The sequence below is a fragment of the Ictidomys tridecemlineatus genome, chromosome 4, assembly GCF_052094955.1.
Source record: "Ictidomys tridecemlineatus isolate mIctTri1 chromosome 4, mIctTri1.hap1, whole genome shotgun sequence".
Taxonomy (NCBI): Eukaryota; Metazoa; Chordata; class Mammalia; order Rodentia; family Sciuridae; genus Ictidomys; species Ictidomys tridecemlineatus.
In genome coordinates, this window is record NC_135480.1 from 56,777,614 (window position 1) to 56,921,429 (window position 143,816).

A 143,816-nucleotide genomic window follows, 5' to 3' on the forward strand; every position below is an offset into this window, starting at 1 on the left:
CATCCTAGTCCACGCTTCATCATCCCTTCCCTGAATTATCTCAATTGGACCCAAATACATCTTCCTCTTGATACTCTGGCTTTTCTACCATCAATCCACCGTAGAACAGCCAGACTGACTTGAAAAATGCAAATTAGGTGTCGTCTCCTACATACTGCTTTCCAATAGATTTTCATTGTGCTTTTGAAAAAATACAAGCTCATTTCCATGACCATGTGATCTACCCCTTTCTATGCCTTTTTATAACTTCAGATCACTTTACTCCTTACTCACCATGCTCTCGCTTTATGTTCAGTTCTATTGAGGGTTTTATCTGAATATTCCTTCTAAATCTTCCAAGTAGCTCATGCTCAAATATTCAGGAACCTGTTCTGTCCACTCAAACTATATTAACTACTCCCTTCTAGTCATTCTATAGCACATCAACCTATTTGGTTTTCTTTATATGCTGGGCATGGGGACACATAACTGTAATTCCAGTAACTCAGGAGGCTAACAAGTTCAAGGCAAGTTGGGGCTATTTAGAGAAACCTTGACTCAAAAAAGGCTGGGAGCCAGGTGTGGTGGTACACACCATTAATCCCAGTGGTTTGGGAGGCTGAGGCAGGAGGATTGCAAGTTCAAAGCTAGCCTCAGCAACTTAGCAAGGCCTTAAGCAACTTAGTGAGACCCTATCTCTAAATAAAATATTAAAAAGAGCTGGAGATATGGGCTCCACAGTTAAGTACCCCAGGATTCCATTCCTAGTACCAAAAAAATAAAAATAAACAAGCCTGGGGATGTGGCTCAGTGGTAGAGTGCCCCTGGGTTCAACCCCCAGTACTGCAAAAAAATTTTTTTGTTCTTGTTTATATGTTTACCTTTTATTGCCTGTTGCCCTTACAATAGAACCACCTCATCTGCACCCAGAACAATACTTGATATGAAAGAGTGCTCAATAAATAATTGTTAAATGAACATAGGGTCTTGTATTTTATTTGGCTTTTGTTTTTCATGTGTATGATTCACTCAGAGAATCCTTTGTGGGTGATGTGGTGTGGATGGTAGGGTAGGACTGGGACATTTCCAATAATACCACTAAATGCCTTTAAAAAGGATTTTGAGTTTTAATATTCTCCCTTCAAAAATATCCCTTGGGAATTTAGCTGAGACCACAGCAGAGAGCTACCCAGACAAGGGTTCTGTGTGTTAGCAGTTGCCAGATTTGTCTAACTCCTCAGATACATGGCTATCACCTGGCCCCTCTCTTCAGAGTGTGCCCACCACTCTCCTCTCCCCTATTGCCACACAATGCCTCCTCCATAGCTTCAATTGTACACACTGTATTTTTCTCTCAGTGTGTAACATTTTACCTTCTGTGTATACATCACTATCTTTCCAAGTCCTAGAAATCATTCATGTAATCACTGTAGCTTTATTTTGGTGGAGGGCTCAAGTCAAGGGTGGGCTGCACACATGGACTCTCCGTTGGATACAGGTAGCAAGGCTGAGTTTCGTGGGTAAGGGCAGGTGCATCAGGATGTTCCTGCTGTGTAGCTTAGTGGAACCAAGGGGCCCGGCCATGTACACAGGGCAGGAGTACACAGCCAGGCCAGCTGGGACTGGCAGGTCATCAATGTACCCAGCCTGTGCAGTGACGCTGACAGGAGGCAGAAGGCTGGGCTGGCTGGAAGAACTGTCCTGCAGAGCCCCATCTATTGGGTCCCACTCGGCATGCAGGAGCTGTAGCCCAATCAGTAGTAGGCCTGTCTGTGGAACCTTGGGATTTGGGCCATTCTCCACCTGGGGGTGCCAAGAGCTGGTTAGGCAGACTAGAAAGATAACAGGGTGGGGGGCTGTGTCATAGTAAAGTGAGATTGGAGAGATGATTAGGGTTACTGAGGGGAAAGATTACCAACAGGATGGGGTATAATCAGGGACTTTAAGGGGACGGAATGGGGAACTGAAGGGATGCTAAGGTACCCGGAGGCACAGAGGATTGTTGTTCAGCTTCTGACGTTTACGTGAGAGATGACTGGGGCCTTGGCTGCCAGAAAGATTCGAGCTGGGCACCTGCTGCTGCAGGACAGCCTCCCAACGCAGTGCCAGCAGCAGGCGGCGTGGGTGGCTAAAGGCTGACAGATGAAAGATGCGCCCTGGTACTCTAGTGTCTGCGTCTGCAACTCTGCCTGCATCCAGGTAGCGAATTAATTGCTGTCCACGACGTGACTGCTGTCGCAGCCATTGCCAGGGTGGCTGCTGACCAGCGGGTGCATGGGGTCGCCAAGGTTGGGGTAGGTGGCCAGTCCAGAGAGCTTGGGCCACCGCAGCACAGCGGTAGGAGGTGCAAGGGGGTTTGCCCTTTAGCTGCCCCAATAGGCAGTCAAGGTCATTTTGTAAAATGCCCACCAGTTGACTCAGTTCCATCACTTCATTCTCTAGGAAGCCTTCCACTGGAGGCCGAGCCTTTGGCCCCAGCACTGCCCTTAGGGGAGACTTCCCTAGACCAGTGTGGTCGGTCAGTAAGGCTTGCAATGACTCCAGCCTGCGTTTGGCTTGTACTAGGCGTTGAAGCAACCGCCTTTCTGCACGCCAAGGGCATCCTTGAGTGTTAGGAACCCACCAGGGTAAACTATGCTGCAGGGCCCTCAGGATAGCATGACTCTTGCGGCGTACCAACCATGCCTGGGGGCCCTCACTTAGTCCAGAGATCCGAGGGTCCGACGGTATGAGCAGTAGATGCATCTGGGCCTTGCACTCTGCAATAGCATCTAGCTTCTCTAGTTCTTGGAGATAGAAGTGAGGGGTAAGGAATAAGACGGACTCCACACCCCACTCCCAAGGAAGTAGGCCTTCCTTTGATCCCTTATGCTATCATCCCTATAACTATGTGAATTTTGCCCCTTTGTGTATCTCCTGGCACCACCATCCACATTCCTGTGGGGATGGCATTTCACTGCACTATTTCTGGCCCCCAAACAGATATTTATTGACTGGAGCTTACCTGAGCTGGGCATCACAGTGGCCAGCAGATACTGAGGTGTGTGTGGTTGGACCCAACTCTTGCTGCTGAAGCTCAGGCAGGCTTCTGTGAGGCTAATTAAGACCTCTCTGTCCTTAGTGTCCCTCACAGGTCCCCCATAGAAAACTGAAGCTGAAAATGGAACCCTTAGTTCCAGCCCTTCCAGTTCCCACAACCCTTCCCCAAACCAAAGTTGTAAATTAGGTCCCAGTCTCAAAACTCCCACCCCCACCCTTTTCCAGGCTCTCCTGGTGGCAGATGGCTGCATGGAGGACAGGAAGGGTCTCACCAGTGAGCTCCTGCATGGCAGTACTGGGATTGCTGAGACTGGTCCACAACTGCTCTTGGGTCTTAAGGGCCTTTATCAGAGTCACTTGACTCCTGAAGGAGGGGAACAGGAAGTCAGATTTCAAATATCACCAATATGCTTCAGAGCCTCAAGTCTTTTTTCCTGCCTAAACTTATCTTCTGAGCTCCAGGCTCATGAGGGTTTACTAGTCATTATCACTTGGCATGTTGAATACAACTTGCTTTCAACCAAAGTCATCATATTCCCTCATGAAACGTGTTTCTCATTTCTATCATATATCCCAGTGTGAGGTATCACCAGCTGCCCAACTGTCTAAGTCAGAAATCTGGAATTCATTCCTGACTCCTTCTTCCTCATCCTCAATTTATTCTCTATTTCTACTGTGACTACCACCCTAGTCCCTACAAACCTTACTATGATTTTTTCCCTGGAGACTAGTAGAACCTCCCCAAACTATTCTGTTTGCTTCTAATACCACCTCCTCTGTTCCACTTTCCACACTGCAACCAGTGGTCTTTCCAACAGACAAACATGATCACATTCTTTCTTCTACTTTAATACCTTCAGTGGCTTCTCACTATTCTTAGGATAACATCAGATCCCTTTGCTATGGTCTTAAAGGTCCTTTGTGATGAGCCTGGCCTCTCCCTACTCAATACCCAGCAGGTTAACCTCAACTATACTGAAATCACTTTCTGTTGAACTTAGTTCCCTCTGTTCAGAAAGGCTCTGATTTGCCTCAACTTTTAAGATTCAATTTAAAGTGAGATCCTAAAAGTCCTCAGAGAAGCCTTCCTAGAATTCCTCTTTCCTTCATTCTTTGGAAGATGAATTAGTTTTACTCAACCTAGTGTGAAGAAGATACTCAGTGTTTTCTGAGTGACTGACTCAACAGCATAAGTGAGTTCCTCACCAGAGCCCCCTGTGTGCCTGCAACTTCATTCCATAGAGCTGTCGGTGTAGCAGGAGGCCATGTAGGAGGAGCAGAGATAGTGCCTGGTCAAAAGGTTGCATGTAGAGTCCTTGCTGTGCTAACTCCATACTGTCAATCAAGATGCGGCCCAATTCCAGGGATTGGTCCCAGAAAACAGGCATGCAGTGTTGAGTCAGCACAGCTGGAGAGGAAGAAGAGTGCTGAGTCAGCACAGCAGAATTGCCCTCCCCTTTCTAATTTGAGACCGTTGGGGGATACTCCTTACCTGGCAAGGAAGCAGTTGCCTCTGCAGAAACAATAAGCCAAAGACGGAAATCTTGGTGGACAGTAACCACATTCCTTCTTTCAGGTTGGGTTGAAAGCAGTTTCAATTCCATCTCTGAAACTACTAGAGTTAGACAAGGGATTGAGATCAGTCATTAGGTATTGGGTCAGACACAAGTCTAGGGATCAGATTAGAGACTGAGGAATCAGGAGTCAGACACATGGCTAAGAGCACAGGCCTGGACCTAGGAAATTTGACAGTGAACTTGAGAGTTCAAGTTGTAGCCCAAGTTAGGGTGTGGTCCTGAAAGCCATTTCTAGGCAACAAACTCACCTTTGGCTCTGCCTATCAGCTGCAGCAAGAGTTGGATCAGCTCTCTTGGCCAGTGGGGCACCAGATGACAGTTATCCAGCACCAGCCAGTACCCCTCCAACATGGCTTGGCATAGAGTGTTGACCACAATTGAGACTGGGTCCCAAACTTCAGAGCCCAGGGCTATCACTTGCAGGTGTTTCTGCCCCTGGAGATAAATAGAGACAGAAGAATGACTCAAAGCAATCCCAAGGCAACCCAAGAGACTCAAAGTAATACCACAATGATCCAAAAAGTACCTCAGTAATATAGAAAGATCCATGAGAATGCTGAGAGAGGGCATCCACACCTTCTCCCAGCCCCCAGAGGCCCAGTCACTCTGTGACCAAAAGACTAGGTCCAAACCTGTTCATGCTCAGCAGCCAATTTCTGGATGACAGTCAGAGGATGCAGGATGGCTGTGGGGTGGCCAGTCGAAGGCAATAAGATCAGTATGGGCTGAGTAGCCTGACTCTGTTCAAGGGGCATGGTGTGAGCAGCCAGATTTTCATCCAGGGGCCTCCCCAGGAGACTGGTGGTGAAGTCTGCCAAAGCACCTGCCAGACAGTCAGGTCGCAGCACACGCCACAGGATCAGCTTCTGGATGAGGCTGAGTGGCTCAGGACCTAGCCCAGGTGCAGGACCCAGCACTGTGGATGATAGCGACAGGTATTCCTGCCAAATATCAGAGTGGCCTGCTAGGGATGCACGCAGCCCAACAAATGGAGGCAGCAGCTCCAACATCCCACATTCTTGCCAGGCTCTTGGCCCTAGCCAGGCTGGCCGAACCACACCTGGGTCTGGCTTACTGTATTCAGTGCTGGCAGAGGTTGCCAGTCCAGGCCAGAGTGCCAAGCTTTCTAGCTTTGATGCCTTCCTTGTCACATGCAGCAGAGCCAAAGCACCCAAGGTACCCACCAAGGGTACTTGGGTCAGGCCTAGTGAAGCCACAGTGCTGCCCAGCAGCTGGTGGGTCAGGTGTATTTTTATCTGCAGTAGATGGCTGGCCAGGTCCTCCCCTTGCTTTATATCATGTGGCTTCATGCTGTCTAGAGCTTTCTTTGTGACCACCAGCCAGTCCTTTGGTTTCATCCGGAAAAATGGGAACAAGTTCTGCAGTGGGCTTAGGGCATTCACTAAGGCCATTCCATGTCTAACTACATGCTGGTAGGATACCCACAATTCCATCTCCTTCAGTTTTTGTCCTTCTAGCTCCTCACAATGAGCACGCAGTTGACATATCTCTGCCTGGGACCTCACCATATCCCGCAGAAACTTAGCTGGTTTCTGAGGGGTTTGTTTCTGCATCAGCATCATCGTCAGCAACCGCTCCTGTATATAGTAATTTGTTAGGTGGATCTGGCCCTTTCCCACAGTCCCCAAATATCTACATTCATCTCCACCTCTACACCCAGGCCCTTCCAGTGCTTATCCTATCCCACAGACTGGATCCCCAGGCACCTCAGCAGCCTCCACATCTTCACAGGCATCCAGGGCTCTGATTTTTATGTCCTGCCAGCGGGTCTCAAGCTCAGGATGCTCCCTGCACAAGATTTCATGCAGCATCTGTTCTTCTAGTATTTCCATGTTCAGGGACAAATCCAGGACATTCAGCCCCTTTAGCAGTTCATAACCTAGCACTTGGAGTCACATGGAATGTGCTTAAACCCTCACCCTTGGCAGAGCCAAGGAGGGGGCAGACAAGGGGTGTGGCTCCTTACTACATTCTGAGCCTGCTCAGGTTGAGTCAAGCCCTCTAAATACTGGTCCTGGGATCCTAGTGTGCCCACAAAACTGTGCTAGCAATGTGCCCTCTGGGTCTCACCTTTTTCCAAAGCACAGAGTGGGAGGGTAGTGCTCAGATAGAGACAGAAGCCAGGCTGCACCTTGGGTAGACTCAGCTTCTCCCGCTGAAGCAGCCATTGTAGTTCTTGGCACCATAGGCCCAGCTCCATGTTGGTCAGAAGCACAGGCAGGCCTGTGAGGGGAAGCAAGGACAACCCACCCACAATGCCAGCACCCATGGTACCCACAAGAGCTGACCCTGAGCAGCTATCCTCCAACAAATAGGGTTCCTTTGAGATTTTTCAACATAATGGGATGAAGGATGGGAACTGAAGTCAGACTGAGATGTGAGAGGTATATGGGGTCACAGAATCAGGGGAGGACAAGAGGGGGTAATGGTGGGTGGGCATCAGTTCTTACCACTGGCAGCTGCCTCCAAAAGCTGAGGACCCAACTCTGGGTTAGCACCTGAGAGCACATTAAAGCAGAGACGAGGTGAAGACTGAGTTTCTGAGGCTAGGCTGGACTCGTGTTTCTCTGCCTTGTTCTTTTTCTCTTCTTCTTCTTTCTCCCCTTGCTCTTGCTCTTTCTCCTGTTCCTCATTTTTACTTTCTTCTGCCTTCTGCTCTTCGGTTTGTTCTTTAGCCTTATTCCTCTCGTCACAATCATTATCTTCTTCTACATCCTCATTTTTATTCTGTCTCTCTTGACTTGTCATTAGACTCTTCCCTGTGACAGAAAGATGCACAGAAACATTTCTGAGAGGAGGATTTGGACTCTGGTGGAGCACTATTCATCCAAGGACTCCATTCCATGAGGGAAGTAAGACACTTTAGGAAAGCTGTTTAAGCTCTGTGACTCAGTTTCCTCATCAACAAAATGGAATTGATATTAGTGATGACCTCATAGGATTACCATGAAGATTAAATACAATGACACATAGAAAACACCTAGGCAGGTGCCTAGTAAGTGCTCGATAAATGTTGCTTATTATTATTATTACTTTAAAATTAAGGGAGGGAATTAGTCATCTCTGAAATTGGCTCCATTTCTGCCCTTTCTATAGGTTGGTTAGAAGAGTCAGTGCCTCCCCTGCTCCCTGCTTTTTTTAACTTGAGATAATTCTGGTACTAACAACTTAAAGAATCCTCACTAATTTGGAAATCAGTACCTGGAAGTAGTAACTTGTAAGTGAAAGTCTGTAAACTGTGGAATTAGCTAAATCATGGGTGGTGTGGTAAACACAGATAGTTGGCTAATCAACAACCATTCCCAACTCCCTTGACCCCTTGCTATGCTGCCCAGATAATTCCTGGGCCAAACTGATTCTCTTTGCCAGATCTATAGTTCAGTGCATTCATTTTTTTTTATTGCTAACAGATTACCACAAAATTAGCAGCTTGAAATAACACCAGTTTATTCTCTACCCTTCTATAGGTGAGCAGTCTCACCTATTCAACCCATTAACCCACAGCATGGCTGGATTTTCTGCACAGGGCTACACTGGGCTAAAATCAAAGTGTCAGATGGGGCTTCCCATCTCATCTGGAGCTTGAGGTCCTTTTCTAGGCTGTTTTTTATTTGTTTGTTTGTTTGTTTATTTGTTTGTTTTGAGATGGGATCTTGCTGTGTTGCCCAGGATGGTTTTGAACTCTTAGGTTCAAGTGATCCTCCTGCCTCAATCTCTCAAGTAGCTGAAACTTCAGATACATGCCCCATGCCTACCTATTCTTTCACACACTATTCTAATTTCTCACACTTGCCCTGTAGCCCCCACTATCTTTGAGCTAGCAACAGTTCATTGAATCCTTCTTGTGTTTCAAATCTGACTGTTTTCTTTCTTCCTTTCTGCTCTGAAGGCCTCATTTGATTATACTGGGCTCATCTAGATAATCTGGGATAATATCTCTATCTTAATGCCAAATGATTAGTAATTTTAATCAACTCTTCAAACTCTTTTTTATGTAACATAACATAATCCTGGAAATAACATCAAAAGACAAAGGTCACAGAGATCAAAATTCTGCCTATCACATTTGGCTCTTCATATTTCTGAAAATCAGCAGCAACTCTGACATGATACTTGGAAGGACAGATGATACCTTGCATGATATATTGTGTATTAGTTTCCAGGACTACAGTAACAAATTACCACAAACTTGGTAGCTTAAACAACAGAAACTAGTTTTCTCATGGTTGTGAAAACCAGAAGTCTGCAATCAAGGTTTCAGCAGGATATACTTCTGCCAAGGTTCTAAAGAGGAGCCTTCTTTGCCTTTTTCCATCCTCTGGTGGTTCCAGACTCTCCTTAGCTAGTGGCCAAAAAGCTCCAATCTTGGTCTCCCTTTTCACATGGACTTCTCTTTTGTGTATATCTTTTTTTCTGTATTTTATAAGATGCTTGTCATGGGATTTAGAGCCCACTCATATAAAGAGCAGGGTGATATTATTTCAAGGTTCAGAAGTTGATGACATCTTTTTTTTCATTTTATTTTTTAGTTGTAGTTGAACACAGTACCTTTATTGTATTTATTTTTATGTGGTGCTGAGGATTGAACCCAGGGCCTCACACATGCTAGGCAAGTGCTCTACCACTGAGCCCCAGCCCCAGCCCTCATGACATCTTTAAAGAACCTTTTTCCAAGAGTTCACATATTTTTTCCTCACTAATGCAGCACACCAACTCCATTTTCTGGGAGATAAAACATCCCCTCTTCCTTCTAGCAAATTTTCCTTCCAACACCCCACCCAGATGTGATTCCTAATCTAAACAGAATCAATAAAAATGTTCTTCTAGAATTTTTGAACAAATCTGAGTACTAAAACTCTGGGGTGAGGGCAAGGTTTCTAATAGTGCCAAAGAAACCTGAGAAGTGGAAGACCATGAATTGGTCTTCATTGCAATATGAACCAAAAAAATATATATAGCATAGGCTGATAAAATCTGGGATATTCTAGCAAGGGAAGATAACATAAGGCTCAGAGGGTTGGGCAGTTCAGATATCCCAGAAGCATGTATTATTGTCTCTGCCTTACCTCTGTGCTCAGTGGGGGCTTGTGCCAAGCATCTTTTATCTTCCAGAGGTAGTGGGTTCAACCAGATGAGTGCCTCATTGCTGGGGTCAAGCAGCAGAGGCCAACGGCAACTATAGTAGTGAGTGGAACTCCCCAGAAGCAGGCCTGCCAAGCGGGCTGACTTTGCCTGGGGCTTCAGGTCTCGGTCCCACTGATACTGTTCAGATTCACAGCTTAGCAGTGACAGAATACTGAAGGGAGAGCATGTGGGCAATAGGGGTTTTTTTTGAGGCATGATGACAGATTTCTGCTTCTGCTTCAGTGCCTGTGCCACATCATCTGGACCCAGGGTCTCCTGATAGCCCCTACACAGAGCCAGCCACTTGTCCAGTAGCTCTTGGCGACGGAGAGGTGGGAAGGGACCTAAATAGGTGATGGCAGCAGAACACAGGAGGGCATCTCCAAACATAGTCTTGCAATGTCCCCTCAACTTCTGGCGTGAAGGGAAGACCAGAGGGTGTTTAGGCCAAGCGAGGAGAGGTATGGAGGAAAGCAAGGAAGGTGGGGCAGGAAGCAGTTAGGGCATAGGGTGGCAGGGTGTGAAATGAACAAGGAAGAAGACATATGGGAGAGGGTTGGTTACCTGGAGCTGTGCACACCAGTTGTTCATGGGTGTGAGCAGTGTAGACTTTATGGGCCATTTGTGATACTGGCCACATTGTGCCTGATTGAGAGTCTGTACCACATGGCTGTGGGAAATCTGGGCATCCTCTATCTTCTTAGTCAGGGCCAAAATATTCTCCAGCATGTCCTGGGCTTGAAACTGGAATTGGCCTAAGCGGGCCTGCTCCCGAGCCAGTGTTGCCTCCACCTGCCTCAGCAGCAGGCCCGTGGGCACACCCCGGCGCTGTGCCAGTCCATAACGTAGAACAGCCCGGAGCCAGATCGCCAGGTTTGCTGTGGGTATGCTTACTGCCCTCAGAGCTGCATCACTCATGCCTGGATCCTTCAGAGTTTGTTCTAATTTTATCAGCTCTGAGTCTTTCATCTTCTCCTTGGGGAAGAATACCAGCTCCTAGGAGGAAGTGTGTTCAGGGTAGAGGGGAAGACATGGATGCTCTGGACCTTGACCCAAAAGTCTATCCCTGCCAAGTCTATCTCCCGTCTGTTCCTTCATTATCCCTACCTGATAGAAATCTTCAGTGCATAAAAGTTGCTTGGCATTGGTCCAGCCTGTTTCATGGTGGAACAGTTCACACAATGCATCAGTCACCCGGACTACAGATTCTGGTGGTGCTCGATAGCTCCTTATCTCCTCAAAGTCAGCCACCTGCAGCTGACTCAGAGGACCCAGAAATGCCTTGCCCATCTACATGAGGAGAGGTGCCTGCTGAAGCGAGCTTCTGAGAGATGAGCTTCCCTTTCAAGATGTTTTTTAATTTTCTCCTAGGAGTTCTCATGAAGGGCACTCCCCAAGATAACCTTTGCCCCCTTCCCCCTGGAGACTCCATCATGAGTCTCCCCAACCCTTCCACTGAGCATCCTGTTAGGGGCTATCCTCTCCCAAGCAAAGACAAGTAGAGGGCACATGGCAGGAAAAACATACCTTCTCCAGGAAAGCCTGATACTGAGACTGCAGGGAATCTCGCTGCTTGGCTAGGTTCTCAATTAGGTGCTCCTGATGACGACACTCTGCTATCTGCCGCTTGTACAGGAGCTTGCTTTGCTCTAGCTGCTGCCGAAATTTGATGAGGCTCTGTGAACAGAGATCAGGCCCTGTAGCTCCAGATTCTGGGCTGTGTGGGAACATGCCAGGGGGAGACCCCATGGGCATGGTAGGATAACAAAACTGAACTCTGAGTAGGCACAGAATGAGTCTGAGCTCTTGGTCTGTCACTTACTGCTTGGCATCTGATAATGCAGCCCCCTGTAGGTAGTTGCTTTCCTTGCAACTTGTTTACCATACAGGCTAAGAAAATCTGATTCTAAAGTCTGAGCATGTAACTATTATGCTATGCTATTTATCTTATTTGACCCCTTAGCAGCAGTTGTCACAGAAGATAGATCTTTCTTTTAGACAAATTCTTCCTAAATCCCTAATTTCATGGCTTCTATTATATTCTAAATACTGTCAAATTCCTCTTTAGCTATATTACTGCCAAGCCCTACACTGTGTACCCATCTTCATAGTGGAAACCTCTCCTTGGATGTTTTACAGGCCCCTCAGATTCCTCATGCGCCCAAAATGAATGTATTGGTTATGCCTCAGCTCTTCTGCAATCTTACCTCTCCTTGCATTCTTGTTCTCAGAGAACTGTGGCAAAATATGCTCAGATTTCTCAAGGAAGAATTCTGATGTTACCTCTATTCTCCTAAACCCAGGCTCTTTGAGGTCTTTTACAATTACACCTCCAACATTTCTCTCATGTCCATTTCCATCCCAAACATCCATCACTCACATTCAGGATCTCTCTCCTGACCTGCACAAAATTCCTGAATGGTCTTTTATTTCTCTCCCCTATTTCATTCCCCACACTGCAGCCTGACTGGTTTTCTAAAAACTGAATCTCATCATCATAATGTTCTTTAACACACGTCCCCCTCCCTCTGAAATGTCCCTTCCTATGAGGGGTGTCCTCTCCCTTTGTTTGATTGACAATGCCACCTTGACCACCTTGACCTACTCATTTTTCCAATCTCATCTTTTTAACTCTCCCAACATACTACTCTCCAGCCACTCCAATTTTCAGGTCCTCCAAAATGGCATATGTTCTCTTGCCTCTAGGGTTTTACACAAGCTGTTACTTTAGCCTGGAACATTTTTCCTTCCCACCTCTCTCTACATATGGCCAAATCTTATCTAGCCTTTAAGCTTCAACATTAGTACCATTCTGGGGGCACTGTACTTTCTTTCTTTCTTTCTTTCTTTTTTTTTTTTGTACTAGAGATTGAACCTAAGCCACACCCCTAGCCCTTTTTTAAAAGAGTTTTTTGTTGTTGTTGTTTGTTTGTTTTTTTAAATAGGGTCTTGCTAAGTTGTTTAGGGCCTTGTTAAGTTCCTGAGGCTAGTCTTAAACTTGTGATCCTCCTACCTCAGTCTCTTGAGTTGCTGGGATTACAGGTATATCACCACACTGTTTTCTCTAGAATTCTTACTACATCAGCCCCCTCTGGACTTTGTCATACCATACTGTTTGGATATTTCCTTGATGAATCTATATTTCTGGAAAACTGTAGACACCATGAAGTCAAGGGCAGTGTCTTATCTCCTCTTATTAGGAGGCAATCTGACCTAATATTAATAATAACAAACATATTAAGTCATGACTATATGACAGCCTTTCTAAAGGCTTTACATGCAAAATCTCATTTAATCCTCATCATGATATTATAAGTTTAAGGAAGCTTCTCTAGCCTCTTTGGATCTCTGTTTTCTCATCAGAAAATGGAAAAACAATAGCCATCTTGGATTCCTTGTGGCAAGGAACCTATCATCTGTCTGTCTACCTGTGTATCAATCTAAATGTAGACATAAATATACGTAAATATTAGTAAGTGCCTAGACAAAATGATTATAGGTTTTGATTAATTTTGTTGAATATAGTAATGAACAAATGAGCCAATTGAATATGAGATGAGAAAGAAATGGAAGATCACAGAATGACTCCTGGGATTTGGCTTAAATGATTAGGTGCCTAGTGGGGGTATTTCCTAGGATGTGGAATATTAGAAAAATTACACACTATTGTGGCTGTTGAGTGAATCACCAAGTGTTATGGTGTGGATGTGAGGTGTCCCCAAAAGGCTCATGTATGGAACAATGCAAGGTTTGGAGGAGAAATGATGGGATTATGAGAGCCTTAACCTGATTTCTGAATTGATCCCTGATGGGATTAACTGAGTGGTACTGGAAGCAGGTGGGGTGTGGCTGGAAAAAGTGGGGGCATGGCTTTGGGGTATATATTTGTATCTGGCAAGCAGAGACCTCTCTCTTTGCTTCCTGATCAACATGTGAGCTGCTTCTCTCTGCCATACTCTTCCACCATGATGTTCTGCCTTACCTAGAGCCCTGAGGAATGGAGCTGGTCTTCTGTGGACTAAGACCTCTGAAACCGTGAACCACCATTTTAAACTTTTCTTCCTCTACAATTGTTATAGTCAGATCTTTTAGTTACAGAACAAAAAAAAAATCCTGACTAAAACACCAAGGCATCTGATTCTGAATGATCCCTGAGACTATGAATATCTTTTATCTAGATATGGGGCTTCTTGTGTTGTGGTCTGATGTAGATGATCAAGGAATGCCTGTACTCTTAAACCAAAATAATAATTCCTAGTATGAATCATCTTGGGAAAAAGTAGGACCCAGGACAAGAAAGAAACTGGAATTTGGGAAATATGGGGAAGTAGTCTCTTGTCCCTTCCTTTCTTTTCTTTCTTTTACAACTTGGATAAATCTTTATGTGTAATCTAAGCTAGGCATCCTAGCTAGTGGATAGTAAGAGGATTCCAGTACCTTGAGAATACCAGGTGGCACAGTTTCATAGAGCATTATGGAAACTATGTAGGTAGACACAATATAAGCCAGGCCTCTCGAGCTGTGCAACCCCAAGTGATATTTGGAGGGCACCCATATGGAAGAGCCATATGGAGCCATGCATTAGGATTTTTAAGGCCTGAAAGCCAATTAGATTACTCAGTTGTGAGTCGGGCACTATTTCACTTCTCTGTAGTGGTCCCTGAACCTTTTCAAGGTCTTATGCCGTAGTAGGAAGAAAAGTGTTATTTCAAAATACCTCTTATTAAAAACAAAACAAGACTTCTTTTGTTTGGGAAAATACCTTTAACTGCAAAGTTTGCCCATATAAGGTTTGGTGACCCACCAGTTTTATTCAGATTTGCTGGAAGAAGATGATTGTTCTATATAACAAATGAAAAGATTTGGGGTTTGGACTAGAAAAAAATCTCTATTCCATGAAAAAATGTATTCAGGGAACTTTGAAAGAAAAATTAAGTGAATAATATGTGGTACAGGTGTTGGGAGATGGGCGTGATATAGAAAAGTTGGTCACCGAGAAACGCCCAGTAGAGGGTGAGTAAGGATATTTAGGATATTGATGTACAGTGTAATATTTAAATATGCTTGTTTCTTTGATATGTTGTAAATTTTCCCCTACTACCTACCCTCATCCATTCACATCTCCCTAGTATACACAGCCTTATATATTTGGTGCTTTTTGGAAGAAAGAGGTATAGGACAAAGTGGTATAAGGAAAAAAGATGAATACAAGAGATGATCTGACTAGCAATGCTAGTGAATTCAAGGGAAAATGATAAGAGTGGGAGGTGGCCATGATATTGATATCCCTGCTGAATCCCTCATGAGTGTATATGGAGATCTTGGGATCACACTGAACTTCACATAGTCAAGACACGCGGAGCTACCAGAAGCAGACACTTGAGTTTCATGTATTATGAAGAATCAATCTAGTCTCAGCTGTGTCATAAAACTTTTGAGCCAGAGTTCTTAAGGATTAGATAGTCAGGATTAGAGAGATCACCTGGAGAAATTAAGAGGGACTTTAGGGAAATCAGAACTAAGCTTCACTCTCATTGGTTCCTTCCAACTTTTCTTTTGTACTCTGCATTAACACAACCTTATGAATCTGACAGTCTTCTCCCTCTTACCTGCTGAGAGCCTTTTAGCTGCTGTTCCAAAATGGAGACCAGGTTGTTGTGGGTACTGTGCTGCTCAATCAGCCTTTTCAGATTCTCTAGGGCATTATAGATTCTGAAGGTACAATGCACCACACAGTGAGTGGACTTCAGGGGCATAAGGAGGTAAACTTCAGGGAATGGGGCCACTTACCGCTGGGCCCTATTCTTTAACTTAAGGGTCATCTGTCGCTGCAGCAGCATGAAGGTGTCCAGAAGGTCTAGGAAAGTCTTGGGGGTGACAAGTGGCAATGCAGGGCACAGATGCTCATGGTAGTAGGCAGCCGAAAGGTGGATGAGGGCCATGGCTTTGGCCACACTGGAAATAGAGGCCTGGAGATCTGGGTACTTCAAGCAGTCTGCAATGGGTATGGCTTTAGCCTGGACTTGTAAGCCCATAGGAAAGTGGGAAAGGTAAGAGTTTCTATTCTAGCTCAGGAAAGGAGGTTAGAAAATGTGAAGGGAGCTCAGTAAACACACAAACACACACACAAACACACACACACACACACACACACACACACACACATGAGAATCAGAGATAGACAGACACTGGCCTAGGTAATAATCCTAATTAGAACCTAGTTGAAATGACTGGTAGGGTCAAGAAAAAGGCTCACCATCATCAAGGGGTAGACTCTGAGCACCCTCCAGGTGGTGCTGGGCTACCCTGACTAAGGAAGTTTGGTCCCAGGGTTCATAGTAGTCAATGCTGGCAGTGGCTAGTTGAACGAGCCTCAGGTAAAGGGTAGAGGGCAGCTGCTTGTGGGCCTGGTAATCTCCCATCAGGAAAAACATGTGCAGGTGGCTACACACTTGCTGGTAGAACCTGTGGGCCAGGAGTCAGTCAGCGGCTGTCTTCTTCTTATCCCGTTTGCTCTACCGGGTCCCAGTTCCAATCCTGACCACTTAGCCCTCATCTTAAGAGCCTTCACAATAGCACATAGATTTCCTTATAGCCTTTTGGGCAGGACAGAGTAAGAGCAGAGCAGACCCAGGTATGGGGCTTTAGGACTTACCACTGCAATGCCACTCCCTTCTTAGTGTTGTTTTCGATATCAAGGTTCTCCATCGGTACATGTTCTTCAATATTGTCCAGATCTGCATCTGTGTACTGGTCAGGGAAACTGCCTGAGGTTGCCAGGGCTACTAGGTGATGGAGGGTAGTGAGATCCACACTCTTGGGTACCAGTAATACCACTGGCTGGTTTAATATGCCAGCATGCCAGCTGGCATCTCTCAAACACTGGAGAATTTCCTCCTCTGATCTAGATGGCAGATGGAAGAGGCGGGCCTGACAAATGTTAGAGGCCAGAGTGATGGCAGTACAGCGCCCAGTACCCAGAGTTCCTGAAAGCAATAGGCCATGCTGCCTGGGCTTGGCCAGAACTCGGACCAGGCGGGCCACATGCTGGGCCATGGAGTGGCACCAGGCAAGGTGGGGGCTCAGCCCCAGCTGAGCAGCTGAGGTGGACAACTGTTTTTCCAGGCTCTCCCACTGCCGTTCCAGGTATAAGTTGGGGCTCTCAGAGTTGGATCCCAGTATCAACTCTTGACTGAAGACCAGATCTGAGGGCTTTTCCTGGGGACAGAGTAGTAATACTGGTAACAACAGGGGTGAAATCAGGTCTATCTGGGGTGATTTCTGCAACGAACTCTTGGATTTCTTTGACTGGAACTCATTGTGAGAAGCCCTTTTGCTTTCCTCCTGCTGTATCTTGTGACTTGTGCTTTCTATAATCTCCCTTTGTACTGGCCTTATGGATGGTGCTAGACTTGGTTCCCTGGAATGTAAGCCTGCTGTGGCTTGAAGGCCATAGGGATCCTCTTCCTCATCTGTTTCACTATTACTATTGCTTAAGTCCTCCCACTGGGCCAACTCCCCTTCAGATTCCACTTCAGGTACCCTCTCCTCCTCCTCCTCCTCCTCCTCCTCAAGGTCCTTGTCCAAGTACTGGGGCCCTGGCCCACCACAGAAAACATTCTGAGCTACTTCTAGGAGCAGCTTGGCACAGAAAGAGCGTTCCTTAGGGCTGTTCAACCGGTCACAAAAAGTTCTCTGTGCCTCATGTAACCAAAGACGCACCATGCTCCGCATAGCCATCATAGTAGTTAGGCGAGTGCCACGCAAGCCTGATACAAGGCGCAAGTGCTCCTGGTGGTTGGGAAAATCTACGAAACCCCGTGAGCCTATTCTGGTAGGCAATAGCTGCAGGCTTCCCAAAAGATGGCTCACAGAGTGCAGAGAGAAGTGGTAGTGTGGGTGGAGGGGTGAAGGCATGAAGGAGTTACACATAGCCTCCCAGGCCTCTACTGAGGCCCGGACCAGGGCTCTTGCCAAAACACTCTCTCTCTCCACAAAGGGGAAGCGCTCAAGCCAGGCTTGGAGGCTAGGCACATGTCTGCTCAGCATGGTAGCCTGGGTCATGCTCTCTAGGGCCAGCACTGTGAAGAGACGAGAGAGGCGTGGGCAGAGTGGGCGCTCACAGCATCCTGGCACTGTGGCAGTGGCAAGGAAGTTGACTATAGGCTGCAGTGTCTGCAATTCCAAGGTGCTGTGGGCATACACAGTGCCATCCATGGCCTGACGCAGAGTCTCCAGTACTGGCTGGCAGCTCTTTTCTGGGTCTGTGGAATATGAAGAACAATAGTGAGCACATCTGGAAGTCCACATGAAAATGTCCTCCTGTTCCTCTTATTCTTACTTCCTGACTTTGCTTCTAGGATACCCAGTTCTAAAGGAATTTTGTGTATCTGATGTGTTGGGCCATGGCAATATTTCAGCAAATCATTTTCTCTCTGCCCCATAATTTCCTAAAATTGAGCAGTTTCCTCTCTTTTTTTCCCCAGATCCTACCTCTATGACCAATTATTCATTAACTGAAGGAAAATGAATACTATAATAATATTTGGAAGCAGAGATGGTTGAGAAATGGATCAGATCACAATTAGGGGGGCAGTGCAATGATTTCAGTCAGAGTGTAGTTATATCACATGTATACTTATTTTACACTGTTGGTAGGATTATAAATGGAAATCAGTACGGAGACTCCTCAAAGACTAGGTATAGAACCACCATATGACCCAGCTACACCACTCCTCGGTATTGATCCTAAAGAATTAAAGTCAGTGTACTATAACAGTACATGCATACCTATAGTCATAGTAGCACCATTCACAATAGCTAAATTGTGGAACTAGCCTAGGTGTCCATAAGTGGATGAATGAATAAACATATGTGGAAGCTAGAGAGGGAAAAAGGAGGGAAAAGCGTGAAGGGGAATCTCATAAAAACTGAAGGGAGACCTGTAAAGTAGAGGAAATGGAACAGGGGGAAGGAGGAGGGGAAATACTAGGGAATGATATTAACCAGATTATATTGTTTTATCATACCATGTATGAATATGTAACAACAGATCCCACTACCATGTGTAATTATAATACACCAAAAATATGGAAGAAAAAAATAAAAATAAAAATGTGTTTTATGCCATTTAGTTTGTTTTTCTATTTAATTGCTTTCTGTTCTAATGTTTGTTATTTACTTCCTCCTAATTGTTTTGAGTTTAACTTTTTTTTTCTTTTTCCAGATTCTGGAGTTGAAAACTTGGATAACTGATTCCAATTTCTTTCCCACTTATATAGGCATTTAAAGCCATAACCTTATCTCTAAGCACTGCTTTAGATGCATCCCATACATTTTGATGTGCATTATTTTAATTACTATTGAATTCAAAATATTTTATAATTTCTCTCATCATTTCTTTTTTGATGCATGAATTATTTAGAAGTCTGCTGTTTAATTTCAAAGAATTTGGGAATTTTCTAGGTATCTAATTGTTACTTGATTTTTATTATTGTGATCAGAGAAAATACTCCATAAAATTTTAACCCTTTGAAATTTTTTGAGATTCATTTTATAACCCAGCATGTGATCTATCTTTGTGAATATTCCTTATGTACTTGGAAAAAAGTGCATTTTGTAATTGGTGGGTTTAATGTATTGTTCTATTTAGAGTATTATTAACTTTCCCACTTCATTTATATATATATATATATAACCTTTATGTCTTTCTGATAAGTCTTTTAACTATGAGATGTCCTGATATCTCTAATAGTACTCTGTTGTCTTAAAATGCTTTGTTATTATGTACTCTATATAATGCATTCTATTTGTATCGTAATAGGCATTTAAAGCCATAACCTTATCTCTAAGCACTGCCTTTTTTTAACTTTCAATCTGTTTATTATGCTGGGGATCAAACCAGGGCTGCACACCTGCTAGACAAGCACTCTACCTCCGAACTACATCCCCAGCCCTGTGTTTTTATCTTTAAAGTGCATTTCTTAGACAGCACATGTCAGGTCTTCCTATGTTATCTAGTCTGACAGCATTGGCCTTTTATATTTATTTAGTCCATTTATATTTCATGTAATTGTTGATATGTCTGGTTTAAAGTTCATCATATTATTTGTTTTCTATTTGTTCTATTTTTAATTCCTCTGTAGCTTTATTGCTTTATTTTGCATAACTTAAATGTTTATTATCTCATATTTATTGGCTCTTTAGCTATACTCCTTATTTTTATTATTATTCAGTAATTTTTCTAGGGCTAACAATATGCCTCCTTTAACTTACCAAAGTTAGAGTTAATATTATATCATTTCACACTTCATATCTGACCTTCATATTACTTCCTATTTCATCCTTCCTACTTCACATTTTACCATATGACATGTTACTTCACAAATATGAAACTAACAACAATATAATTCAATTTGTTTCTCCCTACCCCATCCTTTTACTGTTGCATCTATTCTTTCTTTTACTTCTATCTACATTAACAAACCATCTAACAATGCTATTATTTTTGATTTAGGTGATCATCTGTCTTTTTAAGGAAACTACAGGAAGAAAAAGTCATTTATATGTATCCACATATTTACAATTTTTGATACTCTTCATTATTTTCTATATATCTGTTATTTTCCTTTTGCCTGGGAAACATTGTTTTAATATTATAGTGAAGTTTTAGCAACCATGAACTTTCTCAACCTATGTGTCTAAAATATTTTACCTCACCTCATTTTTGAAGGGTATCTTTGCTAGGTAAAGAATTCTATGTTGATGAGTTTTCTTTTCTTTCTTTTTTTTTTTTATAATTTTAGTAGTTTAAAGAATCAAGATAATGGTGCCAACCAAGAATCTTGTATTCAGCAAAAGTAAGCTTTAGACTTGAAGTGAAATAAAAACCTTCCATGATAAACAAAAGAATTTATAAATAGAAAACTGGTACTACAAAACATCCTTGGCAAAATATTCCATGAAGAGGAAATGAAAAACAACAATGAAAATCAGCAGAGGGAGGTAGTATACTAAATGAAAAACTAATCAAAGAGGAAAACCAAGTCAAGTTAAATAACAAAAATAAACAAATATGGCTGGAAATACAAACCATGTCTCAATAATAACCCTAAATGTTAAAGGCTTAAACTCGCCAATCAAAAGACATAGGCTAGCAGATTGGATTTTTTAAAAAAAGACCCAACAATATACTGCCTCCAGGAGACTCATCTGATAGTAAAAGACATACACAGAGTGAAGGTGAAAGGTTGGGAAAAATCATACCACTCACATGGACTGTGGAAGCAAGCAGGAGTTTCCACCCTCATATCAAATAGAGTAGACTTCAAGCCAAAGTTAATCAAAAGGGATAAAGATGGACATTACATACTGCTCAAGGGAACCACACACCAACAAGACATAACAATCATAAATATATATGCCCCAAACAATGGTGTATCTATGTTCATAAAAAAAAAAACAAAACTCTTCTCAAGTTCAAGAGTCAAATTGACCACAACACAAGAAGCCATCAGAAGATTACCAACCAAGAAAAGCTCAGGACCAGATGGATACACAGCCGAGTTCTACAAGATCTTTAAAGAAGAACTAATACCAATACTCTTTAACTTATTTCAGGAAATAGAAAAAGAGGCAGTAATTCCAAACTCATTCTATGAGGCCAATATCACCCTGATTGCAAAACCAAGCAAAGACACATCAAAGAAAGAAAACTTCAGGCCAATATCTCTAATGAACATAGATGCAAAAATTGACATAAAATAAAATTCTGGCAAATCGAATAGTAAAACATATCAAAAAGATTGTGCACCATGATAGGTGGGATTCATTCCAGGGATGCAAGTTTGGTTCAACATACAGAAATCAATAAATGAAATTTATCACATCAATAGACTCAAAGGTAAGAATCATATAATCATCTCAAAATATGCAGAAAAAGCATTTGACAAAATACAGCACCCTTTGTGTTCAAAACACTAGAAAAACTAGGGATAACAGGAACATATCATAACATCCTAAAGGCTACCTATGCTAAGCCTCAAGCCAACATCATTCTAAATGGAGAAAAATTGAAGGCATTCCCTCTAAAAACTGGAACAGACAGGGATGCCCCCTTTCACCACTTCTATTCAACATAATCCTGAAACACTGGCCAGAGCAATTAGACAAATGAAAGAAATTAAAGAGATATGTATACAGAAAGAAGAATTTAAATTAGCACTATTTGCTGACGATATGATTCTATACCTAGAAGAACCAAAAAACTCCACCAGAAAACTTTTAGAACTAGTAAATGAATTCAGCAAAGTAGCAGGATATAAAATCAACACCCATAAATCAAAGGCATTTCTGTATATCAGTGACAAATCCTCTGAGAAGGAAAAGACGAAAACTACCCCATTCACAATGACCTTAAAAAAAATAGATACTTGGTAATCAACTTAATGAAAGAGGTGAAAGATCTATACAATGAAAATTACAGAACCCTAAAGAGAGAAATCAAAGAAGACCTTAGAATATGGAAAGATCTACCTTGCTCTCGGATAGGCAGAATTAATATTATCAAAATAATACCAAAAGCACTATACAGATTTAATACAATTCTGATCAAAATCCCAACGGCATTCCTCATAGAAGTAGAAAAAGCAATCATGAAATTCATATGGAAAAATAATAAACCCAGAATAGCTAAAGCAATCCTTAGCAGGAAGAGTGAAGAAGGTGGCATCACTATACCAGACCTTAAACTATACTACAGAGCAATAGTAACAAAAATAGCATGGTATTGGCACCAAAACATACTGGTAGACCAATGGTACAGAATAGAGGACACAGAGAATAACTCACAAAATTACAATTATCTTATATTAGACCAAAGGTGCCAAAAACATGCTCTAGAGATAAGATAGCATCTTCAACAAATGATGCTGGGAAACTGGAAATCCATATGCAACAAAATAAAATTAAACCCCTATTTCTCACCATGCACAAAACTTAACTCAAAATGGATCAAGGACCTTGGAGTTAAACCAGAGACTCTGTGTCTATTAGAAGAAAAAGTAGGCCCTAATATTCATCATGTGGGATTAGGCTAGGGATGTGGCTCAAGCAGTAGCACGCTCTCCTGGCATGTGCAAGGCGCTGGGTTCAATCCTCAGCACCACAAAAAATAAAATAAAATAAAGATGTTGTGTCCACTGAAAACTAAAAAATAAATATTAAAAAATTCTCTCTCTCTCTCTCTCTCTCTCTCTCTCTCTCTCTCACACACACACACACACACACACACACACACACACACACGACTCCTATAGCACAAGAATTAAAACCAAGAATCAATAAATGGGATGGAATCAAACTAAAAAGTTTCTTTTCAGCAAAAGAAACAATCTGTGAGATGAACAGAAAGCCTACATCCTGGGAGCAAATTTTTACTCCTCACACATAAGATAGAGCATTAATCTCTAGGGTGTATAAAGAACTCAAAAATCCAAGCACCAAAAAAAAAAAAAATAAATAATCCAATCAACAAATGAGCCAAGGACCTGAACAGACACATCTCAGAAGAGAATATATACTCAATCAACAAATATATGAAAAAATGCTCATCATCTCTAGCAATAAGAGAAATGCAAATCAAAACTACTCTATCATCTCACTTTAGTCAGAATGGCAGCTATTATGAAAGACAAACAACAATAAATGTTGGCAAGGATGTGGGGAAAAAGATACACTCATACATTGCTGGTGGGACTGCAAATTGGTGCAGCCAATATGGAAAGCATTATGGAGATTCCTTGGAAATCTGGGAATGGAACCACCATATGACCCAGCTATCCCTCTCCTCAGACTATACCCAAAGGTCTTAAAAACAGCATACTACAGGGACACAGTCACATCAATGTTTATAGCAGCACAATTCACAATAGCTAAACTGTGGAGCCAATCTAGATGCCCTTCAGTGGATGAATGGATTACAAAAATGTGGCATATATACACAATGGAATATTACTCAGCAATAAATGAGAATAAAATCATGGCATTTGCAGATAAAAATGGATGGCATTGGAGAAGATAATGCTAAGTGAAGTTAGCCAATCCCCCCAAAAGAAAACAAATGTTGAGTGTTTTCCCTGATATAAGGAGGCTGACTCATAGTGGGGTGGGGGGTGGAGCATGGGAGGAATAGATGAATTCTAGATAGGGAAGAGGGGTGGGAAGAAAAGGGAGGGGGCAAAAGATTAACAAGGATGGTGAAATATGATGGACATGATTATCCAAAGTACATGTATGAAGACACAAATTGGGTGTCAACATACTTTATATACAAACAGAGATATGAAAAATTGTGGTATATATATGTGTAATAAGAATTGTAATGCCAAAAAAGTACATGTATAAAGACATGAATTGGTGTGATTATACTTTATATACAAAGATATGAAAAATTGTGTAATAAGAATTGTAATACATTCCGCAGTCATGTATTTAAAAAAATAAAATCAATTAAATTTTTAAAAAGATAGAAAATAGAACTTTAGCCCTTGAAGACAGAACCTCAGGCCCTACAGACAGGACACATGAAGTTGAATACATAAAATAATAAAGGGAAAAATAATAGAACATAATCAAAAGATATAAGAAATCTGGAACAACATCAAGACACAATACCTGAGAATCATTGGGATAGAATAGAACATGGAGATACAAGCTAAAGGCATAAAGGAAATAGTTACAGAAAAATTCTCCCATATCAGAAATGAGAGAGATATATCCACATATAAGAGGCTTACAGTATCCCAAATAGACCTATTCAAATTAGAAACTCTCCAAGGCATACCATAATCAAAATGCCTATTATAGAAAATAAGGAAAGAGTATTAAAAGCTGCAAGAGAGAAATGTCAAGTCATAGTTAGAGGCAAACTGATTTGGCTCACATCTGACATCTCCAATCAGATCCTAACCTCAAGGAGGGCCTGAATTGAGATGTTCCAAACTATAAAAGAACTTAAAACAACTTCTAGCCAAGGTTAGTATACTCAGAAAGGCTCAGCTTCAAATTCAAGGGGGACATAAAAATTTTCCATGATAATACTAAAAGAAATTATGAGCACCAGGCTAACACTACAAAGGATACTCAGAGATAAACTGCACTCAGAGGAACTGAAAAACAAATCCCAGAGCTCCCAAACAGAGGAAGTTTAATAGGAGAGTAATCTATCTACTGAAGGAGAATCAAGACAGGATTAAAAACAGCAAAAAAGGAAAACACAATCCCACATCCATACTAACATGAAATGTTAAGGGTCCCAAATTCCCAATTAAAAGACATAAATTAGCAGATTGGATCAAAAAGCAATATTGAGCTATATTCTCTTAAAAGGAGACTCATAGGCAAAACACCCATGACACTAAATCTAAAGATAGACCTCAACACAATAATACAGAGTGATTTCAACATACTCTTATCACCAATAGACAGGTCATCAAAACATAAAATCAATAAAGATGTCTCCAACCTAATAATACTGGAAATCAAGTGGACCTAGCAGATATCTACAGAATATCTCCACTCAAAACAGCTGAATCTCCCTTCTTATTAGCAGCACACGGAACTTTTTCCAAGTTAGGTCACAAAGCAAATCTTACCATATATTTAAAAATTATTAAAATCCCATCAGATCATAGTGGAATTAAGGTAGAAATCAATAGCAAGAAAAATAATAGAAAAATATAAACACATGGTTTCTAAATGAAGAATAGATCAAAGAAGTTAGTAGAAATCAAGAAATTATTAGAAACTAATGAGACTAGAGATACAACATATGAAAATCTCTGGGACAATATGAGAGCATTTCTAAGATGGAAAATTTATACCACTGAGGGCCTATATTTAAAAAAATAGAGAGATCCCAAATAAGTTTATGCTCCACCCCAAGTTCTTAGAATAAGAAGGAAAAAACTAATTTCCAAGCTAGTAGAAGACAGAAAATGACTAGGATCAGAACCAAAATTATCAAAATTGAGAATATAAAAAATGCACAGCACAGATATAATGAAAAGATGGTTTTCAACAAGATAAAATTGATAAATCCAATAAGACTCCCAATATACAAAAAGTGTAATCAAAAATCAATAAATAGTATGGCATCAAATTGAAACATTTTCCACAGCAAATTAAACAATCAAGAACATGAAGAGAAGAGAGAGCCTACAAAATGGGAGAAAATCTTTGCCACCTGCACCTCAGATAGGGCATTAATATCCAGGATATACAAAGAAATTTTAAAACTTAACACCAAAACACACACACACACACACACACACACACACACACACACAAAGAAAAAAACACTAACAACAAATAGACCAATCAATAAGTGGACAAAGGAACTAAACAGACACTTCTCAAAGATTTCTTCTTTTATTTCTAAGAAATGTCAACATATATATGAAAAAAATGTTCAACATCTCTAGAAAGTAGTAAATTCAAATTAAAACCACACTGAGATGCCATCTCACTCCAGTTAGAATGGCAATTATCAAGAATACAAGTAACAATAAATGTTGGTGAAGATATGGGAAAAGGTTACACTCATACATTATTGGTGGGGCTGCAAACTGGTACAACCACTCTGCAAAGCAGTATGGAGTTTCCTCAAAAAAAAAAAAAAACCCTAGGAATTGAACCACCATTATACCCAGTTATCCCACTCCTTGATATATATTCTTTTTTTTTTTAAGGAGAGAGAGAGAGAATTTTTAATATTTATTTATTTATTTTTTTTAGTTCTCGGCGGACACAACATCTTTGTTGGTATGTGGTGCTGAGGATCGAACCCGGGCCGCATGCATGCCAGGCGAGCGTGCTACTGCTTGAGCCACATCCCCAGCCCCTCTTTGATATATATTCAAAGAATTTAAAATCAGCATACTACAGTGACACAGCCATATCAATGTTTATAAAATCACAATTCACAATAGCTAAGCCAACCTAGCTGCCCTTCAACAGATGAAAGGATCAAGAAAATGTGGCATATATAATACACATGGAGTATTATCCAATCATTAAGAAGAAAGACTTTATGACATTTTCTAGTAAATAGATCTGGAGACTGTCATGATAAGTGAAATGAGCCAATCCCCAGAAGCCAAAGGTAAAATGTTTTTCTAACATGAGGAAGCTAACCCTCAATAAGAGAGGGGCAAGAGAATAGAAGTTCACTAGAGTAGACAAGGGGAAATGAAGGGAGGGGAGGGGAAATAGGAAAAGGAAAGACAGTAAAATGAATCTGACATAAATTTCATCACCATCATATACATCCATAAGAAATTAATTTAAAAAATAACTATGGATAAATGGCAGAAAGATCAATAGAGGGAAGGGAGAAGAGGGTGGAGAGAGGGGAGAAGGAGATGTACTGGGTTCTGAATTAGAATAAGATATATTCCATGCTTGGATAATAGGTTCTACTGTCATATATAACCAAAAAGAACCAACTTTAAGAACAAAAAAAGATTCATCCTACCCTTCCTGCAGGACAAGACAACTACTATATTTAAGGTGCCTTATAGTCCAAGGAGGTTAGGGCCCAGGAGGAAAAGAGTAAACAGGTAATCCAATAATAAGTAGGGCTAGTATGGAATTGGGTAAGAATTCCAAAGTATGAAAGAGAACAGAGACTTATCTGAACCTGGGAGCATCTGGAAGACTTCTGCAGATGACTTCTACACTAAGTCCTGGAGAACATAAAATAACTAGACAAAGAAAATGGATAGGGATTAGGTGGAGAGTTGAGAGAAAGAAATATTCAAAAATGCTCAAAGGTGAGAGAGTATGGAACTGTGAATGATTCAACAAATATATGGGAAGATTCCAAGAAATGATTCTGGAGGTACTAAAAGTCAGGGACTAAGATATTTATCCTGAAGTCTTTGGAGAATTAACAAAGATAATAGATAAAATAATAGTTTTAATAGATAAGTAACCCCATAAGATTAGCTTTTTAGAAACATCTTTGGAACTGCAAATTATGAAATTCCAGGCACCATAAACTAGAACTAGAACATTTTCTCTTGGAAATGATTTTCTCTTGACTGTACCACTCCTTTTTTTCTAAGAAGTGTTGGGAAGGAGTAGCATGTCCCTAGATTATGCAAACAGAGAAAGTGGGATGGTGAGCAGTTTGGAAGAGAGATGTGGCTATGTGTTGATTATGGGCACATGAATGCTTGGTTTTTAAGTTTCACTTGTGAGAGAATCACTAAAATAAATAGTTGACAGGGTTTGCTTTTGATTAAGGCAACTTATCCACTCTTGAGTCAAAATTTGTTTAATCTCTGTTTCCTCAACTGAAAAGTAAGAATACTAATATATAAACTTTTATTGAGGTCTTATATGCAAGGCCTCAATTACATACAGAGCATAAAAAAGATGAATAATATAAGCAGAGAAACTATATTTCTCAGGGACTGAGGTGTGGGAGAAATGGAAAGATGTTAGTCAAAGGAACAAATTTTCAGTTATAAGATGAATAAATTCTGAAGATTTGCCATACAGCATCAATAGTGATGGTTAATTAATTTGATTGTGACAGTCATTACACAATATATATTATGAAATAATCACATTGTACACATTGATTATATTCTATTTTCATTTGGCAATTAAAAATATTGTGTGATTTTTAAAAAAGATTGATAACCAAACTAGTGAAAAGAAAGAGAAAACCCAAATCAATACAATTAAAGATGATAAAGAAGATATTACTACAGACTCTACTGAAATTCCAAGGATAATTAGAACCTATTTGAAAATTTATTCTTCAATGAACTGGAAAATCTAGATGACATTGACAAATTTATAGACACATATGACCTTCCCAAATGGAACAAGAAAGATAAAGAAAACCTAAACAGACCACTATCAAGTAATGAAATTGGAACAGAAATTAAACACCTTCCAAAAAAGCCCAGGACCAGATGGATTCTCAACTGAGCTCTACCAGACCTTTACAGAAGAACTACACCAGTCTTTCTCAAATTATTCCATGAAATTGAAAGGGAACAGCCAAATATATTGTATGAAACTAGTATAACCCTGATACTAAAACCACACAAAGTGCATCAAGGAAAGAAAACTACAGACCAGTATCCCTGATGAACATAGATATAAATATCTTTAATAAGATACTAGCAAACTGATTAAAAAACACACACAGAAAAGTCAACACATCATAATCAAATAGGTTTAATTCCAGAGATGTAAGTTTGGTTCAACATATGCAAATCAATAAATGTAATTCATCACTTAAACAGAATTAAGGACAAGAATTACATGAGCATCTCAATAGATGGGGGAAAGGCCTTTGATTAAATCCAGTACCCAATCATTAAAAAGTACCCTTGCATATGCTGGAGAAGGAACCTTCCTCAACATTGTACAGGCCATTTATGAAAAACCCAAAGCCATCATCATACTGAATAGAAAACACACTAAAAACCTTTTCTTTTAAATGAGGAACAAGACAAGCATGTCCACTCTCACCACTTATATTCAATGTAGTCCTCAAAACATAAGACAAAACCAGGAGGCAAGAAAAAAATCAAAGGGATACAAATAGGAAAAGAAGTCCAACTATCTTTCTTTGCCAATGACATGATCCTATATCTAGAAGATCCCCAAAACTCCACCAGTAGACTTCTAGAGGTTAAACGTTCAGCAAAATACAAGCAAAATACAAGATCAACACCCATAAAATCAATAGCTTTCCTACACTCCAACATTGATTCAGCTGAGGAAGAACTCAGGAAAACCATCCCATTCATAATAACCTAAAAAACATAATAATGAAATACTTGGGAATTAATCTAACTAAGGAGGTAAAAGAACTCTACAGTAATAATTGTAGTATGTTGAGGAAAGAAATTGGAAAAGACTGTACAATATTGAAAGATATTCCACATTCTTAGATAGGCAGAATTAATATTGTCAAAATGACCATAGTATCCTAAGAAATATATTCGCTGCAATCCCCATCAAAATACCAATGAATTCTTCACAGAATGAGATAAAACAATTCTTACATTCATTTGGAAGAATAAAAGACCCAGAATAACCAAAGCAATACTGAGAAAGAATAGCAAAGCAGGAGGCATCACATTACCTGATCTGAAATTATACTACAGAGCTATAGCAATAAAACCAGCATGATATTGGCATCAAAGTAGACGTGAAGACCAATGGAACAGAATAGAAGACACAGAGACAAATCCACCTACCTACAGCCATCTGATGCTTGACAAAGATTCCAAAAATGTATTTTGGAGAAAAGACAGTCTTTTAAACAAAAGGTACTGGGAATACTGGAAAGATATATTTTAAAAAATGAGACTCCTATTTCTCACCCTGTAGAAAATCCAAATTGATACAGATAAAAGACTTAGGAATTAGACCAGAAACCTTGCGATTGCTAGAATAAAACATAGTGTTCATATTCCATCATATAGGTGCTGGCACCTACTTCCTTGATAAGACCCTCAAGTGCAAGAAATAAAACCAAGAATCAGTAAGTTGGATACCATCAAACTAAAAGCTTCTGCACAGCAAAGGAAGTGATTAAGAGCATGAGAAGAGAGACTACAGACTAGAGAAATTTTGGCTACCTACTCCTTTGATAAGGGATTAATTTTCATAATACATAAAGAACTCAAAAAACTGAATACCAAAAGCAAATAACCCAATCAATAAATGGACAAAAGAATTCAAAAGAAACTTCTCAAAAGAAGAAACACAAAAAATGGCCAACAAATATAAGAAATAATGCTCAACATCTCTAGCAATCAGTGCATATCAAGACTATACAAAGAGCTGGCATAGTGGTACATGCTTGTAATCCCAATGGCTCAGGAGGCTGATGCTGAAGGACCTTGAGTTCAAAGCAATCCTCAGCAACTTAGTGAGACAGTGTAAAAATAAACTATAAAAAGAGCAGGGATTTGGCTCAGTGTTATGTATCCCTGGTTTCAATCCCCAGTTAAAAAAAATAAAACTACACTAAGATTTCATCTTATTCCAGTCAAATGGCAATAATCATCACAAATTTTAGTAATTTGAGTTTTCTTTCTCTTTCTCTTCATTAGTGTGGCTAAGGGTTTATCAATTTTATTTATTTATTCAAAGTTAAAACTTTTTTGTAATTGTTTTGAATAATTTTTGTTTATACTTCATTGATTATAGCTATGGCCTTAATAATTTCTTGTCTTGTATGCTTTGGTCTTGATTTGTTCCTCTTTTTCTAGTGCTATGTGATATAATATTAGGTTATTTATTTGACTATTTTCTATTCTTTTAATGAATGAGCTCAATGCAATGAACTTTCCTCTTAAAGCTGTCTTTATAGTGTCCCAGATATTTTGATATGTTGTGTCACTATTCTCATTTATTCTAAGTATTTTTTATTTCATCCCTGATTTCTTCTGCCATCCATCTGTCATTCAATAGTGTATATTCAGTGTTAGATTCTATTTTTTAGTTTCTATTTTTTATTGTTGATTTCTAATTTCATTCCATTATGATCAAATAGAATGAAAGGTATTATCTCTATTATTTTTTATTTGCTAAGAGTTGCTTTGTTTATTTAAAATAAAATAGACTTAAAATTTGGTCTATTTTATTTTAAAATATTTTTAGTTATAGATGGACATAATAATAATTTTATTTTGTTTATCTAGTTTTATGTGGTGCTGTGGATTGAACTCAGTGCCTCACACATGCTAGGCCAGTGTTCCACCACTGAGCTAAAACCCCAGCACAAAATGTGGTCTACTTTAGAGAAGGATACATGTGCTGCTGAAAAGTGTGTTGTATCACTTATGTATGAAATATTCTATATATGTCTGGTAAGTGTAAATTAATAATTATATTAGAGCTCTATAGTTTTTGTTTCGTTTTTGGAGGATCTACCCATTGGTGAAAGAGGTGTGTTAAAGTCACCCAGTATCATTATGTTGGGTTCTATTTGAGTCTTGAAATTGAGAAGGTGTTTGTTTGTTTGTTTGATGTACATAGATGCTCCATTGTTTGAGGCATATTTACAATTGTTATGTATTGATGATATATAATTCCTTTAAGTGGTATGAAATGCCCCCTTTGTCCCTTCTGATTAACATGGCTTAAAGTCTACTTTACCTTATATGTTTTTCAATCCAGTCTGCCAGTTTTTGTCTTTTGTGATGATTGTACTTCATTTATGTTCAAAGTTATTATTGCAGTATGATTTGTATTCCCAGTCATTTTGGTTCATTTCTGGCTTTTGATTTCAATTAGTTTATCCTTTGACTGACTATTCCTTTAGTTTCTCCCTTTGCTAGTTTTCACTTTTTAAAAAATTTTGCTGAGAATGTTCTGTAGTTCAGGCTTCCTAGTAGTGAATTCTTTCAACTTTTGTTTACCATGGAAGGTTTTTATTTCATCTTCAAATCTGAAGCTTAATTTTGCTGGGTATAGTTTTCCTGGTTGGCATATATTTTCCTCCAGAGCTTGGTATATATTTTTCTGAGAGCTTTTAGCTTTGAGCATCTGGGTTAAGAAATCAGCTGAGATCCAAATTGTTTCCCCTCTAAATGTAATGAGACATATTTTTATGGTAGGATTTAAAATTCATTCCTTATTTTATTCTGTTAGGCATTTTCATAATAATGTGCATTGGTACTATTGTATATTTGAGGTCCTGTAAGTGTCCCGTATTTGATTTTACATCTCATTCTTTGGGAAGTTTGGGAAATTGTCTGATAGTATTTTATTGAAAAGACTGTGTATTCCTTTGGTTTGTATCTCTATGCCTTCATCTATCCTGATAAATCTTAAATTTTGGTCTTTTCATATTATCCCACATTTCTTGAAAGATATATTCATGGTCTCTTAACATCTTCTCTGCATGGTCAAAATTATTTTCAAGATTACATATTTTGTCTTCATTGCCTGAAACTCCTGTCTTCCAAGTGGTCTAGTCTGTTGTTTGGGCTTTCTATTGAATTTTTAATTTGGTTTATTGATTCTTTCATTTCAAGGATTTCTACTTGATTTCTTTTCAGAATCTTAAATCTCCTTATTGAAGTGATTTTTTTAAAAAAAATTTATTCTAATTAGTTATACATGACAGTAGAATGCATTTTGACATATTTTACACAAATGAAGCACAACTTCCCATTCCTCTGACTGTACATGGTACAGAGTCACACCAGTAGTGTAATTATACACATAGGGTAATAATGTCTGTCTCATTCCACTGTCCTTCCCATTCCCTCTCCCTTCCCCTCACTCCTCTCTGCACAATACAAAGTTTCTTCATTCTTCCTTACCCCCATCCCATTATGGATCAGCATCTGCTTATCAAAGAAAACATTCAACCTTTGGTTTTTTGAGATTGGCTTATTTCACTTAGAATGATATTCTCCAGCTCCATCCATTCACCTGCAAATACCATAATTTCATTCTTCTTTAAGGCTGAGTAATATTCCATTGTGTATATATACCACATTTCTTTTTTTAAATTTATTTATTTATTCTAATTTGTTATACATGAGAGCAGAATGCATTTCAGTTCATAGTACACAAATGGAGTACTATTTTTCATTTCTCTCTTAGTACACAAAGTAGAGTCACACCATTTGTGTCTTTATGTATGTACTTAGGGTAATGATGTCCATCTCATTCCACCATCTTTCTTACCCCCATATCCTCAACCTTCTCCACCCTCCCCTTTGCCCTATCAAAGTTCCTGCATTCCTCCCATGCTCCCCACTCCCACCCCCATTATGGATCAGCATCCATTTATCAGAGAAAACATTCAGCCTTTGGTTTTCAGGGATTGGCTTACTTCACTTGGCATAATATTCTCCAATTCCATCCATTTATCTGCAAATGCCATGATTTTATTCTCTTTTAATGCTGAGTAATATTCCATTGTGTATATATATACCAGAGTTTCTTTATCAATTCATCTACTGAGGGACATCTAGATTGCTTCCATAGTTTGTGTACTGTGAATTGTGCTGTTAAACATTGATGTGGCTGCATCACTGTAGTATGCTGTTTTTAAGCCCTTTGGGTATAGAGCAAGGGGTGGGATAGCTGGGTTAAATGGTTGTTCCATTTCAGGTTTTTTTTAGGGCATCTCCATACTGCTTTTTAGATTGGTTGTACTAATTTGCAGTTCCACCATCAATATAGAATGTGATGTGCCTTTTTCCTCACATCCTTGCCAACACTTACTGTTGCTTGTATTTTAATAACTGCCATTCTGACTGTAGTGAAATGAGTAGTTTTCATTTGCATTGTAAATGGGATTGTTTTCTTAGTTTCTCTTTCAGAAGATTAGTTACTGATATACAGAAATGCATTTGATTTATGGGTATTGATTTTATAGCCTGCAACTTTGCTGAATTCATTTATTAGTTTTAGGTATAGAATCATGTTGTTTCCTATCTGTATCCCTTTAATTTCTTTGTTTCCTGCATTTGCTTATGTAGCTCTCTATCAAAATGATTTTTTGCTACCTGTATTTGTCCTCTTATATCATCCTTTAATTTGCAGAACATTTTAATCATGTACATCCTGAACTCCTTCTCTGACATTTGTTCTCCTGTGCTGGCCATGGATTCTAATAATGTAGTATCTTGGTTTGTTTGGGGTACTTTCTTCCTTTGTTTTTTCATGTTGTTTATGTATGTCTTCCCTTCTAGCTCTGCATTTCTGAGGTGTTACAGTTTTCACCCTATAGATTTATAGTGTCCTTGCAGGGTTCCAATACCTCTCCTTTAAGGGGGAGGTCAATATTAACAGATCACAATACAAACAATATACAGCCTTAAACCAAATAGTTGCTAATAAGACGTTTATGATTTTGTCACAATATACAGAAATGATGAGTTCACTTATTATCTATAATATATACAGTAGTTTTGCAAAAGGGTCTACAGTTTCTGATGGTGGACAAAGAGAGAACCTGGGGTGGGGTGTAGGATCAAATGTTAAGGAGGTAGGAGGTGAGGATATAGAGTTATCAGATCTTAGGTAGCATGAAAGAGGAATCAAAAGAAATTATCTAGTAGCAGAAGAAATAAGAAAAAGTGAATTGGGGAGAGAAGTAAGTAAAAATACAATAGAGAGAGCACAAAAAACAAACAAATATAGAAATTAAAAAAAAAAGTGAAAATAGGAAATAAAAGAATATACAATGCAACTATGATATACTATTCAGACATTCCAGTAACCTAATCCATGAAAAGTACTTGGTTTCACAAATGTTGGGGATATGAGGGTGGGAGAAGAGAGAGAGAGAGAAAAGAAAAAAAAACTCAAAAAATTAAAGGCTTTTTTAATGTCAGAGTTCAGTATCTTTCCTGCTTCCCTTCTCATCCCATAGGTGGAGTTGTCTGTCATCTCCACCCTCAGGGTGGTGAAGGTTTTTATGGTGGAAGAGTTGGTTTTGGTGGCGGAATTCCTTGATATTGGATATAGCACTTGCTGTCTCTATTGACAGATTGCACCCCAAGAATCTCCTTTGGAGCCCGAGCATATGATGTGAGTGCCTGGTCTTATCTTCTTATATTGCCTGTAGACCTCACAATTCCTGGTCCTTACTTTAGCCTCTAAACTGTATCTCACTCACCACTCCCTTTCTACTTCCCAATCAGGAGCCTTTCTCTTTGGAGGTCTTGCGGGCTGTGCTCTGGGGCCTGTGCACCTGTCACAGAGAGCTGTTTTGTATCAGGCAGATCAGAACCAGTCTTTGCAAGGTATGGACCAGCCATGTAGCTGCAAACACTGTGCCAGGTTAGTAGCTGCGGGGGAGAGGGGAGAGTTGAGAGACTATAGGTATCTTGATATTGTTTCTAGACCCCAGCTTGTGTCCCAAGCTGGGGGTTGCCCCAAGTAAAGATAGTGCTGGTGGTAGCAAGGATAATCAAAGTCTGCGACAAAGGTGTCCCAAGATGGAGGTGGCTACTTTCGGAGATGAAGTGTCAGGTGAGGCCAGGCAGTGGCGTTAGGCAGCATGTTCAAAGATGAAGCTCTGTGGCATGCAGGGTTATGGCTGGCAGCTGTCTCCATACCCTGTCCGGTGTCCCCAGTTGCAGGCGACTATGGCAGTAGTTGAAGTATCCCAAGATGGATGCAACCAGGGGAGCCCCATGCTGGTAGATGGGGGTCCATAAGGAACGATGGCCGGGGGTCCTGTGCATGAGCAACTGTGGGGATCCTTTAATAACTTGCAGAGAAACAGTATTCCCACTGTTTGAATCCCATGTCATGGAGCAACGAGGAATGCAGCCTTGCTCTAGCTCACCATCTTGGATCCCCCCACATTTTCTTTATTAATTCATCTGTTGTAGGACACCTAAATTGGTTCCATAGTTTAGCTATTGTGAGTTAAGCTGCTATCAACATAAATGTGGTTGTGTCACTGAAGAATGCTGATTCGAAAGCCTTTGGTTATATACCAAGGAGTAGTATAGCTGGGTCAAATGGTAGTTTCATTCCAAGTTTTCTGAGGAATCTCCATACTACATTCCAGGATGATTGCACCAATTTGCAATGTATGAGTATACCTTTTCCCCACATCCTCATCAACATTTATTGTTGCTTATATTCTTGATAATTGCTATTCTTACTGGAGTGAGATGAAATCTTAATTTTTGTTTGCATTTCTCTAATTGCTAGAGATGATGAACATTCTTTTCATGTATGTTGATCAACTGTGATTTCTACTATGAAGAAGAAGCCCATTTATTATTGATTGGGTTATTTGGTTTTTTGGTAATTATTTTTTTAAGTTCTTTATTTATGTTGCAGATTAGTGCTTGAAGTGATCTTCCACCTCCCGAATTTTCTCTGATTCCACTTCTTACATCATCCTTAACCTCACAGATCAATTTAACTATGTACATTCTAAACTCCTTCTCTGACATTTCTTCTACTGAGGTGTGACTGCATTCTATTATTGCAGCATCTTGGTTTCATTTGAGGGGATTTGTTCCCTTTTCATATTGTTTGTGTGGCTACTTATCTATAAGTATGGGTCTGAGGCAGTACAGTTTCTACCCTGTAGACTTATATTGTTCCTGAATGTTTCCAGTACCTTGCCATTAAGGGGGAGAGAAAAAAAATAACAGCAACCAATGCAAACAATATACAGCCTTAAACCAAGTAGCTCCTCCTAAGACATCTACAATTTTGTTGTAATAAACAGAAATAATATGATCAATTATTGACTACAATAAAACAGTAAGTTTGCAAAAAGTTTTACAATCTCAAATGCTAGACATATAGAGAACAGAAATGTTGTAGGATGTGATGTTTATAAGGGAGGAGGAGAGAAAATAGAAGTAAAAAATTATAGGAAGTGTGAAGAGAGAATAGTAGAGGTTGACTGTTAGCAGAATAAAAGAGAGAAAGAGAATTGAGGGGCATGAATAAGTGAGAGAAAAATATATACATAGTATATATTTTAAAAAATTAAAACCAGAAAAAAGTAAAAATAAAAGAATACAAAACTGAAATATACTAATCCTAGTTCTCAATAAATTGATGCATGAAAAAAAATTGGTTTTAAAAATGGTAGAAATGTAAGAGAAAAAAGAAAAAGAAAAGAAAAAAAGGATTCCAATGAAAAATTGAACAATTGTTTCTGTTGGAGTTCAAAAGATTCTAGCTTCCTTTCTCTGAGGTTAGGTAGGGTTATCTGGAGTATGACGCTTGCTCCACCCTTGGGGGGTTAATCCTGGAGGTTGAACTCCTACTAGAGGCAGGGTTTAGGTTTAGGTATGCTACAATCTCTTCACTGAATGACAATTGCTCTAGAGATTTTAAATCAGTGCACAGCCCAGCAATTGCTGGTCCACACTAGATACTTCTAATATCTGTTTGAGCAGTGGCAAGCGACAAGGCAGATGCCCAGACACCAGATGCAGATCTCCTTTTGATTCTGCTCATGTGGTATAAGATTCTTCATCTTGAAAGTAATCAATAAATTCCATATCACCAGGTTTTTACAAACCCTAAATGAGATATAAAGCTTGTAAGTTTTAGTACATAATAAATTGTACCTTTTACTACTATTTAAGCACTAATATATCCCATGAAGGACTTCAGTGTTTGACTGGAAACCCATCCAATGCCTTGATCCACTGACTTCCCTGACTTCAAAAACCTCTTATACTTATCCTTGTGATCATATTTAGAACATGTCATCATCTGGAGCTATAACACTTTAGAACTTTTAAAATTGAATATCCCAAACCTACATCATAATTTCTCTCCTTTCCTTTATCTCTTCTATAAACTCTTATTGTGCATTTACTTCACGTCAGATATAGCAAAATGAATTAGACAAATTTCCATTCTCATGAAGCTCAGGGAACATATGTAGAGATAAGATATTAATAATGAAAAACTGAGGGCTGAGGTTGTGGCTCAGCAGTAGAGCACTTGCCTAGTCTGTACGAGGGTGCTGGGTTTGAGCCTCAGCACTACACAAAAATAAATAAATAAATAGAGGTATTGTGTCTATCTATTAAAAAAAGAAAAAAGATGAAACACTGAAGTTTGAACTACAGACACATATTTGAGAGCCAATTAATATTGCTAAGAATTTTATAGTCTCATGAGATGACAGTAGTTCCTTCCCTCCTCCCATCTCCTCACCAGAAGTGGCCAGGTGCAGATCCTCCAGCAGGAAGAGGAGAGAGCTTTTATTATCAGGTTGGCGCCCGGGCCATGGACTAGCTTGTGCTTGGCCCTGGATCCCTCTGCTCAGCAAGAGGCGAAGGTGAGCAGAACTGAAGGCAGGGTGGATGTTACTTGATATGTAAGAGTGATTTGGCTTCACAAGCGCCTCCAGAAAGGCTGACTTTCCTGTTGCTGCCTCTCCAGCAAGGAGCACTGGTTGTCCTCTTGACAAAAGCAGGTCCACCACATATAAGAGCCGTTCAGTCTGCAGGACAGAAACAAGGCTTACTGAGGCAAGGGATAGGGCAGTTATCATTGAAAATACAGTTCTATGGGGGCTTATCTTAAAGCTGTACTTGGGAGAACATTACAAGTGTTCTCTTATGAACTGAAAATCAAAGAATGGGAGCTGGGCACAACTGTGCATGCCTGTAATTCAGTAATTTGGGAGGCTAAGATAAGAGGATTGCAAGTTTGAGTTCTGCCTCAGCAAATTAGTGACATCACCAGAAAACTTAGCAAGATCTTATCTCAAAATAAAAACATAAAAATAAAAAGGCCTGGGAATATAGATCCTTGATAAAGCACTCCCTAGTACTCTTGAGTTCAACCCAGGGGGTGGGGAGGCAGGGAGGAGAGAGGACAAGGAGAGGGGGAGGAGGAGGGAGGAGGAGGGAGGAGGGGGAGGGGAGGGGGAGAAGGAGGAGGAGAAAGAAAAACCAAAAGAAAGAAAAGAAGCAAGAGGGCCTTAGATGGGCCTTCAACATGGACTGCTCCTAATGTAGCCACAAGTTCCAACCCTAGCTGCTGACCCACTGTGCTTTATACCTGGGTGGATGGGTAGAAGGTGCCCAGAGTTCCCTTGACACGACTGCTCAGGTACTGGCCAGTGAAGGGGACTAGTGTCCCATCTTCGGTGTTTACATGCAGATCAAACACTGAGGCTGACTGTGGTGGTTCAGGGTAGTTGGAGATGCAACTAATAGAACTCCTCATGAAGGTATCAAAGAGGGGCCAAAGTCTGCTCAGATGGACACACAGGCAAAAGTGTCAGTTCCATCTGTGACACATACAATATACCATATACCCACAGTGATGTCATATGAGTTTTAACTGCCATGGATGAGTCTATCTCAGCCTTCTTCATCCCCCATCCACTACCCCTATATGTACCTGGAATGGAGGTGGGCTCCAAAGCCCCAAATCAGGGCAAAAAGGAAGCTGCTGACAACCAGCAAGTGTTCCCGGTGCTTATTTGTCATATCATCACTGTCAGCCTGGGACTGGTTCAGAGAGCCACTTTTTGAAGACCTTAAGTGTTGGGCCACAGGATCACTAGAGCTGAGGTCTTCTGCAATGGTCACCACAAGCAAAACAGGAGTCCAAGTAGGCAAAATGTAGGAGTCAGGGAAGAGGGTGGGCAGTAGAAGTTGCCCATATTACTTCTCACTGTTAGTCTCCTGGCCCAGCTCCACCAAGACCCCATATTTCTGGCTCCAGCTATATCCCAGCTACCCTAGAGACCCTGTACCTCTCACATCAGCCTTCCATCTTCCCACCTGAATGTGCCTTCTTTTCCTCATCTAGGCGCAGGTGGGGGTCAAGCAGACCACGCAAGATACGTGCCAGGCTGGTGACTTCTGCCACACCTGGGCAAACAGCCTGCTGCCCATGTACCTGCAATAGAGAACTGGCATGCTTGCAGGTAAGAAATCTGAATGTTGCAGGCACTAGAACTTCAGCCAGGTGGTTGAGCTCAGTGATTGTCTGGGACTGTAAGCGATATTCATGGGGCAGGGCTGTCATCAAGATGCTAAGCATACACTGCCAAGTCTGGTCCCCACCACACCAGACTAGAGCACAATGGCCCACCACTGTTGGGGACATGCCTTTTGCATCTGCTATCTCCATCAAGAAAAACGTACCTGGGGGTCGTGCTATCTGTTGACCATTGGGGAGGCTAAGCTGGGAAGAGTCACTCAGGAGGCAAGTAATGGAGTCCAGCCAAGCAGCACTAGAGGCCCCATCACATACTATCCAGTGCTGCATCCCCATCAATTCTTCTCCCTGCTCCTTTGGGCCCATGCTATTACAACGAGGTTGGGCACGAAGCAGCCTGGGAAAGACACCATGGTGCCAGCAGGGGCCCTCTAGGTTTCCTAGAAACTCCTGGGAACTGAGAACACTGGGGTAGAGGTGAGTAATTTCCACAGGTTGGCAGCCTTGAGTTGAGGTATTCTCCAGAGCTGCCAGCCGATTCTGAATCTTAAATAAGCCATTCCAACAAGCAGTTTTTCCACTTCCTGCAGGGCCCAGGAGGAGAATGCCTGAGGCCCGGCTCAGGGCCTGACTCAGCTGCTCCAGAGACCCCAAAATGTCAGAGCCAGGATACAGTCCTACCTGCCGCAGTTCCTCCACCACCAATGGCTTCATCAGCCTGTGGACCATAGGCTCTGCTAACACTTGGCTAGCACTAGGGAAAATGCCACTGAGCAGCTCTTGGAGGTTGTGTAAGTGGGGCCCATCAAGGATGCTGAACAGTGGTGAGTGTAGCAGGGCACGCAGTAGGGCAGCTTCTTCCATGGCTGATTGGCTGCTGGAATGCTGGAAGTTGACTTCCTCCTTATTGGTCTCATTTAGTGTCTGTATTGTATCTTCTAGTATCTTTTTGAGCAGTGGCAAGCGGCAGGGCAGATGCCCAGACACCAGCTCACGCTCTAAGGAGAAGAATTTGGATAGGCGAGTAGCCATGAGTGAGGCATTACGTACACCTGCACCCAGCAGGGTCAGCTCTGCTACTCGCTGTAGGTCAGGCAGTGCTAGTGCCACAGGCCTCAGTAGCAGGTGCAGGTTGGCAGGCACAACAGGGCTCAGGGCACGCAGTGTCAGGAGACAGCCGTAGCCGAAGCACACAGACACATGATGTTTCTCAAAGAAGCCAGTGCCAAGAAACTGAGGCTTAGTGGGATCTATGGTGCTGGTGCTTTGGGAAGCCTCCTGGTACAGTGGGGCACAGAGGTATTGCAGTTCAGCCAGGCGCTGGCCCAGGGCAGACAGCAAGCCAGGAGGCAAGTGGTGAACTGCCTCCAATAGCAGCCAGGCACCACCCTGCAGGGCACCATTCAAGTAGTTGCTCAGGCATCGGACTTCTGTCTGAGGCAAGCAGGGCATCATTACCAGCTGGCGGCCAAGAGCCTGTGCCAGGCTATTCACCAACCCTTTCTTACCCACACCATCAGGGCCCAGTAGAGTCCCACAAGCCACCTCCTCCAGGGCCAATAATAGAACCAGCACTGGCCTCTCAGGCAGCAGGCTGGGTAGTGGCCTCAGTCTGGGACCAAAGTACTCATAATTGTATAGGAAGGACCGGCCCAGCACATCTATCCAGCATGCAGCTGGTGTCAGAGAGGATTCCTTAGATATAGTAGTCATAAGACTCTGCAGGGGACTTTTGGGGATCAAATGAGGTGAACCCAGGTGATACTTGATTTGGCGGGCCCAGTGAAAGTCTGTCAGATCACTGACGTGATGCTTCTCTAGCAGTTGTGCTATATCCCGGTGAGTTACTGCCATAACCAGTAGAGCACTAAACAGGCTGGCTTGGCGGACAGAGGGCAGAGGCTGTCCACCCTTGGAGCTCCTCTGGGCTCGTATAAATTGCACCAGTACCTCTAGCTTGCCTATATGCCTAGAAGTCATGGCTAGGGACCCCCACTCAAGCAGAGCCTCCTCCATCTCAGCTCGCCACACCACTTCTTCTGCTATCAGTATACATTGCCATGGGAAGGCCTGGATTAAATCTAGCCAGTGTTGGACATTTAGTTGCAGGGCCAACTGGTTTTGCTGAGGCAGCTTGTTAGAGGCCTCACCTTTAACAAGAGTAAGACGGGCAGCCACACAATCCTGCAGTTTGTGCACTAGTATCAAACGCAGACACTTCTCCAAAGAGGCCAGCCACTTGGGGAGATCTGGATGCAGAAGAAGGGGCTGCTGCAGCTTCACTTCCTCCCCACCTTCCCCTAGCACAGCCAGTGTCTCTACCTGAGTTTGTCTGTTTGGACTCGACTCCTGGTCATCCATGTTTTTCTCATTATTTGGGGGGATGGACTGGAAGTTCACAGCACGCACATGAGAAAAGCAGCGTTTGACCCACATCTGGGCTTCACATGACTCTAGAGGGGCAGCTAGCAAGGCCACGAGTTCACTATCACTAAGGAAGAAAAGGCGGGGGAATTGGGCACATACACCATAGAGCACACTCTCTAGAGCCATGATGATGCTCTCCAGCTCCACTGATCCTGCTTGCAGCATTTGTTGTAGATGCTGGCCTTGGAAATAAGGGCTCCTTTTGGCATTGGGCATTATAAGTGACAGAACCATGGGGTCAGCTACAGAGATGCGCATCAGGGTTCGATACTGATCATCCATGACCTTGAAACGAGCATTCTGTGGTGAAGGAGAGGGTAAAAATGAGTGTAAATGTGAAAATGCAACTCCCCACTCCACCACTATTCAGGAGCCTTTGCCCACTCTGCCTCGACTCCACTCCCTACCAGATCAGCACTGGGAAAAAGGATCTTCATCTCATGTAGAACTTTGTTTATAAAAATCCACTTCTGCTGGAACATCACCCACACCTCTAGCAGGGCACCTATGGAAGCAGCCAGAGGGACACTGGAGAGAGACACTAGAGTACTAGCTTCTGCAAGTAGGTCCAGCCTGTTCCTGGCCTCATGGGTACCCCCATAAGCCCAACCAAAATACTCTGCTCATCAGGACCCAGGGACCTTGTTAGGGGAAATAAATCATTCATTGTAAATAAAGACCTGGTCACCCCATGTGAATAAGTATCTCTGAAGGAGATTCTCAATCTGTTCTTCAGATATTCTCCAATCAGCCTCCACCTCTTACCCCCATCCCTCTTGGCCATCCCACCTCAGGTTCCATCCATCAGCCCAGCTAAAGGCCTGCACTCACTCAGGCTATTCATGATGGTCACCCACTCCAAAGCTACTTTGTGTAAGTCTCCTGACTTTTGGATGGCCAGTATCTTAAACAACGTCTGAAGACTTCCATGTATAGAATCTTGTAAACTACTGTAGTCTGTGAAGGAAAAAGCTGAGGTGGCATTATTCCATGGGACAGGGCTACTCTCTGTAAACCTCAGAGTCTCTTGTGTTTGGCACAGAGGAGGCTGGTAAGTTTAATAAGGATATGAGTGAAAGAAAGAATGAGTGAATGAGGATGAATCATTAGGGTGCAATCTAGAGGACAAAGCATTGAAAGACAAAATAATCACGAGGAATGGTTATTTTTTACTACATCCAGAAAAGAAAGTACCATCTCTGAAGGAGCCACGCCTTGCTAGGAGGAAGATGTGTGTGTGTGTGTGTGTGTGTGTGTGTGTGTGTGTGTGTGTGTAGGCAGGGGACAGATATCCCATGGAGATTAAGAGTATGAGAGCTACATGGAAGACAAATTGTCAGAACAGACTGATCCCTCAGGCTACCCAGTAATGATTGGGCCCTAGCTAAAGAAACTAGATATGGCAGGACTTGGTAGATGTAATAGATGAAAATGGTCCCAGGCAGAAGGCATTCATGAGGTCACAAGAGCTGAGTCTCACCTGAAAGAATGAAGGTGCCACTGTCCTTGCCCACTATTTCCCACTGAGGGTTGCGGAGGGCCTGCCTCTTAGAGTGCTCTGAGGCTGGGGGCTCATAGGGTACATGCAGGATAAAGTTGAGCAGGCGTAGATGGCACGTTTCCCAGTACTTCTGCAGCTGTTTCAGGCTCTCTTGTGCATGAATTCGTTCATTCTCACACTGCCAGACCTGGAACACCTGGGTCTCAGATGCCAGGACTGGCAGATGGCTGAGGAGAAAGCTTTAAAGCAAGGACTTAGGGACTGAGTCTGAGACAAACTCAAGGGACAGGGTTCAGGAAGTAAAAGTCTCAGAGATGGAGGAAGAGTGAGACCATCAGGCTTCAAAGATAGCCCAGGTAGGTTAAAACCTACCTTTGTGCAAGGCTCTCACTGAGCAGATAATACTTTGATAAGCTTGTTCTCTTTTGGGACAGGGTAAATGTTAGGGGACATCTGCTGTTCTGTGTGCCTACCACTTAGAGGTTGCTACCCATTTCCTTCTCCTAGGGAGAACATTCAGTCATATAGTGTCTAGAATCACCCATCAGATCATCTGAAGACTTAAGGACTTGTTCTTACATGCCAACATCTACTGCCCCTGTGTTTCAAGGAACTACTAGCCCTTGATTGACTCTATTACAGGTATTGGGCTTGGACCACCTCTTTTAACTCTCTCCTGTAGACCCCCACCTGATTGATTCGATCTGCAAACTCCAGCAGCGGACAAGCGAGCAGCTGGCCCAGTGTTAGGAGTTCCATATTGTGAATGTTCAGCCCTAAAGCTAGAGGTAGAAGAGATAAGTCAGAAGAAAACCCAGCATGTGACAGAATCTCACCCATGTTTTAGAGTTTAATTCTACCATAAGTCCAGATGCAAGACCCAGAGCCCAGCCCAGACTGCAGATCTTAGTGCACAAAAGCTCAGAACCCAAGATGCAAAGCACAGTACAGAGCTCAGAACCAAGACCCCAAGCAAAGCCCAGCCACTATCATCCCCTCCAAGTCAGCAAAGGGTAGCCTACAGAAAGGAGATTAGAATTTTCTTATCTGTTGGAAAAAGAATATTATGGTATTTGGGGGGAAAGCGGGGAGAAGTCTAGGGAGGAAAGATGTTAGAGAGGAAAGATGTTTTCAGCAAAAACAACAAAAGAATTAAGTTGTTACATTGTTCTATACTCTGCATCCCCACTTTCCTCTCCCCTCTGACTCTAACCAAACATACCTCTCAGGAGGGATTGGTAGTTAGGGTTCTGCAGCTGCAAGCTGCCCAGTTTGGTAAGCAAGGGCAGATAGCTACGGAACTCTTCCAGCATGCGCATGCAGCGTTGCAGCACTGGACTATGCAGTCCCAGGGTGGTGCTCATCCGTGCTGCCTCTGTCAGCCAGCTATTTGTCTTTTCCCGGGCCATAGACAGGTTGAACTAAAGGAAAAAGGGCTCACTCTCAGCTTGAAACCCTCCTCTAACCCCACCCTTGCAATCCTTATTCCCAGGCAAAAGTTCTAAGGAGGTGTATTAGCACCTTGGCAAAAGCCATGCACTTCCATTCACTGATGTTTTCAGAGATCACTCGGTACAGGTGCCATATGTGTTGCTGCAGTACGATAGGACGAGTTCCACAGATTGGCAGAGGCACTGGACTGTCATCTCCTGTGAAATAGGGCTGGCTAAGACCTGAGCTAGTTGGGGAATGGTCAGTCAAGAGCCCATAATATCAGAAAAAAAGTGCTGTGTGTGAGTGATTACAGTTCATTCTTCCTGGAACACGATTCCCTCAGAGAATAACATAGCTCATGCCCATGCCAGCTCCAAGTCCTTGCTCATATAGCACCTTCATGATGAGGACTATGTAACTGTCCCATAAAAACTGCTATCTTCCCTTCCTAGCATTCTCAACAGTTTTTTTCTTCCCTGGATCACTTATCACTTTCTAATACACTACATAATTTAATTTTATCTTATGTTTATCATTTGTTGTCTTTTTCTTCTGACTAAAATGGGGATTTGTCATTTGTTCCTTAATGTACTTCAAGCCTGTACACAGCAGGCATATAACGAATATCTGCTGAGTGAATGAATCAGTGAATGAATAGCCTAAGGGAAGTCCAGGGAGATAACTATGAAAGAAAATCTGGACTGCATAGGGATAAATAGTGAAGCTCCTTATTGTGTTTGCCATTGGCAATTATTTCCTCCATTCATCTCACAAGCTACTGAATTAGCACATTTCTCTCTCTTTTTTTTTCAGTGAACATTTTTATATTATCTATTCAGTAATTTCCATTGCATTTTAAAATGTCTTATCTGGAAAGGATTTCAAAAATTTCAGTTTTACAAGGAAAAATACTCAAGTGAATAATTTTGGGTAGACTTATTAAAATTTAACCATTTACTTTATTATTTGTATTCACATGCTCTCTATGTATATGGGCATGAGAACACAAATACAAATTTTTTTCTGAACTATTTAAGGATAAGTTACATAAATCTTGGCTATCCCTTTATCTCAAAATGTATGCCCAAAGTGTGTACTTTCTAAGAATAAGAATACTACCTTATATAATCATAAGATGATTATCAAATTTTTTTTTTCCTGGGGATTAAGCTCAAGGGTACTCTAATACTGGGCTACATCCCTAGCCTTTTTAATTTTATTTATTTTTTATTTTTTTGAAACAGGATCTCACTAAGTTGCTTAGGGCCTTACTAAGTTATTGAGTTAAATTAATTTTAATTAATTAATATATCACAACTACAATATTTTTATATTCCTCATTCCAATTTTGTCAATTAATAATATTCTCTATAGCACTGATTCCCCTCAGGTATAATATATAATTTAGGGTCAAATATTGCTCTTATTTGTCATGTCTTTTAAGTTTTAAATCTGGAACATTTCCATAGTTTTTGTCTTTTGTAACAAACATTTTTGAAATACCATATAGTCCTCATTCTTCCTTTTTTTGTTACAAGAAAGTTCTTCAAACTGTATTTTTATGATTTTTTTTCATGATGTTACTCAATTCTCAGCTGGACCACAGCATAGGTGATGTGTGTCTTCCTTCCTGTATGATATCAGGAGACATATGCCTGCTTTTCACTGGTGATCTTAATTTTGATTAAATTTCTGAATTTCTCCACTAATTAATTACTGTTTCTTTTGCTTCCTCAGTTATTCAGGTTTGACTCTAAAATGGTTTTAATTCTGCTCCTCATCAAACTTGCCCCAGATTTGTCATCCATTGATGATCCTTACTTTATCCAATATTTATTATGATGGTCTATGAAATCAAGTGTTGGGATGTTTTTGTGCCTTTGTTTCACATAGCTGAGGAAGGATGTTTTAATTTAATTGCCAGGAGTTTATAGTGTATATAAAGAAAGGATGTTCTCTTTCTTTACCAAGAGTTTGACAGTCAAGAGGACCTTGGGGTAGTTATCCCCATCTCTTTCTGGTCCATTGTATAATAAATACGTAGCTAATCAGCCCAGGAACCGCCAAAAGAAATAATGGTCTTTGTTTTTGAGACTTATAGAAACCGAAAACACCTCATGGCTAAGTAATCAGGATAAGATATGTATCATCCAGCCCTCTTGAAGCTGGAAGGTGCTCACCAGTCTGGGCACACCCACCAACCACCAATATAAGCCACACTCAGTCTCCTAGCAAGAATGACTCTGTAATAGTAGTCCTCTTTCTTCTTGTTGAGCTGGCTTTTCTAATAGTAACTTTCCCTGCCTCAACAAATTAAGCCCCTCTCCCCTATTACTGAGAATTGAACCCACGGTGCTCTACCACTGATCTATATCCCCAACCCTCCTTATTTTTCAATTTTGAGATAAGGTCTTGCTAAGTTTCCTAGGCTGGCTTTGCACTTGAAATTCTCCTACCTCAACCTCCTGACACTAGTATTACAGGTGAGTACTGATGTACCCAGCTAACCCTTTGTCTTTTGCTTTGACTAACTAGATCTTTACTCCAGTAACAGTTACAGAATGTTACCACTCCAGCCCTCTCTTCACATTTGCCAGTTAGCTCTTGGTATTCTACTGTAAGCACGAATCTATACTTATTTATCTTTATTTATTTATTTAATATTAAGATGTATAATAAATTACTGGAGTTTTTTTTTATATAATTTAGAATTTGTTACTATATTACTTAGTTGCTCAGATTGTCTCAGATTTGGCCTGTTGACATCCCTCCCATATCCTTGTGACAAGCTACCATCACTTTGTTAATGTAACACTTCCTTACTTTCTGGTATAAAAGATACTCCAGACTCATCTTGTACTTTCCCTACCACAGTTCTCAGAATCATCCATTACTCTGAGTAGCCCTGGTTCCTTTCAGTGGGAAACAGTATTAGAAATAGATCTGAGCACAACGTGGCTCTTGCTAGTGGAGCATCTTTGTTTTTGTCATCTTCAGCAAATATAGCTAGGATACATAAGCATGTATACACACACATAAACACCCACTTGCATGCATGAACATGTATACATAAGCATGCATACACATAGAATAAATGGGTACTTTAAAATACAATGAAAAAGATAAACTAGATACATAGAAGATAGAAGTTTATAATACAAGCTCATAATTTTTATCTAGAACTCAAAGGAATAAAAGAATGTGTGAGAATTAAGAAAATAAATGAAAGAGAGATCTAGTATAGTCAACATACAGTAAAAAATTCTATAAAGAGACCATAGCACATATAAGTAATTATAAAAGAATTGATAAATTGATACAAAAGAAAAATCAGACTGATACCAGATATATCTGATCCAATGCTAAATGTTGGAAGTCAATGATTCAGTATCAAAGTTTGAAAACAAATCTGTGATTTCAAAAGTCAATATTTACCTAAATTGTGACATTTTAATGTCATTCTCAGCATATAAGGAGCACAACGATTTTAATGTCTACAACTCCCTTCTTTGAAAAAATACTCAGAGAAATACTCTAAGCCATCTGAGGAAGGAATTAAAAGATGTGGTATTTAAAATAAATGGTAGTAAGTAAACAAAACCAGTAAACCTCATATGTCAAAATAGTTGTTCACATGGTTATAAAATAAAGCAAATTCTAAATGTAATGACTAAAACAGAAGAACCATGATTTAAAATTTGTGGGTAGTTATTAAACCACCTGGATCTAAAATCCTAGGTCATTTTAACTGGGAGTTTGGTGAGGAGATAGGGATGGAAGAAAGAAGTAAAAGCAATGCTGTTGGGTTTTTTGGGCCTAAAACCACAAGGCCTGAATTCTCTACTGTGATTTTTCACAAATTATCCCAGCCCCTTACAGAAAAGGTCAAGGTTTGTGGTCCACATCAGGTAAGAGTATATGCTAAGGGCTTCTCACTACACTGCTAAAGAAGCTTGAGAGTGGTTCTCAAGTGTCCTCTATCTTATCTGACCAAAGAGCCCTGAGATTGGGGATGCTCACAGGAAGATATGGTAGTAGTTGGTAGTTGGCAAAGGAGCAACTCACAAAGAATGTGTCTTTCCAAGAGATAAATCTGAAAAAAGAAACTCCAGCCCACAATGTTTTTGTTTTTGTTTTACAGATGGGAACTAGCCTACCTGCTCGACTGTATAGAAGGGCTAAATGAACACATCTGTCCTGTTTTGTGGGCTGGTAAGGCCCTCGGCAGCCTTCCCTCTAGACCATATTGGCTACTGTAACATCAAGATGTCGTTCTTTAGCAGACACAGAGACATTCCCACATTAATGTGGTTATCGAATACTAGACAAAGGCACCAAAAACATACATTGGAGAAAAGATAGCCTCTTCAACAAATGTTGCTGTGAAAACTGGAAATCCATATGTAGTAGAATGAAATTGAACTCCTATCTCTTACCGTGCACAAAAATCAAATCAAAGTGAATCAAGGACCTAGGAATTAAACCAGAGACCCTACATCTAATAGAAGAAAAGGTAGGCCCAAATGTTTATCACGTCAGCTCAGGAACTGACTTCCTCAATAATACGCCAGAAGCAAAAAAAGTAAAATCAAGAATCAATAAGTGAGATGGTATCAAACTAAGATCTTCTTCACAGCAAAGGAAACTGTGGGAGGCCAAGCCAGCATGTGACTGGGTCTGACTCTGCTGAAAGGTGTGGCAGCTGGATAGCCCGGGTCTTCTAGGGTTCCAGCGACTATGTCTCATGCATGGACGTGCCTTCCTACAGCCCCATGGGTGGAGCTATGCTTACCTATTCCCTTGTAATATTACCCCTTGCCCTGTTTGGGATAGAATGTTCCATGGAAACCCCCTTTCTGTGTTCCCTTTTCTTACTCTGCCCTTGGGTGTGGCCTTCCTAGATGTCAATCAACTGCTGACAGCAGACATCATGAAGCTAGACTTAGCCCCCTGAAACCTGACTCCTTGCCTCATTTGAATAGCTTCTCCTGAATAAAAGGGGTCAGCACCTGTGGGCTCTCTCTCTCCCCCTTTCTGCAGACCCTTAAGGTCAGAGGAGCTGTCACAACACAACCAAAGAAAAAGGTATTTCTGTCTCTTGTGTGGTTATTTTGTGGGCCCAGTTATTTCAGTTTACCTGGAGTGACCCGTTTTAGGTGCAAGAAACCCGGGGAATGATGTCCCTGGGTGGGCTAAAAAGTCTGAGTGTTTAGGTCGCCAGGAAAGCAGCAGGAAATAATCAAGAATATGAAGAGAGATCCTACAGAATTGGAGAAAATCTTTAATACCTGCACTTAAAAGAGAGCATTAATCTCCAGGATATATAAATAACTCAAAAAAACTTAACACCGAAAAAACAAACTGATCAATAAATAGGCAAAAGAACAGACACTTCACAGAAGAAGAAATATGATTAGTCAACAAATACATGAAAAAATATTTAATATCTGTAGCAATTGGAGAAATGCAAATTAAAACTGCACTGAGATTCCATCTCACTCTAGTCAGAATGGCGATTGTCAAGAATACACCCAACAATAAATGTTGGCAAGGATGTGAAGGAAAAGATATACTCATACATTGCTGGTGGAACTGAAAATTGGTGAAACCACTCTGAAAAGCAGCTGGAGATTTCTCAGAAAACTTGGAATGGAATGACCATTTGATCTGGTTATCCCACTCCTTGGTCTATGCCCAAAGAACCTAAAATCAGCATACTGTAGTGATACAACCATATCAATGTTGATAGCAGCTCAATTCACAATAGCTAACCTATGAAACCAACCTAAGTGCCCTTCAGCAGATGAATTGATAAAGAAAATGTGGTACATATACACAATGGAATATTACTCAGCCTTAAAGAAGATTGAAGTTATGGCATTTGCCAGGAAATGAAGGGAACTGGAGAACATCATGCTAAAGGAAAAAAGCCAGTCCCAAAAGAACAAAGGCCAAATGTTCTATGATATGTGGAAGCTAACCCACAAAAAGGGAGGGTAGAGAGGGAAGAATAGAAGTTCACTGGATTAGACAAAGGGGAATGAAGGGAAGGGAAAGGAATGGGAATAGGAAAGACAAAAGAATGAGTTGGACTTTACTTTCCTTTGCTCATATATGAATTTACAAAGTGTAACTCCACATCATGTACAACCACAAAAGTAGGACCCTAATTGGAATGGGTTGTACTCCATGTATGTATAATATGTCAAAATACACTCTACTGTCATGTATATCTAAAAAAATATATAAAAAGACATTCCTTTGCGGGGGCTGCTCCTTCAATAGAAATACATTGAACAAAACTACACAAAGGCTTAGTTCTACAGTGATGGCACACAATTCTCCTGCATAGTATTTAGCTCCATCACATTCTAATGAAACACTCAACTGTTTGCCTTCCCTACCAGACTGAGCCTTCTATATTCCCACCTAAGTACAATACCTAAAATACCCAATATATGAAGGTTTTGTTCATTTATAAAAGAGACCAATGAAGGTATAAGATTCCTAAGACTTGCTTAGAATCACACAGGACACATGACTGAGTCCCAACCTTATCTCAGTTAGAGACTGATCATGGGACAATGGGGCGGGGGGGGGGGGGATGGGGGGTGGTCCTCATTACCAGTGAAGGTCACATAAGCATGGTGTAGTTCATTGAGGCGGCTGACTGTGTCCTGGTACTGATGCTCCAAAGCAATAAGCTGGTTCTCAATGCTCCTTTGCTCTTGTTCAGGGTCCATGAAGGGACCAGACAGGGCTTTCTGCAGCAGACCTTCTAACTGTGCCAATGCTGCTGCCATCAGCTGCTGTAGCTTGGGCACAATGGCATGTTGCTTGCTGAGCAGGATCTCTGAGGCCTGGCTTCTCTCAAACTGAAATGCCTCCCACATATCCAGAAGCTGTGGAACAAGCAGAGGGAAGTGGCATAGATGTGGTTGTGGAGGATGGGGACCAGGTGGGATGGCTGACTCCCTGAAATCCCCTCTTACCGAGATGTCTAATTTCTCATTCTCATCACTATAGAAGCTAAAATGGTTGCGGATGAGTTCCAGAAGTGACTGGATATATTCCATTCTCTCCTCCAGCTGGATATACTGTTCATTGGCTTCATTCAACTGCAGGGATTACAGTATGAGACCAGTACCCCCACAACCCTGTGAAACTCTTTAGGCCCATCCTCAAGGAGCATTCCTGCCTTCTGGAGTAGAGGCTTTAGGACAAGCTGCTGCCTTTCAACAAATGGAATCAGGGACAATAGGGGATCAGATCCCCCTCTGACCCAGGACTCTCTGAGGCAGTTCCTCACCCACCAGATCATAACCCTAATGACTGGGCAACATTGTCCTATCTGACTAGCTGTCACAGAGAGCAGAACAGTATCTCTGAAAGCAAGATCCTATCTTTTTCCTTACACTAGTATCTCCTCCTGACACCAGGAAACTATGTGCCATGTGAACAGGGCAAGAATTAGCAAAGACAGATCATTTATGTGAATACATAAGAACATCAAGCCCTTTAGGAAGTTCAGCAGAGACCTGAAGAGTTTCCTGAGCTTCTGGGAAGGATGGGCCTTAGATAAGCTGGGACAGACAGATGGGAAGAACCTACCTTCTGGCAGCACCGGGCAATGGCATGAATGTCTGAGTTGATGATTTGGAACACTCGCACGAAATCTGTGAGCTCTGTCATTAGTTTCTGACTGCGGATCCGGCTTTCATTCTGTACCTGTGCAAGAATATCCTTCCTCGTGCTGTCCAGCTTGGATTCTGGAGACAGGAGAGTCTGGTGTTAGGGGATGCATGAGAAAGAAACATATTGGGAGTGTCATGGGTCCTGAGTGGGAGTGGGCTGAAGGGGAGGCCAAATCATGAACTCATTTCCTCACTCACTGAATGCTTACTGCACTCCTTGTTCAGTGTCTAGCCAGCTGCTATTCACTGGCTAGACACTGAGCAAGGAGTGCAGTATTCCACATTGGTAGATGAAAGTGAATGGGCAAGACAGAAAGTTTGTTCACAATATAATAGCAGAGACAGATATATAAATGAATGATCACAAGTGGGTACTTAGAAGGAGATAAATCACCTGTGAGTGCCCAGAAACCGTCAACCTGGCATAATAAGAGAGAGGGGGCCTTGAACGAACTTGGTAAGACCTCCTCAGAGAGGAGAACATTGGAGATGGATGTGTTGTGTAGTGTTGTGCTCTGAGTAGATAAAACAGTATTTTCAAGGTCATGGAGATGACATGTTCATGAATAGCAGGGGCCCTATCAGTACTCTTTTGGAGTCTGTCTGCTCTAGAAGAGGAAGTATTAAAAAGAATGTGTAATCTGCCTTTTGCTTTAAGGATTAAAGGAAAAAAGGACATGGGGTCAGAAAATAATCTTGGAAGCTGCCCTTAGTAATACAGACAACTTCACTGTCTCAGAAGGCAGGAATAATACCCTATATGATACTTCATCAAAATCTAAGATATCACTAATTTTCAAAAAAAAAAACAACACATTATCTTACATATAACTAAAAAAGAAAAAAGATGCAATCTAAACTCTGACATGCCATCAATCATAAGACACTTAAGTTCAGAGATGCTGAAATATGCACAGAACAGCAAAATAAAATATAGAAACACAGTATACCACCAAATTCAGTATAGGGTACTCATTATGTACCAGACAACATTTCAAGTACTTTACCTGCATTAACCCATTTTATCCTCACATATTCCCTTTGAGATAAATACTGTTATTGTTCTTATTTTTCAAATAAGCAAATTGAGACTCAGAGAGGTTAAGAAATTTGATCAATATTATATAGATGAAGGCTGTACTCCTAGTAGTTCTGTGGCTCAGGATTCAAGCAAAAGGAGTATTGCTTCTCAGAGAAGTGGATGAAGGAGGGATTTCACTAAAATTAAATATTGAACATTCAAAGTGTCTTAGGGGCTCAGAAGTTTGGGTACAACAAACAAAAAGAAAAGAATTAAAGCTGAGCCTCCTGTAGCACCAGCTCAGTGCAGCAGCAATACAGGCTCTATCTAATTCATCACGGAAGGAAGGAGAACACAGAGAAACAGATTTGCTATGGGAAAACCTGGGATCAAAAAAAAAAAAAAAAAAAGCAGCTAGAACTTAGCAGATCCAGAGGTTACACCATGCACTGGTGCTTGAAAATCACTGTTTCTCAACTGGTCATGGAGAGGAGAGCTGAGGCAGGAGCCATCTTGAGGCAGCCTTGCTGGTAGCTGCTGCTGCAGGAGAGATTAGAGCAATCACTGCAATTACTGCCATGTAGTGGCCTAGCAAAATGTACATGAAATAGGCACAAAAAATGACTGTACCCAGAGGGAGTCAAGTTGGAAAACCAAAGAGAAGCCCAACTCACTTCTCCTTTGAGTCTGGTAATTCATGTGACTAGCTGAAGTGAGTCAAAAATCTAAACAGGTGAGTGTGAATACATTCAGGGATTAAGTCCTGGAAGGTTGTGTTTGTGGGCAGCACAGGGAGTAGAGGATTAGTTCCCCTGCCCCATGAATGGAATTCTTGAGAGGCTCCGAGAGATTCAGACTGCCTTCAGAGATCAGCCACCGCCAAGCCCTCAGGGTGTGTTGAAACAGAAACCACCCAACAAAGCCCCTGAGGCCTGTTTAGACCTAAGCCACACCTGATGGAACTTCCCTCACAGAACTGTGCAGAAGCCTGGGAGTGCACAGACCTGGTCTATATGGACAAACCTCCACTGATAGTACTTCCTAATCCATCCCATTTCATACCAGTGAGAAGGGAAGCAAACAGCTTCAGTCTTAGGTCACTCCAACTGGCAGCTCAGAGAACAAAGCAAAAACAGAAAGGGGTTAACAACCCCTATTCCTGTTCTCTTTCTTTCAGTATACAGCTCAAGAAGAAATGGAAAGAAAGACAGCTGGGTACAGTCAGTGACCATCCATGTTCAAACATTTTGACTACCTCAGTGGAGACATTTCCTTCATTTTTCATTAAAAATCTTGGTTAGTGGCAATATATGCAAACAGTTTTTTCCTCATTTTTAGCATTTTTTAATGTAGTCATTTTTCCTTGCCTTGTATTTTGAGGGTTAGGGTTTTTGGTTTGTACATTTTTGCTTTGTTTTATATGGTTTTCATTTTTCGTTTCTCTTGGCTTTCTCTCTTATCTTCTGCTAACAGCCAAATTCTATTGTTCTCTTTTCCACGATCCCTTTACTATACTTCTCCTAATTTTCCGCTCCTTCCTTATGAATATCACCTGCTACATCTCTTCTGCATTCTCTCTATTCACATTTTCAAATTGTACATTCTTTTCTACCTTCCTAGCACTTTTTCTTTTCCCCTATTTAACTGTATTTTTACCATTTTTCGGAACTAATTGGCTTCTATAACTCCTGCTTCCACTATTAACACTGATGCAATCATTATTGCTATGGATGACATAATTGACACCTGCTGTTTGCTTTAATGCTAGATCTAGTTCATGATTATTGTTTTCATTGTTGACAATTACTGACCCCACCATTCCTGGGTTTTGTGGTAAATAATGTTGTAGATGTCATAGTAGAGACAGGGTATTTATTTTAATGCTGTATACTATTTGTATTAGTTTTTAATATCGTTTGTTTTGCCCTACTCTGTGAGGTGCTAGGAAACTATAGGGATACTACAGGTTTACGGATAGAAACTGTATTGCTAAACTAAATTAACCAAAAGACAGCACACCTGGCTTCATGCACAAATTAATCTCCAGCTACATTTTAATACAAAGAATAGAAGTGATAAAAACCTAAACTACATGCCTGTAATCCAAGTGGCTCAGGAGGCAGAAGAATAAGGAATTCAAAGCCAACCTCAGCAATTTAGCAAGGTGTTAAGCAACTCAGTGAGACCCTGTCTCTAATAAAACACAAAACAGGGCTGGGGATGTGGCTCAGTAGTTGAGTTCCCCTGAGTTCAATCCCTGGTACCCCCCCCTAAAAAAAAACCCAAACTAATTATTAGACTATGTAATTCCTACCCCATTCAAGTTGGTGTGACTATTAATATACTGGACAACCTACTGTCAAATGTAATTCATGGTTTTTAATTATTGGTCCTGTGGTCAAATGCTGACCTCACTTTTATTCCTATACATGCAGCAATTAGTGTTACAGATGTCAAAGTAGACACCAGATATTTATCTTAAAGGTGAACATCTGTTGCTGACATTAGTACCACTCCTGAGTCCCCCTCTAAGCGGGCCTGGAAAGAGATTGTGATCATAGAGTAGAGATCCTGCAGCTGAGAAATAACTACATCTCAAACAAGCAACAGTTAATCTCACCCTACACACAATTTAACCTGACCAGAGCTTTGACATTCTCCAGCTCAAAGAATGGAGGAGACAAAAGCTTCAAACCAAAACAAGGACCCAAGGAAGAACAATTAGGAAACTCAGGTCTGACCCCTTGACATCTCCTCATATATCAAAAACAAAGACCTCCAAGACAAAAAGATAATTACAAACAAAAGGACACATATAAAAAAGAGGAAAGAAAATCTATCTCAATTGATTACAAGTACAAGAACTCTGAAAACATAAGGAAATAGCGAACAAATCTCCCCCCAAAATTCACAATTCCCCAATGAAGGGAGATGAAAGACCACTTCAATAAAAAAATAGAAATAGTAAAAAGAAAACAATCAGAACTCATAAAAATGATACAATAAACCAAATTAAAAATTTACTTAAAATTATCACTAACAAATTAGATCACGTAGAAAATAGAACTTCAGCCCTTGAGACAGAACTTCAGGCCTTAAAGACAAGACACATGAATTTGAGTACACAAAATAATAAAGGGAAAAAATAATAGAACATAATCAGAATATAAAAGAAATCTGGGACAACATCAAGACACAAAACCTGAGAATCACTGGAATAGAATACAACATGGAGATACAAGCTAAAGGAATAAAGAAAATTTTCAAGGAGATAGTTATAGAAAATTTATCCACAATCATAAATGAGAGGCGTGCGCGCACACACACACATACACACACACATCCAGGAAGCTTGCAAGACCCCAAATAGACCTATTCAAACAAGAAGTTCTAGAAGACATATCATAATCAAAATGCCTAACATGGAAAATAAGGAAAGAATATTAAAGACCACAAGAAGAAAAGGTCACATTTAGAGGCAAACCAATATGGCTCACTTCTAATACCTCAAATTAGATCCTAAAAATTAAGGATGGCCTGGAATGAGATATTCCAAGTTATAAAAGGAAACAAGGTTAATACACCAGCCAAGGTTAGTACACCAGCAAAGCTCAGCTTCTAATTTGAGGGGGAAATAAAAACTTTCCATGATAAGACTCAAAGTATTCATGAGCACCAAGCTAACACTACAAAGAATACTCAGAGATAAAATGCACACAGAGGAACTCAAAAACAAATCCCAAAGATCCCAAATGTAGGAATGAAATTAATAATCTTTTAAAGGAGAATTAGGACAGTATTAAATACAGCAAAAAAAGAAAATGGTAGGAAAACACAAACACATATCCATACTAACACTGAATGTTAAGGGTCTTAACCCCCCCAGTTAAAAGATGTAAATTAGCAGAATGGATCAAAAAACAGGATCAAACTATATGTTGTTTGTGGGGAGCCACTCTGAATGATTCACATTCTCCTTCCCATAGAGGAGAGGCTTTGACTGTCACTACATCTCATAGTGAACTGGACATTGCCCTGGTCTTGGAAGTTTGAGGATGCATCTTCAGACATAGGCATGTCACCCCAAGGATTGAGCTACGCTTACCTGTTCCTTTGTGATATTAACCCCTTTTCCCTGTTTGGGATAGAATGTTCCATGGAAAAACTTTGGTGTCCCCTTCTCTCCCTCTGCCTTTGGGTGTGGACTTCCTAGATGTCAGTCAACCTGTTGACAGCAGACATTATGAAGCTAGACTCAACCGCCTGAAACCTGACCCCTTGCCTCATTTGAATGGCTTCTCCTCAATAAAAGAGTTCAGCACTCGCTTGCTCTCTATCTGGGGACCCTTGAGGTCAGAGGAGCCTTCACAGGACCCCAAAGAAAAAGGTATCTCTGTCTCTGTGTGGTTATTTCGTGCAAACCAGTTCACCTGGAGTCACCCTGAATGTTTTAGTCATGAGGAACATGACAGTTGTTTACAGGAGACTCATAAGGAAAGACACCACAGGCTGAAGGTAAAAGGTTGGAAAAAAATATTTTGTGCATACAGATTCCCAGAATAATAAGGGGGGGAGCTATTTTCTCATCTGATAAAGCAGATATCAAACATGCATCCAATTACCCCCCCCAAAAAAAGAAACCCTCCATGTCATTAAATCTAACATAGAACTCAACACAATAATACTATATTATTATCACTAATAGATTATCAAAACATAACATCAATAAAGATATCTCCAACCTAAATAATACTATAAAGCAAATGAACCTAACAGACATCTACAGAATATCTCACTTTTACCATCTTCTCAGCAGCTCATGGAACTTTTTCCAAAATAGACCATTTCTGGGCCATAAAAAAAATTTTAGCAAAAAAAAAAAAATCAATATAATCCCATGCATCCTATCAGATCATAACGGTATGAAGCTAGAAATCATCAGGAATAAAGATAATAGAAACAACATAAACACATGGATACCAAAAAATAATTAAAGAATAATGGACCAAAGAAGAAATGAATAGAAATCAAGAAATTCTTAGAAATGAAAGTGAATAGAGATAACAACATATAAAAAATCTCTGGGACAATATGAAAGCAGTTCTAAGAGGAAAATTTATACAACCAAGAGCCTACATTAAAAAAATAGAGAGATCCCAAATACATAAGCTTATGCTTCACCTCTAGGCCTTAGAAAAAGAACAAACTGGGGCTGGGGATGTGGCTCAAGCCGTAGCACACTCGCCTGGCACGCGTGCGGCCCGGGTTCGATCCTCAGCACCACATACCAACAAAGATGTTGTGTCCGCCGAAAAAGAACAAACTGTTTACAAAACCAGTAAAATAAGAAAATAATTATGATCAGAGCAGAAATTAACAAAATTGAGAATAAAATAAAACCAATGCATCAGATCAATGCAATGAAGAATTATTGCTCCAGAAAGATAAATTAAATTGTTAAACCATTAGCCAGACTAACCCAAAAGAGGGCAAAAGAAGACCCAAATCAATAAAATTAAAGATAACAAAGGAGATATTACCATAAACTCTACTGAAATTCCAAGGGTAATTAGAACCTATTTGAAAATTTATACTCCAGTGAACTGGAAAATCTAGACAACATTGACAAATTTATAGACACATATGACCTGCCTAAATGGAACCAGGAAAATAAAACCTAAACAGACCACTATCAAGTAATGAAATTGAAACAGAAATTTAAAACCTTCCAAAAAAGAAAAGCCCAGGACCAGATGGATTCTCAACTTGAGTTCTACCAGACCTTTACAGACGAACTACACCAGTCTTTCTCAAATTATTGCATGAAATTGAAAGGGAACGGCCAAATACATTGTATGAAACCATTATAACCCTGATACCAAAACTACACAAAAGTGCATCAAGGAAAGAAAACTACAGACCAGTATCCCTGATGAACATAGATACAAATATCTTTAATAAGATATTAGCAAACTGTTTAAAAAACACATACAGAAGACAACACATCATAATCAAATAGGTTTAATTCCAGAGATGTAAGTTCGGTTCAACATATGTAAATCAATAAATGTAATTCACCACTTAAACAGAATTAGGACAAGAATCACATGATCACCTCAAATCCAGTACCCACTCATATTAAAAAGTACCCATTCATATGCTGGAGAAGGAACCTTCCTCAACATTGTACAGGCCATTTATGAAAAACCCAAAGCCATTATCATACTGAATAGAAAAACACTAAAAACCTTTTCTTTTAAATGAGGACCAAGACAAGGATGTCCACTCTCACCATTTATATTCAATGTAGTCCTTAAAACATAAGACAAAACCAGGAGGCAAAAAAAGAAAATCAAAGGGATACAAATAGGAAAAGAAGTCCAACTATCTTTCTTTGCCAATGACATGATCCTGTATCTAGAAGATCCAAAAAAAAAAAACAAAAACCACCTCCAACAGTAGACTTCTAGAGATTAGAAGTTCAGCAAAATACAAGCAAAATACAAGATCAACACCCATAAAATCAATAGCTTTCCTACATTCCAACATTGATTCAGCTGAGGAAGAACTCAGGAAAACCACCCTATTCACAGTAACCTAAAAAACAGAATAATGAAATACTTGGGAATTAATCTAACTAAGGAGGTAAAAAACTCTACAGTGATAATTGTAGTACGTTGAAGGAAGAAATTGAAGAAGACTGTACAAGAGGGAAAGATCTTCCACATTCTTGGATAGGCAGAATTAATATTGTCAAAATGGCCATAGTATCCAAAGAAATGTATAGATTCAGTGCAATCCCCATCAAAATACCAATGAATTCTTCACAGAATGAGAAAAAACAATTCTTTTTTTTGTTTTTGTTTTTTGTTTTTAACAATTCTTACATTCATTTGGAAGAATAAGAGACCTAGAATTACCAAAGCAATACTGAGAAAGAATAGCAAAGCAGGAGGCATCACATTACCTGATCTGAAATTATACTACAGAGCTATAACAACAAAACCAGCATGATATTGGCATCAAAATAGACGTGAAGACCAATGGAACAGAATAGAAGACACAGAGACAAATCCACATACCTACAGCCATCTGATACTTGACAAAGGTTCCAAAAATGTTTTTGGAGAAAAGACAATCTCTTAAACAAAAGATGTGGGAATACTGGATAGCTATTAGTAGAAAAATGAAAGTAGACCCCTATCTCTCACCCTGCAGAAAATCCAAATAAATATTGATAAAAGACTTAGAAATTAGACCAGAAACCTTGCAACTGCTAGAAGAAAACAGTGTCAACACTCCATCATATAAGTGCTGGCACCAACTTTCTTAACAAGACCCTCAAGTGCAAGAAATAAAACCAAGAATCAATAAGTTGGATACCATCAAACTAAAAAGCTTCTGCACAGCAACAGAATGATTAAGAGCATGAGGATAGAGACTACAGACTGGGAGAAAATATTAGCTACCTACTCCTTGGATAAGGGATTAATATCCATAATATATAAAGAACTTAAAAAACTGAATACCAAAAGCAAAGAATGCCATCAATAAATGGGCTAAGGAACTAAACAGACACTTCTCAGAAGAAGAAATACAATCGATCAGCAAACGTGAAAACATGTTCATCATCTCTAGCAATTAGAGAAATGCAAATCAAAACTACTCTAAGACTTCCTCTCACTCTAGTCAGAATGGCAGTTATCAAGAATACAGCAATAATAAATGTTGGTAAGGATGTGGGGGAAAAGGTACACTCATACATTGCTGGTGGGACTAAAATTTGGTGAAACCACTCTGGAAAGCAGTATGGGAGATTCCTCAGAAAACTTGGAATGGTACAACCATTTGATACAGTTATCCTACTCCTTTGTTTATATACAAAGGACTTAAAATCAGCATACTACAGTGATGTAGCCACATCAATGTTGATAGGAGTTCAACTCACAATAGCTAAACTATGGATGCCCTTCAAGATATGAATGGATAAAAAATGTGGTATAGGGGCTGGGGATGTGGCTCAAGCGGTAGTGCGCTCGCCTGGCATGCGTGCAGCCCGGGTTCGATCCTCAGCACCACATACCAACAAAGATGTTGTGTCCACCGAGAACTAAAAAATAAATATTAAAAATTCTCTCTCTCTCTCTCTCTCTCTCTCTCTCTCCTCTCTCACTCTCTCTTTAAAAAAAATGTGGTATATATGAAATGGAATATTACTCAGCCTTAAAGAAGAATGAAATTCTGTCATTTGCTGGTAAATGGATGGACCTAGAGAATATTATGCTAAGTGAAATAAGCCAATCTCCCCAAAATCAAAGGCCAAATGTATTCTGATAAGCAGATACTGATCCAGTTTTGGGGGTGAGTAGCGAAGAATGAAGGAATTTTGGATTGTGCAGAGGGGAGCAAGGGGAGGGGAGGGGTTGTGGGGATGGGAAGGATGGGAGAATGAGACAGATATTATTACCCCATATACATGTATGATTACACTACTGGAGTGACTCTGCACAGCCAGAGGAATGAGAAGTTGTGCTCCATTTGTGTACAATATGCCAAAATGCATTCTATTGTCATATATAACTAATTAGAACAGATTTTTAAAAACTGTTTTTAAATTAAAATATAAAAATTTAAACAATAAAAGAATACAAATAACAATAATGCTGGTGAGGATGTACAGGAAAAGGTGCATCTGTACTTTGTTGGTGGGCCTACAGTTTGGTACAGGAGGGAAGGATAGGTATCATGAAGATATAGGGGATGATCAGTAGTGTAGAAAAAGAAGATTGAGAGGCAGAGTGGAGGGATGAGAAGGGGAGGCAATACTTCTTTAAAAAATAATGTCATATGCATATATAAATATACCACAGGGAATTTCACCTTTATGTATAAATAAAAAGAACCAATTCAATATAAATAAATAGATGAGCAAAAGGGAAATCTGTAGAGTAGAAGAAGGAGAACAGGGTAGGGAAAAAGGGGAATTATGAACTGAAATTGTATTCTATGCATGGGTGAGTTTGTCAGAATGAACACAACTAATATTATAACTATAAAGCTCTAGTAAAAATAAATAAAGCTGGGTGTGGTGGTGCACACCTGTAATCCCAGTTGCTTGGGAGGCTGAGGCAGGAGGATCATGAGTTCAAAGTTAGCCTCAGCAATGACGAGGCACTAAACAACTCAGTGAGACCTTGTCTCTAAATAAAATACAAAATAGGGCTGGGGATGTGGCTCAGTTGGTCCAGTGCCCCTGAGTTCAATCCCCAATACCTCCCAAAATAAATTAATTGATTAATTAAATTTAAAAAATAAAAACATACAGTTTTAAAGCAAGAATTCAAACTCAGGCATCCTGGCTTTACTCTATTATTGCTCAAATTATAAACATATATTAAATAGTTAAATATAATGTACATATACATTATATATGTGTGTACATATATAATAATACACATAAACATTTAAAACATTTTATGTAAAGTAAATTCTATCTCCTAGTAGCATCTCTGTAACCAGAAAATATAAAAGTGAATATAGAAAGCAGATAATTGAGACATTATGGGTACAGCACTTTCAGAGCCTTGGAGAAAGTAGTAGTTAAGAGGACAGATAAACAATAGCTGAGACTGACAAAACCTATCAAGAGGGAACTTATTGAAGGACACTTTATATTTAACAGAACACAGGATTTAAACTCATTCACACGGGCCATGAGAATGGTTCTAATTTTGGACCAATAGTATCAGGCAGGTAAAGGCAAATAGGAGTGCAACCCAAATAGGGAGTGCAACAGTGACACCTTATGGGATAAAAGAGCAATGGTTTGATAAAATAGGTTTTCTTGGCATTGGGAGCTAGAGATGGACAGGAAAACAGATTTGAGAGATATTTGGGAGGCAGAAGAATGGAAAGGATTTTGTGAGGCCTTGGATGTGGTAGATTTAAGGAGGAGGAGTAATAAAGGATCACCCTAAGTTTCCTGCAAGACCAATTCACTGGAGTGTAAGTATGTTCTTCACTGTGCAAGGAGGTCCAAGAAGAATAGAGTTAGAGGGTAAGAAGATAAAATATGATCAGCAAGAAGGATGAAAGTAGACAGAAAAGAAGAAGATGAATTTTAAAATGCACTAAATTCCTACTGCATGCCATATTGAATGCCAGAAGCACTACAGATAAATCTCCTTCCTGTAACCTTGAATGCATGCCCAGGTTACAAACAAAGAAACAGGAGCTCATAGATCTTAAGTCACAAAGCAAGTGAAAAACTGAGCCAGGATTCTAAATTCAGTGCTTGTCTTTCCCATCTGCTCCTTTCAAAGGGCCAGTTGATTCTGAACTAAAGATAAAGAAGCTAACAAACTAGAAAGAAAGCATAGACTTCTGTATCAAGGTGAAGCAAATCCCGCCCAAAACAGGGCCAGAAAGAAAGCAGACAAATTATAGGCCCTCCCTTTTCCAGCCTTGCCAACTTGAACCCCCTGCACAAGAGCAACAAGTTTTAGTGGCTCATAAGATACCTAATGAGGCCCGTGCATCAATTTGCCAAGGAGCACAGGCACAGAGGGCTAGCCAGGCACACTCTTTCCCAGCCCTAATTCCAAGGCCTCTTCACCTTCATAAAAAAGCAGATTTGGGGGATCATGGGTCCAGTAGTATCTAGTCTCTGTAGGAAGTAGATACTATTGATTACTCACTATCCTTGGAAGGTAAGTGAGGGAACAATCTCCCTATTTCCTAGGGAAAAAAATATATGGCTTACATCATGAGCCTCTCCAAGACCATCTCCTAGGCTGAGGTACTTATCTAGTACACAATAGCATAAGACATCCTTCCCATGGGAGAAAAGAAAAAAGAGGGGAAATATCATGTGGTAAACCAAATTTCTCAGAGACTGACGGATATCAACAAGTGGGCTTTGACCTAATAGGATAGAAGCAGCAAGAGGAGGGAAACCGAAACAAGCTGAGGAGGAAACAGAGAGCAGAGTAGTGTTGAGTCCCACTTTCTATATAGAAGTTATATATGAGACCATCACCTTTTGGGTTGCCCTCGTGCTAACATGAAATAGCCATCACAGAGTAGAAAACATGATATGATGTGTTGTGGCAAAAGAAGCCACCTCTAAAGCTTATAAGTCCATGATAGTCTTAAATGGCAGGAGATTCAGAAAGTAGCAGAGAAGTGACAGCCAGTGACCTGGACGAGGTTTCTGCATGGAGAGTTGAGAGGCCTGGAAGTAAATACTATGGTGATGGCTAGCTCAAGACAGAGACTGGATGAAGGATTTACTAAAACCCCAAAGATCTGCCATTCCAGAAGGAGCCAAGGAGGGGCCAAGATAGGAAGGGTAATCACTCTGTGACCCCATTAGGCCAAGAAGACACATCTCAACTACATCAACCAGGACACAGCATCACTAGAAACATCAATGTCAGGACCAGGCAAGGATGTAGCAGGTTTGGGGGATCATTCCAGCTTCTGAGGCCCCCAGGCTTTACAAAGTACTGTACAAAGAAGAGCATGCATCCCAGCAGCCCTCCTCAGTGCCAGATGGCATCTGGGGAAGGAAAATTGAGCAGAGGACACTTAAGAACAACAACAACAACAACAACAAAACCCAAACCCAGAACTGTGGTATGAATTTTGAATTCACCGAATACCCAAAACAGACTGAATTAGATCAGTGGCTGCTTTAAATGAAAAAAACTTTCTTTAATTGGGAAGGTAATGGTCTTCTATCACTACCCACAGAAGTTAGGACTGAAGAGTGAGATAAGATCAGTTAAAGAAAGTAAGTGTTTACACATACAAAATTTTTTGGTACCAGGGATAGAACGCAGAGGTGCTAACTGAGTCACATCCCCAGCCTTTTTTTTTTTTAATTTTGAGACAGGGTCTCATTATTTTGCATAGAGCCTCACTAAATTGCTGAGGCTGGCCTTAAACTTGTCATCCTTCTGCCTCAGCCTCCTGGGCCACTAGATTACAGATATGCACCGCTGCTCCCAGCTTACACATATATATTGTGGAATAAATTCCAACTCTGTTACATGCAGAGAAGGGGTACCCTAAATTCCTGAGTACTTCTGTGAAGAAACTGAACTCAGTAGCCCAAAGAGCAGTTAAACTTTCTATTAAGTCACATTTGAGTTAAATTACTTATATGTCGTAATAATAAAAAATGTGGGGCAATAGCAATGTGAATCCTAGGGAGCACAGGGAATGAGCTGAGCCACTAGTGATCATAAATTTGATGCCAAAGGAAACAGGCTAAGTCCTGGAGCTCAGGGAGGCTTCAAAAGTCCAATTAGGGGCCTGTGCCAAAGGTCCCTGGAGAACATTCTAAGGACAAAGCAAGCTATGTGGACAGACATAAGGAGGAAAGGAGGGAAAACAAGCAATACTCACCCAGCTCTGCCTTCATATTGTGGCAGCTAAGCAGCAGCAACTTTCCTCTTGTCAGCAACTCAATAGGCATATTGGAGACACGGGTCTGCCAATCATTCAGGGAGCTCACCAGCTGTATGTAGTTCTTGATGGGACAGCCTCTCATGTCTTCCAGCTTCTGGGGCCCCCAGGATTTCAGGAATTTATAAATATCTGTTATCCAGTGATGTTCCCTGCAGAAATCCTGCACCTCCCACAGCATGTCCTAAGTGTAGACAAGGTGATTAGGGCAGAAGGGGTGGCTATGAGGAAACTGGTGGGCAATATTCCATTCCTTAAATCTGTTCTCACCTCCATCAGTGCATGTTGTATATTTAAAGCCTGGTGGATTCGAAGGTTGTTGTCTAAGTCTTCCTGTAGCTGATTATAATTGGGGGGCAAGTACTGGCCCCGTAGCCTGTGCCCATGGACCTCCAGGAGATCAGCAATTGGCTGAGACTTCCAAGGCTTTACCAATCCTATTCTAGGGCCACAGAATATACGAACAGCATTGCTGGGTTGACCCAGGAACTTGGGCTTCAGGAATTCTATGTTTGAGTCTTCCTCTTCGACTTCATCATCTTCTAGTAAAGCACATGCATATCTAGTGGAGTACATCTGGAGTGCCTTCCAGAGCCCCTACACATATCTTCCCACCCTGAGTATGTGCACTTATATCACACCACATTCCCCATCCCCTGCCCATGAGTTTATAAATACATATACATCACAAACACAGTAAATCAGACCCCAGGAAGGAATTTGTTAGAATTCAGGTGCAGAGAGTAGAATTTACTCTAACCGGTGTCACAGGAAGGGAATTATTCCAACAAGTTAAATGGGTTGCTAAGCATTCAGTGCTATGTGCAAATTGGGATGCTGATGCTACACCAACCAGCTATAAAACACTGTATCTGCTATGTACAATCTGCAGAGTGGATGGCATATTTGCCTTTCTCCCCAACTTAATTCCTGGTTGAAATCTCATGTAGACCTAATTAATGTATTCAAAATCACATATGACACCTAGGTGCAAGGGGGTCTGGGAAGCGTAGTTTATAGCATTCCAGCTTCCACAGAAAGAGTGGGGAGTGGGAAAGAATGTTGAGCATGTCAGTCCTCAAGTGTCTGCCCTAACAAATATCCTTGACCCTAGCCTCCCCCTTAACACTTTAGGAACTGGTTAATTGCCAAGATCAGGATTCCTGTAAAAACTTTTTTTTTCCAAAACAAAAAAAGGCAAAAAAGCATCAAAATGTTCAGAAATTAGATCTGTTGCACCCATATCTAAACTATATAGTGCTTCTGAGGCTCAGACCTCAGATCTCTTCTCCATCTTATACACTCCCTAGGTCTCACCCAGCCTCATAGCTTTTAAGTACCATCTAGTTGTATCCAAATTTATCCCTAGTCCAGGTCTCTCCCTGAATTCTAATCCCACTTAAATGACTGCCTCCTCCACATCTCTATAGATAATCTAACATACATTCAAACTTAACAGGGACAAAAATGAGCTCTGATTTCTTTTCCCCACTTCATAGAAAATTCTTTCTTCAATAGTCTTCTAATTTCAGTAAAGAGAACTCCATTCTTCTACATTCTCTAGTCAAAATCTTTAGTCATCTTTCACTCTTCTACCCAAAGCCAACTAATTCTCACCATATCTACCATCACTTGCCCTATCAGGGAAGTCCAAATCACCACTTCTCTCACTGCATTATTGCAAGACCCTTCTAACTTTTCTCCCTGGTTTGGCCCTTGTCTCTAACACCTTACAGTTTCTATTCCACATAAAAACAAGAATAATAACACCAGAAGGGATTCTGAGATGATAACAGTATCAAAATAGTTTCAAAATCCCCACATTAATATAATAGAGCAATTAAATAGCAAAACCAAAAGTGGTTAACATTTTTAACAAATGGGGACAAGGGATCCTTACAAATTCCAAAGTGTAAGTGAGTAGGGACAGACCACTCACAGCCTCAAGACCCACATGGTATCAGGATTTGTGAGTAAAGAGATAGAGGGGAATAACAAGACAACAGACAAACCAAAAAACAAAATATTTTGCAGTACTGGGGATAGAACCCACGGGTGCTTTAGCCCTGAGCTACATCCCCAGTCCTTTTTGGGGGACATAGTCTCACTAAATTGCCCAGGCTGACCGCCAATTTATAATCCTCCTGCTTCAGCCTTTCTATTCATTGGGATTACAGGTGTGTGCCACCACACCAGGCTTTTTATTTGTGGTGGTGTCTTTGTTTTGGTACTGGACTTGGAACTTAGGGGCACTTTACCACTGAGTTACATTTTCAGTTCTTTTTATTAAATCTTGTCTTATTAGTAATGTTTTATCTGCTACATATTTATTTTATTGAAAATTGCTCCATTTTTCTTAAGAATCTAGAGACAATCTTAAATCAGAACTTTGGTTCTATTTATCCGTTATATTAATCTGATTTTGCAGATCTTTTTCCCCTGAAGTTTTTTAATATGTATATTTTTAGTTGTAGATGGACACAATACTTTTTATTTATTTTATTTTTAAATAATATTTTTTAGTTGTAGTTGGACACAATATCTTTATGTATGTATGTATGTATGTATGTATATATGTATGTAAGTATGTAGTGCTGAGGATTGAACCCAGGATTCACACGTGCTAGGCTCTACCACTGAGTCACAACCCCAGCCCTCCCCTAAAGTTTTATACAAAAATTTCAAGAATGACACTATGAACTCTCTTATCCATCCATTAGATTTAATAACATTTGTCACATTGTTCTGAGTTTTCCTTCAATGTTTTAGTCTCCCCTAAACTATTTGAAAGTAAAATACAAATATCATGACATTTTACTCCTAAATACATCAGTCTATGCTGCTCTTTAAAAAATGGAATGGATGACCTTAGGCATTGAAGGTAGTATTTGAAATTTCAGAATTTAGAATAAAAATTTAAGTTTTTAAAAACAATTCCAAGGAAGTTAAAGCAGCATATAATGAGAAAATACAGTGAAGAGTCTGATTTATTTAAGTCTTTAATACTAATAATAGTAGAAGATCTGTAGCATGAATTACTAAGTACTCAGCACTATTCTAGACACATTACCTCTTCTAACCTTGAAAACAATCCTTTTTCTTAGGTAGTTTTGTTATTTCCACTGTCCAGACCAGTAAATTAATGTGTTTCATTCCAAAGTCTTTCCCCTTTCCAATGCACTATGTAAAACAAATATCAATAGTCTCTATAAATTAACCTAAACTCATTTTTGGAAAAAGTGTTCCCCAACCACTGTGATTTGTAAAAAGAAAAAAAAAGGCTCTTTTTATTGAACTTTTTTTCATTGTCATCTTTTCCTTAAATTAACTTCCTCTTTAAATCATTGTAACGAAGACATTATCAGTTAAACGGGAAAATTAAAAAGCATCTATATGTCAGATATGATTTTGAATACATTTCATGGTTTTATTTGTGACAGTATTAGTACTCTAAATAAAGGAAATGTAAAGATGTATTCCTTCCCTGAGGGTTAACAAATTTGAGAATATCTCAATAATACTAATGAATTATTCCATAGGAAATGAAAAGAACTGTATAAATTAAATATTGAATGAGTAGAACTCTTCAAACAAGTCCAAATTAACCTAGCAATCTAATTCAACAGGATATAAAATATAACTATGATGTTAGAAAAAAAACCTTAAGAGTTTTAGATGAACCAGGGGAAGGACAGTGTACTCACACTCTTTATATTCTCCCTCATTGCACATCAATTAGCAAGCAAGAACACCACCCAACTCTCCCAACTCCCAACACACATGTGCAATTCCCAGGTTAGAGCTGGTCCATTCATGCCCAAAGCCTGCCCCTATAGCTTGGGCCTCCTGATCATTTCCCATACCATTCATGCTCTTTATGTTCCCTTCCCCTCTTCCCAGCCTTCCTACTCCCTAAATCTCCTTGAATACCTTCAGAATACAGGAGATCTCTGGAGGTCTTCAGGTCTGCAGACTGCATTACCTTCATGTTAGGATATGGAGAAGAGGAAGAAATCGGGGGAAAGAATGGATTCAAACCTGTATGAGAACTTTAATAACAGACATAGGAACCAGGGATTTTTATAGCCATTCCCCTGCCCAATTCAGATACCTGCAGAGCAGAGTTCTTGATAGACTGTAGGCCGCCAGTTACAATCTGGATCATATTTTCAATACAGGGCACTTGTGATAGCTGGCTACAATCATCACTGAAGACCAACCGTGATACGAGAAAGGGTTTTTGCCTTGGAGCCTGTAAAAGAAGGGTTAAGAAAGATTGTGTTGCTACATGTCATTGTATATCTCTCACCACCTGGCCCTTGAATGCCTTCCCACCTCCACCCACCACCTCACTTGTAGGATGTTGGCGACAAAAGAGGTTATTTCATCTTCTAAGATTGAAACAAGGCTCTGACAAATCATGTAGTTGATCAGGCGGGCCAACTTTCCTAGTTGCAGTAACCATGTCTCTGCTTGCTTCAGCTTCTGCTTTAGCTTCTGGCACTGTACCCTCTGAGTGTATATGGAGCCTTGACCTGTCTTGTTGCAGTTTTGCACATACTCCTGCAGCTTCTGTTGCATGTTGTATGTATCCTCATGAACCTGTCAGCATAAAGAGTGGAAACTAACTGGATATAGAAGTATGGAGAGTAAATAGCCACCCACTGGTCTCTGCAAACAATCAGGTCTAGAACCCAGAACCTAGATGTGCGCACAGAGTGCTCCTTTTAAGTTGAGATTAGCCCCAGAATTTGTTTGTTTTGACTTGTTTGCTTGTTTTGGCAGTACTGGGGACTAAATTTAAGGCCTTGAACATCAGGACAAATGTACCACTGAGCTACATTTTGAGCCCCAGCCCCAGAATTATTATTATTTTTTTGTGGTGTTACAGATTAAATCCAGGGCCTTGTGCAGGCAAGGGAAACACTCTATCAACTGAGCTATATCCCCAGCCCTAGCCCAGAAATTTTTATGTGACTGAGAAGATACAAAATGCAGGACATCTTTTAAGAGGAAGCCTTATGTGCTAATGCAATAGGCCAGCCCTATCACACATATTTTGAATATATTCAAAGCCCTCAGGATGGAACTTTAGAAAATTTGTGTCTATAGAACTTCACTAATCATCAAGAATACAAGCAGCAATAAATGTTGGTGAGGATGTGGGGGAAAAGGTATACTCATACATTGTTGGTGGGACTGCAAATTGGTGCAACCACTCTGTAAAGTAGTATGGAGATTCCTCAGAAAACTTGTAATGGAACCACCATTTGACCCAGTCATTCCCTCCTAGGTTTATACTAAAGGACTTAAAATTAGCATACTACAGTGACATAGCCACATTAATATTTATTGCAGCTAAATTCACATTGCTAAATTATGGAACCAACCTAGGTGCCCTTCGACTGATGAATGGATAAAGAAACTGTGGTATATACACACAATGGAGTATTATTCAACTTTAAAGAAGAATTAAATTATGGCATTTGCCAGTAAATGGATGGAACTGGAGAATATTATGCTAAGCAAAGCAAGCCAATCCAAAAAAAATCAAAGGCTAAATGTTTTCTCCAATATGGGTATAATAATTCATAATAAGGGGAGCAGGTAGAATAGAGGTATGTTGGAATAGAGGAGAGTGAAGAGAGGGGAGGGGGCAAGGGAGTAGGAATGATAGTAGAATGAATCAGACATTATTACCCTATGTGCATATATGATTTCATGGCCTGTGTAACTCTGCACCATGTACAACCAGATGAATGAGAAGTTATACTCCATTTATATATGATGTGTCAAAATGCATTCTACTGTTATGTATAACTAATTATATAATTTTTTTAAAAAAATAAGCAAACAAACAAAAAACACTAAGAACTTCACAATACATAGAACAGACAAAAAAATAGGTGAGTAAAGCTCAGCAATAATTCCAGAACATGGACTTAACCATTAGGTCTTGGTAATGTGGCCTGCTAAGTAGCATAATATTGTTTTATGTTCTAGTAGAAGCTATTTCTGGACACTAACAGACTTTCTATTGAAGGAGGGGAAATGTGGGACAAAGCTTGGGAGTCTCTTTGGAATTATTCACAGATCTAGGAGGATTCTCAGCCTATGCAGAGAATTGATGATTGTCAAGTTCTATTGAGGAACATAAAGGAGAAATAATAAAGTTATATTGGTCCAGATAGACCCTTTGCCCTTGATGTTGTCCTGTTCCTTGCGATGCTGCACAGAGCTCATGATTAGAACTGATTGGTTCAATCTGTGGATTGTGTTTACACTATTCATGTGCTCAAGTCTCAGTCTTCAGAACTGTAGTTAAGTCCTAAGCAAGGCACATGATACACAAACATGTCCTCAGGCTTGGTAAAGTGTGCCCTTCCTACCACATAGCCCTTAGTCCAGAACACCATCGTTATCTAGAAACTTGTATGGCTCATCCACTACACTGTGAGCTCCTTAAGGAAGGACCCTCTATTAAGCCTCATTTCACTTTTTAATTGCTTAATATGGTGCCCAGTATCGAATAGGTCCACTGTAAATTTTTATATAAAGAATATAACATTTCACATGGAAAGGGTCTACTGAGCATCCATTAGGATAAAATCACATTAACAACAACAATAATAATTATCACTATAATGGAACATAGTTGATAGACACCAGCACTAGGCATACTAACTTCTAAATTATGAGAAAAAAATTTTTAACCCTGAAATCCTATACCTTGCCATAGTATCATTGAAGTTGAAGAATGAATAAAGACATACTTAGATATATAAAGACTCAGAAAATTTACCATCCAAAGATTCTTCCTGAAAAAAAATGAGTAATAATTGGACTGGGGTTGTGGCTCAGTGGTAGAGCACTTGCCTAGCACATGTGGGGTCCTGGGTTCAATCCTCAGCACCACATATAAATAAATGAGGTAAAGGTATTGTGTCCATCTACAACTAGGGAAAATTTTTTTTTGAAAAAAGAAATAAGATACTTCAGACAAAAGAAAAAGAATCCAAGAGAGTAACACTGTCTTCAAGAAGCTTTAATGGGCAAAGAAATTGGTGAAAAATACTGTTAATTTTATATGAATATGTTACAAAACAATACTCTTCTTAACAATGCAAAACTGAAATTCTAGATGGCAAGGTAAGAATAGTAGGAAGCCAGACAAAAAGAGGAATAAGAAGAATGAGGAGAGAATGAGAGAAGAGAAAGAAAATTAGCAGAGTATTAAGGTTCTTATTATGCTTGGGGAAAGTTATGAATACAAATTCACACTTGTCATTCATTCAGCTAATACTCACTGAGCACCTGTTTTGGGCATATTCTGCAATAAGCACTGGAGATATTTCAGTGAATTAAATAGATAAAAATCCCTGTCCTCTGTGGGCATAATGAATAATGACCAAAACATAATGAATAGTTTATACTGTATGTGGAAAGGTGGTAAGTGCCACAAAAGAAGGAAGGGAATGAAGGGTTGGGAGTCCTGGTGCTAATTTTAAATAGGGTGATCAGAAAGGGTCTCCTTGAGAAGGTACTATTAGAAAAATACTTGAAAGAGATTGTTATAAAAATTTGAGTGGAACAGCTATACTTATGCATTCAAGTGCAGGAAACAGAAAACTAGAAAAAATGTGGCTTAAGCAAGTAGAAAGTTTATTTATTTAATGCAATAAGAAATCCAGGGCTGAGAGTATATCTCAGTGGTAGAGCATTTACCTAGCATGTGCAAAGGCCCAGGGTTTGGTCCCCAGAATGGCCCAAAGAAAATAAAAGAAATCCATAGATTTGGCCCAATATCAGTCAAATCATTTTGTTTTCTCCATTTCTCCATCCTTAGTATGACTTTCACCCTAATCACAGTGATATGGCTTTTCCATCACCAGAAATTTCATCCAAGGGTTAGCTAATAAGATAGGAAAGGTCCAAAAATACATTTCAGGTGGATCTACCTCTAAAAATTTTTCCAGTTACTTTCACTTAGATTTCATTTCCTGTAACTGAGTCACATATCCACCATTCCTCAACAAGTAGAGTCTATGAAAAGAAACAAAATCACCAGTCAAAAACTAAGAAAGATGAGAAGACACTGAATAGTGCCTGAGCAATCATAAGAATAAAGTATATAATATCCAAATCACTGCAGGACAGTGGGTAACAACAAAACTGTAAACAACCCAAGAACAGAAACATATGAAGACTCAACTAGAAATAATAGGAAACAGAAAACACCAAGATGGAGTCTAAATCTATCAGTAATCATAGTAAATGAGATAAACCTGTTATAAGATTTAGACTCTCAGACTAAATGTTTCTCATCTATTTATGAGAGATACACAAAAAGTAAAGTAATAAAGTGTGCTTTAAAATATAAGGGATATAAGGAACTAGGGAGAGGGAGGAGGACAGGGAAAGAAAAAAACTGGGGAATGATATTGCTAAATGTATTGTTAAATTGTGTGCATGTACAAATATGTAACAAATGATCCCACCATTAAGTACTAACTATAATGTGCCAATAAAAATATGGAAAAAATTAAAACAAATATAAAATATCCTCAGGAGACTGAGGCAGGAAGGTGGCAAGATCAAGGCCAGCCTGGGCAACTTACCAGTACTCCATGTCAAAATAAAAAGGGCTGAGCATGTAGCTCAGTGGAAAAGCATCCCTGAGTTTAACTGGGGACCCCCCCCCACACACACACACAGAAAAAAAAGAAAAAAAGAAAAGAAAGAAAAAAGAATGAAGACTTTTTATTTATAAGTCACACAAGAAATAATGTTATGACTTTGTTTGGCTTTTCTGCACATAACAACATGATTTTTAAATACATGTTACAAAAAACTGAAAGAACAGCAAGGAATAAATTAACAAATCTATAGTCACAGGGGAGATATTTAACATGTACTATTCAGAAGCTGAAAGATAAAATAGGTCAAAAAATTATTGTGCCTGTAAGGATATTTTAATAAAGTAATAATTGAGCTTGGTCTAATAATGCATGTTTTCTAAAGTTGATTTTCCTAGAAGCAGACCCTGAGTATGAGATTTTGGAAAATATGATTTATTGAAGGAGGAAAAAAACACCCTAAGGGAGTGAGGGAAGCAGAACAGAGAAGAGGAAAGTGCTTGGCAAGATCCCAGCTAAAGGTTACTTTTTGTCTGACGTGGAGGGGCAAGGAGGAAGCAACCCTGAAATGCACATCATACTATAGAGTAGTCCTATTTGAGTCAGAAAAGCCAAACAAAGTCATAGCTAGGAAGGATTCCATCCTTGCTTGCATCTGAAGTGGACTATCAAAGATTCAAGATAGGTTCAGAGATAATCCCAGCAGCATGAGAGATCAGGATTCCAGTTTTTAAACTCTTCAGTACTCTAATTCCCTATTGTCAGCACAAACAACTGACAAAACAGACATGATCCTAGGCTAGGACCAACCCTCAGGAAAAGTTGAGTCCCAGTGTCTGCTCACCTATTATTGATCCATCTATTTGCAGAGACTGCTATTGCTGGGCAGGACAATGGCTCTGATCTGATTACAGAGTCATGTCACACAGAGGATCCCGTAAAAGAAGACTGGAACTCTGCAGAGAGCAGCTGGGGGAAAAGGTTTATAATAAACTAGGGCTCCTTACCAGTTTAAGAATAGATGTACAGAGCTTCAGAAAGTGATTGAGTAACCGTAGAGCCTTGTAGTTTTCCTTGGCTAGAGCCTTCTGCAGATCTTGGAGTTCATAACATCGATCTGGCTCCTGGGGTAGCCAGGACACAGAGTGGAACTCTTGCAGAAGCCTAGAATCCAGGAATAAGCTAATTAGGATAGAATCCCAGCTCTCTCTCTTTACACACCTTTACACACCTTTCCCAGCCCAGCTCACCCCAGGCTGAGAAAATGTTTACAAAGATTGTAATATTTCCAATAAGCAACAGAGACAGCTTCCTCTTCAGAGTTCTCTGGTAGAGTTCAAGCCTAGAGAGTTTCTGGCTAGGAAATTACTTGGAAGAGGCTCAGGGTATGTAAAAATGTTTATACCTAGTGACATCTCTACCAGGAGAGAGGGTCAGATAAGTTCTAAGGTTTAACTCAGAAAGAGACAAAGGGGCTTCTTCCTTGGAATAGGGAAGCTGAAGGCTCCAAAAGTCTACATCAACAAATCAGTTTTAGGATCAAAAGTAATGACCCTGCAAGTCCTCTATAGGCTGACCACCTCTGAGGAAGCCCATTTCTTTTTCCCACTTCTCCCCAGAGAACTCCATATCTCTATACATCCTTGAAAAATATGAAAGGCCCTCAATAAGTAGACAGGATAATCATAACAGGTGTCATTTATTCAGTGCCTACTAAAAGGCATGGAACTTGGTACTTTATAACCACAATTTCATTTAATTCTCATTATAGCTGTGCAAACATAGATTATCCCAGTTTGCAGATCAGGAAACTGAGGCTTAAAGAGTAAAGTCCCTTGCTAGTATTCAGGATCTAAATTCTACCCTCCAAAGTCCTTATGCTTTCAATTACATCAGGAGGACTGGGTAAGACTATAGGATGAAAACTGCCTAGAACAGAGGTTGCAAACTCATAACCAATGGTTCAGATTCATACTGAAAGTTTTTCAATGTGCTCCAGTATGGTGTTTTAATTAAAATTGGAGCCAGAAAGTTAAAATTAAGAAATTTCAATACAAAATGTAGACTTCAGGAAGTCCTGAAAAATAAGGTGGCTGATCATGCTGAACCTATATTCCCAAATGACAATTAGTTGAAACTGAGTAGTGATTGTCCTCTTCAGATGCAATCTCCAGATTCCAGTTCCCCCAAGACTCCCAGTTTCTTCACCTAACCTCTTTACATTTGGCATTCCTTCAATACCTCCTGCTTAGGCTCCATAGCTTTTTGATTCTCCAACTCTTATTACAGAATATGCTTGTGAAAAGTGAAGCATCATGAAGGGAAGGCAAAGAAGTACCAAAAATAAGGATAACCAATATTTTCCCAAAATGAAAGGAATAGAAATAATAGCACTGAAAGAAAAAAAATTTGGATTCAAACATCTGAATTAGACCGCTAGACTTGATATTTAATAGTTGTGTAATATCTGGGACAATATAATATAGAACATGTAATTACATGGAGATATGTTCAGATCATGTTACATATACACTATGTAACATATGATCACATTTGATCACATTTTATATATGTGATAGAAAAAAGACAGGAGGATATGTAATAAAATCATCATAGTGATTATTTAAGGGTGGTAGGATTAGAACTTTATTTTTTTCCTTCATGCTTTTTTGTTTCCATTTTTTCAACAATGAACGTGTTGTTATTTTTTGCCAAAATATTTTTTAAAGGGCTGGGGATATAGCTCAGTTGGTAGAATGCTTGCCTCACATGGGTAAGATCCTGGGTTCAATCCTCAGCACCACAAAATAATAATAATAATTTTTTAAAAATCCACTGAAGTTGGGTTTTTAAGACTTTACCTGTTAATATGGAGCAGCCCAGCTCCAAAGTGGGGTACAGCCAAAAGCAGTTGATTCCCCAGGAGATTCCGGAGCCGACACAGCCCCTGCAACTTCACATTCTTCTTCCAACTACAAATTACAGGTCAGTAATAATTTACTATTGCTCTCATTCATTTCCCCTCCAAATCCCAGCCCCATCACCACCTACCAGGTTAAAGCTTTGCGCAAGAGGAAATTCTTAAAAAATGGAATGAACTGAAGTTTTTGCCACAGAACAGAGTGGCGGTGCCAGGTACCCAATGTCATCGTTTCACTGCCCTCCACAGGATGTACATGGAGAATCCCAAAGGGAGAAAAGATGTAGTGCTCAGGATTCACTTTGTTTGGTGGCACCACTATCAGATTGTAGGGCCTTTAAAAAATAGCTCTGATTAGTGGGAACCAAAGGGACTTGTATAGATTTTAAGAAGAGACAAGAGAAGGATGGGGAAGATGGGAAAGGAGGCAGAAAGGAAGGCAGAAGACAGGAAGAAGGGAAAAGAGAATGACATTGTTTTTAAACTAAAAAGATGGAACAATATTATCAAGGAATTGAAGCCAAAGATAGATGAAAAGGAAGAAAAACACCATGTAGCTTGTTGCAAGACATTTGTATATCCCAACTCAGATATCTTATATCTAATTTAAGATACCACCAGTTGTAATCTGTAGCATTATTTTATGAGACACTAAGATAAAACAAATGCTTCCAATGTGATACCCTATCAATTTGTAAGACGCACTTCAATTTCAGAGATGTTAAAATGTGAAAAAAATGTCCATCGTAACAGTGGTTACCAGAGCCTGAGAGGGTGTGGGGGAGGAAAGGATAGAGAGAGGATGATTAATGGGTACAGGGATACATTTAGATAGGAGGAATAACTTCTAAAGTTCTATAGCACAATAGGAAAACTACAGGTGACAACTATTAATTTACTATTTCTAAACAGCTAGAAGAGAGGATTTTGAATGTTCTCAACACACACACAAAAAAATGATAAATGATGCCAGGCATGGTAGCTCATGCCTACAATCCTTGTGGTGAGGGAGGCTAAGCCAGGAGGATCACAAGTTCAGAGCTAGCCTCAGCAATTTAGCAAGGCCCTAAACAACTTACTGAGTCCCTGTCTCAAAATAAATTAAAAATGGGCTGGGGATAAGGCTCAGTGGTTGAACACCACTGGGTTACAGAAAGAAGAAAAGAAATGATAAGTAATATTATTTGATAAATGATAAAAATGCCAATTACTCTGATCATTACACACAGTGTATACATAAATTGAAATACCACATTCTACCCCATAAATAGCTAGTTATTATATTGCAATAAAAAATAAAAAATATTGGGACTGGGGATGAGGCTCAAGCAGTAGTGCACTTGCCTGGCATGTGTGAGACGCTGAGTTCAATCCTCAACACCACATAAAAATAAAAAATAAAGGCACTGTGTTCACCTAAAACTAAAAAATAAATATTTTTAAAAAAATAAAAATTAAAAAAAATATTCAGTTGGGAATATAGCTCCATGGTAGAGTGCTTGCCTACTATATGCAAAGGTCAAGGTTTGCTCTCTAGCATTGCAAAATAAAAAGATAAAAAGTTAAAAATTTTAAAAATATTTTTAAATAACTAAGATTAAGATCTGATGAGAGAAAATGAAAGAATGAGTGCCTCAAGTCATGTGGAAGGGGAGAGTTGTTTCATCCCAGAGATAAAACTAGGACCAAAGATAAAAGTTTTAAGAAAGTAGACTTTTATTCAGACTAAAGAGTAGGATGCCCCTAGAAAAAACACAGCTTCCCAGACACTGTTAAGATTTAAACATCTGATTCTTGCACTGGAGTTGAAAGATATCATCATTAAATTTGCTTCTGAGGCTATGATCAAATGTTTCTCCAGTATAGAATAGAATAAAGAAGAGGAAAAAAGTAAGAAAAGGATAACTAAGACAAAATGCTACAGGAGCAAAAGAGGGCAAAGACTGCATGTTTTGTCTCTTGAAATACTTATTAAAGTGCACATAACAGTAAAAAGAAAAAGAAAAAGAAAAAGAGCAAAGAGGAGGTAGAGAATGGAGAGGAGAAGGCTGAACAGAAGAAAGAGGGAAACTGGGAGACAGAGGAAGAGTATGTGGATAAAGAACAGGGAGAGGAATGTACATGGGGAGAAAAAAAGGGGAACTAGATAGCATGGGAGAAAATCAGGGAGTTGGGGATGCAGAAGAGGTCTGGATAAAGGCTCTTACATAAAGTACCGACTGGGAGCCACATTGAGATAGAAGAAGTGGATGCTCTTCAAGTATTTCTCTGAATTCAGAATGGTCATCACCTGGCTACCCAAGAAGGAAGTCTCAGATAAGAAGGCAGTACTTCTCTTTGGTAAGGCCTTCTCCACAGGAACTTCATAGTCAAGTTGAGACCTGAGTTAAAAAAAAAAAAAAAAAAAGGAGGGAAAATGCAGAGCAAAGAGGTCAGATACCTAGAGGTGGGCCTTGCTACCGTTGGTCAGTGAAAGGAGGAGCTAGAGGGGATGCGATACGACACTATTAGAGCCTGTCTATCACCTATACAGGTGTCAAATACTGAGAAAATACAGTTTGTTCTATACCTCAGTCATGGAGCTATATTCACATAGACTTGTGCATGATAACCCCTTCCTTTCTGATAAATGAATAATCATTTTGCTTTAAGTGTGATTTCTGTCAACTCAGTATTACATAATACTATGTACAAATAATGGGAAGACTATTCTCCCAACTCATCACCCTATAAGCCTACAGTCCTGGATATCTTCCTTTCAGTCAACCTTGCTAACCTTCTGGATCTTATCTCCTCCCTCTGCTCCCATTGTACCTGCTTTCCAACCCTGCCTGGTCTCCATACTTTTGCTCACTCTTGCTCCTCCCATCATCACTCAAACTCTAGTTTCAGACCTTTTCCTTTCCAGCCAATATCTATGGTGTATTCTTCAACCCCCTCAAGCCATCACCAATACTCTCATCTTATTACCCTCCTACCATACTGGTCAACAAAATTGCTGAGATAAGTCATTCCATGGTTAAAAGTACAATTCTATCTAAAGTTTATATAAATAAATAGGGTTTATGACTTTTGTGTTAGAACATGATATTTTAAATGGAATAACCGCTACTAAAGTTTCATTCTCTTCCACAAGTTTTATTTCCTCAGCAGCTGAAGGCTTACATGATATAGTAGATTGATAGGATCAAAGAACCATAAATATTGACTCCTCTATGAATCTCTAGTATTCAGTTTTGACTGTGGGCTCATTCTACTTTGCTGTCTTAGTACAAGCCATAAGCAGCCACCTCTTTTGGGTTGCTCAATCTTATACCTAACCCCATATCCAGCCCTGCCAACCCCCAGTCCCACACCATTCTTTACTTCCTTCCCCATTTGGAGAAACAGGTTCTGAGCCATGAACTAATACCTTGAATGCCAGTTGCCTTTCCACACACTTATCTGTCCCCCAGTTTGAAAGAAAGAATTACTCTTTCTTCTCTACAAAAGTTTCTCTTTCTAGGCTGGGGCTATAGCTCAGTGGCAAAGTGCTTGCTTAGCATGTGTGTGGCACTGGATTCCATCCTTAGCACCACATAAAAATAAATTAAAGGCAACTCTGTCCATCTACAAGTATAAAAAAAAAGTTTCTCTTTCTTCTCTACAAGGTTAATTTCTTGATCAATGCTCTGGATCCCTTATACCCGCTCTATGATATATTTTAAAGTTCCTCTTATTATTAAAGAAGCACTTAAAAGTTATAAACTCTCTACTTTTTCAAAAGGAATCCTATGTAGACACCAAAATTCTTTAAAGTTGCTGTTCTACTATCTCATTCTTCAAGAATTTTTTCATGAAAAAATACTAAATCAAGATTTCTACTTCTTCATCTTTCATTCATTCCCAAATGTACTACAATCTGCCTTCCTCCCCACAAAACTCCATTGAGACTTTCTCACTAACATATTCCTACTATTAACCCAATATTTTTCAGATTCTTACTCTTGCCTCCATAGCATTTATTACTACTGACTGCTGCCTCCTTGAAATTTTGTTTCACTTCCTAACCTGCAAGATATTTTGCTAACCTAATCTATTTTGTTAACCAAATTCCTCTGAGGTGCTTTCCCCAAACTGTGTATACAAACACACATCCCAGAGAAGCCACATGAAAGTAGTGGGCTTTTTGTTTTATATTTATAATTTTTAGTTATAGTTTATTTATATTAAAGTGTCTATATGTATAACACTGGGCATAGTGGCACACATCTGTAATCCCAGGGACTCAAGGCTACAGCTGAAGAATCTAAAGTTCGAGGCCAATCTCAGCAATATAGCAAAATCCTCAGCAACTTAGTGAAACCTTGTCTTAAAATTAAAAGGTCTGGGGATATAGCTCAGTGGCACCCAGCTCCTGGGTTCAATCCCCAATATCAAATATAAAAAAGATATCTATATCTATCTCCCTAAATAAACTGTAAGACTCCAAGGGAAAGTCTTGTTCACTTCTTATGTGCCCAGCAACCTAGCAGTTTCTGATATATATATATATCCAATAATACTATAAAATGAATGAATGAATGGGAAGCCAGCCCTGCAAAACTTAATGTAAATTAAGCTGTATTAGCTAGATAGAGGTTTACCACCAGGTTCCAAGAGAGGGAGAAGAACCTGATCACGTCTCAACATCTTAGACTACTGCCATTTCAGTTAAGGTTCCCAAGGAAAGAAAATTCATATTTAGGGCACAGGAAAGCTCTTTGTAAAAGCAAAAGAGCCTACTGGGGCTATTAAAGGCATAAATTATTGTCACTGGCTATCTTGCATCAGGGTTCCAGGAGCCAGCCTATCTGCCCACCATTAGGGCTCTGAGACTTCAGGAAAAACTTGACCTAGCCATAAACTGGATATTTCAGACCAATATCCCTGATGAATATAGATGCAAAAATTCTCAATAAAATTCTGGCAAAACGTATTTTAAAAAAACATTTTATACATGTTATTTCTGACAAAAACATATTTTAAAAAACAGTGCACCATGATTGAGTGGGGTTCATTCCAAAGATGCAACGATGGTTCAACATATGCAAATCAATAAATGCAATTCATCACATCAATAAACTTAGAAGTAAGAATCATATGCTTATATCAATTGATGCAGAGAAAGCATTTGACAAAGTACAGCACTCTTTCATGTTCAAAACACTAGAAAAACTAGGTATAGTAGGAACATACCTCAACATTGTAAAAGCTATCTTGTTAAATCCAAGGCCAACATTATTCTAAATGGAGAAAAACTGGAAGCATTCCCTCTAAAAAACTGGAACAAGACAGGGATGCCCTCTTTCAACACTTCTATTCACATAGTCCTTAAAACTCCAGCTAGAGTAATTAGACAGACGAAAGTAATTAAAGGGATAAAAATAGGAAAAGAATAACTCAACTAACATTATTTGCTGATGACATGATTCTGTACTTAGAGGATCCGAAAAACTCTATCAGAAAACTTCTAGAATTAATAGATGAATTCAGCAAATTAACAGGATATAAAATCAATACCGATAAATCAAATACATTTTTATACATTGGTGGTGAATCCTCTGAAAGAGAAACTAGGAAAACTACTCCATTCACATTAGCCACAAATAAATAAATAAATAAAATACTTGGGAATCGATTTAACAAAAGAGGTGAAAGACCTCTATAATGAAAACTACAGAACACTAAAGAAAGAAATTGGATAACATCTTAGAAGATGGTAAGATCTCCCAAGCTCTTGGATAGGCAAAATTAATATTGCCAAAATGGCCACACTACCCAAAGCACTATACAGATTCAATGTGATTCCAATTAAAATCCCAATGTCATTCTTTATAGAAATAGAAAAAGTAATCATGAAAATCATTTGGAAAAATAAGAGACCCAGAATAGCTAAAACAATTCTTAACAAGAAGAGTGAAGCAGGAGGTATTACAATACCACACCTTAAACTATACTACAAGGCTATAGTAACAAAAATGGCATAGTATTGGCACCAAAAGAGGCATGTAGACCAATGGTACAGGTTAGAAGACAGAGAGAAAAACTCACATAAATACAGTTATCTCATACAAGACAAAGGCATCAAAAACATACTTTGGATAAAAGATAGCCTCTTCAACAATTGTTGTTGGGAAATATGGAAAGCCATATGCAGCAAAATGATACTAAGGCCCTATCTCTCACCATGCACAAGACTCAACTCAAAGTGGATCAAGGACCTAGGAATTAGACCAGAGACCTGCACCTAATAGAGGAAAAAGTAGGCCCAAATCTCCTTCATGTCAGATTAGGCCCCGACTTCCTTAACAAGACTCCTAAAGTGCAAGAAATAAAATCAAGAATCAATAAATAGGATAGATTCAAACTAAAAAGCTTCTTCTCAGCAAAAGAAACAATCAATGAGGTGAAGAAAGAGCCTGCATTTTGGGAGCAAATTTTTGCCACATGCACATCAGATAGAGCAGTAATCTCTATGATATATAAAGAACTCAAAAAACTTAACACCAAAAAGCAAACAATCCCACTCAATAAATGGGTTAAGGAGCTGAACAGACACTTCTCAGAAGAAGATAGACAATCAATCAACAAATATATGAAAAAATGTTCAGCATCTCTAGTAATTAGAGAACTGCAAATCAAAACTACTCTAAGGTTTCATCTCATGCCAGTTATCAAGAATGGCAGTTATCAAGAATACAGACAACAATAAGTGTTAGTGAGGATGTGGGGGGAAAGGCACACTCATACATTGCTGGTAAGACTGAAAATAGGTGCAACTAATCTGGAAAGTTGTATGGAGATTCCTTAGAAAACTTGGAATGTAACCACCATTTGATTCAGCTGTCCCATTCCTCCGTCTGTACCCAAAGGACTTAAAACAGCATATTTTAGTAACAGAGCCACATCAATGTCTATAGCAGCTCAATTCATAGTAGCTAAACTGTGGAACCAGCCTAGATGCTCTTCAATAGATGAATGGTACATATGAACATAATAATGAACTTTGGTACATAATGAACTTTGGTACATATACACAGTGGAATATTGCTCAGCATTAAAAGAGAATAAAATTATGGCATTTGCAGGTAAATTGATGGAGTTGGAGAATATCATCTAAGCGAAGTAAGCCAATCCCAAAAAAACAAAGGCTGAATGTTCTCTCTGATAAGTGGATGCTGATCCATAATGGGGGGGAGACATAGGAAAAATAGAGAAACTTTGATTGGGTAAAGGCGAGGGAGGGGAAGGGAGGGGGTATGGTGGCAGGAAAGATGGTGGAATGTGATGGATATTATTACCCTAGGTACATGTATGACTGCACATGTGGTGCAATGCTACATCATGTGCAATCAGAGAAATGAAAAGTTGTGCTGCAATTGTGTACAATGAATCAAAATGCATTCTTCTGTCATATATACCTAATTAAAATAAATAAAATTAAAAACAAACAAACCAAAAGCTGAATGTTCTCTCTGATAAGTGGATGTTAATCCATAATGGGTGGGGGGAATGGAGAAAAATTGACAAGCCAAAGCGGGGGAAGAGGCATGGGAGCAGGAAAGAAGGTGAGATGAGATGGACATCATTACCCTAGGTACATGTGTGACTGAACATATGATGCAATGCTACATTGTGTGAAACCAGAGAAATTAAAAGTTGTGCTGCAATTGTGTACAATGATTCAAAATTTGCATTCTTCTGTCATATATAACTAATTAGAATAAATAAATTATTTTTAAAAAGAAATTAACTCATTTGAAGAAAAAAAACAGGTAAAAACTAGCCTTTTCCTAGATAGTGAAGGTGTCATAGAAAAGCTACAAAATACCTAGAAAATTAAGCCAGAGGACCGAGAGAAATTCCAAGACTAAAGGTAAAGAACTCTCAGAAGAGTTCTTTGTAGATATTCTGAAATCCTAAAGAGAGCTCTCATAGTCAGATTTTGGTGGGAAAAATCATTCTAGGGGCTAGAAAATCCAGATTGGAAGGGCAGGAGGAAGACTCTGGAAGAGTTGGCATGAAATCCCCTCCAGTGGCCTCCTTCCACCCTCTGCCTTGTAGAGCATTTAGCTCACACAGATCTGTAGGGAAGGCCACTCCCACAAGCACTCCCTAGGAGTATCCTAAGGATCCTAAACCTATGGTCTAGAACCCAACACAAGGTATGCCCAGAAGCAAGGCTCAGTGATTATTAATGAATGAGAACAAGAACTAAGGATGTTTCTGGCACCATCTGAGAAATAAAGTCTGGAAACTGGAAGGTCAAACTGTTTTCTTAACCTTTGGCTTCCAAATGGCAGACTTCTGATTTTAATTTCTACATTTCCCTGTGAGGATTAACATTGAGACACTGAGTTTATTTTGCTATCAAAAAGGAAAAAGAAGAAACCTCACACTAGCATGGGGTCAGGCTAATCCCTAAAATTGATAAACTGACTATAGATATTAAGTAGACCAGCTGGGTGTGGTGGCAAATATCTGTAACTCCAGTGATATGAAAGGCTGAGACGGGAGCACTGCAAGCTGAAGGCCAGCCTCAGCAATTTAGCAAGACCCTGAGGAACTTACTGAGACCTGGTCTCAAAAATTTAAAAAAAAAAATGTTTAAGTGCTGAGGATACAGCTCAGTGGTTAAGCCCCCCCCTCCCCCCGGGGTTCAATCTTCAATCCTCAGTACCGAGAAAAAAAAAAAGTGTAACATTGACTGGACTTAGTGGTACCCATAAATTAAGTTCTTCTTCTCCTCTGCCCAAAGCCCCACTTGGTGATTAACTTACTCAGTCTCTCTTCTTCCATCAGGCTCTTCCTCTGAGATGTCAGCATCACAGGTTTCATACTGTACAGGAATGTCTGTTGCCAGTGCCAAAGGCAGAAGACTGAGACCATCCAGCCAGTTGGCCTCTTCTAGGGCCACCTCAGTACCAACAATACCTAGACAGCGCTGTAACTCAGGCAGTGTCACTGGTCGCAGCCATGTGGCCAATTGCTCCTTTACTTGCTGCCCACCCCACCGGGCCAGCACAAAAGGACAGGCTGAGCATGGGAGCCTTTGATGGATCTTCTTCTGGGGATGGCAGTCAACATGGGAGGCACTATCTAACAGAGAACTGTCTGGGGGAAAAGCCTTTGTTATGGCATCTAACAGGTCCAGGTGGAGTTGGGCTTTCACCCAGGGTGCCCAGCAGTAGAGCTGCTCCAGAAAGGGTAACAAATCAAGGTGACCAACTAGCAACTCACGATATGGAGGCAGCAGTTCCAGTACCCCATGCAGGTAGCACCAAGCTGCAGGGCTACAGTCCTGCAACACAGCTGAGAAGAGACTTTGGAGCTCAGCTAGCAGGAGCTTCAGCACCGTAGGCTGCTCTGAATCCGTCACTGCCTTCGAGAATTGCCTCTGTTTCTTCTGACCAGCCCAGTGTTGTCCTTTGCTGGTAAGGCCACATATAGAGTGCCAAGACTCTTGGGCATCTGATATTACCTCATCAGGAGAGACACCTACCTTCTTCTCTTCCAGGACCAAGAGGAGTTGTGCATTCAACTGCTGTCGAAGTGATCGTGCCCACAGCTCAGGTGGCAACTGCCAGTTCCAGGCTCTCTGCTGCTGACCCTTACCTGAATAGCCCAGCCAGGAGAGGGGCAGGAAAAGGGACCTGAGGCTCTTGGCATAATCAATGGAGCTGGGGGCAAAGGGAGGAAGGGACCTAGGACCCTAAGATGGAGCTGCAGAAGGTCATTCCTAAGCCTCAGTCCCTCCATACAGCTTCCCCAAAGATTGCTAAGAAGAAAACCCAGGTCAGAGGTGGGAGCCCTCCCTGTACAAGTTTCTCCCCACCTCCAAGTGCCTTGTCCCCCTCACCTGGTATAGGAGGTGAAGGAAAGGAAGAGTGCCAAATCTGCTGATGAGGTTTCATTGGGGAGCACCTGCTGCATAAATGGATGATCTTAGATTTGGGTCCCTGGCATGGGATCACCCTAACCACAGCCACTCCCACACAGATTGGCGCACACACGTGCAATCCCTTGAAGAGGCAAACTGATGATAGAGCTTTCAGAGAACTTCAATCACAGCAAGGAACCTTCTTGCAGAGTGAAGGCTGGTAATCTCCTGAAAGGAGGAAATAGTCGTCACTTTGATGCATCAAAGCCCTAATTCACCAGATATCTTTGCCCACAGGCTGAGAATATGCTGAGGACGGAAAGCCAAGGAGCAGTGAACTGCTCTGTCAGGATGCGGTAGGGAAACCCATAGGAAGAAGGAGCAAGAAGTGGGCTAAAAGACCAAGGCGGAGGAAGTCGGACTCCTGGGAATGTGTGGGAGGGGGTCCTACTGGGTACAGGGGCAACAGCTCTGTTCTTGGAGAACCAAGATAAACGGATTCCACAGCCAGGGTCCCACCCACAGCTCCTTCCGCTCGCAGCTGTTAGAACCGTTAGAGGACCTCGAGAGGCCAGAGCCAGAAAGAAGAACCTGGGAGAAGGCGGACTGAGCCCAGGGGCTGAACCAGGACGGCACCTGAGCCAAACCTGCCCGTGGCTGCTTGCCTGAGGACCTGCTTGGCTTTGAAATAGAATGACTCGATTGATTGGGGGACTAAAATTCCTGAGTGTGTGGAGCGCAGGTGTAATCCATGTGGCCGTTTTATTGAACATCTAAATTACTGTCAGGTCCCGGGAAGGTATGCCTTGGGACTTCCTCCCTTCATCCCTTCAACTACATAACATCTGCTCCATCCCACCTCCCAAAGAGAAACACTACTAAGCAAAACCTTTGATCTTAAAGTGCTCCAAATTTAGTTGGGGGCTGGGAATACAGCAGTAGCTGATTTTAAAAATTCAACTGAATGATTTAAAAAAATTTTCCTGGTTCTCAGGCTAGTGGACAATACATTGTAGGACTTCTCAGGCTATGGTTCTTTTTCTCTGGAGAATCTTCACCAATATACAAGTTTTCTGTGGCTATGTATCAAATTATCACAAAACAAGCAGCTTAATAAAATATGCTGGGTGTGGTGGTGCAGGCCTGTAATCTCAGCAATTTAGAGCCTGGGCTCAAGAATTCAGATTCAAAGCCAGCCTCAGGAATTTAGGGAGACCCTGTCTCAAAGTTTTAAAAAATAATAAAAAGAACTAGGGATGTAGCTCAGTGGTAGAGTGTTCCTAGGCTCAATCTCCAGTACCACAAGCAAGACAAAACATAAAAACAAAAACAAGACCCATGTAGTATCTCACAGATCTCTAGCATGACTTGACTGGGTTCTCTGATTTATCATAAATCTGAAATCAAGATACTGACTGGGCTGAGTTTTCACATGGATGATCTGAGGAAAGAATCCACTTCTAAGCTCATTCTTCTTAATTTGGACTCATTTTCTTACAGTTCTAAGAATAAAGTCTTTATTGGCTATTAGCCAGGGGAAGCTCTCAGGTCCAGAGGCCACCTTCCTTCCTTACTACATAATCCCTCCATCTTCAAGACAGCAACGGAGCCTCAAAACCTTTTGATGTTTCACATTTTTCTGATATCCTTTTCTACAGTCAGTCAAGGAACACTACCTGCTATTAAAGGGCTGGTATGCTTAGGTCAGCACACTCAGAAAATCTCCCTTCTTATAGTCAACTATACCATAAAATGTAACCTAATCACAGGAGTAAAATCTGTCATATTCAGAGTTCCAGGGAACATGCAGGGTGTGTACACTGGAGGCAAGAAATTTGAGGGACCATCTTAAAATTCTATACATATGCTATAATAAAAAGATCCAAAATACATCAGCTTAAATATGATGCTTACTTTTTTTCTATCATGTAACTGTTCAAGGGTAAGTACTCCAGGGCTAACATGGTAGTCTTTTATTTGTTCTGCTTTCTCCAAGAAAATAGTCCTTGTCTTCAAGGTCCAAGAGAATATACCACTATGTCTGCTGGGGCCCATCCCAACCAGTGAGATGAAGGGAAAGAGAAAAAAGGCATATTCTTTTCTAAAAGGGTTTAGCCAGGCAATTGCACCCATCACTCAATCACATGGCCATTCTTAGCTGCAAGTAAAGCTACCAAATCTAATTTTTGTTTTCAGTGGTATATGCCCAAGTAAAATTTGGTGCTTCTATTAGTAAAGAAAGAAGGGGGAAGTGGATACTGGGAAATAACCATTGGCTTTTATGCCACTAGTAGAACAGTAAAAGCATGAATACTCTTCCTTCTACATGTTCTCAGGGCTTACTTCCTCAAGTCTCTGCTTAAATACTACCATATTAATGAGTTCTTCACTTACAACCCAGTGGAAACACTTTTCTCTATATCCTTATCTCCTTATCCTGAATTGTTTTTCCCCAGAGCACCTACTATCATCACATATAAATACTTAAATTTGCCTGCTATCTATTTGCTCTGACTAGAAGCATAAGCTCTATAGTGGCAGAGATTGATTGCTCCTTGTTCTCTCCCTGATATCTAGTGCTAGGCACCATAAGTAGGCAATAAAAATATTTATGGAAAAAATGCATAAATGCATAACAATCTTCATTAGTGATTAAGATAGACTATGGGGTCAGATTGCCTGAATTAAAATCCTAATTTCATACAGATAACCAATAAATATATGAAAAAATATCCCACATCTTTAGCCATCAGGAAAATGCAAATCAAAACTATATTGCAGTTCTATTTCACCCCAATTAGAATAACTATCATTAAGAAACAAAAAACAAATACATAAAACACATGTATGCTGGCAGGAATGTGGGAGGAAAAGCAACTCTATTGGTGAGAATGTAAATTAGCAGATCTACTATGGAAAATCATATGAAGGTTCCTAAAAGACTAAAAATAGAGCTACCATAAATCCAGGTATACTATTTGTTGGTATATACCTGAAGGAATTGTACTCAGTATACAAAAGAGATGCCTGTACACCCATGTTTATCACTGCACTATTCACAATAGCCAACTTATAGAATCTGCCTAGATAACTGTCAGTGGGTGAATGGATATGAAAATGTATATATACACAATGGAATATTATTCAGTCATAAAGAGGAACAAAATCATGTCATATGCAGGGAAAAAGATGGAACTTGTGTTAGTAAGCTTTTCATCACATTGACCAAAATACCCGACAAAAACAACATAGAGGGCTAGGGCTGTAGCTCAGTGGTAAAGCACTTCCCTAGCACATGTGAGGCACTGAGTTCGATCCTCAGCACCACATAAGAATAAATAAAGGTATTGTGTCCATCTACAACTAAAAATTTACTTTAAAAAACAACTTAGAGGAGGAAAAGTTTATTTTGGTCTTATGGTTTCAGAGATTCAGCTGGCCAAGTCCATTGCTCTGGGCCCAAGATAAGGCAGAACAGCATGGAAGTAGGTGTGATGGAGAAGTTTCTCAGCTCATGGCAGCCAGGAAGCAAAGCAAATGAGAAGCCAGAGGACAAGATATAACCCAGGACACATCCCCAGTGACCTATTTTCTCTAGTTATGCTATACCTGCCTACAGTAATCACCGAGTAGTTCATTAAGATTATTAATGGATTAATTCACAGACGAGGTTAAAGCTCTCATAATCTAATCATTTCACCTCTGAACATTCCTGCATTAAGGATCATAATTTCAAAACATGAGCTTTTCAGGGGACATTTCTAGATCTAAACTATAACAGAACTAGAGATGATCATATTAAGCAAAATAAGTCAATCTCAGACAAGTATCACAGTTTTTCTCATACACGGACTCTTACAAACAAAAACACATGAAAGTAAAAGAGGTATTTTTAGGGAAGGGAAAGAGGACTGAAGTTGGAGGAGAAGGATGATAGTAGGGAGGGTGGTTATAATTAAAGCAAATGTATGTGTGAAATATCACAAGGAAACACATTAATTTGTTTAATATGTGCTAATAATTTTAAAAAATTATTATAGAAAACTGAAAAATTCTTATGCAGTTTTATGTCTTGGAAATGAAGATAATAGTAGTGTTTATCTTAAAGTTTCACTGTAAGAATTATATGTTTTAATGTATATAAAATGCTTAGAATAGGCCTTGGTTGATAGACATTGATATTATTGATATGTTTGGTTGTTGTTCATTTTGACAAAATGCTAAACAAGACAAAATAGGAGGGTTCAATTAGGGGATGAATGAGGGCACAGATAAGCCTTCTTAGGAAGGGCAAGGAAGAACCAAATCACAATAAGCTATAGAACTTAAGGCCTTAAATAATAGATGCTTTCCAGACAGACAAGGACAGAAGGGAATTCTTAGTAACCTTTGCCAAGACTACCTAAATTTCTAATTGTTTCTTTTTTCTTTTGTCAATTCATTTTTCTATTCTGTGCAGACTATTTCGAATCTCCATTCTCTCATTTTCCATTTTCTTCTGCTTTATTCTCAGATGATAACTTTATCTCTTATAATAAAAATGATGCTTATCAGTCAGGGTTCTACAGAGAAATAAGGTATTTGTATATATACAGAGATTTATTTAAGGAACTGGCTCGCATGACTATGGGGGCTAGTGAACTCAAATTTGGTTGGGAAGGTCAGCATCCTGGACACTCAGAAGATAATTCTGCAGTTTTTAGGCAAAACTTCTCTAGAAAACTTGAGTTTTGCTCTTAAGGCCTCAATGGAAATGGATAAGGCCAAACCACATCAAGGGTAATCTTTATTTAAATCAACTAATTGTAGAAACTGTAGATGTTAGCCACATCTATAAATAATTACAAAGCAACACCTAGATTAATGCCAAATAACTATAGCCTAGCCAAGTTTACACATAAAACTAGCCATCAAACAAGCTATTTAAAAGAAACTCTCTCAATCTTTCAATACCAAATCAAAAAACTATTTAAATTTGCTCTTAATTATTCCTTCCTCCTTCCTGTCACGAACTAGAGGTACTTCTATGTAAAACCAAATTATATGCCTATGCCTCTACTCACTCAACATATATTTACTAAGCATCAATTAGGTCAGGCACTATTAGGTGTTTGGTGATATCAGTGTAAAAAATAATGACAAATATTCCTGACTTATAGAGTTTATGTTCTAGTATGGAAGGCAGGTAATAAACAACAAACAAAATGAATAACTATATAGTCTGTGAGAAGTGATAAATGCAATAGAAAAAAAATACAGACCAGTTTAAGGAGGTCAGGAATGTCTGAGAGGAGTGTGGATTGCAATTTTAAATAGAAACATCAAAGCAAACTTTAACAAAAAGGTGACATCTGAACAAAGAAATGAAAAAAGGACAGCCTTTCCCCTTTTATCTGATTAATTTATCCTTTGGATCTCAGCTTCAAAATTGCCTCCTGAGAAAAGCTCTCCCTCATCCCACAAACAACACAGTTTGTAATATCATGTTTCCATTACAATATACATCTCTTTTTAACATTTATCATGGTTATGACTACTTTTCCTATATTGACCTTTACATATCTATGCTGTTTCAAGAGAACAACCACTTTATTTATGTCATTCACTTATCTGAAGGGTTTAACCTAGTATATGCAGTCATTCAATACGTGAAATATTTGAACATATGGATATGAGACACATCCAGAAAAAGAGAGTCATGAAGTAGTATGATGTATAAGCACCAAATGAAGTGATCCTTTTATAACCAAGGATAAGAGAATCAAAAACTGAGGAAAGAGGGTTGAAGATGAGGCCAGAGACATCACCTACAAACAGATCAGAGAAAGCCTCAGTTGTGATGCTAAGGAGTATGAATGTCACAAAAGTCATTAAGTAGATCAGTATGATGATAACTTACATTTTAAATAATCACTCTTTGCTAGTGTTGAAAATTAATTGGTAGGAATCTTCTGATAGCAATCATCTTCTTAATTAGAAATAAAATCCCCAGTTTTTAGCTGGGCAAATGACTGATAAGAATAGAGATTACATTTCCCAGCCTCCCATATAAACAAGAGATGACTACATGACAAATTTATGATGTACTACTTCCAAGTATATGTCTTTAAAAGGAGGGGGACATGCCTCTTTACCACCATTCCCTACCCCATTCTGTTCCTTGGAATGCTTATGTGATAAAGTTCCATCTTGGGTCCCAAGGATAAGGGTCATACCTCACATCCAACCATCAGAAAGCTATTAAGTAGCCTTATTCTCAGGTGGTTGCAAAGTCATCATTTCAGCTTTGGACAACATTTTCATTTGAAAGAGAAAGTTTTGTCAGTCACTGTTGTTTGAGTCTTTGTTACATTTAACTGAGATAAATCCTAACTAGTCAAAAGGTATCCAGGCTCAAGGCAAAAAGTTATTAGGAGACTACTGCTATAATCTGTAATAAGAGCTAATGAATGTTTAAGGCATGATAATAGGGTTGGAAAGAAAGAAAAGTGTTCAAGAAACAATTAAGCAGAATTGTAGGATATAGAAATCAAGTAGAAACTAGAACAAGTGAATCTCAAGATGGAGCTGTGCTGGTGTTGGCTTGACTGTGCAAGAATAAAAGATACCATTCAAAAGGAGTTTTTTTGCATGAAAAACATCTGTTAAGTTAAATTTGCAGGTCTACTTCTGTCTCTTCTGATAAAGTCTTTTTTCTTGATTATGTTAATAGTAAATGAGCTAGAAGAAGACTGAGAAATGTTCATTCAACATGAATTTATTGAGCACAAATTATGTGCCAGGCTCTCTGATGAAGATATAATGTGACTAATATAGACATGGATTCTGTCCACATGAAGTATATAAACTGCTAAAAGTGCTACACACCCAAAGCATAAGAATTATGGAAGCTGAAGTCTGGGAAGAGTTCATTCAATAAAGAAGATTTGAACCAAGTTCTCAAGAATGAGTAGTACTTAAGTAGACCAAGGGGAAAAAATATTGCAAATCAGGAAACAATTAAGTACAAAGCCTCTGAGATGCTGTAATACAGGACAGGCTAGATGAACTGAAGGCCAGCATGACTAGAATAAACAGGGAGAAAGTAAAATGTGATTCAAGTCAATTCAACAAGTAGGATTGATAATCTAATATTTGATAGTCACTGATAAACTGGTGGCAAGCAGGGGCTGGATCATGCAAGGACTTCTGCGTCATAACTAGAATCCCAGTTTTTATTTTAAGAATGGTTTTAAGCATCATTTTGTGCTCTGGTTGATGAGCAGATTAGGTTGAAGAAGCTCAAAAGCAGGCATGTGGACAAGCAACAACAGCCACAATCCCAGTGGGAGATTATGGTGAAGATGGAGAGAAACAGGCAGAATCAAGGGATTTTTTACAAATGTAAACTGAGAGGAGTTGGCAGTTGAGTGATGGGATAAGAAAGAAGGATGTGCTTAAGTTTTTAGCTTCTGAAACTGGATGAGTACCAGGCATTGAAGGAAACTTTATAAGGAAACATGTTGAATTTGGGATATTTCTGAGACACTTAAGTAGAGATGTCAAGTAGCCTGAAGATCTGAGGGTCATCAGTAACTAAAGCTCAGAGTGGGGATGAAACTATCCTAAAAAAAATTAGACTCAGAAAGAACAGAATCTACAGAAAATTTTAGGTTTAAATGCTAGAACGATGGTGAGCCTTCTAAGGAGGCTAAGAAGCTATGGTTAAAGAGGTAGTAATAAAATCATCAAAGTGGAAACACAGGCACCAATGGAAGTACGAATGATAATGAACTAGCACAGCACTAAACTGCCAGGCCCGGTAACAAATGCCTGAAATCCCAGCTGCTCAGGAGCCTAAAACAATAAGGTGGCAAGTTCAAGGCCAACTGGAAGAAATTAGTGAGACTCTCAAAATAAAAAAAATTAAAAAGGGCTGGTGATGATGCAGTCCAGTGATAGCCCCTGAGTTCAATCCCCAGTATAGAAAGAAAGAAAAGAAAGAAAGAAAGAAAGAAAGAAAGAAAGAAAGAAAGAAAGAAAGAAAGAAAGAGGCACTAAAATACCACTGAGAAGTAAGCTGAGGACTAGGAAATAACTACTGATCCAGGTCATCACCAAGGTGATCTTAATAAGAACTATTTCAATAGAGTAAGAGTTGTAGAATTCAAAATGAACTGAGTTGAGGAATGGGAATGGCCAGTGACCTTAAGATGAAAAGTGAATGTATTCAACTGTTTTTGAGAGGTTTAGGTTTAAAAGTAGAAAGATAAGACGGTGAGTGGAGAGAAAATGAAATAGGATGGTTTAACAAGGGAGTTTCAGCAGATTTAAACACTGATAAGAATATGGGATATAGTTCAGTTGGTAGAGTGCTTGCCTCAAGTGCATAAAGCTCTGGGTTCAATCCTCAGCACCCCCTTCCCCCAAAAAATAGAATATAGTAAAGGAGGAAGTTAGAGACCCTCAAAAAAGAAAAGACCAGCATTCAGAGCACAAGAATAGGCACTGACATTAGATGAAAGGAATTCTTGCTCTGTTTAGACAGAAGGGTAAGAGAATGGTGCAGACATATATGGGCTAATAAATGGTGGAATGTTGAGGAAGTTACCAACAGACAGCTTCTAATTTTCTGAAGAAATAGGGTGAAGAGCAGAAAGAGAAAAGAATGATGGGGCACTGTCTAAAAATATTGGTTGAAATAGTCATTTCAGGCAGCAAGAAGCAGCAGAAAAATCTAGTGGGATTATAGGAGCTGAGATGAAAAGCAAAGAAATTCAGCCAAAATGCAAGAAAACCACTGGAGTTTAAGCTGGCTGGAAATCTAAAGGAAAGTAATAATGGAAAAAAGCAATGGCCTAAATGCTACAGAGAAATCAAACAATGAGAGTAGAGGCAATGTTTCAATAAAAAAGTACAAGGAATATGGTCAATGAATCAAAGATGCAATAGTGTTCTGAAGATGTAGTAATCAAGATACAACTAAGGGAGGCATGGCTTAGAGTGGAAATCATTAAATTGGATCAAGGAATTAAAAGACCTAAATACCAAATGGATTGCCTATGTAAACATTAAAGTATCACGGAGTGGATAGGAAGATCAAAGACTAGCAATTTAGAAGAAAGTAGCAGGAGTAGTAGATAATGAGTGGTAGAACAAGCAATAACAAGAGTATTGTACGAATGAACACCTTCAAAGATAAGATTAAGATTTTTGCCAAGGAGGGGACAATTAAGTTCTGAAGACAATGACAGGAACACTAACTCTGTCTCTGACGTTTGGGATAATGTAAAATATAGGTCAAAGTTTATTTCTGTATATTGTGCTTGAAACATTACATTGTTCTCACTCTGCCAATGGCTATCACTTTATGGCAAGACCCAAGGAAGATCAGTTGACTATGGAAGGTGGAGTCAAAGAAAAAAGGTTTTTCTCCTAGTATTGAATGTATTTATAAACAGAGAGGAAAAAGCCAAGATAGAAAAAACTGAAAATTTAAGTAAGGGATTGATGGGTCAGATTGAGGCACACCTGTTTTTCCATATCTTGAGACAAACTAGGTTCAAATGAGATTGCAGATAAAAGCTCTGGCAGTTCAAAAACACAGGGAGAAACAAATCTGTTTTCCTAATCTTTCTTCAGCAATTACTAATTATGTTACATGGAAAGGAAACATAATTCACAATGGAGGTTCACTATAACAATACATACAAATGTTGATGTGGAATTCTCCCACCGGCAACACAGTATCCTGTCTCCATTCTGATAGGAATTGAGAGCTTCACAAGCTGTTTTCCCTACATTTATGCTTCCCAAGGACAGAATTTTATTGGGTAGACATGAAATCACTTGGCAATGAATTTCCTGATCAGCAACTTTTACCTTCCTAATTAACTTTTCTATATAAAAAATAGCTCAAAAGGGCAAAACAAAAAGCTAAAAAAAGCCTCTTTCTCAAGTAACTGTGTATAAGATGAACTTCTGATACATTCTGAATTCTTGCTTCTCCTGTATTAAATGGAGATACCTTCTGCAGTTTTGTTGTTAAAATTAAACATCATGTCTACTAACTTCAGAACCAGTACAATTAGGTATGCAATAGATATGATTTTTGAGAGGCAGCCTAATGTAGTTAAAAAAAAAAATATGGACTTTAAAAAATCACATCTGCATTTTAATATAGGGTCTGCCTCTTTAAAATTTCAGCTTTCTGATCTGTGGATGTAAAAGAACATCTGCTTTGTAGGTGCCAAAGTTTTTTTAATTGTGAGAACCAATGTCTAGGAGCTTTAATTCCTGTTTAAAAAAAAAAAAAGGAAAGAAAAATGAAACACTAATCACTTTATACGGATAGTTGAGAGAGTAGTGTGCAATTAAAGAGAGCAGTGAAATTATAATATAACTGTCATGGTGATTAGAGGAGGGAATGGACCAGAATCCCATGAAGGGTTGCATGTTAGTAGTGACAGCTTTGTTGAGGTTGGAAACCTTAACTGTTCATTAGCATTTGTTATATAACTGTTTTTCTCTAGCAGTTTAAATGGAGAAATAGAAAACAGAATGACACAAAAAGGAGGTTCAGGGTGCCAAGAAACAGGGGTGGAGTAATAAGACCCTCAGACTGCTAAATATAGTAGTACACTACACAAAGGACAATAATGGAAAGGCTGAAATTAAAAGTTATAGAATAGGTACAGGTAGAACAATATAGGTTAGAAGTAGAAAGCAGGATTTCGGATATTTTAAGCAAGCAGTGAAACATTAAGGTATCATTAATTAGATCCCACAGATTTCACTTTGTCCTTTTTCACAATTTATTTCTCCCATTTCTCTTCCTAAATTTTGTACTGTAGTTTTCCACTTCCAAATGCCCCTGAAGATAAAAACTCAGACCTTTCTTTACCCAAAAATTTTACTAGCAATCCTGGGAAGATATACTATGAAAGTAACAAGCAGGGGAAATGGTTGAAATTATAGAATGCCCCCAAATTCCTACAGGTTTCAGCTCTGTTCTATGGCTACTGACTTCCTAAGAAGCTGAACCTAAAAGCCTCTCTCTCTTTTTTTTTTCTTTTGAACACTGTTGTTCTTAGATACTGTCTTTCTCTAGATCCAACAGAATTCTTTTTTATAAAACAAAGTCCAGGAAAAAGTTATAAGCCAATATATACTCAGCCATTTAAGTTAACTCAAGGATAGACAAAAAAAGAGCGCTCATATGAGTAGGAACCAACTTTCTATTGCTATTACTAACCTTAAAATTGTGTCCACGTACCCTATTTTACCCAAATGCCTGAGAATGCGGATATTTTCCTCCTACATATAGAAGGCAATTTCTCAGCTGCCAAGGCTAAAGCCAGCAGATATGCACTAAATAAACAAAGATGGTACTAATACAGTGGACTAAGGTTCCCTGCCCAGAATATAAACCAAACAGAATAAAGAACAGGTTTATTGGCTCCAGAAGGAAAAACAAACACACAAACAAAAAACAGTACCCAACTTTCGGATAACCCCCTCAATCTCTCTGTACAAGCTTCATCGAGCCCAAAGTCTATTGAGTCCTTCAATCTGAGGATGCATCCAGCACCTTCTCTCCTGGGGTTGGGGATGGCTAGCTGCCTGATGACGAGACTCTGGGCTGTTCTGCAGTAACACCCGGCACAGCTGAGGAAGCCTCGTAGTCTGCGATGCGGCGCTGTACCAGAGCAGGCATGAGCTGAACGTAAGCAGCCATGAGGCGGTGGTTGGAATGGATCAGCTTCCCAGCGCAGCTATGCAGGCAAGCCTCCTGGAAAGACAAGATGCAAATAGAAGCCAGAGGTGTCCCATCAAGCCCTCCTCCTCCTTCCCCATCTCCAATCTTGGGGTGAGGTCACGGAAAAGCCAGGGTCAGAGGAAGGGTAATGGGGAAAGGTGCGGCGAGCACTCCATCGTTAACTCTCCCTACAGTTCCCCACCTCCTCAGCGTCCAGAGCTCGGTGGTGTAGGCTGGGCACACAGCGCTGAAAGCAGAGTTCTGTCATCCGATTGTAAACCAACAGGAAGTCTCGCAACTGGGAGAAAAGGGGGCCAAGAAGTCAGCGAGAAGGGCATCCACCGCAACTCAAAGCCCCGCCGCCGAGGTTTCCCAGGACCGCGCACCAAGGCCAGCTATTTCCAGCCCTCAAATCTCTGGCTCTTTGGGGTTCTTGAGATGCAGACAGGGAAATGAATGAACGTCCAGCCCCGAAGCAACTTAAGTCTCACTCACGTTCCTCAGTTGTTGCTGCTGCTGCTGCTGCTCCATCACGCCTCCGGAGCTAGCTACGCCACTTCCGTTACAGCGTCCCGGTTCCGCCCCGGAAGTAATCTCTCGCCTCTCCCCGAGGACTTGGCCCCAGGTTCGCCCCGCCTATGGCTGCAACGTCATCTCCGCCCTTATAATCTGCGACGTGGCCGGCTTCTTCTGCCCAGAGAGGACGTCACTTCCTTCGAGTCCCTGACCTGCTGCTAGAATCGCGACGGGAACTGGAACCTGAGGTCCCCGCACGGCCCGGGCCTGGCGCCCTGAGGGGAAAAGCGTCCCGGCCCAGGTGAGAGGGACATACTTTGGAGAAGGGAAATTGAACGCACAAACCTGTCCTGAAGGCAAGATGCTCATAAGCCCTGGGCAATGATAAGGGCACACCTGATGCCCAGGTGTATGGGGTGGGGGGAAGCAGGGACTCGCACACCTGGAAGACAGATAACTGACTTTGAAAGGGATTGCCTATGTCTTGGGAAAGAGAGGCTTTTAGCAGACACCAGGAACATACATCAACTGAATCAATTAAGGCCTTGGGGGGAGGGCCCGAGGAAGAGGAGGTGCATGAGATGGAGGAGGGGGAGACCACCTGAACGAAGGGGAAAAGAACACCAAGAGATGTGAAGGGCCACGCATTGGAAAACATACCAGAATGGGGATGAGCACCCGAGGCCCAGAAAGGGGTTGTCTCCTGATGGGAGCAAACACACCTGCGTGGGGATAAGTTCCAAGAGAGCACAGACTTTCTCTTGTTCACTGCTGTATTTCCCATTGCCTCAGTACCTGACACGTCCTGGTCTCTCAGTACACGTCTGTTGAATGAGCGAATGCATGAATGATTACTAAAAGTGAGGTTGAATGTTGTGAGAAGACACCTGAGGCTTGGGCATGCATGTGTAACAGTTTATGAACTTTGGAGGGGAAAAGTACATGTCCCTGACAAAAGAAGTGGTAGCTCAACCCCAGGAACATTCAATTCCTGGGACAACTTCTGAAACCTCAGAAATGGCAAAGGAGGCTCTATCTTCTGAAGTGCTGGCCAGTTTCCACAATTGTCTGTGTTGGGCTTTGCAGGGTGCTGGGGTGGAAACTCCAGTCCCTTCCCTAGCCATGACGGACGGGATCCTAGGGAAGGCAGCCACAATGGAGATCCCCATCCATGGGAATGGTGAAGCTGGGCAGCTTCCTGAAGATGACGGGCTGGAGCAGGTGCTTCTGTTTGATTATTCCAATTGTTTCAATTTAGGGGTCCCAATTTATAAATTCTGAGTTCTCACTCCCATTCCTGTAGCTTTCCCCTAACTTATCTTACTCCATTCTTTTTACAAATTTTCATTCTGATTCTGTGCAGAATATCCTTGTGTACTCTCTCTGATGCTTCAGTCTAAGCTTGTTCCCACCCCCAAAATGTTTCAGCTGCCCCTATGTTCCTGAAGCCCACCTCTTCTCTGGCCTATAGGACCTCCAGCAGGTGATGGTGTCAGGACCCAACCTCAATGAAACTAGCATTGTGTCTGGTGGCTATGGGGGCTCTGGTGATGGACTCATCCCCACAGGTATGAATGATTAGAGATAGGAAGCTTCAGTGGAGAGGGGAAACTGGAATGGTTTGGAGGAGCATAGGATTAATTTAGTAAAGTTTGAGATTTGGGGAATTTCTGCTTATATAAACCCCATGAACTCTCCTCAGCCCAAGGCCAGCTTCTGTGGTTAACCATCTGCTTCCCACTTACCATTTAGTCCCTAAGATGGCTCATTTTTCCTTTTACCACGACCACCTGAGCCAAGTTAATACCTCTACTTCCCAGGAATTCCCCTCTGGAGCTTGAGACTGAATCAAAACTTTGTGAGACTTCTCAAGAGTTTTACTTTGGAATTTAAAGTTTAAAGGAACAGACAACCCTGATTCTCACAGGTTTCCTGTTATTGGGACCCACCATCCTTGACCCCACTCCATCCCCAAATTCAGCATATTTTATTTTCTCTGCCCCTGTGTACCATTACCCCCAACCCCACCTCAAAGAGGCCAAGTATATATTGGGATTTGATTTTAGAGCACAAAGTTTCTTTCTCCTAGTTATCAAGAGACTCCAATTATCTCCCTTCAGGAAAGTCATTTTCATATGGTGGGAGGGAAGTATAAGTGGGCCACAGAGGAGTCTGCTTATATCTGAGAGAGGCTGGTGTCAGAGAACTTGGTCCTTTAGGGTCTGGCCGCCATCCATCTCACAGTACCACGCCTGCTGGCCCTGGAGATGAGGTGGCTCGGGGCATCGCTGGAGAGAAGTTTGACATTGTCAAGAAATGGGGCATCAACACATATAAGGTGGGAATGAAGCACCTCGCCCTTCTCCCCGGGGTACCTTTTTTCCTTTCCCCCAGGTCCTAATATCCCATCTATGGCTGAGACTAAGAGATGGGAGGTGCTGGAGTAGGTACCTATTGGGGGCAGGATCTATGGTCTCTGACCCATTACCCCATCTCCCCATTTTCCAATCAGTGCACAAAACAGCTGTTATCAGAGCGATTTGGCCGGGGCTCCCGGACTGTGGACCTGGAGCTAGAGTTGCAGATTGAGTTGCTGCGTGAGACGAAGCGCAAGTATGAAAGTGTCCTGCAATTGGGTCGGGCACTGACAGCCCACCTCTACAGTCTGCTGCAGACTCAGCATGCACTAGGTGACGCCTTTGCTGACCTCAGCCAGAAGTCCCCAGAGCTTCAGGTGCCTCAGCCAGAGGGAAGAGGTTGTTGGGGAGGGGAAAAAGGCCCGGGCCCTTTCAGGCAGTCACTTCTCAGCCTCCCTCCCTCCCTCCCTCCTACAGCCCACAGGGAGAACCCCTCCGGGGTGGTCCCAGCCCTGCCCCCAGCAGCACTCACCTTTGGAGGCAGCCTAAGGGTTTGTACAGAAGTCCAGAAGTTGGAGGGAGTGGTGACAAGGGAGGGGCACACTAGGTGTCTCACAAATAACCTTTTACGTTGTCAAGAATACATTTAGTATTTGACCTAATCACAGCCCCTCCCCTGCTTGCTGCACTGGCTCTCCCTGTTTCAGTCTTATGAATGTATCTGAGAACCCCCACACCCCACATTTCTACCCCAGGCATCCCAAGGGTTGCCTTACTAATTTTCTAGCTAAGAGAGCTTTACTAGAGGCAGTTCTTGATTGCTAACAATTTTGATGGCTGTTTCCTCTGCGGGAAGGAGGGAAAAAGGGGTTTATAGTTTCAGTCTTGTAGGGACTGTTACTGAAGTTCTGTCCCTCCCTTTTGCCCTCAGGAGGAATTTGGATACAATGCAGAGACTCAGAAGCTGCTGTGCAAGAATGGGGAGACACTTCTAGGGGCTGTGAACTTCTTTGTTTCTAGCATCAACACTTTGGTCACCAAGACCATGGAAGACACACTCATGACTGTCAAACAGTATGAGGCTGCCAGGTGTGGGCACTGGCAGGGCCTAAGGTTTGGGTAGTTGGCTGGCATGGGTGGAAGTTTGGGCACTAGGGGCATAAGAATTCAGGAAGGAAAGGCAAGCACGTGTTTAAAATAACAGGGTGGAGATCAGCCTTTATCACCCCCTCCCCAGGCTGGAATATGATGCCTACCGAACAGACTTAGAGGAGCTGAGCCTAGGTCCCCGGGATGCAGGGACACGTGGTCGACTTGAGAGCGCCCAGGCCACTTTCCAGGCCCATCGGGACAAGTATGAGAAGCTTCGGGGAGATGTGGCTATCAAGCTCAAGTTCCTGGAAGAAAACAAGGTGCCAACCCCATTCCCTTGATCCTAGACCACCTTCCCATCTGACAGTAACCTTCCCCTCTGACCCTCCCTGTTTTTGGATGGGGAGATGCACCCTGGCTAAGGGAGAGGGATGATTCCCCAGCCCCTCAACTCTTGAGCCTTTTCAGGTCACCCTCCTTCTAATTGCTGGCCTTCTTCTGTTGGAGGATTTGGCTGCTTGTCCCAAGAACATAACTAGGAAAAAAATCACCCCCTGAGCTGGGATACCAGGACCTTAAACCCAACAAATCAAGTCAGGTTTCTTCCATCAGATTGACCCTTCTCCTTTGACTCCCTGGGTGGAGTTCACTCCCCATCCCAAAAGCACCATCAGAGCAGAGTCCATGTGCCCCTGGTCTCTAGCCAGGCTCAGGCTCATAGCCCCTCAAGAAGGGCGCCTGAGTCCAGCCTTAGCTGAACCTGCTGGACCCCCAGATCAAGGTGATGCACAAGCAGCTGCTGCTCTTCCACAATGCTGTGTCCGCCTACTTTGCTGGGAACCAGAAACAACTGGAGCAGACCCTGCAGCAGTTCAACATCAAGCTGCGGCCTCCAGGAGCTGAGAAGCCCTCCTGGCTAGAGGAGCAGTGAGCTGCTCCCAGCCCAACTTGGCTATCAAGAAGGACATTGGGAGGGGCAGCCCAGGGTGGAGGAGTTGGACATGGGACATCCTTTGCCACTTGCTCTCTGGCTTGGGCTCCCTTTCCCTGGCTGGGATTTGACACCAGTTTTGCCCATCCTGCTGTGGTATGAAGAGGGCCTGTAGGCCTAGAAGCTGCTGCCCTGTCCTTTATCTTCCTGGTCACTGGGTTTCATTCCCAGATCTTTTCCTTCCACTCCACAGCCAAAGGCTATGACAAAACCACTCCCTGGCCAATGGCATCACTCCTCAGGCCTATCCCCAGCTCTCGGGGTGTGCCCCCTGACCAATGACAGAGCCTAATAAGGCCCTGTCAGCCAATGGCAGCTCTTCTTGGGCTCCCCTGGGCCAATAATGTTGCCTCCAATACCCTTTGTCCCTTCTCTATGCGTGTCCATTGCAGAGAAGGGGACTGGGACCAAAGGGGTAGGGATAGTGGGGAGCCCCACTTCTGGCTCTGTGTCCGAATGGGCCTCCCCTCACCCACCCACCCAGTTTAATTGTGCTTAGAGCCCAGGAAGATTGGGATCTAGCACTAGGAATAAACCTTTCATAAAAGCAGGCCCAGCGAGGTCAATTTGTGGTGTGTGGGGGGGGGACTGTAGGAGGGTGGGCTGGGTGGAGAAATGTTCAGTCTAATCATATACCTACATCCTATGAATCCAAAAGAGTTATGGCCAGAAAGTAAAGTCACAGGTTTCAGAAACAGTCTGAAGATTCTGATCTCCCTCAGCCCCAACTGGAGCCACAGCTTTATTTTACCCTTCAGGTCAGCACCAAAACAGCTATGCTCCTCTGAAACATAGGGTCCAGAGGAGTTTGGGCTTGCTGATCTACAGGATGCATTCAATCACAAAGCAAACATTTACTGAGTGCTTTTATTTGCCAGGCATTGCATTAGGCCCTGGGGAAATATCAGTGAATAAAACATGGTCCCTACTCACAGTGCTTACAGCCTAATGAAGAATAGAGACAAGTAACTAGGCAACTACAAAAGAGTGAGAAGTACTAGGATACAAAAATACAGGGCTTGCTTGGGAGTGAAGGGGCATCTAACTTAGACTGGGGCAGAGATAGGCAAGTCCACTTGAAAAGCTAAGACCTGAAGAGTTGACTGGGTGACAGGCCAATATATATGAAGGCTGAGTAGGGTTCCAATTCCGGAATGAAAAGTGGAAGAGGACATGGAGAAAGGGATCTGTGAAACCTTCTAAGAGGAGGTTTGACAATTTGGGGGAAATTTAGGGTTGAGAAAATAGTCCAAGGGGGGCCTAAAATAGTGTGGTACAGTCTTCAATTTCTTCATCTTGGATTGGCTGGGGACCCTATTCTGGAACTCCAAACATGAACAACCCCTTAGGCTCTTCACAAGAACTGGAGCACTCCTGTGCTGGTTGCTGGAACTCAAAACTTGAAAGACTGAGGCAGTTTCTATGGTCCTTGCTGCACCCAGGTGTTGAGCCCAAATCTGAGCCTTAAGTCACAAGAAAGCTCCCCAACAGCACTAGTTTAGTTGGGGCCTAGGTGTCACTACTTCTATTGGCCCTTGGCCAAAGAAAGCTCCAGAATTTTCAACATTCCCCCGCTATGGAGGGTTGGAGAAATGGGAAAACCCAGTCAGCAGATTCTTATAGTGCTGGGCTTCACAGGAGCCTAATTGTCATGGATACTGCAGTTCCCAGGCAGACTTCCTGGGGTTTGGTTGGTCTAAAGTTATCTGACTGGAGCTTGATTATTGAGGCAGTGGACATTTTGGGGGCTACTGAGGTTCTTTCAATATAAGGGCACTGAGTCTCCAAATGACTCGCTGTAGTGCCCAAATCCTTGTTCTACCAGTTTCTGAGTGATTAGAGTTAATGCCTTGGGGAGCCACAGTCCTGTTCCTTTGGTTGTAAACCGGGCCAAATAAAAGAAGCTATCTATTACGGTTATGAGTATTAAATGAGGTAATGTATGTAAAGTGATTAGTTCTGTGTCTAGTACATAATAAGCACTAAATCCCTGTTTTAATTTTTTATTATTTCCCATCTGGGCTGCTTTTCTATAATGCAATGACTGTGAGAACAATTCTGGGTCTTTGGTGTGAGGAAGGGAGTCGCTGGATGGTCTGAACCATAATTTCCTTACGAGGGGGCTCCTGAGGCAACTAGTCTCACCTATCTATACTGTGAATCCCTTTTCCCAGGGCTTTGAGTATTACCTTTCTCCGCCCAGAGTTCGTGCAGAGGTACAGAAGATCCCTGCTCTCAGCAGAAACCAAACTAGCAAATTTATAGGCACCCCCCAACCTCCAAGAAATCCAGGAGACAGCCAGGGCGGGTTCCCAGAGTTCGAAATCCCTGCTAATCCAGCAGCTTTTTCCTGAAGGAGCCTCATCCCAGTACCTGAGATCGACCACACCGCCCTTCCCGGAGCCTTCGGGAGCGGGAGGCAGGTGGCGGAGATCCGGGATATGAGATCCAAGATCCGGCTTGCCGGCTCCCCAGCCGCACCTCTGAAGGCAGAGCTGGCTAGAGCCGCAGGAGCGTTAGGGAGGCGGTGCGGGCGGGTTGGGGGCAGACGGGCAGGGTGTGGGCGGGGCCTCCGTGGCGTCGGGAGGGGCGTGGGTGGGTCTTCGGAACTGGAGTCGCCCCCTCCCCCGGCCGGTCTGCAGCCCCGCCCCAGCCCCTCCCTCCGGCCTGTGCGGCTGGTCCGGCGGCGGCGCCGGCGCGGGGACAGGCGGAGGCGCGGGACGTGGGGCGGCGCCGCGGGCAGGGCCGGGCGGACGGGCGCTGGCAGCGGGGGCAGCGCCGCGGGCCCCTCCGAGTGGCCTCAGTCCGGGCCTTGCCCTCTCATCCTGCTCCAACACCGTGAGTGCGACTGGGGGCCCCAAGGGTGCGTTGGGTATCCCGATGTGCCTGGGTGTGGGTCAGGGTCTGAGCGACCGTGTCTGTCCGAGCGTCTGTGGGTGGGGGCGCAGATGCTTTTCAAAAGCTGTTCCTGTCTGCGTCCACGTGAGGCGTGTCCATGACCAAGAGAGCAGCGGGGGGATTCTTCGGGCTATGACTGCTCACGTGAGGTCCATGTTTGCGGGGCGAAGGGGGGTGCGGGCGAGGCGGGTTAGCGCGGGTGGATGGGTGATGGTGCCTTTTAGGAGCGAGGGGTTTGGGAGCTTGTGTGTGTTGGCGGAGGGTGGCGAATGCTGCGGCCGAGGGTGGTTGAGGGTGGGTGGGGTTGCTGAGTGGGACTCTGGAATCTTATCGTTCAGCTTGTCCAAAGGTTTCCTTTCTCCATGGTGCAGGCACCTCCACCCCTCATCTCCCCCACGTCCATCCTCCTTGGGCACTCAGAGGCCCACTAGCCAGGATGGAGGACATCCCTTTCTCCTCTGGCACTGCTTGCTGGACAAGAAGCTTCGCAAGGAGCCTGTTTCTTGTAGGAAAGGACCCTGCTGGCTCCTTTGCAGTATGGGCTCCGTTTGGAGGGCCCTTGGCCCCTCCCTGGTTCTGACCTCCTCCTTACTGGACTTGGCTTAAAATACTGGACTGCAAACCTGCAGGGACAGATGATTGCAGGTTGGAAGGGCAGGCTGCACCCCAGGGAGATCAGTCAAACTAAAGGCAGGCCCTGAGCATGTTTCTGATGTGGGGGTCTGACGTGCACTGCAGAAATCCAGGATTGGCCCCACCAGGGAAATACATCTGAGATGTTAGAGCAGGTACAGAGGTCTTCTTCACAGGTCTCTCCGTGCCAGTCTGTCTATCTCACAAGTGCCCATTCATCCTGTAATCAGGGCTCTGGTTTGCTGCAGAATTGGAATCAGAGCTGCAGGCCAGACAGGTGCCCTGCCTATCTTGGCTTGCATACCTCCAGTGACAGAGCACTTACTACCCTCTGCTGTGGGAAATCTTTCTTATGTTAAGTGGAGCTCTCTCTCCTAGAACTTCATTCACTATCTTGTTATTGCCTTAGGTTTTTGCCTTTCTGTTGAAAGGGAACTGCAGAGATTTAAACATGGCTCTTCTGTCATCAACGTATATTGAATATCCTCTATGTGCCAGGTACTGCTTCAGCCACCTAGGGGACAATGGCATTCTTGCTGAGAAAAGAACTTGAGGAAAGGGGATCATAGTTGAGATAGGATAGCTTGCCTTCAGAAAAACAGAAAAGTTGTATGGCTGGTGAAGGTGCTGAGAAGGAATGTCATGGGTGACTGAAACTCAGCAAACATTTATTTTGTAAGGAGGGTCATCCTTTAACACACCTAACCTATGGGAGAAACTAAAAAATCAAATAATCAAGGTAGTATAAACCAAGATTTTATCATGGACATGTATTAAAATTTGTAGAGACCTTTGGCTTGAAACAGAGCCTTAGGATTCTCAGATTTTGAAAACAAAAAGACCACCTCCCTCCCAATTTACAAGTAAGTGGATGGGGAAGAACTTACCTTGTATTAGTGGAGTGACAGTGAGGGCTAAATCCTAGGTCTCCTGACTTTTTAAATCTAGATACATTTTAGAGGCAGCATCAAGGATATAGTCATAGCTTGTATCTGAAAGGTGAAAGAAAAGTCAGAATAGAGATTACCAGGGTTCTGGCTGATGTGGTTGGGCAAATGTTGGTGCCTTCTATGGAAATGAGAAACACAGCAAGCAGAGTATGTCAGGGGAAAATGAATTGGAATAGCCCTGTGCATTTTCCCGGTAGAAATGTCCAAGATGCAGTTAAGTCTTGCTCTCTTGCCCAACTAGTCTGTGTTTGTTAATTTTTTGTTTCTCTTTCTTTACTCACTGGTTTTCCAATGTACCTATCAATCTCCTACTTGTCCCTCAAGACCCAGCCCAAATATCCCTTCCTCTGGAAACCTTTTATATGCTCTACCAAGTTAAATTCTTTCTGCCACAGAAGTTTGGAAATGACAGTGTCACAGTACTTATCATATTGTAGTTGATTTATGTCTATTTCCCACAGTAGTCTGAACACTTGTGAAAGATAGGAAGCACATTTGATTCAGTTTTATGCCTCCAGTCCCCACTCAAAGGGCCTGACCCAGAGAAGTTTGATTAGAGGATTCATTCCACTACTAAGAGAGTAGTGCTGAGATTGCTACTGTGAATTTCGTCTCTTTCCTTATCTACCAGTCTTTATTGAAAGGATTCCCTGGATTTGAGAACTTTACTTCATCCAAGGTTTCTTTTGTTCCAGAGAAAGCACCAAAGCTATATCCTGCAGTCATTTGTGGTTTTCCTTAGGTCTCAAATGATCAAATACACATGGAGGCTAGTAAGTGGGAGTGAGTCATTTTTAGCAAGAGAGCCTAGCTGACCTCTTAAATACACTTTTCAACAGTGCCTTGGGTACCTCCACCCATCACTGTGTAAGTCATGTATAACTGGAATCTTATGAGATTGTAGGAAGAAGTAGTAGGGAAAATTTGATGCTGTTTGGGAATTTGGAGAAACTGAAGAGCCTACAAACATTTTTTGTAGATATCAAGTATCTAGTAGAGACAGCACTAGATGTCTTCATTTGTTCAAAATCAAGTTCTTGCTTTACTCCCTTGATCTGACTTCCTCTTCTCCAGCTCCCAGAAACTACACTCTTTGAGGTTAATGTCTGCTTCTTTTGAACTTAAAATCATGGGCCCTCGCTGTGGTATTTCATAATGAAGATCACTCCCTTGTTTGTGAAGCTGTTTTCTCTTTTGGCCTTCACATTTGTCTTTTCTGCTTTTCCTTCTCCTGTGGCTATACTTCTCAATCTTCTTTGCAGACTTTGCTTCCTGGGCCTGTATTAAATATTGGCATTCCTTGGATTCATTGTATTAAACACTGAACTCATCACCCTCTCGTGCAAATTAATCTTCTTCCAGTTTCCAAGCTAGAAAACTAGGAATCATTAAAATTCCTTTTCCCCCCCTAGATTTTCATATAAAACTAACCAGTTGCCAGGCCTGGTGGTGCACATCTATAATTCCAGCTGCTTGGTAGGCGGAGACAGGAGAATTACAAGTTCAAAGCCAGTTTGGGCAACTTAGTGAGACATTGTCTCAAAATAAAAAGGGCTGGGGGATATAGCTCAGTGGTAAAGCATCCCTGGGTTTAATCCTCAGTATAGCAACAATAGCAATAACAACAAAAAACCAACCAACAAATTACCAAGTTCAGTGAATTCTTTCTTATGAAATCCATTTCAACTGACTCTCTCCTGTTACCCTAATCAAGGCAGTCTTAACTTTCCACTCTTGACCCTCTAAGCTATTTTCCCCATAGCAGTAAAAAATATACTTTGATGACCTCTATGCTTAAACTTCCTTCCCCCAGCTACCACCAAACTTTTTCTTTGTTCTTTGGATAAAACCTAAATACCTCAGCAGGGAAGGATAAAGTCTAAACTCCTTAATAGGGCCACGGAAGCATTGTGTGATGTAGATCCTACTTACCTCTGCCTCTCATTTCTTAGCCTTCTCTTGTGACTGATGCAGCCTCCTGAGGCAGAAGGCACCATGTTCTCTGTAACTTACTCATCTTGTAGTTCTCAAGTAGAATGTCACTTTCTTTCAGACTCCCTTGACCTGCAATCTCTGGACCCACCCCTGCTCCGGATCTGAGTTAGGTAATTTTTTTGTGAGTTCCTAGAACAATCTGTTTGCCCATGTGATCCTCACATTGCAGTGATCTGTTTATTAGATTGTGGAATCCATGAAGCTGAGTTGTGACAATTTATCTTTGTATCCCCAGCAGAGGTATTGAGTGAATGCTGAATAAGGGAATGAGATGCCTTTAGAACTGAGCAATAAAGGATGGGTGGGATTAAGGATGTAGGGGTGGCAGAAAGCAGCTCAAGGAAGGAGGGTAAAATCCAAGCTCTAAGACTCTCTTAAGTGTCTGTTATGATAAATTGCCCGCTTGAACCACTGCCTGTTGGGGGACTGATCTCTAGAGTACAGTGGGATGGGAGAGGTAGGTCTAGGAGCCCAGGAAAGGAAGAGAATCTTAGATTCAGACTGGGGTATGGCCTCATCAGTAAGTCTGGGTGGGGAACTGAAGCAGGAAGGGGAAGGGAGGGAGGAGCTATTGGTCTTGGCTATAGCCCAGTCCCCGCCCCTATGTGACAGCCTTGGAGAGCCCTTGGGGCTTGGAGAGAGGTGGAGTCTGACATTCAGCTGCCCCAGCCGGGCTCTGCAGACCACTCCTACTCTTCCTCCTTTCTCCAGACTAGAGCTTCTGTTAGCTTCCAGCAGCTCCCCTTTCAATCTGCCACCCCTTACTCTGCCTTCCCTTTTGCTATGTTAAGTGTCCAGATTCGGAACCTGTCACATCTGGAGAGAAACTCAGGAACCCAGTGCCCATGTCAGGAGAGGATTTTCTCAGACATGACCTTATAAACCTGTCCGTACCTACTCTCACACAAACATAAGGCATGTACAGCTCAGTCCTTCTCCTCTCCCTCCCACACTTGAAGAAGGCTCTGAACTGGCCCCTTGCATGCATTCATTCGTTGTTCATTCTCTGTCTTTAGAGAGACCCATGATACATCTAAATGGGGAAAGCATTGGTGACCTGGTCCTAGTCACAACCTGTTTTGAAATAGTGTGGCTATTTTTCTGCCTTCCTTCATGGCCAGATTTCTGTCATGAATTGTCTACATCTGCTATGTATGTTAACTTCACCTCCCATGCATTCTTCAATCACTCTGTCCTGGCTTCTGCCCTTACCACTCCCTCCACAACCAAATCTGGTAAACACTTCTCAGTCCTTATGCCAGACCTATCTCCCCTCCCACACTGTTTTTTCTGTTTGTTTGTTTGTTTGTTTGTTTGTTTTTAACAGAATTGGGAATTCAACTCAGGGGTGCTCTACCACATACCTAACCCTTTCCAGCCCTTTTTACTTTTTATTTTGAGATAAGGTCTTGCTAAATTGGCCAGGCTGACCTTGAACTTGTGGTCCTCCTGCCTCTGCTTTCTTAGTAGCTAGGATTGCAGACATGCATCACTATGCCCAGCAACCCCATCTTTTTCTTGAAGCTGTCTCCCCAGATCTCTTTGGTTCTACCCTCTCTTGAATCTCCTCCCATTCCACCTTACTTGCCTTTGCTAGCTCTGCATCTTTGGGTGCAGCCTTTTTCTTACTCCACTCTATATCCCAAGACAGCCTCATCCATTCTCATTGCTTTAAGTGCCATCAATATGCCAATGATTCCAAATAGATAACCAGCCCAGACTTCTCTTTTGAACTCCTATGTTCTGTTCCTTACTTGACAGCTGTATCTGAACATCACAGAGATACCTTAAACAGCATGCCTGGAACAAAATGCCCCACACAACTTCTTCTTAGCTTCTGCTGTCTGTTAAAGGCCCACCATTTGCTCAAGTGAGAAATCTGGAAGTCATTATTGACATTCCTTTTTTCTTTGTATGTCCAATTCATCACGATATCCTTTTGATTCTACTCCATGACTGTTTCTCTTATCAGTCTACCTTTCTGCCTGTAGCTCTGCTAATATCCAACATCATCTTACCTGAAGACTGGGGTAGCTTCCTAATTGGTCTCCCTGATTCCACCCTTGCTTCTTTCTCTTTTCAATTCTAATAGTTACCAGAATAACTTTCTTTTTGGGGGGTGGTAATACAGTATTGAATTCAGGGGCACTTGACCACTGAGCCACATCCCCAACCCTATTTTGTATTGTATTTAGAGATAAGGCCTCACTGAGCTGCTTAGCACCTCACTTTTGCTGAGGTTGGCTTTGAAGGAAATCCTTCTGCCTCAGCCTCTTGAGCTCCTGGGCTTACAGACATGAGCCACTACATCCGGCCCAGAATAACTTTCTAATTTATTTTTATTTATTTGTAAATTACATCACCTCCTTCCCCACTTTAGGATAAAATCATATTCTTAACCTGGCCTATAAATCCTTTATAGGTGCAGCCTTTTTATAATCTCATCTCAAATCTATTTCTCAAATCCACCTCTTAACCACATGGTTCATTCAGTTCTCAATGAGCTTTCTGCCTGAGAATCTTCATATGCTTTTTCTTCAATCTAGAATGATTTTCTCCCTAATTCCTTGTTTCCCACCCTCATCCCTACCAGTTTTCTCTCATCTTCAGATTTGCTTAGGTTCACTGCTTGGAGAGCCCTTCCTTGATCTCCAGTCAGAAGTGTTCTTTTACATCATATCCTCTTGGTTTTTATAGTACTCCTCCAACACTGATGTGACACCTTGTGTAATTTTATATTTACTTGTTACTTTGTTATGTTGTATAATTTTGTATTTACTTGTTACTTTGTTAATTGCCCCGCTCCTTTTTTTTGTGTGGTACTAGGCATGAAACTTGGCCCCTCTCCTGTTAGGTAAGCTCTCTACCACTGAGCTACACACCCAGTGCTTTTTGTTTTTTATTTCAAGATAGGACCTCACTAATTTGCTCAGGCTGGCCTCAAATTTGTGATCCTGCTACCTCAACCTCCAGAGTAGCTGGGATTCTAGGGATGTGCCACCATGCCCAGTTTGGAAGGCTCTTAGAGGAGGGTTTGGGAGAGGCAGAAGAGATGAAAAGTGGGTATGTTAATGAAGATGGACATCCCTGTATCATGCACTTGATGTGTACTATTTCAGATTCTGAAAACAACCATTTGTGGTAGGGAATTATTATTTGCTCAATTGCATATTAGGAAACTGAGGCTTAAAGAAGGCTTGTTCAAAGTCGCACAGATGGTAAGCAAGAGACTGAGCCAGGTTAACCCAAGTCTGCTGTGAAACAGATCACCATGCTCAGGGGTCATTCATCACATCCACTTTACCTGCTCCTAGTCACTTCCCTGTCCTGTTTCTGTCAGGGAAGAGAGGGGTGAATTTCTCTGCAGGGGATTTGAATGGTGGGGATCAGATGGAAAGAGGGAGTGCTGGCCTCTCTACTGCTGACCATCTCTCTGTACACAGGCTGTTGTAAGTGACAGGAGCCATCTGTAGTCACCATGGCAAAGAGGGAGGACAGCCCTGGCCCAGAAGTGCAGCCAATGGACAAGCAGTTCCTGGTGTGCAGCATCTGCCTGGATCGGTACCGGTGCCCCAAAGTTCTGCCTTGCCTGCATACCTTCTGTGAGAGGTGAGGGGTTGTATACTGGTGAGGGAAACATTCACTCATGGGAGGGGAAGCAGGTGATCCCCAACCTGCTGGAGAAAAAGGTTTGGATGTAAGAACCTGTGAGTTCCAAAATCTGCTAATACTAGGCCAGGGTTCCTTCCCAGAAAATGTTTTTTTTTTTTTTTTTGCTCCTTCCCAGATCCCAAGGCAGCTTTCAATATCACAGAAAAATCAGACAGTGCTGAGTTTCTCAGTCGGCTCTGGCACTGTGGATTTTGTGACCAGTAGGAGGATTATTGAAGCCAAGCCTGTCCTTTCCTGCCCATCCTCATTGTCATACTCAAGCATTGATTGAAAGGCAATTATTCCCAGCCTCTAGACTTCTAATCATCATTCATTCATTGAATATTTATTTATTCAGCAACTAGTACATATCAGACCCTGTCCCAGACATTGAGTATATGGTGATGAGCAAAAACAGATATGATCTTTTCTCTTTAGGAGCCTGAATTATAGTAGATGGGCATGGTGGCACATACCTGTAATCCCAGCAACTTGGGAGGCTAAGATAGGAGGATCTGGAGTTTGAGGCTAGCCTGAGCAACTTAATGAGACCCCTTCTCAAAATACAAACAAAAAGAGCTGAGGATGTAGCTCTATGTAGAGCGTTCCATCCCCAGTACCACAAACAAAACAAAACAAAACAAACCCCTAAAAACAAAAGACCATAGAATAGTGAAGGAAATAGTAATCAAATAGTTATATATCCAGATTATGGATAAATATAATATTGCACCCTTAATTAGTGCTGCAGATAAAGTGTCAGCTATGAGAACTTGGCAGATAGGATCTGTTATAGTCCAGAGAATCAGGGAAGCTTCCCTAAGGTGCGATTCTGAGGATGAATAGGTGTTAGTTAACTAGGTAAAGGAAGTTGGAAGAGCATTCTAGGCAGGAAAGAGGACATGAAAGAAGCCACTCTCTCCAGCTCTGCTGAAGCAGAGCAAGTGTGATTGAGGATGCCTGGGACGAAGCTAGAGAAGGAACTGGAGGCCAGACCATGTGTGCTTGGTATATCTGTTAGAGAATGTGTACCTTTCCTTGAAAGCCACAGAAAGCCTTTGTAAGGTTTTATGCATGATCACATCTGTATTTTGACCATATTCTCTCTTTGGCTCTCACTCCTCATGAGTTTTTCTTGGATGTCATGGTCCCTGGGTTCTTCTCACCATCACCTTCATCCAAACCTTCCCTCTGTTCTACCTTCACTGAAACTTGGCTCTGCCCAAGACATTGCTTCCCTTCCAGATCTGCTCTTTTGAAATTCTAGCTCCATTGCCTTTCCCCTCACTCAATAGGAAATGGTCTCAGCCTTACCACTCACAAGTTCTTCTATCAACGTGGTGACTTCATTAACCACTTATGCTTCTTAGTTCTTCATTGTTTCTTCTTTACTCCGTCTCAATGATACTCTCTCCCAGCAGTGGTCTCAGTTTGGTCATGACCTGGAATAATACCAATTTTGTGGTCATAAACTTTAGTATTCTACTTGTGTCTTTTATTACCCCACTGCCACTATGCTATCTTTGACTCCCTAAAAAAGTCTAGCCTCCTCAACTGCTCCCTTTTCTCCCAGTCACTGACTCTTCCCTGACCTTCTTGTCTTTCCTGCCCATCCTAGATCCTATGGATGATCATCTGACTAGCACCTACATAGTTCCCTCATAACTTGGGCATTTGCTAAATCCATAACAGCTCAGTGCTGGATCAGAGCTGTAATTGGACATCTCTGCACTTTCTCCTGTACCCAGATCACTGAGTACTCCTGAAGAAAATAGGTGCCTAGGAAATTATAATAATGATAATAACAATAGCTACAATGTATTGATTGCTGTTTGTCAGGGACTTTCACTGATTTTTTTTTTTTTTTTTTTTTGGTATCAGGAGATTGAACACTTGGCCACTGAGACACATCTCCAGCTCTATTTTGTATTTTATGTAAAGACAGGGTCTCACTGAGTTGCTTATCACCTCACCTTTGCTGAGACTAGCTTTGAACTCCCGATCCTCCTGTCTCAGCCTCCCAAGCTGCTGGGATTACAGGCATGTGCCACTGTGCCTGGCTTGCCAGGGACTTTCTAAGTGATTTACATGTATTGATTTATTTAATCCTCACAATAGATACTTTATTACCCCCATTTTAGAGAGGAGGGAACTAAGATTTGGGGTCATTAAGTAAATAGCTGAGATCTGAATCCAGATTTGACTGTAGAGCCTTCATTCTTCACTAGAACCCACTCATTTATCCTTTGGTCCTTGCTCTCAAAGAGCTTACGTTCTAGTAGTCATTGGGTAGTAAATAAGTGAATAATCAAAAGACTTACAGCTTCTACTAAGTATTTTGTAGTAAACAAACTGTAAGTGATGAGCTGGAGGATATTCTATGTGGTCACCAGGGATAGCTATGAGAAGGTTACATTTGACTTGAGTTCTGAGGATGAGAACAGGTAGACATGTAGATTATTGTAGGCAACAGAAAATCTGGGTAGAGACTTTAAAGAAGTCATCAGAGCATATTCAGAGACCAAAAAAGAAGCTAGTATGTATAACTGAGGAAGGAAGAAACTGGGAGGAGATGAAATCAGTCATGGCAATTCATGGGGGCCCTTGCAGGTTTTAGGAGAGTATTTGGATTTTATTCTAAGCAGAGAGGGAAAGTATGGAGGTCCTTTCTATTTTTTTTTTTTTCACAAAGTAATGTGATATAAATGAGATTTTTTTTGGGGGGGGTGGCAGGTGTAGTGGTGCATGCCTGTGATCCTAGCAACTTGTGGGGGCTAAAGCCGGAGGATCATTAAAGACTTGCCTAGACAACTTAGTGAGACCCTGACTCAAAATAAAAATTTTTTTAAAGTTTTTTTTTTAAATCCCTAGCACTGCTAAATAAATAAATATAGAGATAGATTGTTTTTTTAATAAATTAGCTTAATTTTTTAAAATATTTTTTTAAAGCTCGCTTTGGTTGTATGGAAAATGGAGTAAAGAAGAGTGGAAATGAAACCAGTTAGGAAACTGATGGTTATTGAAGTCAGGTACACGCAACAGATAGGAAGGAGGAATTGGTAATTTAGAAGGTATTTTGCAGGAGTAGTGCTAGAATCAGTGAGCTGGGAGAAGAGGTTTCAGAGTTGGCGCTGTGGCAGTTGATAAGTTATGGTTGGTGGTGGGAGCATGGATAGACAGCTGGGGTGAAATGGAAGAAAAGATCATTGGGGTGAGGAGATTAGGGAATCAAGAAATCACAATGATAACAGGTCATTTTGTGTCTATCAGAGGCACCGACAATGATGGCAGAATGTGAGGGAGACAGGATGTAATAGAAGAGAGTGAGTCAGGAAAAAGACTTCAGCAATGCGGGGAGCGACTATTAGGTCAGTGGAGACAGTGACAGAGAGGGGTGGTACAGACAGAGGCATGAGTTTCAAAAGAGCTGAAGACAAATAGAATGTTCCAGTTGGGAAGAGGGGGGCTCCACCCTACCTCTGGCCCTACGGAATGTGGAGCATGAGACAAAAACCACCCTCTACTTGAGAAGACTTCAGGGAAAAGTAGGTCACGATTAAATAAGCTAATATTTGTGAAGCATTTAAAATTGTGCCTGGCACGTAGTATGTGTTAAATTTTATTTCATTAGTGGAAAAGGTATAGAGAACATTAAGAGAAGAGGTTAAGGATATGGAGAGTTTGGGTAATACAGATCTTCCCTCCACAAATTTGCAGTCTTCAAATACAGCTGCTTGCAGTCCTGAGGTCTGTTTCTAGTAAGTATCATGTACCCCCTGCCCCCAGGGCAGTGACTAATCCCAGCCACCACAGTCTCTGACTCCTCCCTCCTTCCTCTCTTGTGCCCTTACTGCTGCTGATCTTGCCTGAGGCAAGTTAGGCAGGATCTCTGGGACTTTGCCCCTGTGCTCCTCTATATCCACTTCTCCTTTTCCGCTTCCTTCCATCAGAGGATGGTGTCCACTCCTCCCTTTCAGGACAACCCAAGCCATTCCCTCCATCCCCAAGACTTTGTACTGTTGGTTTGCTAATTCCTTCCATCTCTCCCTTTCTACTGGCTCCTTCTTAAATTATAAACATGCTCAAAACTCCCAGCACAAACATAGAAAAATTCTCTGTCCTCTTTCCCCCCTCCAGTGCCATCCAGTCCCTCAATCCCATTCCCATTCAATTGCCTGACCTCCCCTTTACTCTTCAACTTTTATCAGTCAAGCTTTTCTTCTCTTACAACTCCTTTACTCTTTTTGTTTTCCTCTCATGAAGAAAAGTACCCTCACATTTGTCACGTTCAGTGGGCATTTCAGTCCTCACCCTTTCGGATTCCTCAGCTGCATTCCACCCTGGTTAATATTCATTCCTGTTTGGACTCATCTTGTTGCCCTAACACTGCTGCACCTCTGGCCTTTTTGCCCTCCTTGTTCCATATATGCTGAATGATCCGTCCCTCTCTCCTATCACTATTTATCCCTTCTTGACTGATTTCATCCTGTTCCTTGAATATAAAGGCCATCTAAATATTGATGGCAGCCCCATTTCTATTTCTAACCTGTCTTCTCCAACTGTCTACTGGTACCCTCTACCTGGATATTCCACTGTTTCACTAAGCCAAACTGGAAAATGCCTAACTTCCTATAAGTTACTCCTCTCTGTTTCTCATCCTCTTGAATATCACTACTATCCACTCAGGTACCTAAGCTAAGAACCCAGGATCCAGCCAACATTCATCTCATTTCACATAACAATCAACACTTTTCACTTGTTAAACTTAAATACTTCTCAAATTTGTTCCCACCTCATAGTCCCAAACAGTGTTGCCACTGCCTAAATCCAGTTCTCCCTCACCTCTTTCCTAGACTACTGTAAGAGTATACTGCTTAAGTACATGCTTTTCTTTGCTTTGCATTTAAATCCAGGCTCCAGAGCTCACTAGTTTTGTTACCTTGGAGCACTTGCCCTTTCTGAGCCTGTTAACATAAAGTGAAAAGTATAGCACCTGATATACATGTACTTATTAATAAATGATAACTAGAAGATGTCTCCTTCCCTTCAGATTTACCCTTTATGCAGGTTGATGCCAAGGAGTTTTTAAAAGTGCAAACCTGACTATCCCATGTTCTTGTAGCTCCCTCTTGCTACTGGAATTAACATCACGTTCCTTGACTTCTCTTAACATTCCTTGGATTGAACTTTGTCTCCAGTCAGTTCAAACTGCTTCTAGATCCCCATAGACTGTGCTGATTCTTGATTTCTTCTATATCTGGACCACCCTTCCTCCTCTTCTTGTATCTTTCTCTGCTCTGGCTAATAATTATTTATCCATGAAGATTTTGGTTACATTACTTCCTCTATAGCCTTTCCTGGGCCATCTTCTCCATTCGCCTAAGCCAGATATATTTCCTCATGACTACATCTACTATGTTCCTTGTATTAATGATAAATAATAATAGTAGCCTACCTTATGTAGCACTTTGGTAAGTCAGGCATTTTACATTTAGTCCTCTTTAAATGTAAGCAAGTCCTTTACATTTACTCCTCTGACAGACCCTGTGAAGTCTTCACTGTCTCCATTCTACAAAGGAAGAGTCCTTGGCTCATAAAAGTTAAGTAACTTGTCAGGGGTCACACTATATAATCAGTCATTGACCTAAGAGTTAAACCCAGGCAGCCTAGCTCCAGGACTCATGCCCTTAATCATTACACTATTAAATGCTTTAAATTCTGTATTTCCGTGATTTTGTTTTTCTCTGAAGCCTAGAATTATTTTAAGGGCAAGCACTGTGCTTTAGCTTTTTATCCCCAGAGCTTGGCTCAAATTAGGCAAGAGTGGGAAGCCGGTAAATGTTTAATGAGTTAAAGGAGGGTGGGGAGGCTAGTTGTACATTTTCTTGAGGTTTTATAAACACCTGTGAAAGGTAAAACTGTGTTTGTGCATACTGTGAGGAATGCAGCTATGTCTGCTATTCTGAGAGCACCCAGGGATATATTTCAATTCAGTCATGAAAGGCCTTTTATACCTGCTGGCAGATGAAGTATATGTGTGTCAATCACAGAGGTTTCAAAATGAAGTGTAATTATGGCACACCTGTAAGGAGAGGGGTTCAAACCTATGGGGGGAGGAAGTAGAGGCTGCCCCACCCCCTTCCTTTAACTGCCCCTTCTTCCTGGCCAGATGTCTCCAGAACTACATCCCTGCCCAGAGCCTGACGCTTTCCTGCCCGGTGTGTCGGCAGACGTCCATCCTCCCCGAGCAGGGTGTCTCAGCACTGCAGAACAATTTCTTCATCAGCAGCCTCATGGAGGCCATGCAGCAAGCACCCGATGGGGCCCACGACCCCGAGGACCCCCACCCCCTCAGCGCTGTGGCTGGCCGCCCTCTCTCCTGCCCCAACCATGAAGGCAAGGTGGGCCCAAGCGAGGCCCAGTGAGGCCAGGACTTGGGGTGGGAGGAGGAGGAAAGGCAATGGCAGGGAGCCAAGTGACTGTGGGTGAGAGGTGTTTCTCTAGATGAGTGTCCAGGTAGGGTGTGCACTTGGAAGGTGAGGGGCATGGAGGGCATATGGGAAGGGGAGAGGGCAAAAGAGTTGTAGAGTTTGGCTGTTGCCTCACCAGAGTCCTTGTACCGCCAGACGATGGAATTTTACTGTGAGGCCTGTGAGACAGCCATGTGCGGAGAGTGCCGCGCAGGAGAGCATCGGGAGCATGGCACAGTGCTGCTGCGGGACGTGGTGGAGCAGCACAAGGCAGCCCTGCAGCACCAGCTTGAGGCTGTGCGTGGCCGGTAGGCACTGGGTAGGGCCCAAGGCTGGTGAGGCTGTGGTGATGGTATCTCAATAGTGGCAGGGTAGGTGTCCTGGGGAGGGGAGAGAAAGGGTCTGGGAGGGCAGAAATAGAAGTCTCAAGAAGGTATCAATTAAGGATCTCCCAGAGGGTAGCAGTTAGGGTCCTCAGGGAAAAGGGATGGTCTGTTTTATGAGATGTTTCCATTCCCCAGCTTGCCCCAGTTGTCTACAGCTATTGCCTTAGTCGGGGGCATCAGCCAGCAGTTGCAAGAGCGCAAGGCAGAAGCCCTGGCCCAGATCAGTGCAGCCTTCGAGGACCTGGAGCAAGCGCTACAGCAGCGCAAGCAGGCTCTGGTCAGCGACTTGGAGAATATTTGTGGGGCCAAGCAGAAGGTGTGTCTGCTTACCCTTTCCAATCATTGTCTATTGTGAGATGTCTACTTGCCTCCATTGCCCTCCCCCTCCACATCTTCCACAGCAGCCTTCCCTTTACCCAACCTCTGTTTTCTGTCTCCTAACATGGCCTTATAGATGCTGTCGGCATCTCCCTTATCCACATAAATCTCTTTGTATTTCTTTCATGCCATGGTACTATTAAGTTCATCAGTAGTTGCAGAGTTTCCCTTGGTGCCAGTCTGCACAGCCATTCCTCCCCTCTCGCCTCCTCAGGTGTTGCAAACCCAGTTAGACACACTGCGCCAGGGTCAGGAGCACATCGGCAGTAGCTGCAGCTTCGCGGAGCAGGCACTGCGTCTGGGCTCTGCCCCGGAGGTGTTACTGGTGCGCAAGCACATGCGAGAGAGGCTGGCAGCTCTGGCAGCTCAGGCCTTCCCAGAACGGCCACATGAGAATGCACAGCTAGAACTGGTCCTTGAGGTTGATGGGCTGCGAAGATCGGTGCTTAATCTGGGCGCATTGCTCACCACCAGTGCCACTGCACACGAGACAGTGGCCACAGGCGAGGGCCTGCGCCAGGCACTAGTGGGCCAACCCGCCTCGCTCACTGTCACTACCAAAGACAAAGATGGGCGGCTGGTGCGCACAGGCAGCGCTGAGCTGCGAGCAGAGATCACAGGCCCGGATGGCACGCGCCTTCCTGTGCCAGTGGTGGACCACAAGAACGGCACTTATGAGCTAGTGTACACTGCACGCACCGAAGGCGAGCTGCTCCTCTCAGTGCTGCTCTACGGGCAGCCAGTGCGTGGCAGCCCCTTCCGTGTGCGTGCCCTGCGTCCTGGGGACCTGCCACCTTCCCCTGACGACGTGAAGCGCCGTGTCAAGTCCCCTGGTGGACCAGGCAGCCATGTGCGCCAGAAGGCAGTGCGTAGGCCCAGCTCCATGTACAGCACAGGTGGCAAACGGAAGGAGAACCCAATTGAGGACGAGCTCGTCTTCCGTGTTGGTACAGAGGGCCAAGGGTAGAGCCAAATGGGGAGGGCTCAGGCAGGGGGCGGGGCAAGGAGGAGAGGAGGTTCAAAATGATATCCTTTCCTCTCTCATCCCTCCCCCAGGCAGTCGTGGAAGAGAGAAGGGTGAATTCACTAATTTACAAGGTGTGTCTGCAGCTAGCAGTGGTCGCATTGTGGTAGCAGACAGCAACAATCAGTGTATCCAGGTAAGTACCCTAGTAAGTGCCTCTACCTCTCACCAAAAAGGGTTTCTCAAACTACCACCTTTTGAAAAAATGGAGGGTACAGGTCACCTCTTGAAAGATGAAACCCTGCATATAGTACCATTCACCTGTCTCCACAGGCCACTACAGCAACCAGTACCTTCAGTCAGACACCAGGGTTTCCTGTGCTTGCAGCCACTACCTCCCAGGCCATGGCTCATGTTAGATCAGATCCTGGACCTCAAGAATCTGGTCATTACCCTTCCCCTCTGCCTCTTGAGCTGCCAGCTGGCAGGCTTACTTTCTCCCTTTTGTCATAGTGGTCAGAATGTAGCCTGCCCTGTCATGCTATCTTCCCACATATCAGCCTGGCTCCAGGGGGAATACTGCCTGCCTGGAGTCTCTTAAATCATTTAGTTAGCTAGACATTTAAATGGAGGGGACAAACTTGACCAAAGAGGATACCTTCCAGCGGCTAGTGCAACCCCACAGGTGGTCCTGTTCCTGCCTACTTAGTACCTCACAGAGTTGATTAAGGCATCTGCCACCTTGAATGGACATGGTCGCTGATGCATTGTGAGCTTTTTAAAACCAGGAAACATGTCTTTTTTTCTCTACTCCTTGTAATATGTCTAGAGCCCAGTATAGGGGTCAGTAGTGGAATAAACAGTTAAAAGCTCAGGCTTTGAAACCAGAAACCTGGGCTTGAATCCCAGCTCTGCCACGTACTAACAAGTCATGTGACCTCTTTGAGCTGTAGTTAACTCATGTATAAAATTAGGAAAAGCATCTCTCACGGTTGCTGGCAATATTAAGTGATGTAATGTACTGTATCTGACACCTAGTGAACCTTCTAATATTAGCTGTTGTTAAAAATATCATTGTCCAGGTGAAGGCTGTAAACAAAGGCAAGGACGTAGGAAAGTGCTAGAAGGGACTGTTGAGAGAACTGGAAGGATACCAACAGGGCTGCAAGTAGATTACTATTAGGAACTGGGGGTAGCTGAGGTCAGATTGTAAATGGTTTGGAGATGATGCTGTGGAATTTTGGTTTTATACCACAGGGAATTATTTCTTAACTACCATGTTCTTCAGTTATTAGAAATATGTTATTGGGTAGCAAAATTTTCCTGAAGATCCCTACCTCATAATAGCTATACTTTTAAATTTCCTGATCCAGCTCTGCTAAAGTCTTTTATTTCAGTGACAGTTCCTCTCTGGCCCCTGCTTTCCACTTAGCAGGCTAAAGGTACCAAGAACGCTTCTGTGGCCAGATTCTTAGTCCTAACCAGCTCCCTTTATTCCTACCCTATTCTTAAGGGCAGAGGATCTGAGAAGCCCATTGCAGCACAGGGAGGCATTTGGGCTAACCCTGGATGGTGAGGTAGGGCTGGGGAGCAGGTGGTAGGAGGACAGGTGCTGAGTCTTTACTTGGGTAGACCTTCCACCTTCCAATTCCTTGTATCACCTTATGGCACAAAAGTTGCGATTTGGGACACATCTTTCCTGGTGTGAAACAAATGGTGCTCACATGGTCACAGACACAGAAAAATGGATGTTGCTTTGTATTCCATAGAGAGGAGATATGGCTGTCCTTTATTTAAGGGTGAAGAATTGAGAGCGAAGGCCTCAAACATATGATTTCTATTCCCACCTCTGCCCCAATATCATATCTCAGATGCCAAAGATGAGATTTTGCTTCTCTTACTCTAGGGTCCTCAGAACTAGTATGGACTGGGATCCCAGATAGGGTGCAAGATCTCACTTTGTTCATAAGGTTTGGGATCCTTGTGAATTTTTTTTTTTTTTTTTTTTGGTTCTTCTGTGGTTTAGGGTGAAGCAAAGCCCATCATTGGAACCACACTGATAGAGCAGAAAAATCTCTGTGATTTTGAAGGAAGAATTTAATTTGTGTATATTATGTCATTGTCTTAATCCAAACATTTTGTCAGCTCTTCATGAAAAATCCTCTTTCCCTTCAATCAGAATGTTGGTCAGTTTCCTTCTCTGACCTCCCTTAGCATCTTGCTATAGCAGTTTTCATAGTTTGCTAGAAGCATTAGTTTATTCTATTATCATTTTAGTTCTTTTGATTTTTGTCTGGTTTTATTTTATTTTGTTTCTCTCACTTAGATTACTAAAGTCAGGGATCTACTTACTACTCCTAGGGCATAGGAGAAATATTAAGGACCAAACTAGGACACCAGCAGATTCTAAACATATCAGGGAAGCAAATATGATGAGTTATCAGATGTTGAGGAAGAAGGAGGGATCAAGAATAGCAGGACTAGCTGGGTGCAGTGGCACATGCCTGTAATTCCCACAGGAGGCTAAGGCAGGAGGATAACAAGGTCAAAGCCAGCCGAAGCAACTAGTAAGGCCCTCAGCAACTTAATGAGACTCTGTTTCAGAATAAAAAATAAAAATGTCTGGGAATGTGGCTAAGTGGTTAAGCACCCCGGGTTCAATTCCCCAGTATTAATAAATAAATAAATAAATAAATAAATAAATAAAAGAATGGCAGGACTTTGCCAGGCAAGATGGCGCATGCCTGTAATCCCAGTAGCTCAGGAGACTGAGACAGGAGGATTATAAGCTTGAGGCCATCCTCAGCAACTTAGATCCTCAACAACTTAGTGAGACCATATCTCAAAAAATAGAAAGGACTAGGAATGTGACTCATTGGTAAACTGCCCTGATTTCAATTTCCAGTTCCAAAAAGAAAAAAGAAAGAAGATGATAGTACTTGATGGAATGGGTGCATGGTTGTCATTCAGGAGCAGGCCCAGGTATATGTTGATGGGTTCACTTTCTCACATTAAGTTTGTGGTAGCTATACAGCATCTGAGTGGAGATATCCAGTTTAGGTCCAAGATTTACCTAGGGACTTCATTTGTTTGATGAGTTCCTCTCAATGCTGAAAGCTATATCTCTTCTGAAAATTCAGCAGCAAGCAAAACAGAGGCAGTTCCTTTCCTTTGTGGGCCTTAAATCCTTAGAAAGGGATACAGATATTTAACAGGTAATTAATCACAAAGTGACAGCTGAATATAAAGAGCACTGTAAAGCATGCATCAAGGAGACCTAACTTTACATGTATATATTGATTTGTGGAGGGTAGGGGCTGGTCATTAAAGGTTCTCAGAAGAAGTGACCTGGAAATTCTAAGAATCCAAAGATGAGTAGAAGTTTTCCAAGTGTAAGAGCTGGTATGAGATAGGATGGGAAGAACATGGCCTTGCAAAGCCTCATCTGTCTACCGAGCTGTGTAGACTGTAGGAGGCACTGACCCGATGGTACCTTTTAGTCCCCCTCACTTCTGGTCTTTAGCTTGTGATACTTCCCTTCTCATGCTGTCAAGTGATGTCCTGATGCAGAGGAACAGTACAGAACCCATGTGCTGTGCTGGCTAGCCAGATAAAGGCTTGCTGGAAGGTCTGCCTCAGGAGGAGGTGATGTCTATTGATGGCACCAGTTAAAACAGCCCCAGAGATCTAAGACATGGGGGTGGGGCTGAGTCGGGGAACCCAGTCCATCAAGGAGGGAGCAGGTCTGGATCAAAGAGCAAGGCCAAAGTTCAGAACTTGGGTTCTCAAAGGCCGCTCCTTCCTGACTCTGTTAATTCATCTTGTATCCCCAGAGCCTGTAACAAAGCAGAGTATAGGAGAATTATGCAGTGAATAATGTTTTGGCTGTGAAGGAGAAGCTGGAAGGCTTAGTTTAAGAGGGAAGGAGGATTAAATGAGGTGCTTCTAGGATGGAGAGACCTAAGCATGCAGGGCAGCTGAGGTGGAGGAGGTAAAAGAGGAAAAGTTGAAAGGTTCATTCTATCTAGGAGGGTTACCTTGTCAGCCCTACAGCCTGAATGGAGTAATCCTTGTACACTTTTTCCTCCTTCACCTACTCCTTTCCAGTCTGCTATGAAGTCCTGTTGAGTCTTCCTCCTATCTACTTCCCTTCAGCCTATATCCTTGATCCAAGCCTTCATCATTTCTCACTTAGACTCCTTTAGCAGTCTCTGACTGGTTGACTAGCTTCCAGCCCTGTAACCAGAGTGCTCTTTCTTAAAAGTAAATTTGATCTTGTCACTTCCATACCCAGATATTTTCATTGACTGCTCATTACACCTAGGATAAAACATAACTCCTCTTGGTCACCAGAGTGTTCCCCTCAATCCAGCCGCACAGGACATGTCCTTGAGCAGTGCCCATACTCAACTCTGTGCTTTCACACACTCTTCACTCCATTTCCTATTCCTTTTTTTTTTTTTTTTTTGGCTGATTTTGGTTCATCATTTGGCATCATTTTTAGACTATTAGCTCCAATATCCCCTTCTCTTGGTGTCTTTCCTCACCATTCCTCCCAACCCCTTTCATCTCATAATCCCCTTCACACCTCTGCTGCATGTTCCCTGAGGTGTGCTGTCACATTTGATTCCTCTGTATCCCTGGCATGGTGTCAGTGAGTGCTTATTGAATGACTGAATAAATGAGGGGTTTCCTCCCTCAGGATCCTGCTTTCTTCCCTCTGTGCCTACAGTGTTTCCCCTCCTCCCTGCTCCCTCCCTTGCTCCTCTGCTCTAGGTTTTCTCCAATGAGGGCCAGTTCAAGTTCCGTTTTGGGGTCCGAGGGCGCTCACCTGGGCAACTGCAGCGCCCCACAGGTGTGGCAGTGGACACCAATGGAGACATTATCGTGGCAGACTATGACAACCGTTGGGTCAGCATCTTCTCCCCTGAGGGCAAATTCAAGGTGAGAGGCCCGCACTTGCTGTACTTGGTACCCTTGGTGTCCAGCTCAGCTGACCATGCTCGTGCCTCTTGCTGGTCAGGGCCTGAAATGGTCCAATCCTGCCTCTTGTTGCTCTCTGGTCCATCCTCAGCCCAAGGTTCTGTTCTGATGTAGGACCTGGAATGCTTTCCCCATTAGTCGGGATAAAGCCCCTTATGGTACCTCCTATCTCCAGACCAAGATTGGAGCCGGCCGCCTCATGGGGCCCAAAGGAGTGGCTGTAGACCGGAATGGACATATCATTGTGGTTGACAACAAATCTTGCTGTGTCTTCACCTTCCAACCGAATGGCAAGCTGGTTGGACGTTTTGGGGGCCGTGGGGCTACTGACCGCCACTTTGCAGGTATGGGAGGACAACTGTAAGATCTATCCCAATATGTCCCAGAAAACTCCCCTGGATACCCTAACTCTATAAAGACCCATTCTCCTCTATCTTGGACCCTTTAGCATACCCTAATGTCATCCTCCCGGAGAGGTTTATCTCAGCCCTAGATACTGTGTCATTCCAGATATTCTTTCTTGTGCCACTCAGTACCTGAGCTTAATGCCCTAACAACCATTTTCTATTTCAGGGCCCCATTTTGTGGCTGTGAATAACAAGAACGAGATTGTAGTAACGGATTTCCATAACCATTCAGTGAAGGTCAGTGTCTTCCCTCACTCCATGACTACTGTCCCAGTGTCCTTTCCTCTTTCACAAGACTCCTTTCTCTCTCATCTCCTTTTTTCCCTCTTGAAATAATTCACTGAACCAATAAGCATTTATGACATGGCTATTTTGTCCTACACACTATGCTAGAAGCTGGGGTTACAGTAATGAACACAGCAAACACATTCTCTATCTTCTTGGTTTGTCAGGTAGGAAAGAGAAGATGGTAACTAGGAAATTACAATATGATATGATAGGTTCTGTAATAGGGAGGTGCAGGGAACTGTGGATGAGTATTTGATTCAGAGGAGACTGTTTGGGGAAGACCTAAAGCACAAATGAGAATTAACCAGAGGTAGAGAAAGAAGAGAGTGTTTGAGGCAGAGAGCAAGGAGGAGCCAGGAATGGGAAATGGACACCCTTAGGGGTGTTCAAGAAACCAGATGTATTTCAGAGTCAATTTGAGGAGGGCACTGCTCCAAGGTGAGGGTGAGGCCCATGTGCCCTGTTAAGGAGCTTACTCTCTTCTCAGTAGCTCTAGAGTATCCTTGAAGGATTGCAGGCAGAAGAGTGATGCAATCCTATGTGTCTTAGAAAGATCACTGTGGCTCTCAAATCCCCATTTCTGCATCTGTGAAAATAGGATAGTCTTTTGCCTATCTCCTCTGGGGCAGGAAGATTAGTCTCACAGTGGTCCAGATGAGAACTTGGGTCATGATAAAGTATGTACATAAAGTATAATACAGATTTGAGAGGGATTTGAGATAGAGTCAAGGGTTGTGTGAACTGTTTGACTGTCAAGCAGAGAATATGATAGAGTTGAGAGCGACTCATGCCATTAGGTGGTACCAGTCATGGAGTTTGAGAACTCTGACAGCTGCTTTCTCAGGGAAGATGTGCTGCTTAATTTGATATGTTTAGTGGACACCTGCTGAGCCATCCAAGAGGTGGTAGGCTATGTGGATTTGAAACCTGGGAAGAAGATCTGAGCTGCTACTATAGATCTGGGGATCCTCAACCCTAGTGCTTCACCCCATCCTTCTCCACGGACCCGCCCTCTGCCTGAGGCCAGGTCTCCAGTCCCTAGCCCCTTCCCCCGCCAGGTATACAGTGCCGATGGAGAGTTCCTCTTCAAGTTTGGCTCCCATGGTGAGGGCAACGGGCAGTTCAACGCTCCCACAGGAGTAGCTGTGGACTCCAATGGGAACATCATTGTGGCAGACTGGGGCAACAGCCGTATCCAGGTGAGTGAGGCCTAGGGATAGCATGAGAGTGAGGTTTCCTGCTTTGCCCTTGTGCCCCTCCCGCAAGCAGCCTCTTACCTGTCTGACCTTACCTTTCCCTTCATTTTCCACTCCTTCCCCAGGTGTTCGACAGCTCTGGCTCCTTCCTGTCCTATATCAACACTTCTGCAGAGCCACTGTATGGCCCACAGGGCTTGGCACTGACCTCGGATGGCCATGTGGTGGTGGCTGATGCTGGCAACCACTGCTTTAAGGCCTATCGCTACCTCCAGTAGCTGCACAGGGGCCCTGCCTGGCTCATGGAGGGACGGACAAAGGGGTGATTGGACAAGAGGGTCTGGCTGGGAGGTGGGCCAGATCTGGCAGCACTGAATGTGGGCTGTGGGCGCGGGTGCGCCCATACCTTCCCTTTCCTCCCCAAACCCCATGGTTGCACTTTATTTATTCGGTTCTTGCTTTGGTGACTGGGTGGGCCTGGACTGTGGTCCTAAGGATGTGTGCAGAGCTTCACCTTATCCCCTTTACACACCTCCCCTGACCCCTCAGTCTGCTCTCTGCCCCACTGCCTGGGGCCAGAACAGCCTCTTACTCCAGGACAGAAGTCCCTCTGGTTGTCTCCCTACCACCCTTTACATACTGACAGAGACAGCAATACCCCACCCCCCATATTAAATAAATGTCTTCACCAAGATGTTTTTGCTGGGTTCTTGTGGGGTGGGACTGTGAAGGATGGGTTGTCGGGACCAGCTCTAAACTAAAAGGTAGACAAACAGGTAGGCAGGGTACCCACCTTCCCCATGGGCTCCGTATTTTGAAACTTCAGGAGAGGAAAGCAAGAGAGGGTAAATCCCTGGGACTTTCAGCCACCTCCAAATCACCATTTCTGCATTTATGATAATACGACAGTCTTTTGCCTATCTACTATGGGGCTGAGAAGAGCAGGGGAAGACCCTTGCCCAGAACACAGCTAGCAGCTCCAGGGAAAGCAGTTTCACGATATGAAAGCAATGCTTGAAGCCCAAGTAGAAAATAAGTGTGGGGGGCCCCTTTTTCTCCATTCCAAGGTTTCCCTTTCCCCACAGTGGAATGAGGATCTTCTTACCCACTCCTGAACTCTAGTCTACCAAAGTTTGACTGCCAATTCCAGAGATAATTGAGATATAAACAGCATTCAGTGATGGAGGAAACAGACTATGATTTTCACTTTTGTTCAAAAGACTAAAGCTCAGAGCAACAGGTCATAATGCTGATGAAGTACAGAGAACAGAATTGAATCTGTAGCTGTGAAACTTATAACTGGTAAGTTGTAGCATCTTACTTATCTTCATGCCTCTGGCACCTAGCTTGATGACTACCAGAGAAGGCACCCAACAATTTGGGAAATGATTGGGAAGGCTAATCATGACAGGTCATGGAAAATATTAAGACTTCATTCTAAATAGCATAATTTCTGGGCTGAGGATAGGAGTATCTGTCCATGGACCTGTGGAAGACTGTGGAGGCTTTGCAAAAGTCAGGGGGCACTCTTAGATCATCCATATGAAAGCCTTGATTATATTTATCTTTCTGGTCTTTTCTATCCCCTCTGGTTGAGACATGGGAGGCAGGTTAAGGGACAGATAAGTTCCTTGAAAGTTCTAAGGCAGGTGTTTTTATAGGGCCTATACTTCTGATTCTGATAATGTACAAAATTGCCCGAGCCACATGCCCTGGCCAGCAGAAGTAGTGTTCTTATTTATCAACCACTCACACCAGTAGAGTCTTCTTGAGAGCTCTCATGTGATGGTCTGTCACTCCCCTGCACCCCTATTTTGAGCAAAGTACTAGCAATAATACTAGTACTTACATACTAGTATTAAGCTCAAAGTTCCCAGTCTTAACCTTTTACCTGTGAGTACCTAAAGGTAGGAGAGGAATAAAATAGCATTAAGATGCCCTTCCTTGGGTGGGAATCCCTAAATGACTCCACTACCAGCCTAAAAACAGACTGCTTGGGCTGATTTCCATAGATAACAAATTAGTGGTCTTCCTAGGTCATGCAAAAGGTCCTCAAAGTGAGGTCACTTCATTCCTCCTAGATCCAATCATGGTGGGCATTTTCCTTCCAGTTCAGGCCTTGGACCAAGTATGTGTGAATGGTGCCTGACAATGGAAGTGATGCCTTGATTTGGCTGGTATGTGTCTTAATGATTTTCACAGATTTGTGGATCACTGCAAAGCCTCTACTGAGACGTGTCAGAAAGTTATATTGTGGTCCTACATGGGCTCACAACTTGCTCATGTAGGTCTGTCCAGTGTGATCAATTCTGTGGCCACATGTGACCTATCAGTTCGTTGATTTTTCAACAAGTATTTACTGCTCAGTACTATTGGTAAGACAAAGTGATGGACCCTGGGAATAGACAGAAATTGTCTCTGTCCTTATGGAAATTATAGTTTAGTGGGGAAGGAAAACAAATATGCAACACAAGGAGCTAAATATGCAATGATGGTTCAAGTTCAAGCTGTAAAGGAAATCAATAGAATACAATGGTGGAGGACAGAGTGTTTAAAAAGGGTGGGCAAGGAAGGTCCCTTTTTATCATCAATCTACAGGTTTGGAGTAGGGTGGATAAGGAACTAGCTATGTCAAAAGGAGGCAGAGAACTCCAGACAAGGGAAGAACAGACAGAAAGGTGCTGAGAGTGGAGGTCTTGGTTTATTTGATGATCTGACAGGAAGCCAGGCTGGCTGCAGGCAGGAGGGTGCCAGGAAGGCAGAAAGGAATGAGTTGGGTGGATATGAGTTGGATCTTTTAACTCAGGTATAATTTGGATTGGATTTATAGTATAACAATAAACCACTGAGAAGTTTAAGCAGTAGGGATGAACTGGATGCCATATGAAACAAACTAACAATTGGATAGTGATTCTGTGGAGTAAGAAGAAAAACAAGAATGCAAAACAAAGCAGTTCAACACCTCTAAACACTTTTTAAAGACTGAATACTTTAGAATCATCTATAGTCCTCCAATTTTAGGAATATATTCAAAGAAGATAATTTGGAAAATGCACAAAGAGATGTGTGCACCAATGTTCATTATAGCTTTATTTATAAATTGAAAAAATCCCAGAAAAACCTAACTTTTCATTAGTAGGAAACAGTTATTTGAAGTTTCGCTTAAATGTATAGAGAAACCATATGCACATTTTTAAAAATGCTGATATTTGAGATACACAGTTAAGAAGAATTTTATAAATCACATCTTTCTATTAAGAATGTTATAAGAGTAGAAAAAGCTGGAATCAAAAATAAAGGGATCATAGTGGTGGTCTTTGGCTAGTAGAATTAGAACTGATTTTATTTTTAAGAAAAAAGTTTTAAGTGGGAGCAGAAAGTGATCTGAGATATATTTTTGGAGATCATTGTGGTTATTGTGAAAAAGGCATTGTAGCCTGTGCTGCTATAACAAAATCCCTGAGACTGGGTGATTTATAAAGTACAGAAATTTATTTCTCACAAATTTGGAGGCTGGGAAGTCCAAGATAAAGATATTAGTAGATTTGGTGTCTGAAGGAACAGAAGAGTGCAATAGAACCCATATCACCAAGCCCTTTTTATAGTGCCATTAACACTCAACACCTCTTATTATGCCCTACCTCCCAACACTGTTACATTGGAGATTAAGCTGCCAGCACATGAATTTGGAGGTGGAAGTACCATAGCAAGTACTATATATATTTATTGAAATGAAATAATCCATATAAATTGCTTAGCTCAGTGACAAACACACACAGGTGTCCAATAGATATGAGCAAATCATTATTATTTATTCACAGAGAAACAATAATAGGCTATTCAGAATAATCATTATAAACAAAGCAAGAGAAAGATATTGGGAGGGATCATTTGGGAGCAGCAAATTTTTTTAGGCTACTTGAAGCTTTAACTCTGAGTCTTCAATCTAGGGGAGGTGGGAGAACCCGTACTCTGCTCTGAAGTACACAGCAACAGGCATCAGGCCCAGAATATCCAGCATTCCATGGGGCTCAGTGAGAAACTCAGATCCACAGCAGGGCAGGTGGGACATAGCCATTCCAAGGGACAGTGGATCAATGTCCAACTTAAATGTGACCCATTTCAGTGTAGGAGGAAGTTCTGTCCATGAAGATATTTGCAGGCCCACATTTATATCCCCTTGGGGAAAGTCAGAACTTTATTGGTTAGGAGAATTGAAAAGCCTACACACAAAAAAAGGAGATAGTTCAATTTCTCTGGACTTGAATTCCCAAGGAAATCAAGCAAGAGATTGAGGTTCCTAAGCCTGCCCTGGGCAGCAGAGGTTCACAGAGAAAGGGAAAGCATCGTAGAAGGGGGGCATCCCACTAAGCTCATCCAAGAAGGGCTAAGGAGAGTGAAGAATGAAGTCTGTGGAGGCCTAATTTCAGGGAGGAAAAACCCTGGGCTCTAACCTAAATCAAAGCATGGGAGTGCACTGGTTCCTGAGGCCTCCAGGGGGCATCAGTCCTGAATATGGATAAGTTTCTCAGGCCAGGTCAGAGGGCTGAGAGGACTCTGGATAAGCAGAAGCTGCCTCCTCCAGTTTAGGGTCTGGAAGCGAGTCCTTCCATATCATGGGTACCCCGAGGGGTGTTGCCTTGTACCCTGTGACCAGCACCAGGGTGGCCAACATATCCACACAGTTCTCTACCTCTCAGCTTCTATGTGGAATTTGAGCTTTGGTTGGGGCTGCCTGTGTGTAGAGACTCTGCTGGCCTGCTCCCTAGAGGCTCTGATAAGGTTTCTAAGCCATCCTGGGGTAGACAAATGCATTAGGAAAAGGGGCCATAAAGCACTTTTCTTGGATAGATGGATTCAGGGGTGCTGTGAAGGGCACCAGAGCTATGTGGGGAAAAGGCCAACATGAAAAACCATCATCCAGTACATTTGCTGTTTCTCCTCAAAGAACCCAGCTAGGTCAGACTGATCCCTGGACCAGCAAGTCAGTAATAGGACAATTGAAGACTTTTCTGGAGATTTGAGGTGAAAGCTTCCATCAATCCAGGCAGGCTTAGCAAAGCCTGTAGTTGGGCTGTGGCAACTGAAAACAAATTGTTGAGGATATTGCTGATGGAGGGTCACTAGGTGCTCAGGCAGGATCCCAGGAAGATTATATAGGGTTTCAGAGATTGTGAGGGAAAGAAAAGGTGAGGGGCCCAGCATCGGGGCTGCAGCAGATCCAACCAGATATACCCTGCAATAGAGAGAAGGTGGGTGTCAGATATCAGCCGTTGGAGCTGTCATTACCTCTCAGGGAATCCAGCTTTGTCCACTGACCTATGAAGAGATAATGATGTTAATGGCACATTTTCATTTGTAATTCAGGAGAAGACATTGAACCTGATGGCAGAGGACTGGTGGCATGTACCATAAATTCTGTTTTTCTGCTGGGAGGAAATTTTGCAGAATAGAAAAAGGATCTCAGAGCTGGGGGTGAAGCTCAATGACAGAGCATGTGCAAGCTCTAGGTTCAATCCCCAGCACCAGAAAGGCAAAGGCAGGTTGGGGGGAATCTCAGACTTTTGCTAAAGTTTTATAGGGGGTTGTGAGGGGGGTTGGAATCCTCTGAGAAGGATCAGGACCCTTTCAGGCTTAACTAGAAAAGAGGGCCCCAGTAACTCAGCCAGGCTCATAGTTGATTCCACCCACAATTCTCTCCTGACAGCAGTCAATCTCAGAAGGAAATGAGTAGTGAGGAGAGCAGGTACTAGAGATGGTGGGTGAGATCCCAGGAAGGACTAGGTCATCTGTGATCACTAGATTTCAATATGCCACCTATCATAACACACCATTACTAATATTCTACCTACCCCAGAAGAAGGAAAACTGTTAGAAATCTGGCTATAACATTAGCAACACTAATCAGGACTCAAAGTGCATTTATTCCATTTGTTTACTGACCAACTATTATGTGCCATTTTAGCTGGCAGGGATTTAATGGTAAATAAGACAGACAAAACAAGCAAAGTCAAAAAACAAAAATAGGACTGAGGTGTGAATTGGTGTTAGAGTGCTTTTCTAGCATGCATGATGCCCTGGGTTCGATGTCCAACACTACAAATTTAAAACAAAAACAAATAACCAACAAAAAGCAGCCAAATAAGTAGATAAATGAAATAATTTCAAGTTTCAGTAAGCATCATGAAGGAAACAAGCAAGTCTGAAATGTCTGGATAAGGTGATCAAGAAAGACTTTATTGAGAAGGCAGCATTTAAGAAGAAATCAGCTGCAAATATTGTGAAACCCAGTTACAGTTCTGTTTGTTCTATGATGGGTAAATAAAGCATTTCCCCCCAAAGTTGAAACTACCGTGAGCTAATTACTAGTAATGGTAGTGCCCTTTGGAAGCGAGACACCTCCTCTTCCACCCTGTTACTTTCAGTTCTTCCCTGCCAGGCAACTTTTGCAATGTTCTTTGCTGGCAGGCATTGAGGCTGGGCATGGGACTTGGACATTTGGCAATGATGAATCTTTATTGCCCTCTAAATCACTAATCTAGGGATAAAGCTGAGAAGGCTTGGAGTACCCAAGGAAAGCTCCTGCTAGATCTTGAGAAAAGCTGTAGGTCTGAGTATGTTGTGTGTAGACCTATGTAAGTATCAGTCTCTTCTAATTGCCTTAGGGCTTTAGTTGAGTATAACTTGACACTTTCTACACAAAGCTGTTACTTCCCTCATCTCTCTTCCCCCACCATAGAGATAAAATCAATCATGGGAAGGTGATCCTCAATCTACCTCCTTCCCTGACTTATACATACCAAGACTTTGGCCAGTATGATGGAGCCACTGCTGGATATCAATGGCAGGGGCTAGTCTCTGCTGGAAATTTGCTGAAGGGGGATGGGGTATACTGCCGGGAAGAGAGTCTTGGACTCAGATATCTGTCCAGACCCTGACCTTATTTGCAGTGATGTAATCAGCCAATATTAGCATAGTCCTGGGAGACAGCTCATTTCCAGTAGGGTTGGGAGTGGGGGTGGAGCTGCTGCCAACTCTATATAAGGAGTTCAACCCAGAGCCCAGTGCTGTTCTGTGGCCTTTCCAGCTCATCATGAATAGGGTACTAGGAGCACCAGTTGCACTGGGGTTTTGGGGCCTGTGCTGGTCTCTGGTCATTGCCAACCCACTTCCTTCGTGAGTAAATTAGGGATGGAAAACTGGAATCTGGGTTTGGGTAAGATAAGGCCAGTTTTTAGGCCTGGGTCAAAAGCCAAGGGAGACAAATTGTTCCACTGGATCCAGACCTCTATCTGTGTTCTCTTTAGGACTAATGCCCATGGGAGTGTTGCTGAAGGTGGGAAAGGAACAAAGCCAAACCCAGGTGTGATATGTGGGACACCAACTCCTTGAATCTATCTGTCTGGTTGTATCTCTGCATTTTATCATCTTACTGTTTCTTTTGTTTTTGTTTTGTTTTTTACTTTGCCGTCTCCCTACCTCCACCCCAGAATACTGCCTAGATGGTTGGAGCTTTGACGCTATTACCTTTGATGACAATAGTACCTTGCTGTTTTTTAAAGGTAGGATGGGCTGTAGCTAGAGCATTTGGCACCACAGATTTGGCCCCCCTTTACAGAGACTATTTCTGCCTATGGGAGGGCTGAGGAATTATCTGAGAGTATCACCAACAACATCCCTGTAACTGTCTCAGTAGGCCAAATGTTTGTTCTTTCTGGGTCTCTCAATTAGTGTGGGTTTTTCAGGGGAATACGTGTGGAAGAGTCACAAATGGGCCCCAGAGTTAATCTCAGAGAGGTGGAAGAATTCTACCACCCCCGTGGATGCTGCATTCCGCCGTGGTCACGACAGTGTCTTCCTGATCAAGGTACTGCTGGGCCAACATAAGGGCTGGGCCAGAAAGAGCTGGAATTGACACAAGAGACCTCCTTCAAGTGGTCCTGGCATGGGGCCTGTCTTAGTCCATTTTCTGCTGCTATAACAGAATATCTGAGACTAGTTCTCTTTGATGAACAGAAATTTATTTGACTTATGCTTCTGAAGTCTGGGAAATCCAAGACGATGGTACTGGCATCTGGTGAGGGAATTCCTGCTGCGTCATAGCATGGTAGAAAGGCAGAAGGGCAAGAGAGAGGTCAAGAGGGGTCTGAATTTGCTATTATAACAACCTATATTTGTGATAACTCACTCCCATTATCATGTTAATGTGATGACATTAATTCATTCATGAGGGCAGAACCCTTATGACCTAATCACCTCTTATTAGATCCCACCTCTCAACATTGTTGCACTGGGGATGGGGTTCTGACACCTGAACTTTTGGGGACATATTCAAACTACAGCAAGGCCCATACTAATAGATATGAACTTTTCTTCCTCTGTGTTTTCTTTTCCCCAAGAAAAGCCCAGGCTAAGGGAATACATATGTACATTGACCTGAAAGGCACAACCTCCAGTTGCTATTTTTTAGTTCTGGTCTTAAGTTCTAGAAGGCTCTGCTACACCTAACATTGTTGGCTATCCTTTCCTTACTATGATTTCTTTACTTAGTTTTTATGATTCTGTGTCAGCTCATCTTCATATGGCAGGGCAGGTCTTCCCAATGCAATGATATGTGGCTAAGGGAGCAAGTAAAGGATGAAATACAGACTACTATGCTTACCAAGTCCTGTGCCCTGGCCAAACTGTGTGTGCTCAGAGAGTCATCTTCTCCTTACTTACCAAAGGTACCTACAGTTGAGGTGACCCTGGCTGCCTTTTTTCCCTCTATTCTTCAGTGTCCCATCCTCAGCCAATCCCCAGGTATTACATGGGGATCTACTCCAAGCCCTTTCATGAACCCTCCCTGGGTGATCTCAACCATTACATTATTCTCAGGACTCTTCATGCTGTGAATACCAGGTCTGGATCTTCTCCTAACACGCCTTCAGACATTTCTTAACCAGTTTCCTGGCAGAAATCTCTGACTTTGGCGTTCCACAGGCACCTCAAATTTAGCATCTTCTGGATTTAATATCTTCCATACAAACAAACCTTTCCTTCTGTGTTCCCTGTTTCAGCAAAGGTACCACCATGTACCTGGTTATTACAAGTCAGGTGTACACGGGTCTCATGGACTTGGCCCTTGGTTTCTCCTCCCTTGTCATGTTCACTGCGTGCCAACCACATGAGATTATGTACATAAAGTTTTTGAGCTTCCTCATTATTGGGCTCTGCTTGCTGCTCCCCCTGCTGGTAACAGTCTTTCCTCATTTGTCCATCTGGAAAATTTCTGCTTATTTTTCAACTCAGGCCGAATGCTTCCTCTCTGCTGTGAAGCCTTCCTCAGGAATTTAGTAGACAGACTTAGGCATTTCTTTATATTCCAAATATACTTTGCATGCTTTCAACCTTGGTGGCTACCTGGCCAGAATTGTAGGATTGTTTCTGCTTTTGTACAGAGAACTTCTTGACTCCCAGTGCCTCTCACAATACCTGGCATATAATGGTCATTCAGTAACTGTTTCTTGAATAAATGTATTGATAAATGAACAAATGAATATAGGAGTGGATGGATGAGTTCAGGATGACTATTTGTGGGTGTGTTTGCCCAAACTGAAAGTGTTATGATTAAGTATGCCACAGGAGTATCTGGTTATACTTAGCAAGGTGTGTGTGTGTGTGTGTGTGTGTGTGTGTGTGTGTGTGTGTGAGAGAGAGAGAGAGAGAGAGAGAGAGATAGTAATAGCAACAGATTTGCACAGAGGGTATGTATTATACAAGGAGCAACATATTGTTTTCCACAGATGGATTGAAAATGTGTGGTTCTGCAGGAGGATCTTATATAAGTGCAATAGATCAAAATATTGTGTGTGAAGGTTAGGGCTATGGCTCAGCGATAGGGCACTTGCCTGGCATATGTGAGGCACTGGGTTCGATTCTTAGCACTGCATACAAATAAATAAAATAAAGGTCTATCAATAACTTAAAAAATATTTTTAAAAATGTTGTGTGTGAAAATCAAGTGGCAGTATCTGGGGATGCACAGTTAAAAAGAGAGTGCTTTTGGATGTAGGGGGACAAAGTCTGGGTGTATCCTCCTGAAAAGAAGGAGAAAGGATATCCAAAGCTGCTCCAAGATGAATTTCCTGGAATCCCATCCCCAGTGGATGCAGCTGTGGAATGTCATCGGGGCGAATGCCAAGAAGAAGGGGTCCTCTTCTTTCAAGGTCAGTCCAGGTGGGAATCTAAGGACCTGGTGGGATGATGGTGGTGGTGTAGTGGTACTGATAGTGATGGTGGTGGCGTTATAAGGAAGGAAAATAGAAAAGCCAGTTATGATCTAGAGGTTAAGAGGGGAGGAGAGGAACTCATTCTCTTGAAGATAACTAGACATAATTCTGCTAAAATTCCTTCATTATTCCCCATGTCCACAGAAAAATGCATGCTCTTTAGTCTTATGTGCAAGATTCTCTAAACCCTATTGATCATCCAGCTTTGACTCTTTTCACACTCTTATCTTGAACAGTAAATTTGAGAAACTCTGTGCTATTTCCTGTACCTTCAGTTTTGCTTTTACCTGTTTCTGGAGTTCCATCTCCCTGTCTTATCTGTCTTGTAACTCCTACTTCAGATTTCAGTTTCTTACCTTCCCTGAGATTTTTTTTCTTTGACTCTATCACTGAGCTGATGTGTGTACCTTGCTGTTGAATTGTTGTATCTTTCTCACCTGTCTCCCTGCTGGTACTCTGTGTGGCCAGTACCATATCTGACCCATCTTGGACCCCAGTGTAAGCACAAGTGGGGGCATAACCCAGCCTCACCAAATGCTTGTTGATCTTTTGGAAAAGGAAACCGCAAATGGTTCTGGGACTTTGCTACGGGAAACAAAAAGGAGCGTTCCTGGCCAGCTGTGGGGAACTGCACAGCTGCCCTGCGGTGGATTGGACGCTACTACTGCTTCCAGGGTAACAAATTTCTGCGCTTTGACCCTGTCACGGGAGAGGTGCCTGCAGCATACCCTCGGGATGCTCGAGATTACTTCGTATCCTGCCCTGGCAGAGGTGAGAAAGTCCCAGTCCCAGGGGCCTGCTAGAATTCCCTGAACTCGTGGACCACATGTGCCCCAGCTCCCACCTTAACTCTGTGCCTTAACACCTTGGCTCTTACCCCTAACCCCAGTGCCATTCTGATTCTTCCCATTGTCCAACCATCTCTTCCACCTCAGACCCCATTTTGACCTGTGGGCTCCCTCTATGTTCCCCTCACCTATTTTTTCCTCTAGGCCATGGAATGCACAGGAATAGAACTGCCCATGGGAATGGCACCCGCCATGGCCCTCAGTACACACGCTGTAGTCCAGATTTAGTCTTATCTGCCTTGGTATCTGACAACCATGGAGCCACCTATGCCTTTAGTGGTAAGAGACTCCCCAACTCTCACATCTCTTTCAGTTATACCTCTCCTCTTTGAGGCTTTTTCTCCATTTTCATCACTATGGTCTCTACTCTGTCCTCTCTGTCCCTACCCTAGCATGTCCTTTTCCATCCTCAATCCCTTTGATGCATATTTTTCAACCTTATCTCTCATTGCCCAGGCCTCTAATTTCATCTAATTGTTAACCTCTCAGTAAGTAGGCATCTACTCCCAGGTTCTGTGGATCTCTCTGAGCCCCAAGGGCTCCTCATGTCTTCCTTGTAGGCATCCTGCTGAGCCCTCTGGCTTTTTTTTAATTTTAGAGATCTCCTTGTATTTCTGTCTCTTCTTGTGTCCCTTTACTTTGGCATATCTTTCTGAGTACAGTGGTTCCCCTGGAATTGATCATTAGGAGCCCAATCTTTCCCCAGGTAGCTTGTTCATATGTCAGGCTTCTGAGATTAGCATCACCTGGGGATGAGATGTTACCATTTCTAAGAACCAGTCAAGAAGTTGTGGATATCCTAGGCCTTTATGAAGTGACTTCAAGGAGTTTTCTCCTCTGAGTGTCCCATGGAAACACCTGTGTCTTGACTTGTAACATCAATTGGTAAAAGCCATCCGTTAATACCTGGAGATGTTCTGGGATTAGTTAGGCAGGGAGTGATGAGTCATGTTCTATACTTAGATTATCTCTAAGAGAGGGTATGAACAACCACATTATACTCAACCTGAGATATATGTATGATCAGATATAAAAGGAGAGAAAGTGCTGAGAACACAAAAGTGAAAATTTCTTTTTTTTGCTCCAACCTGGAAAAATCTGATAATTTATGACTACCATGTTCTATTGAAAAATGCATAGCCTCAAAGAGAGCATATCCCCTTAGCAAGAATGCACACTATAATGATAACACAGAATTGGAATGAAACATACACATGTGGACCATACAGAACTAAATTGAGAATGTATGCCACAGTAAGTACATGTAAGTATCAGGAGAACGTGCAAATATGGGGAGAGTGTGGACCCATTGGAGGACACATAGACAAAGATTGTAGGGGGTAGAGAAGGAGGGCTTGAGAAAAAAGAGCCATAGGAGTCACACAGAAATAGAGGGCACTCAGCCATGGAGAGATCATGGCTATGAAGAGAATACAGCTGAACTCCTAAATAAAAAATATCATATATGTTCCATAGCTTAGAGAGCACATGGCCACGGAAAGAACCCCATTATATTAAAAATATCCAGCTGAGGGCTGGGGTTGTGGCTCAGTGGTAGAGTGCTTGCCTAGCATGTTTGAGGCCCTGGGTTTGATCTCAGCACAACATTAAAATAAATAAATAAAATAAAGGTATTGTGTCCAACTACAACTAAAAAATAAATATTTTAAAAAATCCTGCTGAAGTGAGAGAACACACTGTCTTAGTGAAAACATCTATGTGACTTCTCTACTTAGCATGGGCCTAGTTATCTTCTCTCTCTCTAAATCTTTCTTTTCTCTGCCCCATGGTTTCCTATTCACTCTCTGCTCCTTATAATTTTGGCTTGCACAAGGATCATCATGTCTTCTCCACCATCTCTACTTCATGATCTTTCAGCCCTGGATCCAACTGCCAACTTCTTCAATTGTTGTCTTTTCTTGAGAGAGGTTCTGATTGGCCCAGCTCCACATTTTCATATCAGACTGCATTAAAATGGCTGCAGGTCAACCTACATATTGGCTACAGATGTGTTGGGGACTCATCACTTTTTTCTGCACAAAGAGTAGCATAATTCTCAAAATAGGGCCCCTGAGGGCTGGGGATATAGCTCAGTGATAAGAGTTTTTGCCTAACATGCACAAGGCCCTGGGTTTTATCCTCAGTCTCTGAACCCCACGCTCCCTCTCCCCAGTAAAGAAAAAAAAAGTTCGGGTTCTGAGCAGGGTAATTCCAGCAGAAGGGGAAGACAAATATGGCAATCACCACTACAAACTCAGTTCACAGCTACAAAGCAAAGCAAGAATACCACGTATTTACTTAACAAATATTTATTGAGCCCCTGAGAGGCAATGGGCATTGTTTTAGGCACTGGGGATACAATAGTAAACAAGAAAGACAAGACATCTGCCCTCATAAAGCCACTAGAGGGAGAAGACAATAAGAAAGAAGGAAATCGAATAATTTCACATAGTATTAAGATCTCTGAAAAAAGCCAGGCACGATGGTACATGCCTGTAATCCTAGCGACTCAGCCTCAGCAACTTAGTGAGATCCTATCTCTAAATAAAATATAAAAACGGCTGGGGATGTGGCTAAGTGGTTAGCACCACTAGGTTCAATCTCTGA

The 143,816-nt window shown here is 41.7% G+C and overlaps 5 protein-coding genes across 14 annotated transcripts in view; 3 read left to right on the forward strand and 2 right to left on the reverse strand.

Moving 5' to 3' along the window:
• Positions 1-1,394: 1,394 nt before the first annotated feature.
• On the reverse strand, positions 1,395-88,251 carry Dnhd1 (dynein heavy chain domain 1). The gene is made up of 42 exons (XM_078044919.1): positions 88,178-88,251; positions 87,099-88,022; positions 80,505-80,678; positions 78,429-78,632; positions 78,239-78,349; positions 76,385-76,541; positions 71,095-71,343; positions 70,853-70,993; positions 70,672-70,723; positions 67,012-67,283; positions 66,682-66,925; positions 53,167-53,324; positions 52,181-52,673; positions 45,643-45,770; positions 45,344-45,542; positions 44,812-44,903; positions 44,101-44,308; positions 43,452-43,577; positions 43,028-43,125; positions 40,034-42,920; positions 39,648-39,825; positions 39,303-39,495; positions 38,451-38,739; positions 16,396-18,004; positions 15,997-16,205; positions 15,531-15,735; positions 15,350-15,452; positions 11,268-11,417; positions 10,848-11,030; positions 10,305-10,736; positions 9,683-10,154; positions 7,067-7,375; positions 6,687-6,839; positions 6,323-6,501; positions 5,228-6,193; positions 4,844-5,030; positions 4,511-4,633; positions 4,225-4,426; positions 3,291-3,382; positions 2,984-3,133; positions 1,963-2,765; positions 1,395-1,782 (listed from the first exon to the last, which is right to left on the reverse strand). Exons 1-42 carry the CDS (start codon positions 88,249-88,251, stop codon positions 1,432-1,434), a joined length of 14,529 nt encoding a protein of 4,842 aa, XP_077901045.1. The 3' UTR covers positions 1,395-1,431.
• Positions 88,252-99,613: 11,362 nt separating this feature from the next.
• On the reverse strand, positions 99,614-100,589 carry Timm10b (translocase of inner mitochondrial membrane 10B). Of its 2 annotated transcripts, XM_005341107.5 has the most exons (3): positions 100,431-100,589; positions 100,138-100,233; positions 99,614-99,968 (listed from the first exon to the last, which is right to left on the reverse strand). In XM_005341107.5, the coding sequence occupies exons 1-3, from the start codon at positions 100,464-100,466 to the stop codon at positions 99,792-99,794; spliced, it is 309 nt and encodes a 102-aa protein (XP_005341164.1). In that variant the 5' UTR covers positions 100,467-100,589; the 3' UTR covers positions 99,614-99,791. The 2 variants fall into 2 exon arrangements, with proteins under 2 accessions (XP_005341164.1, XP_040140790.1); XM_040284856.2 differs by lacking the exon at positions 100,138-100,233 and having other exon boundaries at positions 100,431-100,538.
• Positions 100,590-100,595: 6 nt separating this feature from the next.
• Positions 100,596-105,441, forward strand: Arfip2 (ARF interacting protein 2). Of its 4 annotated transcripts, XM_005341108.4 has the most exons (8): positions 100,596-100,752; positions 101,538-101,672; positions 101,923-102,019; positions 102,671-102,789; positions 102,964-103,185; positions 103,740-103,897; positions 104,046-104,220; positions 104,676-105,441. In XM_005341108.4, exons 2-8 carry the CDS (start codon positions 101,574-101,576, stop codon positions 104,829-104,831), a joined length of 1,026 nt encoding a protein of 341 aa, XP_005341165.1. In that variant the 5' UTR covers positions 100,596-100,752; positions 101,538-101,573; the 3' UTR covers positions 104,832-105,441. The 4 variants fall into 4 exon arrangements, with proteins under 4 accessions (XP_005341165.1, XP_040140788.1, XP_013221051.1 ...); XM_040284854.2 differs by lacking the exon at positions 101,538-101,672 and having other exon boundaries at positions 100,625-100,752; XM_013365597.4 differs by lacking the exon at positions 100,596-100,752 and having other exon boundaries at positions 101,535-101,672; positions 101,880-102,019.
• A 2,129-nt stretch (positions 105,442-107,570) lies between these two features.
• On the forward strand, positions 107,571-130,782 carry Trim3 (tripartite motif containing 3). 6 transcript variants are annotated; one of them, XM_021720724.3, is made up of 13 exons: positions 107,585-107,729; positions 111,426-111,477; positions 114,811-114,976; positions 121,188-121,419; positions 121,645-121,796; positions 122,010-122,190; positions 122,467-123,199; positions 123,309-123,412; positions 127,993-128,160; positions 128,375-128,543; positions 128,773-128,843; positions 129,953-130,093; positions 130,216-130,782. In XM_021720724.3, exons 3-13 carry the CDS (start codon positions 114,846-114,848, stop codon positions 130,366-130,368), a joined length of 2,235 nt encoding a protein of 744 aa, XP_021576399.1. In that variant the 5' UTR covers positions 107,585-107,729; positions 111,426-111,477; positions 114,811-114,845; the 3' UTR covers positions 130,369-130,782. The 6 variants fall into 6 exon arrangements, 5 of the variants coding, with proteins under 5 accessions (XP_005341162.1, XP_021576399.1, XP_040140791.1 ...); XM_005341105.5 differs by lacking the exon at positions 111,426-111,477 and having other exon boundaries at positions 107,572-107,729; XM_078046570.1 differs by lacking the exon at positions 111,426-111,477 and having other exon boundaries at positions 107,590-107,754.
• A 6,332-nt stretch (positions 130,783-137,114) lies between these two features.
• Positions 137,115-143,816, forward strand: part of Hpx (hemopexin) — a 9,288-nt gene continuing 2,586 nt past the window's right edge. Inside the window, exons 1-7 of the mRNA XM_013365581.4 lie at positions 137,115-137,266; positions 137,398-137,453; positions 137,581-137,652; positions 137,836-137,957; positions 140,145-140,298; positions 140,920-141,132; positions 141,354-141,488. Coding sequence (XP_013221035.1) covers positions 137,184-137,266; positions 137,398-137,453; positions 137,581-137,652; positions 137,836-137,957; positions 140,145-140,298; positions 140,920-141,132; positions 141,354-141,488 — 835 coding nt within the window. The 5' untranslated portion in view covers positions 137,115-137,183. The remainder of the gene's footprint in view (positions 137,267-137,397; positions 137,454-137,580; positions 137,653-137,835; positions 137,958-140,144; positions 140,299-140,919; positions 141,133-141,353; positions 141,489-143,816) is intronic.

Coding starts and splice junctions, on each gene's coding strand:
- Trim3 (XM_005341105.5), top strand. CDS start 114,846: ATGGCAAAGAGGGAGGACAGCCCTGGCCCAGAAGTGCAGCCAATGGAC. Junction 114,977..121,187: donor CTGCATACCTTCTGTGAGAG/GTGAGGGGTTGT, acceptor CTTCCTGGCCAG/ATGTCTCCAGAACTACATCC. Junction 130,094..130,215: donor GGGGCAACAGCCGTATCCAG/GTGAGTGAGGCC, acceptor CTCCTTCCCCAG/GTGTTCGACAGCTCTGGCTC.
- Dnhd1 (XM_078044919.1), bottom strand. CDS start 88,251: ATGCAGCAGGTGCTCCCCAATGAAACCTCATCAGCAGATTTGGCACTC. Junction 88,023..88,177: donor TCCTTCACCTCCTATACCAG/GTGAGGGGGACA, acceptor TTAGGGTCCTAG/GTCCCTTCCTCCCTTTGCCC. Junction 78,350..78,428: donor TTGCGCAAAGCTTTAACCTG/GTAGGTGGTGAT, acceptor TGTAATTTGTAG/TTGGAAGAAGAATGTGAAGT.
- Arfip2 (XM_005341108.4), top strand. CDS start 101,574: ATGACGGACGGGATCCTAGGGAAGGCAGCCACAATGGAGATCCCCATC. Junction 103,186..103,739: donor AGAAGTCCCCAGAGCTTCAG/GTGCCTCAGCCA, acceptor TTTTGCCCTCAG/GAGGAATTTGGATACAATGC. Junction 103,898..104,045: donor AAACAGTATGAGGCTGCCAG/GTGTGGGCACTG, acceptor CCCCCTCCCCAG/GCTGGAATATGATGCCTACC.
- Timm10b (XM_005341107.5), bottom strand. CDS start 100,466: ATGGAGCAGCAGCAGCAGCAGCAACAACTGAGGAAC. Junction 100,234..100,430: donor AGCAGCAACAACTGAGGAAC/GTGAGTGAGACT, acceptor CTTTTCTCCCAG/TTGCGAGACTTCCTGTTGGT. Junction 99,969..100,137: donor GAGCTCTGGACGCTGAGGAG/GTGGGGAACTGT, acceptor TTGTCTTTCCAG/GAGGCTTGCCTGCATAGCTG.